Source organism: Pseudophryne corroboree, chromosome 1 (assembly GCF_028390025.1).
Source record: "Pseudophryne corroboree isolate aPseCor3 chromosome 1, aPseCor3.hap2, whole genome shotgun sequence".
Classification (NCBI taxonomy): domain Eukaryota; kingdom Metazoa; phylum Chordata; class Amphibia; order Anura; family Myobatrachidae; genus Pseudophryne; species Pseudophryne corroboree.
In genome coordinates this window covers 1,065,702,394-1,065,846,572 of record NC_086444.1, presented here as the reverse complement: position 1 = coordinate 1,065,846,572, position 144,179 = coordinate 1,065,702,394, and the positions used below count along the sequence as shown (strand labels likewise).

Here is a 144,179-nt window from a genome sequence, read left to right as displayed (position 1 = left end):
CCTGAAATACCAAGATGCTAAATTGCTGCTTTTCCAGGACTTTTCCTATATGGTTGCTTCCAAACGTAGAGAATTCTCGCCTGTCTGCAAGAGACTTTTTGAACTGGGTCACCGCTTTGCGCTTCTCTATCCGGCTAAATTGAGAGTCACTCATGCGGGAAAGGCCTACTTCTTCGAGACTCCAAAGACGGCCATGAACTTTGTAGATTCACTTTCCTCACGCCCCTCTGCCGGGATGGACGATGAGGACTGACACCCGTTGGCCTTGTATATTTGCATCTTCTTGAACAGTACACTTTCAGGTTCTTAGTAACTACCAAGAGTGGGTCCTCCCACTGGTTGATATATAGTTTGTTTATCTATATATATGTGGGTATATGGTCACCTATTCCCTATTGCATTTCTCGAAATACTCTCTCTCTCTCTGTGACCACTTATCCTATTGTTCTCAATTCTTCTTTAAATGCTCTCTACTTTCTTTGACTCTTTTTCTTCCTCCTCTTCTCCGACTAAACCTCACCCCCCTTTTTTCCTTTCCTTATCTGTTATTGTTATGTTTGCTTATTGTATGGTCTCTTGGCGCGGTTCTCCACTATACGCATGTTTTAAGTCGGAATCAATTAGTCGTCTCGGTGGGCCGCTCCATTGACCTCAACACTTTGGTTCGTATAATACTTAAAATAATTTTGAGTTGGGATTTTGATTTAGATGTTGTACAAATTTATTGTATGTCGTTGTCACCATTGTTCCTCTTATTCTTATACTGCTTTGGTACAGGTATTTTGCTCGCCGGCCCGCTTGCTGGGACGGGCTGGCTGGGTCTATCATTACTAGTTAAATGGGAATCTTGGCCTAGAGTAGGTGTAGGTTAAATGTCCTCGAATGCTGCCACCTCCACTAGAGTACAGTCCCATATTAAATTTGTAACCTGGAATGTTGAGGGTTTAAACACCCCAGTCAAAAGGAGAAAGATACTCTCCTATCTTAAACGTTTAAAGCCTGACATAGTTTTCTTACAAGAGACTCATTGGAAAAATGCAGACCCTAATGTTGTGAGAGATTCCTGGATAGGGGAATTCAAATCGGCCTCTTATTCAGCCAAACGAAGGGGTGTACTGATTCTTTTTAATAGACGCCTCACATATCAAATAAATGATAGTCTCAGTGACCCTGAAGGCCGCTATTTATTTATAAAAATCACTATTTTCGGTGTTCTCTACACCATAGCTACTATCTACGCACCTACTGGTCCTAACTCACTCTTTTTTTCTAAAATTTATAATAAACTGCAAGAATGGGCGGAGGGGGAGATTATTTTAGGCGGAGACTTTAATACTGTCCAGTCTCCGGGTTTGGATAGATCCACCTCTGCTAGATCGCATATTTCTACACCGCCCCACTCCCTGTCCTTATTAACCGACTCACTGCGGCTCTGCGACCCCTGGAGATGCCAACACCCTGACTCCCGAGAGTACACATTTTACTCTCATCCACATCACTCCTCTTCTCGCCTCGACTATTGGCTAATCACTGACACCCTATTACAGCGCGTGGCTGAAACTAAAATAGAACCCATATCATTGTCCGACCATGCCCCAGTTTGGTTTACCCTAAATTTACACTCCCCTATCTCTCAGTCATATAATTGGAGGTTTCCAGCCTATCTTACAAAATCCTCTGATTTTTGCACCCACCTAGAACAAACGTTTCGTAATTATGTAGCAGACAATAGTACTCATATGGAAGACATCAATTTGTTTTGGTCAGCTTCGAAGCCAGTGATTCGAGGACATATTATGGAGTATGTTTCTAGGAAACGTAAGCTACTCGCTATCCAATTACGGGACCTTGCTTGTAACCTGACCAAAACCTATGACGCACTTTTGTTGAGGGACTCACCCGACAACCGACAGGCCTATCTTGCTGCTAAGCAACTATATAACTCATTACATACAGAGCGGGCGAGATTTTCATACGATTTACAACGGAATAGATTTTTCAGAGGGGGAAATAAATCCGGGAGATTGTTGGCAAATCTGGTTCGGTCGTGCTCCGCCCCTTCTCGTATTCCCCAACTACTCACAAATTCGTCTGCAGCCATCTTTGATACCCCCTCAATTTCTGAGGCCTTCTTACAATATTATAACACTCTCTATAAAGCCCCCTTGGATCATCCGACTCTTGGAATGCAATTCCTTGAGAGGGCAAAATTACCTGTTCTAACGGAAGAGGAAAGGAAATCCTTAACAGTACCGGTCACAGAACCGTAATTACTCTCTTTGATTAAATCACTGCACAATGGCAAATCTCCTGGCCCGGACGGGTTTGGGGCGGAGTATTACCGAATCCTGGCCCCCCATTTGTCACCCCATTTATTATCTCTTTTCAATGCACTGCTAGAGGGTAAACCTCCCCCCGCGGGATTTAGTGAAGCCAGAATTGTGCTGTTTACGAAACCGGGAAAAGATCCCCGATATACTCAATCTTATAGACCTATTTCATTATTGAACCAGGACGTGAAGCTTTTTACAAAACTAATTGCAACAAGACTCCAACCAATTCTGAATCGAGTTCTGCATCCTGCTCAAACAGGGTTTGTTAAAGGTAGAACCTCAGTTCATAATATACGTACGCTAATTGCAGCAATGTATAGTGCGCAACGATCTCCCTGCCCAAGCGCTCTTGTTGTGAGCTGTGACGCCGATAAGGCGTTCGATCGCGTCTCCTGGTCTTATTTGCTACGTATTTTTAATGTCCAGCAATTTGGTGAGGAATTTATTCATCTATTCGGAATGTTATATACATTACCTCAGGCGCATCTGACTATAAATGGTTTAAACTCGTCTGCCTTCACGTTAGGTAGAGGGACCCGTCAGGGATGCCCTCTTTCCCCCCTGCTATTTAATTTGGCCCTAGACCCTTTGATACGTCATTTTATACTAGATCCTACTTGGCAAGGTATTATGGTAGGCAACAACGAAGTCAAGGTGTCTGCTTTTGCTGATGACCTGTTACTATATTTTACCAACCCCAAACAGGCATTTCCATCGTTACTAACCATACTGCATGATTTTAATTTAATTTCCGGATTTCTTATTAATTTTGATAAGACAGAGGCGCTGACATTGGGAGGAGAGGCGGCACAGGATTGGGGCGACACATTTCCCTTCAGATGGGCCCACCGATATTTAAAATATCTAGGCCTCCGTATCCCGCCACTCCTCACTGACCTATATACAGTGAACTTTTCTTACCACATCACTCAAATGACGAATGACTTTTTGAAGTGGCAACATCTCCCGATCTCTTATCTGGGTAGGTGCCACTTATATAAGATGGTTTCCTTCCCTCGACTACTTTATCCAATCCAGATGCTCCCATTCATATTGTCCAAACGCGATGTCCATTCTATTAATAAGGCCCTCACTAAATTTATCTGGGCAAACAAACGTCCCCGCATTGCACCTTTTAAGTTACAACAACCCTCGGCACTTGGAGGTATTAATCTCCCCTGTCCTGAAGACTACTCCCTTGCCGCCAACTACAGATACGCTCTGGTTTGGATAGGGGATAGTGACAATTTTGTTAATAGAGCTTTGGAACAGGCTTTCTCACCTCAACACACTTTAGTACATTTGTTGCATTTTGCCGCGGTCCCTCCTCAACATGATAGGCTCCATAATTCGTTATTACATGCCCCATGTACAGCTTGGCGTAAACTTAGGAAACGTTTAGACCTCTCCCTAACAGATTCTCTATTTCAGCCTTTATTGTGTAATCCACAATTCCAGGGTGGAGAGGATAATGGGATTGTTCGTGGCTGGCATCTCCAGGGCCTATCCTTCCTATATCAATTTCTGAATGTGGAATGCTCTGCGATATTAACTCTAGCACAACTAAAAGTAAAATACCCCACTCTTAATTTTCCTCTGTTTGCCTATTTCCAAATTCGTAGCTTTGTTACTAGCAAATTGTCACAATTGCACCCCTCGGACTTCACCTTTCCTCTTGATGGCCTGGTACGACAGTCTTTAGGAGCCCCATATAACACTTCATTAATCTATTCCCATACTAGGCGAAGGTTGGATCTGTCTAAGCTCACAACAGGGATGGCCAAATGGACAGACACCCTCCCTGACACCGATCTCCTGACAGTGATTCGGTGGTGTGGTGTGATAAATAAACAACTAGTTTCATCTTCTTATGCAGAGATGCACTTTAAAATACTACACAGAGCTTACTACACCCCTAGACTTAGGTTCCTCACTGGAGTATCTGACAACTCTTTATGTTTTAAATGTAATTCTCCCGAAGCCGATATTATTCATTGTCTCTGGGCATGCCCGTTAGTACAAACATTTCGGACAGCAGTCCAAACGTATATTAATGTGGAACTTCACATTTCTTTTAATAATACTATGGTCTGGGCTTTCTGGAACTTCATAAATACTCAGGATCCCCCGTATTCCAAAGGGACGAAATTACTGTTGGCTCGTGTGGCTGCTGCAGCAAAGAAAACCATCCTATCCCAATAGATACATTCGGAGCCGATACCCCTTTCCCTCATGTTACCACGTTTAACATACCTATATCAAATGGATTGGGTTGATTGTGCCCTGGACGCAGAGTCGCGCTCGCAAATTTTTTTTGCCATTTGGTTACCCTACCTGCTCACGCTACCGCCTACCACCAGGGAATATGTGCGCAAAGTAGTTAGATTGACAACATGGTATAATACAGAATCCCTCATTAAAGGCTCACCACCCTTTTAATTTAAAAAAAAATTTTTTTTAATAGACTGATGTTACATTCTCCTGCTTGAACTATATGGTTGATTGTCCTCATAACCCTGTTTATACTATTCAAAAGTGTTTGTTCAACTTTTTTATTGGCACTTTCTGTACCTTGCAGTGGTTGACTGTTTTCTCACAAGCAATGTGATATACGACTTGTATTTTATTTTATTTTATTACATGTTCCTTCTCAATAAACATATATTTAAAAAAAAAAAAAGAAAGAACACCTGAGGAGAGTCTCTTACTGCTGATGGGTTTGAAGCTGGATGTAGCTGAAGTCCGGAGTAACAGGAGAGCTGTAGAAATGGAAGCTGGAACAAATGAAGTATCCACAGGGGAACGCTGGAAACAGGAACGCAGGAACTGGGAGAACTAGACACAGGGTATGTGACTCGTTGTCCGAGGCGACGAGAGTGAGCCCCGGACAGGAACTTATACCCCTTGCTCTGCAGTGATTGGTCGCAGTGTTCTGGCTGGAAACACAGGGCTGGATTAGATGCCGGGATTAGCTGAGTGCAGGAGTCATAGCAGCATCCACACGGACCGGATGCCGGCACACAGCGGAACACAAACGCAGGACCAGACTCAGGGGTACTCAGCGACACGGGAGATGACACTCGCGGTCAGCGCATCCATACAGCCGCGACTGGGGCCATGACCTCCGGAGGCCTGCACACCAGCGCGCTGGTAGGTGAGACGCAGCTGACCGCCGATTCCTGACAGTACTTCCTCCTTTATGGGTGGACTCCCAACACCCACGAGGCTTGGCAGGGAAGAGTCTGTGGAAGGCTTGTACCAACCGTGGAGCGTGCACATCCGTAGCGTTGACCCAACTCCTCTCTTCAGGACCATATCCAGACCAGTCAATTAGGTATTGCAAATGACCGTAGCGATGACGAGAGTCCAAGATCTTTTCCACCTCGTATTCCACGCCCCGATGAGTTTGTACCTTTGGGCCTACTGGAAGCGCTCTCTGGAAACGATTGAGAATTAGTGGTCAGAGGAGAGAAATATGTAATGAGTTGGGAATTTTCAAATAGGAAGGCAGTTTTAATTTATAAGCTACCGGATTAACAACACTTTCTACTGGAAATGTTCCAATAAACCGTGGGGCAAATTTCATCGAAGGAACTCTGAGACGGATATTCCGAGTAGATAACCAGACTTTGTCGCCTGGCTTTAAACTGGGACCTGCTCGTCTCTTTCGATCAGCAAACATTTTATACCGCTGAGAAACCTTTTTTAGAGATAGATGAATCTTCTTCCAAATTTGAGAGAACCGCTAAAGAGCAGAAGCAGCTGCAGGCACGTCTATGACGGGTAAATCTTGGAAATCCGGTACTCTAGGATGTTGACCATAAACTGCGAAAAAAGGAGTTGTATCTGTAGAAGTATGATAACGGAAATTATGAGAAAACTCCGCCCAAGGCAATAAATCTACCCAGTTATCCTGTGAAGAGGAAATATACAGTCTTAGATAGGTCTCAAGCTCTTTATTTACCCTCTCCGTCTGCCCATTTTTTTGAAGGTGATAGGCCGTAGAGAACTTAAGTTTGACTTGTAGCGCAGAACACAGAGCCCTCCAAAACTTTGCCACAAACTGTACACCACGGTCGGATATTATTTCTGTTGGAAGTCCATGTAACCTAAAGATTTCACGAAGAAATAACTGTGCCAGCTTTGGAGCAGAGGGTAACCCCATGAGTGGGATGAAGTGTGCCATTTTTGAAAACCTATCAACCACTACCCAGATGGTATCATATCCGTTAGAGGGAGGAAGGTCTGAAACAAAGTCCATTGATAAATGAGACCAGGGGCGCTTGGGAATGGAATTTGGTAGCAATTGGCCTGCAGGAGCCTGACGAGGAACTTTGTGCTGAGCACATTTGGGACATGAAGCTATGAATTCTTGAACATCTACTTTCATATGAGGCCACCAATAAGTTTGGGACAGAAACTTGAAAGTTTTTAGGACTCCAGGGTGACCAGTAAATTTAGACGTATGAGCCCAGGACAGGAGATTTGGACGAAGCTCAGGAGAGACAAACATCTTGCCTGGAGGTGGAACTTGGGATACCCCTGTAGCTGCGAACACCACAGGATTTAATATGGGTCGAGCAGCTTGTTCTGATGATTCCTCAGTTGAACTCATAGAGCGAGATAATGCATCTGCCTTAACATTTTGTGAGCCAGGTCTAAACATCAACTTAAAATCAAAACGAGAAAAAAATAAGGCCCACCTTGCTTGTCGGGGATTCAGACACTGCGCTGCCTTCAAGTAAAGGAGGTTCTTGTGATCCGTGTAGATGTAAATAGGTAATCTCGCACCCTCCAGCATATATCTCCATTCTTCAAGGGCCAATTTGATTGCCAACAGCTCCTGGTCACCGATGGTATAGTTCATTTCTGCGGGCAAGAATCTACGAGAGAAAAACCCGCAAGGGTGAGTCTTACCATCAACGCCCACCTGGGACAGGACTGCGCCCACGCCAACCGTTGAGGCGTCTACTTCCAAGATTAAGGCCTTGTTGACATCTGGCTGTTGTAACACGGGAGCTGAAATAAAAGCCTGTTTTATTTTATGAAAAGCAGACAGCGCTTCATCAGACCATTGGGAAGGATTTCCCCATTTTCGGGTTAGGCAGGTAATTGGGGCTATTAATGTGGAAAAGCCCTTAATAAACTTCCTGTAGTAGTTAGCGAAGCCAATAAAACGTTGAACTGACTTGAGTGTTGTTGGAAGAGACCAGTTCTCTATGGCTTCTAGTTTAGCTGGGTCCATTTGAAGGTCTGTTCCGGAAATAATGTATCCCAGGAAAGATATTGAAGAAGCTTCAAACGTGCATTTAGATAGTTTGCCATACAGATGATTCTGTCAAAGACATCGAAGAACCTCCTTTACCTGTTGGCGATGAGTAACTAAATTGCGGGAAAATATCAGGATGTCATTGAGGTAAACTACCACACACTTATACAGGAGATCTCTAAATACTTCGTTGACAAAGTTTTGGAACACAGCCGGGGCATTACTCAAGCCGAAGGGCATCACTAGATATTCGTAGTGGCCGTCACGAGTATTGAAGGCGGTTTTCCACTCATCACCACTTCGAATCCTGATTAAATTGTAAGCCCCGCGAAGATCCAGTTTCGTGAAGATGGAGGCACCTCTGACTCTGTCAAACAGCTCTGTGATGAGAGGTAACGGGTAGCTGTTTTTAATTGTGATGTCATTTAAACCCCGATAATCAATACAGGGGCGTAGTCCTCCATCCTTCTTCTTAACAAAGAAGAATCCCGCACCGGCCGGGGAAGAAGATGGACGGATAAACCCTTTTTGTAAATTCTCCTTTATATATTCGCTCATTGCTTGAGTCTCTGGAACTGAAAGAGGGTATGTTCGCCCTCTAGGTGGCTTGCTCCCTGGGACCAAATCAATGGGACAGTCCCATTCTCGATAAGGCGGTAAGACATCAGCAGCTTTCTCACTGAAGACGTCAGTGAATTCCTGATAGGCCTCTGGAAGGCCAGACTGAGGTTTTACACTTGTGGATTTTATTGGACATACTTGAGCTAAGCATGAATGGAGACAGGAGGGACTCCGCGCCGTCAACTGTAAGGTAGACCAGTCAAATTGTGGATTGTGCAATTGAAGCCAAGGCATACCCAGTACAATCTCATAGGTAGCTTTTGGTATGACCAGGAATTTGATGAGCTCAGAATGCAGGAAGCCCACTCCCAGAACTACTGACTTGGTCTGCTGAGTGATGGATCCTTCAGCAATACGGCTTCCGTCTACGGCAGTAAGATAAACCGGATGAGACAGCTTTGACACTGGGAGAGAAAGTCTAACCACTGCAGCTTGTGTGATAAAATTCCCAGCAGCACCACAATCCACTAAAGCGGACAAAGACTTGAGACCATCTGGCATTTCCAAAGTGACAGGCAATATTAGGTCTTGAGATGAAGGAGCTTAATTCAAGGTCCCTAACTTGACTCCTCCTTTGCAAGTTAGGACCTGGCGTTTCCCGACCGAGCAGGGCAGGAACCAATCAGATGACCATCAGCAGCACAATAGAGACACAGTCTTCCCTTTAATCTTCTGGACCGCTCCTCAGGTGTTAAACGAAATTTGTTTACCTGCATAGGTTCGTCAGCAGTAATAGGTGGAGACTGTACAGGAGGCATAACTCGGTGCTTGCGAAGATCACCTCGAGAGCGTTCACAGGCTCGCTCGCGTAAACGTAGATCCAACTTGACACATAGAGAGATTAGGGCCTCCAGTTGCTCTGGTAGATCTCGGGTAGTCAATTTATCCTTTATGCGGTCAGACAGACCATGCCAGAAGGCGGCAACCAATGCCTGGTTGTTCCACTTCACCTCTGATGCCAATGTCTGGAACTGAATGACATACTGACCCACAGTACGTGTTCCCTGGCGGATCTGAAGGAGGTCTGAGGAAGCAGAAGTCATGCACCCAGGCTCGTCAAAGATGCGTCGGAATGCGGCAACAAACTGTATAATTATTCAGCAATGCATCTGCTCGCTCCCACAGCGGAGAGACCCAATTCAGAGCAGAACCAGCTAAAAGAGAGACAATATATGCAACCTTTGCTCTAGGTGTTGGAAAGTTCTGTGGTTGCAATTCAAAGTGGACTTCGCATTGATTCAAAAATCCATGACACATTTTAGGATTACCATCAAATTTACTTGGTGTAGGAAGATGGATGCGAGACATTGGAATAGAAGCAACTGGAGAGCTAGAAACTATGGAACTAGAAACAGGAGCAGAAACTGATGGGGACACTGGAGGAGCTGAAGTTGGAAATGACTGTTGCAGAGTATCTAAGCGAGAAGACATTTCCTGCAGGTATTGTATAATCTGCTGCTGCGCAGCCTCTTGACCATCTAGTTGTGACACTAAGCCTTGGAGTGTCCCTGACCCCACACTCTGACCACCGTCCGGGTCCATGGGCCTCGGACAAACTGTCAGGTCTCTGGTTTTGTCTGTCCCCGGCGGGGGCGCTAGTGGGTCAGTGTTGGTGCGATGTACAAAGCGGGGAGGCAGTATAAAAGTCCTGCGCATAAGCGCAGATATTTATGCAAAGCAGATGGTATAATACTGAATACAATGGAAACCGGTAATGTGGAAAACTGTGACAGGTAACTGAATCCAAACAACATAAAAGTCTCTTGCAGCAGAACGTAAAATAACTTGATAATGAATGCAGGTGAAATAACAGAACTCCAGTAGTATTTGGAAATACACAGTCTCTGAATAACACAGGGTAAACTGATAATGGTTAGGAAAGCAGAACTCTGGAATATATGAGTTACTCACAGTCTCTGTAAAGCACAAGTCCATATAGCCACACTTAGGCTAAGGCAGGAGACAGTCTCTAAGCCAGTAGATGTTATACGGCTGAGTTGCACAGATGGTATGCTGACAATTAGTGCACAGGTAAGTAATAAGAAAGAACACCTGAGGAGAGTCTCTTACTGCTGATGGGTTTGAAGCTGGATGTAGCTGAAGTCCGGAGTAACAGGAGAGCTGTAGAAATGGAAGCAGGAACAAATGAAGTATCCACAGGGGAACGCTGGAAACAGGAACGCAGGAACTGGGAGAACTAGACACAGGGTATGTGACTCGTTGTCCGAGGCGACGAGAGTGAGCCCCGGACAGGAACTTATACCCCTTGCTCTGCAGTGATTGGTCGCAGTGTTCTGGCTGGGAACACAGGGCTGGATTAGATGCCGGGATTAGCTGAGTGCAGGAGTCATAGCAGCATCCACACGGACTGGATGCCGGCACACAGCGGAACACAAACGCAGGACCAGACTCAGGGGTACTCAGCGACACGGGAGATGACACTCGCGGTCAGCGAATCCATACAGCCACGACTGGGGCCATGACCTCAGGAGGCCTGCACACCAGCGCGCTGGTAGGTGAGACGCAGCTGACCGCCGATTCCTGACACCTATCGAATAGCAGAACATTGTCCGGATTAGCATGTTTAATCTCATTAAATATCTTTGTGAGGGCGTCAATTATACCTGAACCTTGTATGTCCTTTGGTAACCCCCGAACACGTAAGTTGTTTCTCCTACCTCTGTTGTCAAGGTCATCCTGATGCCGTCACAATTCCTGAGCCTGAAGGGCGACAGTGTCACAGAGTTTCCGTTGGAATAAGGAGATCTCGTCTACCTGTTCCTCGATATCCAAAACTCAATGGGATATTTGAGAAATATCAGCCTGGAGGACGGAAATCTCAGATTTGACTTGGTCACGTATCTTTTGTTCCAAATCCAGAAAGTCTCTTTTGGTAGGTAAATCTTTTTTAGTTGGAAAAGAACGCAAGTAGGTTAAGATGTCAGCCATGGAGGCATCACTTCCAGTATCCAGCGGTGGAGGGTCAGCCCCAGCCATCTTCTTGGCATCGCCAGGAGAACCGGACACCGTGTCTTCGCTATCTATTTCCGGCTGAAGAAATTAAAATAGATTAGATTGTAGAGATTTGTTGCCAGATTTCTTGGCTGCAGGAGTTTTCCCCCCTTTCTTGGTTTCCCCATCAGCAGATGCGGTTCATAATGATATACAGTGAAACAGGGCAAAGTCACAATATTAGATTGTTAGCATTCCATGTCTAAGTTATGGAGTCTCTGTTGCATGGAGAGCATCCTGGTCTATGCCATCAACCACCAAGCCGCATAGTTTTTGGGTGACTCAGGGGGTCATGGCTCAGCTCGACTGTAGAATTCAATTTGATCTCAGTGGATTATACGAATAAAGAGGCAATTAATGTAGATGGTGGTATTATTTCTCCTGTAAAGCTGGATAATATTCCTGGTACAGAAATTCAGTGTAGAAATCTTCATATCTCACAACTTTAATCTGCTGGCTATAAGAGAAACATGGCTCACACAATCAGACACGGCCTCCCCTGCAGCACTGTCACACGGTGGTTTCCACTTCACACACACATCTAGGCCTAATAATAGTAAAGGTGGTGGGGTTGGAATCTTACTGTCACAGTTTTTCACATACACTGTTCTACCTCAGGTTCCATCACTCGCATTCACATCATTTGAAGTTTACTCTATCAGGATTTTCACCCCCTTCTCTCTGCGTGTTGCAGCTATCTATCGCCCTCCTGGGCAACCTAAACAAAAATTTCTAGAAGATTTTTCTGCCTGGCTCCCACACTTCTTATCCTCTGACATCTCCACCATCATTATGGGCGATTTCAATATAGCTCTTGACAGTCCACAATCTGTTCATGCATCCAAACTCCTCTCTCTAACCTCCTCTCTTGGCCTAACCCAATGGTCCGACTCCTCTACTCACCAGGTGGGCCACTGCCTTGATCTTGTGTACACCAGGCTCTGCTCAGTTTCCCAACTCATTAACACTCCTTTCCCTCTCTCTGATCACAACCTGATCACCTTCACAATCTCTTCTATTACTTTAAATTCTAGGACACTAAAACCAAGCAAGCCTCCTCTAACACGCAGAAATACTAACAATATAAATTTTCAACAACTTTCCACTTCTCTGCAACAACGTCTCTCACCAATCTCTACATTCACCACACCTGACACTGCTGTATCCCACCTGCACCAGACCCTAGAGAGTGCCCTTGATGAAGTTGCTCCAGCTACCCATCACACTCCACGTAGGCTTAGATGCCAGCCATGGCACTCTAAATCAACAAGACACCTACAAAAACTGTCACGTAAGGTAGAACGTCAGTGGCGGAAATCTCAGAATCCAAGTGACTTTCTCACATATAAGACTACCTACCACTCCTATCATCAGGCCCTGGACACTGCCAAACAAACATATTTCCAATCTCTCATCTCTTATCATGCCACCAACCCCAAACGACTTTTTAATACATTTAAATCACTTCTTTACCCTCCCTCACCTCCCCCACTAGCTACTATCAGTGCACAAGAACTTGCTTCCTACTTCGAGGATAAGATTGATAAAATCCGAGATTAAATGGTATGCTCTAACTCAGCCAGTGACCTGCTCAAATCCCTATCTGAACCCTCTGGCACTTTCTCTTCATTTTATCCCACAAGTGAAGATGACGTATCAACACTCTTTTCATCCTCCTACTCCACTACCTCTCCTCTTGATCCTATACCCTCACAGGTCAGCAAAAGTTTGTCTCCTGTGCTTATCCCAACCTTAACTAAAATCTGTAATCTCTCTCTCTCTACTGGCATCTTTCCATCTCTGTTTAAACATGCAGTGATTACTCCCATTCTGAAAAAACACAACTCTGACCCAAACACACTCTCTAACTACCGTCCCATTTCTCAGCTACCCAGTCCCTCCAAGCTACTTGAGAGACTTGCCTACACTCTCCAAGCTACTTGAGAGACTTGCCTACACTCGCCTTACACACTTTCCTAACTCCCACAACTTACTGGACCCACTTCAGTCAGGCTTTCGTGCCCAACACTCCACGGAGACGGCACTGACCAAAGTAGTGAATGATCTGGTCACTGCTAGATCAAAAGGCCATTACACACTACTTATTCTTCTAGATCTCTCTGCTGCTTTTGACACTGTTGACCACTCTCTTCTCATACAAACACTAGAGTCCCTAGGTCTTCAGGACACAGCCCTTACTTGGTTCTCATCCTACCTATCTAATCGATCTTTCAGTGTTCACTTCTCTGATTCTACCTCCTCTTCTCTACCTCTATCAGTTGGAGTACCGCAAGGCTCAGTCTTAGGTCCTCTGCTTTTCTCAATCTATACCTCCTCTCTTGGTAAACTAATCAGCTCCTTCGGATTTCAGTATCATTTGTACGCTGATGATACTCAAATCTACCTATCCTCCCCAGATTTATCACCATCTGTATTGGGTCGTGTCACTGGATGCCTGTCTGCCATTTCATCTGGGATGTCATCTCGCCATCTCAAACTCAACATTTCCAAAACAGAAATCTCTTTCTGCAAGGTACACTGGTTCCACAGGGCACCCACCCTGATGCACCTAGCTTCTGTGGGTTTGTATGGCATTAGCCGCTAGTCCTTTCTCCTGTCGTGAGAACGTGGTTCTATGTGACTAACATCTACCTTCTATTTTATCTGCTCCTGCATTGGACTGGTTAATGAAACTGAGCTCACAGTGCCTGGAGGCGAGGTTATAGAGGAGGCCCCAATGCATCCTGGGACAGTCTAAAGCTTTAGCCTGTTGGTGCCTGGATCAAGATCCATCTCTACACCCCAATGTTTCCCTTTGGAACCAATGTACCTCGTAGAAAAAGATTTAAACATGGTAAGTCTACTATAAATCTCCTTTTTATAGTCTCACTAATTTTTCTTATATGTTTCTTAGAAAGAGTCACTCCAACAACTCTCCGCCGGGTCACGACAACGCTTACCCATGAGTACAGTGCTGTTTCGGCAGACATCTGTCTCAAATATACTAGAAGGTCCAGCAGACATTACCAGGCTGTGGCCGGAGCATGGGGAGAAGGTAAGGCATTGGTTCCGCTTAGAAGGGGAACACAGGGGGGGGGGGGGGGGGCGTGGTCCAACACCAGAGGAGAGCAGCTGCAGATTTTCCCAGCTCCTGCTCCAACTGCAAAAATTTCATCCTCCTGGCCTGCCCAAACCTATCCTCACATCCTCACCCTCTTCCCATACCCCCTGCTACTGAAGGAGAGAAGCCGCGGAATCGGGGGGCACCATGGAAGCTCCCACGGATTGCGGCCTACCCCTCACACTGAAGCCGGGGCCTCGATTTGGGCGCCGGCCCGCCGGACCCACGGACATTCCGTGACAGTGGCATATCTCCCCTCTCCCTGCTTAACAGAGGCAGGGCGAGAGACAAAGCATTGAACACTGCCCGCAATTCCAGAATGTTTATCGGGAGGAGTAATTCCTCCTTGTCCACCGACCCTGGAAAGAGTGTTGCTCCAACACCGCCCCCCAGCCCCTCAGACTGGCATCTGTAGTCAGGAGGACCCAGTTGGGGATCGAGAAGGGACGGCCCCTGCTTAGCTGCTGGTCCTGTAGCCACCAGGTCAGCGACAGACGAACCTCCGGAGTCAAGGAGATCATGTGAGACCTGATCCGATGAGGTAGACCGTCCCACTTGGAAAGGATTAACCTCTGCAGAGGGCGGGAATGAAATTGAGCGTACTCTACCATGTTGAAAGTCGACACCATCAGGCCTAGTACTTGCATCGCCAAGTGTATCGACACTCGGGCGAGAGAGGAAGTATCTTATCCTGTCCTGAAGCTTCAGGACCTTCTCTTGAGACAGAAACAGCCGTTGACTGTGTGTGTCCAGCAGTGGCCCCAGGTGCACCATGCTCCGAGCAGGGACCAGCGAGGACTTCTTCCAGTTGATGAGCCATCTGTGGGCTTGTACCGTCAGTTGCAAATGACTGAGGACATCGTGGGAGTTTGCCAGGATCAGCAAGTCGTCCAGATACGGCAGGATCCTTACTCCCTGGCGACAGAAATTAGCCATCATCACGGCCATAACCTTGGTGTAGATCCGAGGGGCCGTGGCCGGTCCAAACGGCAGAGCCTGGAACTGCTAGTGAAGGTTGCCAATAGCAAACCGCAGATATTGCTGATGCGATATGGCAATAGGTATATGCAGGTAAGCATCTTGTATATCCAGGAATATTATATAATCTCCGGGTTCCATGGCCAGTACAATTGAGCGCAGAGTTTCCTTACGGAACTTGGATACTCTTACAAACTTGTTCAGTGATTTGAGGTTGAGTATAGGGCGGAAAGACCCATTGGGTTTCGGTACTAGAAACAGGGTCGAGTAGTATCCTCTGCCCCTCTGGGATAGAGGTACCGGCACTACCACTCCTGTATCCATGAGGGAACTGACAACCATTTGTAGAGCTTGCGCCTTTAACGGATCCGAAGGGATAACCGTTGTGCAGAACTGGCAAGGGAGATGCCTCCTGAAAGAGACTGAGTACCCGTGAGAGACAACTTCTCGCACCAATGCATCTGAAGTGGTCTTTAACCACACCTGGGTGAATCACAGAAGTCTGCCTTCCACCCTGGAATCCCCCACAGGGAGGCCTGTCCTGTCATGCAGCAGGCTTGTCGTGTTTAGAAGCAGGCTGATGGACTGCCCAGGATTGTTTAGCCATGGGCTTAGTGGTTTTGGAGCACGAGATTGTCTCGGGTTTGCCTGACCTTTTGCTTTCCCTTGAGGCAGAAAGGAGCGAAAAAGTGGTACCTTTTGCCTTCTGTGCAGAAGGAGTAGTGTTAGGGAGAAATGCAGTCTTAGCAGCCGCCAAGTAAGCCACAATTTTATTGAGGTCTTCCCCAAACAGGATGTCTCCCTTAAAAGGGAGTACCTCCAAGGTCTTTTTGGAGTCCAGGTCCACCTTTCATGACCTCAACCACAGAATACGGCGAGCCAGGATGGACGTAGTCGATGCCTTGGCCGCCAACACACCCGCCTCAGAGAACGCCTCCTGAATGTAATAGGCAGCAGTGATAATGTGAGACAGGTACTGTCTGGCAATGTCAGATATATCCTGGGGCAGCTCATCCTCTAATGCCTGAACCCATGCTTCAATTCCTTTTACAGCCCAAGAGGCCACTATAGTGGGTATATGTACAGCACCTGTAAGGGAGTAAATAGACTTCAGGCATCGCTCAACATGCTTATCTGTCGGTTCCTTCAATGAAGTGACAGTGGTGACAGGCAGAGTAGATGACACCACTAGACAGGTGACATGGGAATCCACCGGTGGTGAATTTTCCCACTTGTTACACAACTCTGTAGGGAGAGGATAGCGAGCTACCATCCTTTTAGACAGGGAGAATTTTTTTCCTGGAGAAGACCATGGTTCTTGTCGTATGTCCACTAGATGGTCAGAATGCGGTAATAACGTTTTAGTTACCCTCTGATGTTTAAACTTATCAGGTTTCTTAGTGGAATCCTCGTCATCATCAGTGATTTGTAGGATCTGCTCAATAGCAACCACTTAGTCAGGGACATCAACCTGAGTAGTATATTCCTTGTCAGAAGCAGCTGTGTCAGTGTCTGACAGGGCAGTATACTCCCCATCCTCATCAGAAGAATCTTCTGAGAGATTAGTGGATTGTGAGGAGGAAGCAGCCCGCTTAGTGACACTGTGACGCAAGAGTGACTTAGGGCAATTTTATGTCTAACCAAGGATTGACTCAATTGCTGCAACTGGGTAGACAAATTATCCACCCAAGGTGGATTTACCATAGGGACAAGATGTGACCGTAATGGCACAGGAGGCCCCATAGGGGGCATAAGGCGTGTCACAAACACATTGAGCATAGTTGAGAACGCCGCCCACGGTGGCTCCTGATTGGTTACAGGAGCCGTGGACAGACTGGGAGATGTATGGCACATAGTACACAGACCGTCATACAAAACTTCCCCCTCAGGCAAATCCTTGGTGCATGCGCTGCAGGATGCAGGAGCGTCCTCGGATTTCCCACCCTTTGTGTTAGACATTATTAGTGAATGCAACCGCAGAGCGTATTAGTATGATACAGCCAGACAGAGTACAATACCTGCGAATAAATCCCGTAGTATGTGACTACGGACACAGTACACAACACCAGCGAATAAGTCCGGTATTATGCAACTGAGTGCCCAGCACACAACACTAGCGAATAAATCCGGTATTAGATGACTGAGTACACAGTAGAGTACACTTTAATCGGTAAATACTGTGAAGCACTATATATGGACCCTGACGCACCTGGGGCCTAATTCAGAGTTGATCGCAGCAGCAAATTTGTTAGCAGTTGGGCAAAACCATGGGGGTCATTCTGAGTTGATCGTTTGCTAGCAGTTTTTAGCAGCCGTGCAAACGCTATGCCGCCGCCCACTGGGAGTGTATTTTAGCTTAGCAGAAGTGCGAACGGTTGTATTTCAGAGCACCTGCAAAAAAAAATTGTGTAGTTTCAGAGTAGCTCAAAACCTACTCAGCGCTTGTGATCACTTCAGACTATTCAGTTCCGGATTTGACGTCACACACCCGCCCAGCTTTCGCCCAGTCACGCCTGTGTTTACCCTGGCACGCATGCGTTTTTCCAAACACTCCCTGAAAACGGTCAGTTGCCACCCAGAAACGCCCACTTCATGTCAATCACTCTGCGGCAACCATTGCGACTGAAATGCAGCGCTATACCCTGTGCAAAACTGCATCGTTCGTTGTGCCCGTACGTCGCGCGTGCGCATTGCGCCACATACGCATGCGCAGAACTGCCGTATTTTAGCCTGATCGCTGTGCTGCGAACAAATGCAGCTGATGATCAACTTGGAATGACCCCCCATGTGCAGTGCAGGGGGGGCAGATATAACATGTGCAGACAGTGTTAGATTTGGGTGGGGGGCTGTTCAAACTGAAATCTAAATTGCAGTGTAAAAATAAAGCAGCCCTTATTCACCATGCACAGAAACAAAATAACCCACCCAAATCTAACTCTCTCTGCAAATGTTATATCTGCCACACCTGCAGTGCACATGGGGGATAATTCAGAGTTGATCGCAGCAGCAAATTTGTTAGCAGTTGTCAGGGCCGGTGCAAGGTTTCAAGGCGCCCTAGGCAAATGTTCACAATCCTGCCCCTACTTCCCCCGAACCCTTCACCCAATCCCTCACATACACATTCACTCCAGTTCCCTAATAGTGACACACTGACAATTTTGTGACTAGTGCGCCCGTGCAGTGCATGATCTGCGTGTGCGCGAGCCCAGCAATGTATTTGATGCGAACGCCTGTGCCTGATTGACAGGCAGAGGCATTCACAGGGCAGTTGGGGTGGTGATGCAGCATTACGGGTGCGTGGCAATAAAAACAGGGCATGTTCGTAAAAATTACTGCTCTGCGCTGCCTTTGCAGCCAGGGGGCATCCATAGTTTAGCGATGCAATCGCAATTGAATTGCGATCGTATCTCTGGCGGGCATTGCCCTATGATGGGCGGTCCCCAGCACGTGATTGCAAGCAGTTGCAGTTTTGTACTGTAACTGATGCTGAGCAAGGTCCCTAAGTTCTCTGGCATTCTTGTTCATGAATAAATCCTTCCCAATTATGAAACCTGAAATAATGGGCTGATATATTATTATTATTATTTTCCATGATAGTGTTATTAACACACAGTATAACTGCCTCATGATATGCGGTGAGGCAGTTTACTCAATTGAAGGTACATGAAGTCCCCCCCAAAAAAATCACAAAAATATCCCAACTCCAGAGGGTCAGTCCTGAAACTTCAGCCGTATCCACTACATGTTCTGACTACCAAACCTGAATCTTTTCCATCTCCCCCAAAACACAGAGAGCCTCTACATGGCAGCAGAGGAAATGCTGTTTAGTAGACATATTACCGCCCAGATCTGATACTTATCTGTTGCACTCACAAAGCAAAATGGTTCAAATTAAAATCTCTTTAACCCATAGAATATCTAAGGGGCCAGATACTTCACTGCATACAAGTATGTTAGATGAACATTCCAGTAGAATATGATCCATACTGCACATATACTTTTCCTATATATTGCCCTCAAGGATGGTTTTGTTACTTGATCCTTCAGTAATTGAAATTTCCATTAACACAAGCGTTTTCCATTAATGGAGAGCCACACTCAGGGCATAACTACATGAGTGGGCCCCATAGCAAGGTTTCCAAAGGGCCCCTTTGGTGAAATACTCGCACATACAAAGGACAACCACTTGTGCTGGACCTTGGTAGGTGTTGCGGAAGGTCCAGCGTGGGACCGTTATCCAGTTTCATAGTACTATGTTATTTTCATATAAGCTGACCACCTTGGCAGAGCCAGCTGCAGGCTAGAGTAAAATCTCTTACCATCTCCTGAAACATAACATAAACTTTCACACTGACATCGTCTCAAAACATTCTGTGACCTGGACATTTCTCCACAGAACACTTGAACATTGCAGACCTATGTAACATTATGGAAGCAATCCCGGGAGGGTAACATGAGAGATGCAATCGTGGGGGAAGGGGGTGTAATATGCTGCAATTGCGGGAGGGGGGACAGGTAACAAGCCTCAGGCAATCACGGGAGGGGTAGGGTTACATGCGGGAGACCAAACGCGCCAGGCGGAAGGGGGAATAATGATGTGGGAGCCCAACTGTGGGGTAGGGGGGGAGCAGGCAACATGATGTGGGAGCCTAATTGCGGGGGGGGGGGGGGGGGAAGAAGTGGGTAACATACAGGAGCCCAATCGTGGGGGGGAGGGGGGGAGCAGGTAAAATCACGCAGGAGCCCAATCTCCAAGCGGGGGGGAGGGGGGGGGGGCAGGATTGCAGAGAGAAGATGGTACAGAACAGTCAGTGTTCACAATGCATTCACTGACTCATGTTATAAACACTAAGGAGAGGATAGGGTATACAGCCGTCTCCCCTAGTCTCTCCTGGCCCTCGGTGCATGCTCCTGCCATGCGGGAGATCAATTGCGGGTGGGGGGAGCTGGTATAAAGGTGCAGGATGGGGGAAGCGGGTAACATTCAAGAGGCCAATCGCGGGGGGGGGGGGGGCAGCAGATAACAAGATGTTGATGCTAATCGCGGGGGGGAGCGGGTAACCAGATGCGGGAGACAATCAGGTGGGGGGCAGGAGCGCGGATACCAAGATGCGGCGGGAGACAATCGAGCGGGGGGAGGGGGGGAGCACATAACAAGATGCGGGAGACAATCGCGGGGGGGGGGGGAAGCGGGTAACCAGATGCGGGTGACAATCAGATGGGGTGGCGGGATGCGCGGATACCAAGATGCGGGAGACAATCGCGCGGGGGGAACGTATAACAATACGCGGGAGACAATCGCGGGGGGGGGGGGGGGGCGGGTAACTAGATGCGGGAGACAATTAGGTGGGGGGGGTGGGAGCGCGGATACCAAGATGCGGGAGACAATCGTGGGGGGGAGCAGGTAACCAGATGCGGAATCAGGTGGGGAGGCAGGAGCGCGGATACCAGGATGCTGGAGACAATCGCAGGGGGGGGTGGGGTGGAGCGGGTAACCAGATGCGCATACCTCCCAACTGTCCCGATTTTTCGCGGGACTGTCCCGTTTTTTGGGGACTGTCCCGCTGTCCCACCCGCGGGCCACAGTGTCCCGCGGTGGGGGGGGGGGGGGGGGCAGTTGGGAGTCTCTGTCAATCGCTGCTCTGCTTAGCGTCTATTCAGTGGAGTCAGAGGGAGCATGCCAGCTGCTCACAGAGCGCTGGGCATGCCCCCTCAGTGACGAAAACGGGGGTGTGGCTCGCGATCGCGGGTCCTCCCGCGAAGCCACGCTCCCTTTTCCATAGGCTACGCCCCCTTTTTCGAGTGTCCCGCTCCACAATAAAAGAAAGTTGGGAGGTATGGATGCGGGAGGGGGGAGTGGGTATCAAGAAGATTCGGGAGCAAAATCATGGGGCGGAGGGAGCGGGTAACAAGATGCGGGAGGGGAGCGGGTAACATTCAATAGCCCAGTCGCGGGGGGGGGGGAGGGAGGGAGAGGAGGAGGAGGAGAGTGGGCATCATGATGCGGGAGACAATCGCGGGGGGAGCTGGTGGTATGCGGGACTCGGGTGGCTGGGGCGGCAGGATTGCAGAAACAGGAGGAAGGAGAACAGACAGTCAGTGTTTAGAAATTGATGCATCATGATTCACTGACTTACGTTTAACTGTACAGACTCGGTGCGGGTGCTGACAATTAGGCGACATCCCTGGCTGCTCCTCGTCTCTTACAGAAGAGGAGGAGGTTATCTGAGCTGAGGCGAGGCAGGGTGTTAAAGAAAGCGTTCTCTTTCTCTCATTCAGTGTGCGGTGCCGCCCTCCAGTGGTCGCCGCCCATAGGCAGCTGCCTAAAGCTGCCTAGTGGTAGCGCCGGCCCTGGCAGTTGGGCAAAACCATGGTGGTCATTCCAAGTTGATCGCTCGCTAGCAGTTTTTAGCAGTCGTGCAAATGCTATGCCGCCGCCCACTGGGAGTGTATTTTAGTTTAGCAGAAGTGCGAACGAATGGATCGCAGAGCGGCTACAAAGTTTTTTTGTGCAGTTTCAGAGTAGCTCAAAACCTACTCAGCGCTTGCGATCACTTCAGACTGTTCAGTTCCTGTTTTGACGTCACAAACCCGCCCAGCGTTCGCCCAGCCACGCCTGCGTTTTTCCTGGCACGCCTGCGTTTTTCCGAACACTTCCTGTCAGTTGACACCCAGAAACGCCCACTTCATGTCAATCACTCTGCGGCCACCAGTGCGACTGAAATGCTTCGCTAGACCCTGTGCAAAACTACATCGTTCGTTGTGCACGTACGACGCGCGTGCGCATTGCGCCGCATACGCATGCACAGAACAGCCGTTTTTTAGCCTGATCGCTGCACTGCGAACAACTGCAGCTAGCGAACAACTCGGAATGACCACCCATGTGCACTGCAGGTGTGGCAGATATAACATTTGCAGAGAGAGTTAGATTGGGTGGGATATATTCAGGGCCGGTGCTAGGGTGTTCGGCGCCCTCCTGCAAACTCTCAATTTTGCGCCTTTCTACAAATACAAATGTGACCGATCTCATCCGCAAGGCTGTAACTAGATATTTTGGTGCCCCCCTCCCCCTCAAGATCCACAACATGGACAGTGCATGCCAAAGGCATGCCGCAAAAATATAGGGGCATAAAAAAATTACGTAAAGTATAGCGGCGTAAAATAATTACGATGCACAGTAGTCTCTATTACTCAAAATTACGCCACACAGTAATACCAGTTATATACATTAGGCCAGGTAGAGTCCCTTATATACATTACGCCAGATAGAGACCCCTTTTACATATTGCACCAGGTAGAGCCAGTCGCACATGATTCCAGGTAGAGCACCCTTTTACACATTGCGCAAGGTATAGTCTCCTTTTACAATGCCAGGTAGAACCAGTCACACATTATTCCAGATAGAGCACCCTTTTACACAATGCGCCAGGTAGAGTCCTCTTTTACACACTGAGCCAGGTAGAGTTCCCTTTTACACTTTGCGCCAGGTAGGGCACCCTTTTACACATGCCGCTTCCCCCAGCACACATTACTATGAACCCCCCTTCATCAGCAAATATTAATATGACCCGCCTCCCCAGCACAGTAGTGTTCGATAGTTACATTACACAGCATAGTAGTGTCCGTTAGTCACATTACACTGCTCAGTAGTGTCCGTTAGTCACATTACACTGCACAGTAGTGCCTGTTAGTCACATTACACCGCACAGTAGTGTCCGTTATTCACATTACACGCATAGTAGAGTCCATTAGTCACATTACACTGCACAGTAGTGTCTGTTACTCATATTACACTGCACAGTAGTGTCTGTTACTCACATTACACTGCACAGTAGTGTCTGTTACTCACATTACACTGCGCAGTAGTGTCTGTTACTGACATTACACTGCACAGTTGTGTCCATTACTCACATTACCCTGTACAGTAGTGTTCGCTTGTCACTTTACACTGGACAGTAGTGTTCGCTAGTCACATTACACCGCACAGTAGTGTCCGTTAGTCACATTACACCGCACAGTAGTGTCCGTTAGTCACATTACACCGCACAGTAGTGTCTGTTAGTCACATTACACTGCACAGTAGTGTACGTTAGTCACATTACACTGCACAGTATTGTCCATTACTCACATTACACCGCACAGTAGTGTCCGTTACTCACATTACACCGCACAGTAGTGTCCGTTAGTCACATTACACCGCACAGTAGTGTCTGTTAGTCACATTACACGCATAGTAGAGTCCATTAGTCACATTACACTGCACAGTAGTGTCTGTTACTCACATTACACTGCACAGTAGCGTCCATTACTCACATTACCCTGTACAGTAGTGTTCGCTTGTCACTTTACACTGCACAGTAGTGTTCGCTAGTCACATCACCCTGTACAGTAGTGTCTGTTAGTCACATTACACCACACAGTAGTGTCCATTATACACGGTACACCACACAGGACAGCCACTTATACATGTTACGCCAGAGTAAAAGCCTCTAATACACGTTACGCCACAGTAGCGCCCATTATGCACATTATGCCAGGTACAGCCCATTATACCATGTACAGCCCATTATACACATTATGGGGGTCATTCAGACCCCGCCACATTAGTGGCCCACAGTGCAGTTTGCCAGTGGCAGCAAACTGTGCATGTGCAGTGGGCATATACATTGTGGTCGCATCCCGATGGATGCAACCCCAATGTGATTGACAGGCGACAGCGCAGCAGGGTTAAGGCGATGCGGGGGTGGCACCGGAAAAACGGCGGTGGACCGGGACCATTTTCAGGGCGACTGCATGATGTCACACACAGCCGCTTCAAAAAAAAGGCTGCTGACAGCGCTGCCAGGGGTCATCCTTAGATCAGATGCGTCAGCAATGTAACTGCAGATGCATCGGGAGGCGGCGCTACACATGCTAGGCAGCCTTGCTTTTTGCTGGGCGGCCCTCAGCATGTACAGAGATGAACGCAGATCCGGCTGCATATGCAGCGCTCTGCGTTCATCTCTGAATGACCCCCTATGCCAGGTACAGCCTTCATTCCCTCCACAGTGCAACCCAATTACCTGCAGAAGTTCCCGGCATGGGCGCTGCTCCTCCTCTCCCTTCTTCTCCGGGTTCTTGCTGGCTCCGTTACTCCAGTGGCTCTTTATGATGTTGTCAGTGACACCGAAAAGGGGGGAGGGAGCGGGTACTAATTACCCGAGCCTGGGACTGATGGTGGGGCATGGCGGGGGCCCTGGTCCGCTGCACTCCCACCCCCCCTCCTACCTTACTGGGCAGCTGCAGCAGCTCTCATCTTGGCAGCACATGCAGTGTGCTGTGCTGCAGTGGGGCAGAGAGGCTGCTGCTGCTGAGCCTCTGTCTGTTCCTGTATGGGTGGGGGTTGGGGGGAGTGATCACATTGATCACACTCCCCCCTCGTATTGACCCTGGCTGAGGGCTGAGGTATCAGGCACTGCAGACTGCACCCCCCACCCTGCTCGGCACTGGAAATATTTTCTTTTAGTACTTTTTCCATAAAGGGGCGTGGTCACGGCTCTCACGATTAGGCCATGCCCCCAGACTTCTAGGCAGCACGGGATGTGACAGCGGAGCTATGTGTAGCCTGAGGCCGCACACTGCGTGCTCTCTCTGGGGAGGACGAGGGGATGGGAGCCGAGCTGTAAGCTGCCAGCGCCGCTACCTGTCATCCACTGTGACAGGCGCAGCAGCAGCCGGCAACAGCAGGGATGTAGAGCAGGGACAGCGCCTCTTCAGCTGTGTGCCTCCCTGCACTGCATCCCTTTGCTGAGCAGCTAGCGCCTGCTCTGGATATATTGGGGTATATTTACTAAAATTCGTATTTGTACCGATTTGGAGTGAGATTCATCACGAATGACATCGAATGTGTAAATGTGCAACTTTTTGAATTGGTTACGCCTCATTTACTAAGCTGTCGTATTTTTATTTTTCGTGTTTTCCGATGTCGATGTCATTCGTGGTTTTGTAAGGTAGAATGCGGCCGATTTAGTGGTTTTGCAGCCGTGTTATGAGGTTTTCTTACGACTGCGTCACATTTCGGTTACGGCAGTGTTTGTCCGTTCACGGACGCGTTTTTTTCCTAAGTTTCGTTTTTGTCACTCGTCCGTGATTGGTTTGATTCGTGATGGAGGAGTGTCTGTGCACATTACTATAAAAACGCCCCAAACCGTCCGCACCTCGTGGGTTTAGCTAGTGGAGAGGTGAGAGGAAGGTGTGTTAGGAGTTGGTGAGTTTTTTGGAGTTTGTGGAGAATTTGAGGAGGGTTTTTTCGATTGTTGAGTGCTTTAATGTGTGTGTAAGTAGTCTTGTCATACTTGTTGTGTAGTTATTTAAAAGTCTGTCTAGTTTTTTGTCATTGTATTTTTTTTAAAGTCTATTGTCATTGTTTGTGAGTGTGTGTGTGTGTGTGTGTGTGTGTGTGTGTGTGTGTGTGTGTGTGTGTGTGTGTGTGTTTGGTGTGTGGTGTGTAGTGGTAGTGGAGGAGTGTGTTTACTGTTTTTTTTTCTCAGTGTTATTTGTTGTTTGTCCTGATTATGTCCCAGTCAGAGGTGAGTGTGGTGGAGGAGGTGAGTGTGGTGGAGGAGGTGAGTGTGGTGGAGGAGGTGAGTGTGGTGGAGGAGGTGAGTGAGAGGGAGGAGGTGAGTGAGAGGGAGGAGGTGAGTGAGGTGGAGGAGGTGAGTGAGGTGGAGGAGGTGAGTGAGAGGGAGGAGGTGAGTGAGAGGGAGGAGGTGAGTGAGAGGGAGGAGGTGAGTGAGGTGGAGGAGGTTAGTGAGGAGGAGGGGGAGGTTGCTGCTGCGGCCTTCAGTAATACTGACAGTGATGGTGCTGTGGCTCCGCAGCCACGCACCACTACAAAGACGGGCCGCAATGTTAAATTCAGCTACGCTGAGAATATTGCTCTGGTGCGGGAGCTGATGAGGCATCATCGACAGTTGTTTGGCCATGATGCTGCTAAGGTGTCGTCACGCAGGAAGACTGTTCTGTGGGGGAAGGTCGTTGTATCTGTTAATAGTGAGGGTGTGGTGAGGAGGAACGAGGACACGTGTCGTAAGCGATTCTACGACATCAAGCGCCGTGTCAAGGCTAAGATGTCTAAGGAGGCTAAATCAGCCCGCCAAACAGGGGGTGGACACCCCATCCGAGCGTCATATCGGGATTGGGAGGAGCCTGTGCGTACTCTGATTCTGCCAGAAGTGGTTGGTGCGACTCATGTCCGGGATTCGGATCGCCCAAGGCAGGATGGTGAGGTTTTTTTTTTGGTTTATTTATAATTTAAACATCTGTGCTTTGTCCTTAGTTGTCTGAAATGTCTTCTAGCTAATTGTGATTGTAAGTTGGTTTATTCTTCTAATGAGTTGGTGATGTAGTTTTAATCACAAATAGTTATGTTTTTAGCCTTTGTATTGTCAATTTAGCAGGTGGCCTTTGGCTTTTTATGGTGTTTTAATACAAAAGTCAATTGTTGGTGTCTTTAAAAGAAGTGTGAGTCATGTGTTTTTACAATTTTTATTAATTTAAATATTTTCAATGGACTTATGGTTATTGTGTGTTGTTCTGGGTTGTCCTTTGTGTGGTTGATGTGATTTTTCATGCATATTTGTTTTTGATGCTTACAATTTCGCAAATATATTTGGGGGTAGTGTTTGTTTGTTAGCATAAAAATTTTTTAAAATACAGAGCAATATTCTGGTTGTGTTAAGCTACCACATTTGGGTTTTAAGTAGTATAATATTGATAATTCTGCACCTTTGTGTATGGATTGTTTTGTGTAATTGTTTCAGAATTGAATTGTTTCAGAATCACCCAATGAAGTCAGACAGAAAAGCATAAGCATAGTTTTGTTTACTTCTCATCAGGTTACTCATATGTTTACATCACAGTAAGGATTTTGCATAAACATATAAACATAATATTATGTTCATAAGGACATTCTTCATATTTGTACAGTACGAAAGAGACGCAGCACAGTCAGGCCACAACCCACACTGCCAAGAGATGCAGATGCTGGCGATGCAGGTAAGAATGTAGTCTATACACATAGGTGGTCATTCCGAGTTGTTCGCTCTGTAATTTTCTTCGCATCGCAGCGATTTTCCGCTAATTGCGCATGTGCAATGTTCGCACTGCGACTGCGCCAAGTAAATTTGCTATGCAGTTAGGTATTTTACTCACGGCATTACGAGGTTTTTTCTTCGTTCTGGTGATCGTAATGTGATTGATAGGAAGTGGGTGTTTCTGGGCGGAAACAGGCCGTTTTATGGGAGTGTTTGAAAAACCGCTACCGTTTCTGGGAAAAACGCGGGAGTGGCTGGAGAAATGGAGTGTCTGGGCGAACGCTGGGTGTGTTTGTGACGTCAAACCAGGAACGAAAAGCACTGAACTGATCGCACTGGAAGAGTAAGTCTCGAGCTACTCAGAAACTGCACAGAGAAGTCTTTTCGCAATATTGCGAATCTTTCGTTCGCAATTTTGCTAAGGTAAGATTCACTCCCAGTAGGCGGCGGCTTAGCGTGTGCAAAGCTGCTAAAAGCAGCTTGCGAGCGAACAACTCGGAATGAGGGCCATAATCTGAAAACACATAGAAAAGCAGAATGTTAATGTTTATCTTATCACATAGGTCCTTCTTCATCAAACCCCCCTCCAGTAAGGCGCACATCACAGGGCTCGGATAGTCTCCATAGGATGCCTACCAAGAGACGCCGTTTTGAGGCTGAATCTCCAGCAGCATCCTCACCACCACAACGGCGCATCTCCACAGTGTCGTCCCTGCCACCACAAGCCATTTTGGCCAGTCCGCAAAGCGAGGATCCACAATCCCCTCAGCTGTCTGGTGAGTAAACATAAAAAATAATTGGAAATAATGTAAAAAACAGTGGGGTAGATGTATTAACCTGGAGAAGGCATAAGTAAGTGATAAACCAGTGATATGTGCAAGGTGATAAAGGCAGCAGCCAAACAGATCCTAACTGTTAATTTACATATTGGAGCTGATTGGCTGGTGCCTTTATCACCTTGCACATATCACTGGTTTATCACTTCCTTATGCCTTCTCCAGGTTAATTCTTCTGCCCCACTGTTTGTGCACAGCCCAAAAAAATGTGTTAAAAATAAACAGTCATCCTTGTAATAATCACCAACAGCAAGCACATGGGTTTTTTTTTGTTTTGTTTTAATTTTCAGATGTGATGTTTGCCATAGCAAACAATTTTTTTTTTTTTTTTTTAATTTGGTAGAAAAAGCTACATAAATGTTAAGTCTAATCCAATTGTTTAGCATGGCCAACATCACCAGTTCTAAACATAGGCCACCTTAAGACATTTGCAACCATTTTATTTTTTTTTCTATTTTTTCCACACTATATTTGTAAAGGTTTTGGCCAGACCACTGACTGCCTTGAACGATGTATGAGTGTATTGCTCAACACATTTATTGTATTGTGTGTGTTTTACAAAAGGAAGCTTCATACACAATATGTAAATGTTTTAATTTGAAATTGTTAGAGTTCTTCGTGTTCGCACATTAATTATGGCTCAGAGTCCAACAATTCCCTCTAATATTTTTAAACTGAGTAGGGAACGTTAGAAGCCACAGATTTCTACAAAAAGGTGAGCTACATAATTAAGTTTAGGCCACAATCTATTTATCAATTCCAACATGAATATTAACAAGGAATGCATGTTGACGTAAAGCTATAAAAAGACCAATGCTAAATATTGACTAAATAGTGGCTGTCTTCAACCCCATACAGAACCACCCATCATGGCCGAGGATGACCAGCAGGAAAGTGACCAGCAGGATACGTACACACTACACCTGCAAGCGATAGATCCTACCCAGCCAACCACGCCGCAGGACATAACCCAACCACCCCAAACATCCCACAGCCCCCAATTGAGCACAACACCACCCCAGCAACAAATGGCCCCAGAGTTTTGGAGCAGTTGGGCCACACAACAGGCACAACACTATGCCTGCCTGAACTCCCACACCCAATACCTTGCCAGTCTGCCCCATCATCTGCCTAGACTCAGTCGGAACTCAGGCAGACTGATAGTTCAGGTTGGCAGAATTGCCAATTCAATGGAGCAGATGAGGGCAGACAACAGCCAAATGCAAGCCAATTTGGTCCGAATCATGGATGAACAACAGCGGCAGCAACAAGCCCTCATTCAAATTATTCAACACAACCAACTGATAAACGACAACATCTCCCGAATTATTGCCAACAACACTGCCGCTAATACACAACTCACTGCAAGCCTAAACAACCTGAGCCAAAGCCTTAATGTGTTGGCATCACACCAACTAAGCTCAAGTTCGGGAACAACCACCCCAAGCCAGACCCCAGTTACCTCCCCAGGTAGACGCTCCAGCAGAACCCGGACCAACAAACCAAACCAATCCTCTGCACCCAGCACACAAAAAAAAAAAAAAAAATGATGAAGGCTGCAGCAAATAGTACTTTAAAAATAATGTTTTGGGAATTGTTTCATAAAAAATGCCTGTGTTCAAGGTAATACATTTTTCACACGCAATATGTGTATTGTTTAATTTGCTAATGAGTTACAGTGTAAGTTATACATTTTATTGGCTAACTGTAAACAACATGAGAAATAACAAACAATAACGCAACACAAACAGAATTAAGACCTATAAAACATTTTAGAATAGTAGTTAGCCAAGGTTATTTATGACTAAATAATACTTACCGTGAAAATAATGCATAATCACTTCTTGCCTTACCTGCCTCCCTACATCTGTACTCACACTGTCGCCAGATGTTTCTAACTCACCTACTTGCTGACTGTTTTCTTCATCACCAACATGTGGCAGATGTTGGCGCAAACACATGTTATGAAGAAAACAGCAGCAGAACACAATCCTAGTCACCTTTGAGGGACTATACAACAAAAGCCCTGCAGACTTATCCAGATACCGAAACCTAGATTTCAGCACCCCAAAACATCTTTCTATCACATTCCACGTGGACTTATGTGCATTATTATAATTGTGTTCAGCAGGAGAATCAGGTTGGGACAATGGAGTAAGGAGCCAAGAGTAGCAGCCATAACCACCATCACCTGAAAGACAGATATAGGCAACATTAGGACATGTGGTTTATGGGAAATAAAAATACAAAATGAGGAGGTTGAATTTACCACACATACACACAACACACTTGGAACATACCCAGCAGCCAGCCATCAGGCATTTGTCCGGCCTCAAATTTATCAAAGAGGGATGACTGACTGAGGATGAAGGAGTCATGGCAGCCGCCAGGGTAACCCACAACAACACTCATAATTGTTAAATTTGCATCACAAACCACCTGGACATTAGTGGATTGGCCCATATGTCTATTGGTATAAATGTATTGCCTGCCCCTAGGTGGTCTCAGCTCAACGTGTGTGCAATCTATGGCACCCAGCACATTGGGCATGCCTGCAAGCTCATAGAAAGCTACCCTGACTGCATGCCACTGCGACTCCTGGGTAGGGAAGCAAATAGAGGCATCTATGTGGGGATCCAATACATCCAAAACCTGTGTGGACATTACAAAATATAAGGTGAGTGTCATGACCTGTAGAAAATACAATTCTGTGTTATATTACATAACAGAAGCACCACTTAGACATAGACGTGTATGTATGTTTTAACTCACCTAAATTAAATATTTAGAAAAGGTGGCCTGGGAGATACCAATTACATCGCCAGTCACTGCCTGGAAGCTACCAGTAGCCATAAAGTGCAACACAGCCAGGAGTTTGTGCAGGCCTGAGACAGAGCGAGAGCGTGCTGTTTCAGGGTATAGGTCCAGTTTGACAAGGTCATACAGACGGAAAATGTTGTTTCGATTTAGCCGGAACATCTGTATAACCTGGTCATCGGCCAATGCGTTCAAGTTTAAACGCCCCCTAAAAAAACGAGGCCTGCGCAGCTTCCGCGGCACCTGTACAACCTGCTGACCATGTTCAGTTTCCTGTCCCTGGTTTATTGTAGCCTCTTGGAGCAGTCTCAGGTATCCCCCAGCAAACGAGAAATCTGTACTACACACGGCAGCAGCCATTTCAGAGTGAGAGATTTGAAACATGTGCTTGGGTCCCTTTTAAAGGTCAAAAAATTAAGGTGTGAGTAATGTCTAATTGGAAACACATGTAAACACGCTTCTCAAAAGCAGGTCTACTTTTTTTTAGGCTTTTTTTACGATTTGTATTTTTTAACGGCCGCAATTCCATTTTCACGGTAGAGATTTCAAATACGAATGCTTAGTAAATGACCGAGTTCTATACCTAAACAGACGCGTTTGACCGATGGTGTATTCATTCTTATTTTTACTACACAGCCGTAATAAAAATACGAATGCCCTCATCACTGCCGAGATTTGTGCTTAGTAAATTCCCGAGATGACACTTTGAAGAAAAAACACCAAATCGGTCAAAATCGGGAGCTTAGTAAATATACCCCATTGTTTCTGTGCAGGGTAAATACTGGATGCTTTATTTTTACACTGCAATTTAGATTTCAGTTTGAACACACCCCACCCAAATCTAACTCTCTCTGCACATGCTACATCTGCCCCCCTTGTAGTGCACATGGTTTTGCCCAACTGCTATTAAATTTGCTACTGCGATCAACTCTGAATTAGGCCCTAGGTTTTGCCCGACTGCTAACAAATTTGCTGCTGCGATACACTCTGAATTAGGCCCCTAGGGGATCATTCCGAGTTGATCGCTAGCTGCATTAATTCGCTGTGCAGCAATGAGGCAAAAAAAGTCACTTCTGCGCATGCATATGCGGCACAATGCGCACGCACGACGTACTATTACAACGAACGATGTAGTTTCACACAGGGTCTAGCGATGCATTTCAGTCGCACTGGTTGCTGCAGAGTGATTGACATGAAGTGGGCATTTCTGGGTGGCAACTGACCGTTTTCAGGGAGTGTTTGTAAAAACGCAGGCGTGCCAGGAAAAACACAGGCGTGGCTGGGTGAACGCAGGGCGTTTGTGACGTCAAAACAGGAACTGAACAGTCTGGAGTGATTGCAAGCACTGAGTAGGTTTTGAGTTACTCTGAAACTGCACAAAAAAACTTTGTAGCCGCTCTGCGATCCTTTCGTTCGCACTTCTGCTAAGCTAAAATACACTCCCAGTGGGCGGCGGCATAGCGTTTGCACGGCTGCTAAAAACTGCTAGTGAGCGATCAACTCGGAATGACCACCTTAGTCCCTTAGGGTACAGAATACAGTGATAGATATAGCTGGGATCAGGGTCGGACTGGCCCACAGGGGAAACCACCGGTGGGCCCCTCTGCCTGATGAGGGCCCCCCACCCCCTCCTCTAGGGATCAGATTTTGCACTTGAATTACACATTATCCATTTGTTACATTATACTGCACTGGACTATGGTGTACTTTCTACAGTGTTATTTCTATATATATTTAACAAGGGGCCCAGAACATGCGCTACTGGTTAGCCAAGCCTCTAAGCATGGGCCCCTATTACTGCATTTCCCCGGTGGGCCCATCATGCCTCAGTCCGACACTGGCTGGGATACACTTAAAGTGAAATCCACACAGCAGATACAGGAACACACAGTCACAGTAACAATGCAGATAATTATTCCAGTAATACAATAAAACTGCACTGGACTAGTATATGTATATTATATATATAACAATGCACGGTCTGAGACCGGATGTATATATCAGAATACTCGTACAATATATTCTGGCACAGGTACACTTGTTCTTAACTAACGCTGTCTTTATATTGACATGTAGAATACTTAAGTGCTTGTAAAACCACGGCGCTGATGTACAGGCGGGTTTACAAAGGAGACCTTGCCCTGCAATCCCGGAGACCATTCGCAGCTATTCTTAGAAGATGGCGCCCAGCGTCTCAGTCAGGGAGTGACGGAGAGTATGAGGCAGCTCCAGGGCGGGAACACCAGCAATAGATGGTGCCCGGAGCTGGGGGAGGGGCTACAGGTCAAGCGCCTTCTCCCCTATGCTGGTCCTCACCACCTGGTACTATGGAGTCTTAGTAAAGTGGGCATTAGTACACCCGAACTGTACTCCTATGCCCTGGTGGATATAGTGGGGTCCCTCCTCGGTTACAGTGTCCATGCCAGCGTCGCAGTCCGTCTCCTTAGACCGCGATCAGAACGCAATTTAATGGTGGGTCCTGCCTGGGGGACCCTCTTACCTCCTCCCTTCTGTAGCAGCCACGCGAACCAGGAGAGCGCTGCGACCGTGTGCCCAATGCCAGAGCGTCCCCGCCGCAAGTAGCCGGGAAAAGAGCCAGCGGGAGTATGCGACGCCACTTGGGAGGTGACGGAGCCGCAGCACAGAATGTCACCCTGACATGTAGGTGCTGCAGCTCTTGAAGTCTTCTAAAGGCTTTTTCAGGGCTGCACCCCTGTTAAATAACCTGCTACTGCAGGCACCAACTCGAATCTGAGCTCACAGTGCCTGGAGGTGGGGTTATAGAGGAGGCCCCAATGCATCTTGGGACAGTCTAAAGCTTTAGCCTGTTGGTGTCTGGATCAAGATCCATCTCTACACCACGATGTTTTCCTGTGGAAACCAATGGCGAAGATAAAATAACAAAAGCTTATGGCTGCTAAAAACCAGCAGCCCTTAGACCATGGTGCGGCTCCTGCCACACCAAACAAAAAACTGATTTGCCTGAGCCAGGTGGCGGGGATATATCGATGGGCCCGTTGTATGCTGGGAGGCCAGAAAGCTTTGAACGTTTGGTGCAGATCCGCTGTCGCGCCACCATATCCCAATGTATCTTGTAGATACCCTGTGGACCCTGGTATCCGTTTGGATGGTCGACCATGTTATGGTCGACAGTCATTAGGTCGACCACTATTGGTCAACATTGACATGGTCGACATGGACACATGGTCGACACATGGAAATGGTCGACACATGAAAAGGTCTACATGAGTTTTTCACATTTTTTTTCTTTTGGGGAATTTTTCCATACTTTACGATCCACTTGGACTACGATTGGGAACGGTAATGCCATGCGAGGGGACGCAGTGCACTAATTGGGGTTCCCCATCACTTTACGCAGAAAATGACACCCAGAAAGTAAAAAAACTCATGTCGACCTTTTCATGTGTCGACCATTTTCATGCGTCGACCAGTTGTCCATGTCGACCATGCCAATGTCGACCAATAGTGGTCGACCTAATGACTGTCGACCATAACATGGTCGACCATTCATACCGGAACCGTGGACCCTGCAGGAGAAATCTATCATGTTTAAAACAATACGACTATAACCGTACAATAATATAGAACGTGCATTGTGGGGGGGCACATGACAAGACACATAGAGGGAAGGGGGGGTGGGGAGGAGATAAACAAACAACACTAGCAAAATGAGAGAGTAAAATCCTAAAAGGATACCACTCCTCATATCCAGTAGCTATTTTGGTTTTGGACAACCGGTTTTTGAAAGAATAACATAACACATCGTTACGCAGATAATCTAATACAAGAGCAGTGGATAAATGAGGGTACTCTCAGCAACCCTCAGCTATGATAATGAGTAGTAAATACAAGATAATAAAAAGAGGAAACATAGAGCCAGAACAATTACAGGCTTCATAACAATATAACAGCGGGCGTCTCGTAGCACCGCAATGAGGAAAAGGGAATACATTGCATATAAGCATAATAGAACAAAAAAAATAAGTGCAATATCAGGGCCTAATTTTGCTGTCCTGCAATCAGATAGTCGCCGCCCAAGGGGAGTGTAAATTCACCCGTGCAGGTGTGCGATCGCATGTGTACGCCGTGCTACAAATGTCCCTCAGTCAGCGGACAGCTGTAAATCCGTTCGCATCTCACTCACCATCGAAAGTTTTTTCCACTGTGTGCAACCTGCGCGCAGGCCAGGACTTACTCCTACAGTGCGAAGAGAACAGGCTGATCGGGTCCGAAGCTGACGTCACATACCCTCCCTGAAAACGATTGACACTCCCAGAAAATGGTCAGTTACCACCCACAAACGATTTGAGGGGGTGCGGCTTCACAATGGGGCGTGACGGGGGGATGATCGGCGCAAATGGTGGGTGTGACGGGGGCATGATCGGGGCGGATTAATGACGTCACGTGCAGCTGCTGTGATCACTAAAATGACAAAGCTGTGCCGGCAGGAGGCTACCCCATTTTTTACGATCATGCTGAAATTGCAGTGCGACCGCAATTTCGGCGTGGTCAAGGGGGGAGAAGCGGCGGGTAGCATGCTGGGCGGCCTTGCCCTGCGACTGGCGGCCCCCAGCACGCAATCCAAAGGATTGCAAATTCTGCTACTTAACAGAATTTGCAATCCTTACTGAATCAGTCTCCCGTGTCTGGGGACCGATCTCCAGAAGACGGAGATAGGCTCCTAGCTGCATCAGCAATTTCCATGAGGTACCCTTCAGCATCTGTTACAGACGTAAACTCCTGGGGTCTCCATTCTGATTGTGAATGCTGCATTTTAGGGGGCATCGGGGTGGACAAGAATTTGTCCATTCAGGGCCTCACACCTTTCCCTACCTGAGAATGCCAGAATCACCGCTGTGGGGTGCAGAATGACGGCTCTGAGTCCCGGTAGCCGAGGGCGCAGGAGAGCTGACTCAGTCAGCGTCTCTCTGCATGAGCGCCGGAACTGGAAGTCCCCAGTCTTTATTTTAAATGTGAATTTAAAAATTATCGCTAGGTGTCTTGGTGGAGCTCCTGCCTGGTCGTTCTAAAACCGCAGTGTGAAACATTGCAGTGAGCACCCGGCGACCCAATACATTGAGGCCTGCTGACTCCCTGAGTTCGGGACTAAAGTTAGACAGAAAGGCAATCTTGGTCCCTCCGAAACCTTGTCTTGGAGTCCTGTCTGCCACCCACAGGTCCTGGTGAGTCGATGCAAACAGCCCCCTATACCTCACCCTGCGGTTGCCCTGTTCCTGCAGTCCTGGCCTGGGGCTGCTCACAGGGAGTGAAAGACGACTCTGCACACGTGCGGCAGCCATCTTGGTCCCCGCTGCTGCAGCAGATTTAGTGTGCTCCTTACAAGCTGGGGACGGCTTTGGGGTTCTGCGAACCCGAATCTGGCATGTTGGGCGGCCTCCTGCTCATATACATTTACCTGGTACCATATACTGCATGTGCAGGGGATTTATTTATTATCAGTTATTATTTATATAGCACACACATATTCCGCAGCGCTTTACAGAGAATATTTGCCCATTCACATCAGTCCCTGCCCCAGTGGAGCTTACAATCTATATTCCCTACCACATGTACACGCACACACATTCACACTAGGGTTAATTTTGTTGGGAACCAATTAACCTACCAGTATATTTTTGGATTGTGGGAGGAAACCGGAGTACCCGGAGGAAACCCATGCAAGTATGGGGAGAATATACAAACTCCACACACAGTTAGAGCCATGGTGGGAACTGAACCCATGACCTCAGTGCTGTGAGGCAGTAATGCTAACGATTACACCATCCATACCGTTTCTGGAGAAACTGTATATATTTCAAGGGCCATACCTACATTGTGCTGCATCTATTTAACAGGGCATGAGCTCTACCTTCTTTACACTTATCTGGAATTAGCCCCTCCTGGGGCTACTGATATTTTCTTGCATTTGCTCTGATGTCACCCATTTTCCCTACCCCCCTCCTAAGGTGTATGGGGCCTTGGCTATTCCTCGCCATATATTGATTTACAATACTGCATATGCTTCAGATGATAACCTGTCAGCCTGATTTGTTTCTGTCATTTGCATTTTGAGGCAACTTTGTACCTCTGTTCTTTTACTATAACCACATAATGGAGACATTTGTTACTCCCAAGCCTCCACGCTCTAGAGGGGAAAGGCATAAGATGAATACCTTACCAAGTGATTGCTCAGGCAGGAGGACTCTGAGGTTGACAATGGGGATCCCTCCTCCTCGAGGCCTATCACTTACAAAGATATGGTAAAAGCTATTAAAGTCACAATTGAACTCTTGTTACATCAACAAGCTGAGAAATTTGCTGCTAGTATTAAAAAGCTGGAAAAGCAACTGGCTTATAAGTCCTCTCAAGATCTGTGCATGCTTCTGTCAAACTCTGCGTGCAGCGGAAAAACCCTCTGAGCTATTGAGGCTACACTGGATCTGTGGAGGGATTGGTTAATATATAGTATTGTATATGGTATTGAACTATCGTATTATGTAACAAACGATATGTTAAAGGATGGTTCTTGTGTAGATTTAAACCCACTATCCCTGGTGCTGCGTGCAGTGGAAGAACCCTCTGAGCTATTGAGGCTGCACTGGACCTGTGGAGGGATTCGTTAATATATAGTATTGAATTATCGTATTATATAACAAACGCTATGTTAAAGGATGGTTCTTGTATAGATTTGAACCCACTACCCCTGGTGCTATGTGCAGCGGAAAAACCCTCTGAGCTATTGAGGCTGTATTAGACTTGTGGAGGGATTCGTTAATATATAGTAGAGAGTATCCGTATTTTGAGTAGTTTTAGTCTCCTGGTCAGTACTAAGAATTTTATTATCTTTTAAATATATGTTTCTGTTAGAAACTGTTGTAGATATATACCACCAAAAAACTATTAAAACTATGGAAAATAATGATTATTAACTGATAATTATTGTTAAGAAATGATGCAATGGATAAATGCTTGTTTTTGGTAGTGAGAATTGTATGTGTTGGGTGGATACACTAATAAGTCACACATGCCGAGTAAAAACATCTGAGTGTAATTAAGTTAATTAGCAGAATGATTGGCTAATCCTGCTATATTTGCGGAGAAACGCGTAAGGAGGGTACTTTTGACTGATCCTGTTGCCTTTAGCTACTGCATCTCATCTTGTGACCTGTGGAAGGCCGGCGAGCCGTTTGACCGGGGATACAGCTGAAGCGGGACCTGGCTAAGGAGGCCCGCTCCCCGTGTAACTAGGAGCTGCGGTGGCCGTGAGTATCCAGCAATTCATACTACGGCCGGGAAGGAGCTTGTAAAAGGGGTCGTAGCATACCGCTGTGTTCATCTTCTCACACAGCGCTCTCCCCCGCTCTGGACATACAATTAATGTGGTACCACAGAGACTGTGAAAATCTATACTAAAGGGACCAGTGTGTCCAAATATTACACAGCTGATACAAACTGGTCACAAGCGGACCTATGGATTGTTACTCAGGGAAACCCTAATGGACGGTTATTTGGTAATAAAGGCATGGGATTGAAGCATTTGCACATTTTATGAATTTTATCTTTGTGCTCTATGTGGAGTGTATTTAAATAAATTGATTATAAACCTATTTGATTGTATATCCTTGTTTCAGGCGCTCCTTTATAAGTTCCTTTATATTTCTGTCAAACTCGCCTACCTGAACCTGGTCTATGTTTAGACTAGTTTTTGGTAATGTTTTGTGTGCGAATTACAAACTTGCACTGCATTACATTGCCCAAGATCTATCTGTTGTATTGGAAAACATCTGGATGCGAGCTGTCATGTGTGAGTTTTTAGTAAGGTCAGAAATGTGTGAGTTTACTCACATTCGCACCCCACTACATTGGTCGAGTTTGCAAAATGTGCGAGTTTAGTGCTAAGCTTGCACATTTGTGCAAACTCGCACTCCAAACTTGTCTTGTTGTATCCTCACCATAGACATATCTATGCTGATGCATAGTTTAGAAAATGATTTTCTTGTTTTATGCGGAATGCAACTCAGTGCCCGTCAAGTTAAAAGCCACGGGTCAAAGTCTTGTAAAGATAATAAGTCAGACTGACTAATATCAGAGGATGTTATGCCAAGAGCGTTAATAAAATAACTTGTACAATCTTTCCAAAGGTCAATATGTCTTCATAGCATTAGTGCATTTGAGAGCAGTGTAATGTTACTCCTCGTATCACAGCTAGCTTGGTTAGGTTTTTAAAAAAATAATTAAAATACTATATTAACAGCAATACAGATTTGCCAGGAAGCATTATTTATTTATTAACAGTTTCTTATATAGCGCAGCAAATTCCGTTGCGCTTTACAATTTGAAATAACAATAACAAAATGGGTGATAACAAACAGTCATAGAGGTAGGAAGGCCCTGCTCGCAAGCTTACAATCTATAGGGAAATAGGCATGTGTACATAAGGAAAGGTGCTATCTATTGCATAGAATGAGAAGACATGTGAGGATATGTGTGGACTGTACAGAGTGGATGCAATTTGATAGGAAGGTTTATGAAAGTTATGTGGGCGGTTCTGGAATTTGGTATGCATGCCTGAAGAGGTGAGTTTTCAGGGAACGCTTGAAGGTTTGGAGACTAGAGGAGAGTCTTATTGTGTGTGGTAGGGCATTCCACAGAGTGGGTTCAGCCCGATGAAAGTCCTGCAATCGTGAGTGGGAGCGAGTAATGAGTGTGGATGAGAGACGCAGGTCTTGTGAAGAGCGAAGAGGTCGGGTTGGGAGATATTTTGAGATAAGCGAAGTGATGTACGTTGGTGTAGTTTGGTTAATGGCCTTGTGTGTGAGTAAAAGTATTTTATATTGAATGCGGTAGAGTACAGGTAACCAATGGAGGGCCTGACAGAGTGGATCTGCAGACGATGAACGTCTAGCGAGGAAGATAAGCCTCGCCGCTGCATTCACAATGGATTGTAGTGGTGAGAGTCTCGTTTTGGGAAGACCAGTTAGGAGACTATTGCAATAATCAATGCGGGAGATAATGAGAGCGTGGATTAGAGTTTTAGCAGTGTTTTGTGTAAGGTATGGTCGTATTTTGGATATGTTTTTTAGATGCATGTAACATGATCTTGAGACAGATTGAATGTGGGGAACAAAGGACAGATCAGAGTCAAGGATGACACCTAGGCAGCGAGCTTGTGGGGTAGGGTAGATAGTCAAGTTTTCAACAGTGATAGAGATATCAGGTTGGTACCTACTATTGGCCGGTGGAAATATAATTAACTCTGTCTTTGAAATATTCAGTTTGAGGTGGCGAGATGTCATCCAGGATGAAATGGCAGATAGGCATTCAGTGACACGGTCCAGTACAGATAGGGACAAGTCAGGTGAGGATAGGTAGATTTGAGTATCATCTGCGTACAGATGATACTGAAAACCAAAAGAGCTGATTAGTTTACCAAGAGATGAGGTATAGATAGAGAAAAGCAGAGGACCCAAGACTGAGCCTTGCGGTACTCCAACTGAAAGAGGTAGCGAAGAGGAGGTAGATTCAGAGAAGCGAACACTGAAGGAGCGATTAGATAGGTAGGATAGGAACCAAGATAGGGCTGTGTCTTTAAGACCTAGGGATTGTAATGTCTGTATTAGAAGAGAGTGGTCTATAGTGTCAAATGCAGCAGATAGATCTAGAAGAATAAGTAGTGAGTAATGGCCTTTAGAGTTCGTAGTGACCAAATCATTAACCACTTTAGTCAGTGCTGTCTCTGTGGAGTGTTGGGAATGGAAGCCTGACTGAAGTGGGTCCAGTAAAGTGTATGAGTTAAGAAAGTGTGTGAGTCAAGTGTAGGCAAGTCTCTCAAGTAGCTTAGAGAGACAAGGGAGCTGAGAGATAGGGCGGTAGTTTGAGAGAGCATTAGGGTCAGAATTTTGTTTCTTTAAAATGGGAGTAATCACTGCATGCTTGAAGAGTGAAGGAAAAAATAAGAATTTACTTACCGATAATTCTATTTCTCATAGTCCGTAGTGGATGCTGGGGACTCCGTAAGGACCATGGGGAATAGCAGCTCCGCAGGAGACTGGGCACATCTAAAGAAAGCTTTAGGACTATCTGGTGTGCACTGGCTCCTCCCCCTATGACCCTCCTCCAAGCCTCAGTTAGGATACTGTGCCCGGACGAGCGTACACAATAAGGAAGGATTTTGAATCCCGGGTAAGACTCATACCAGCCACACCAATCACACCGTATAACCTGTGATCTGAACCCAGTTAACAGCATGATAACAGAGGAGCCTCTGAAAGATGGCTCACAACAATAATAACCCGATTTTTGTAACAATAACTATGTACAAGTATTGCAGACAATCCGCACTTGGGATGGGCGCCCAGCATCCACTACGGACTATGAGAAATAGAATTATCGGTAAGTAAATTCTTATTTTCTCTAACGTCCTAAGTGGATGCTGGGGACTCCGTAAGGACCATGGGGATTATACCAAATCTCCCAAACGGGCGGGAGAGTGCGGATGACTCTGCAGCACCAAATGAGAGAACTCCAGGTCCTCCTCAGCCAGGATATCAATTTTGTAGAATTTTACAAACGTATTTGCTCCTGACCAAGTAGCTGCTCGGCAAAGTTGTAAAGCCGAGACCCCTCGGGCAGCCGCCCAAGATGAGCCCACCTTCCTTGTGGAGTGGGCATTTACAGATTTTTGGCTGTGGCAGGCCTGCCACAGAATGTGCAAGCTGAATTGTACTACAAATCCAACGAGCAATAGTCTGCTTAGAAGCAGGAGCACCCAGCTTGTTGGGTGCATACAGGATAAACAGCGAGTCAGATTTCCTGACTCCAGCCCTCCTGGAAACATATATTTTCAGGGCCCTGACAACGTCTAGCAACTTGGAGTCCTCCAAGTCCCTAGTAGCCGCAGGCACCACAAATAGGTTGGTTCAGGTGAAACGCTGAAACCACCTTAGGGAGAAACTGAGGACGAGTCCTCAATTCCGCCCTGTCCGAATGGAACATCAGATAAGGGCTTTTTCAGGATAAAGCCGCCAATTCTGACACGCGCCTGGCCCAGGCCAGGGCCAACAGCATGACCACTTTCCATGTGAGATATTTTAACTCCACAGATTTAAGTGGTTCAAACCAATGTGACTTTTGGAACCCAAAACTACATTGAGATCCCAAAGTGCCACTGGAGGCACAAAAGGGAGGCTGTATATGCAGTACCCCTTTTACAAACGTCTGAACTTCAGGGACTGAAGCTAGTTCTTTTTGGAAGAAAATTGACAGGGCCGAAATTTGAACCTTAATGGACCCCAATTTCAGGCCCATAGACACTCCTGTTTGCAGGAAATGTAGGAATCGACCCAGTTGAATTTCCACCGTCGGGCCTTACTGGCCTCGCACCACGCAACATATTTTCGCCAATTGCGGTGATAATGTTTTTGCGGTTACATCCTTCCTGGCTTTGATCAGGATAGGGATGACTTCATCCGGAATGCCTTTTTTCCTTCAGGATCCGGCGTTCAACCGCCATGCCGTCAAACGCAGCCGCGGTAAGTCTTGGAACAGACAGGGTCCTTGCTGGAGCAGGTCCCTTCTTAGAGGTAGAGGCCACGGATCCTCCGTGAGCATCTCTTGAAGTTCCGGTTACCAAGTCCTTCTTGGCCAATCCGGAGCCACGAATATAGTGCTTACTCCTCTCCATCTTATCAATCTCAGTACCTTGGGTATGAGAGGCAGAGGAGGGAACACATACCCTGACTGGTACACCCACGGTGTTACCAGAGCGTCTACAGCTATTGCCTGAGGGTCCCTGGACCTGGCGCAATACCTGTCGAGTTTTTCACAACGGTTTATAATCATGTGGAAGACTTCTGGGTGAAGTCCCCACTCTCCCGGGTGGAGGTCGTGCTGAGGAAGTCTGCTTCCCAGTTGTCCACTCCCGGAATGAATACTGCTGACAGTGCTATCACATGATTTTCCGCCCAGCGAAGAATCCTTGCAGCTTCTGCCATTGCCCTCCTGCTTCTTGTGCCACCCTGTCTGTTTACGTGGGTGACTGCCGTGATGTTGTCCGACTGGATCAACACCGGCTGACCTTGAAGCAGAGGTCTTGCTAAGCTTAGAGCATTGTAAATGTCCCTTAGCTTCAGGATATTTATGTGAAGTGATGTCTCCAGGCTTGACCATAAGTCCTGGATATTCCTTCCCTGTGTGACTGCTCCCCAGCCTCGCAGGCTGGCATCCGTGGTTACCAGGACCCAGTCCTGAATGCCGAATCTGCGGCCCTCTAGAAGATGAGCACTCTGCAACCACCACAGGAGGGACCCCTTGTCCTTGGTGACAGGGTTATCCGCTGATGCATCTGAAGATGCGACCCGGACTATTTGTCCAGCAGGTCCCACTGGAAAGTTCTTGCGTGGAATCTGCCGAATGGGATTGCTTCGTAGGAAGCCACCATTTTACCCAGAACCCTTGTGCATTGATGCACTGAGACTTGGCTCGGTTTTAGGAGGTTCCTGACTAGCTCGGATAACTCCCTGGCTTTCTCCTCCGGGAGAAACACCTTTTTCTGGACTGTGTCCAGGATCATCCCTAGGAACAGAAGACAAGTCGTCGGAACCAGCTGCGATTTTGGAATATTTAGAATCCAACCGTGCTGCAGCAACACTACCTGAGATAGTGCTACACCGACCTCCAACTGTTCCCTGGATCTTACCCTTATCAGGGAATCGTCCAAGTAAGGGATAACTAAAATTCCCTTCCTTTGAAGGAATATCATCATTTCGGTCATTACCTTGGTAAAGACCCGGGGTGCCGTGGACCATCCATACGGCAGCGTCTGAACTGATAGTGACAGTTCTGTACCATAAACCTGAGGTACCCTTGGTGAGAAGGGTAAATTTTGACATGAAGGTAAGCATCCTTGATGTCCCGAGACATCATGTAGTCCCCTTCTTCCAGGTTCGCAATCAGTGCTCTGAGTGACTTAATCTTGAATTTGAACCTCTGTATGTAAGTGTTCAAAGATTTTAGATTTAGAATCGGTCTCACCGAGCCGTCCGGCTTCGGTACCACAACAGTGTGGAATAATACCCCGTTCCCTGTTGCAGGAGGGGTATCTTGATTATCACCTGCTGGGAATACAGCTTGTGAATGGCTTCCAAAACTGTCTCCCTGTCAGAAGGAGACATCGGTAAAGCCGACTTTAGGAAACGGCGAGGGGGAGACGTCTCGAATTCTAATTTGTACCCCTGAGATATCACCTGAAGGATCCAGGGGTCTACTTGCGAGTGAGCCCACTGCGCGCTGAAATTCATTGAGACAGGCCCCCCACCGTGCCTGATTCTGCTTGTAAAGCCCCAGCGTATACTGAGGGCTTGGCAGAGGCGGGAGAGGGTTTCTATTCCTGGGAACTGGCTGATTTCTGCAGCCCTTTTTCCTCTCCCTCTGTCACGGGGCAGAAATGAGGAACCTTTTGCCCGCTTATCCACGAAAAGACTGCGCCTGATAATACGGCGTCTTCTCATGTTGAGAGGCGACCTGGGGTACAAACGTGGATTTCCCAGCTGTTGCCGTGGCCACCAGGTCTGAAAGACCGACCCCAAATAACTCCTCCCCTTAATAAGGCAATACTTCCAAATGCCATTTGGAATACGCATCACCTGACCACTGACGTGTCCATAACCCTCTACTGGTAGAAATGGACAACGCACTTAGACTTGATGCCAGTCGGCAAATATTCCGCTGTGCATCACGCATATATAGAAATGCATCTTTCAAATGCTCTATAGGCAAAAATATACTGTCCCTATCTAGGGTATCAATATTTTCAGTCAGGGAATCCGACCACGCCAACCCAGCACTGCACATCCAGGCTGAGGCGATTGCTGGTCGCAGTATAACACCAGTATGTGTGTAAATACATTTTAGGATACCCTCCTGCTTTCTATCAGCAGGATCCTTAAGGGCGGCCATCTCAGGAGAGGATAGAGCCCTTACAAGCGTGTGAGCGCTTTATCCACCCTAGGGGGTGTTTCCCAACGCACCCTAACCTCTGGCGGGAAAGGATATAATGCCAATAACATTTTAGAAATTATCAGTTGTTATCGGGGGAAACCCACGCATCATCACACACCTCATTTAATTTCTCAGATTCAGGAAAACTACAGGTAGTTTTTCCTCACCGAACATAATACCCCTTTTTGGTGGTACTCGTATTATCAGAAATGTGTAAAACATTTTTCATTGCCTCAAACATGTAACGTGTGGCCCTACTGGAAGTCACATTTGTCTCTTCACCGTCGACACTGGAGTCAGTATCCGTGTCGGCGTCTATATCTGCCATCTGAGGTAACGGGCGCTTTAGAGCCCCTGACGGCCTATGAGACGTCTGGACAGGCACAAGCTGAGTAGCCGGCTGTCTCATGTCAACCACTGTCTTTTATACAGAGCTGACACTGTCACGTAATTTCTTCCAACAGTTCATCCACTCAGGTGTCGACCCCCTAGGGGGTGACATCACTATTACAGGCAATCTGCTCCGTCTCCACATCATTTTTCTCCTCATACATGTCGACACAAAAGTACCGACATACAGCACACACACAGGGAATGCTCTGATAGAGGACAGGACCCCACTAGCCCTTTGGGGAGACAGAGGGAGAGTTTGCCAGCACACACCAGAGCGCTATATATATACAGGGATAACCTTATATAAGTGTTTTTCCCCTTATAGCTGCTGTATTGTTAATACTGCGCCTAATTAGTGCCCCCCTCTCTTTTTTAACCCTTTCTGTAGTGTAGTGACTGCAGGGGAGAGCCAGGGGAGCTTCCCTCCAACTGAGCTGTGAGGGAAAATGGCGCCAGTGTGCTGAGGAGATAGGCTCCGCCCCTTTTTCGCGGACTTTTCTCCTGCTTTTTTATGGATTCTGGCAGGGGTTAAAATTCATCCATATAGCCCTGGGGGCTATATGTGATGTATTTTCGCCAGCCAAGGTGTTTTTATTGCTGCTCAGGGCGCCCCCCCCCCTAGCGCCCTGCACCCTCAGTGATCGAAGTGTGAAGTGTGCTGAGGAGCAATGGCGCACAGCTGCAGTGCTGTGCGCTACCTTGGTGAAGACAGGATGTCTTCTGCCGCCGATTTTCCGGACCTCTTCTGTCTCCTGGCTCTGTAAGGGGGCCGGCGGCGCGGCTCTGGGACCCATCCATGGCTGGGCCTGTGATCGTCCCTCTGGAGCTAATGTCCAGTAGCCTAAGAAGCCCAATCCACTCTGCACGCAGGTGAGTTCGCTTCTTCTCCCCTTAGTCCCTCGATGCAGTGAACCTGTTGCCAGCAGGTCTCACTGAAAATAAAAAACCTAAACTAAAACTTTCACTAAGAAGCTCAGGAGAGCCCCTAGTGTGCACCCTTCTCGTTCGGGCACAGAGATCTAACTGAGGCTTGGAGGAGGGTCATAGGGGGAGGAGCCAGTGCACACCAGATAGTCCTAAAGCTTTCTTTAGATGTGCCCAGTCTCCTGCGGAGCCGCTATTCCCCATGGTCCTTACGGAGTCCCCAGCATCCACTTAGGACGTTAGAGAAATACCAGTAGAGAGAGAGAGATTACATATGTTAGTTAAGGTAGGGATGAGCACCAGAGACAGAGCTTTACTTATTTGTGAGGGTAAAGGATCAAGAGGAGAGGTAGTGGAGAAGCAGGATGAGAAGAGTGATGATACTTCATCTTCATTTGTGGGATCAAATGAAGAAAGAGTGCCAGAGGGTTCAGGTAAAGAACGGAGCAGGTCATTGGCTGCCGAAGAGCATACCATTTCATTTCGGATCTTATCAATCTTCTCCTTGAAGTAGGAAGCAAGATCCTGTGCCTTGATAGTGGCTGGTGGGGTAGGTGAGGGAGGATTCAGAAGTGATTTAAATGTATTAAAGAGTCGTTTGGGGTTGGAGGCTTGAGCAGAGATAAGAGTTTGGAAATATGTTTGTTTGGCAGTGTCCAGGGCATTTTTATAAGAATGGTAGACAGTCTTATATGTGAGGAAGTCACTTGAAATACGAGATTTACGCCACTGACGTTCAAGTTTTCGTGTGAGTTTTTGTAGTTGTCTTGTTAATTTGGAGTGTCATGGTTGACATGTAGGCCTACGTGGAGTGTGATGGGTAGCTGGAGCCACTTCATCAAGGGCTAGTTCTAGAGTCTCATTAAGGTGTGATACAGCCATCTCAGGAGAGGTGAATGCAGAAATAGGTGAAAGCAGTTGTTGGAGTGAAGTGGAAAGTTCTTGAAGATTAATTGTGTTAATATTTCTGCGGGTTTGAGGAAGATTGGAGGACTTCAGCAACACAGGGTTTGAATTAACGGAGGAGAGCATGCAGGTGATAAGATTGTGATCTGAGAGGGGGAAAGGAGTGTTAGTGAGTTTAGAGATGGAGCATAGTCTGGTGAATACTAGATCAAGGCAGTGGCCTTCCTGATGAGTAGAGGAGTCAGTCCATTGGGAGAGGCCAAGAGAGGAAGTTAGAGAGAGTAGTTAGAGAGAGTAGTTCTCTAAGCATAAAATAAAATTGCACAATCACCTACAGTATGAGTTAATGTGAAGTGTATTAAACATTATAGGTCGACTTTGAGAGAAAGTGCAATGGAATATGGTAGCGCTACATAAATGTTAATAAAGAAATTAATATACAGATGTTACAGCCAAGAATTATAAAACCTTTGTGTCACTGGGCCTCTCAAACAGCAGTGGAAATTTGAAACAAATTGTAATACCAAAAGCTATAACACTTAAAAAAAAATAAGATTTTACTTACCGATAAATCTATTTCTCGTAGTCCGTAGTGGATGCTGGGACTCCGTAAGGACCATGGGGAATAGCGGCTCCGCAGGAGACAGGGCACAAGAATAAAAGCTTTAGGATCAGGTGGTGTGCACTGGCTCCTCCCCCTATGACCCTCCTCCAAGCCTCAGTTAGGATACTGTGCCCGGACGAGCGTACATAATCAGGAAGGATATTGAATCCCGGGTAAGACTCATACCAGCCACACCAATCACACCGTACAACTTGTGATCTGAACCCAGTTAACAGTATGATAACAACGAAGGAGCCTCTGAAAAGATGGCTCACAACAACAATAACCCGATTTAGTTAACAATAACTATGTACAAGTATTGCAGACAATCCGCACTTGGGATGGGCGCCCAGCATCCACTACGGACTACGAGAAATAGATTTATCGGTAAGTAAAATCTTATTTTCTCTGACGTCCTAGTGGATGCTGGGACTCCGTAAGGACCGTGGGGATTATACCAAAGCTCCCAAACGGGCGGGAGAGTGCGGATGACTCTGCAGCACCGAATGAGAGAACTCCAGGTCCTCCTCAGCCAGGGTATCAAATTTGTAGAATTTTGCAAACATGTTTGCCCCTGACCAAGTAGCTGCTCGGCAAAGTTGTAAAGCCGAGACCCCTCGGGCAGCCGCCCAAGATGAGCCCACTTTCCTTGTGGAATGGGCTTTTACAGATTTTGGCTGTGGCAGGCCTGCCACAGAATGTGCAAGCTGAATTGTACTACAAATCCAACGAGCAATAGTCTGCTTAGAAGCAGTAGCACCCAGCTTGTTGGGTGCATACAGGATAAACAGCGAGTCAGACTTTCTGACTCCAGCCGTCCTGGAAACATATATTTTCAGGGCCCTGACAACGTCAAGTAACTTGGAGTCCTCCAAGTCCCTAGTAGCCGCAGGCACCACAATAGGTTGGTTCATGTGAAAAGCAGAAACCACCTTAGGGAGAAATTGAGGACGAGTCCTCAATTCTGCCCTGTCAGAATGAAAAATTAAGTATGGGCTTTTATATGATAAAGCCGCCAATTCTGACACACGCCTGGCTGAAGCCAGGGCTAACAGCATCGTCACCTTCCATGTGAGATATTTTAAGTCCACAGTGGTGAGTGGTTCAAACCAATGTGACTTAAGGAACCTCAAAACAACATTGAGATCCCAAGGTGCCACTGGAGGCACAAAAGGAGGTTGTAAATGCAGTACCCCTTTTACAAATGTCTGAACTTCAGGTACTGAAGCCAGTTCTTTCTGGAAGAAAATCGACAGGGCCGAAATTTGAACCTTAATGGACCCTAATTTTAGGCCCATAGACAGTCCTGTTTGCAGGAAATGGAGGAAACGACCCAGTTGAAATTCCTCTGTAGGGGCCTTCTTGACCTCACACCACGCAACATATTTTCGCCAAATGCGGTGATAATGTTTTGCGGTTACATCCTTCCTGGCTTTGACCAGGGTAGGGATGACTTCATCTGGAATGCCTTTTTCCTTCAGGATCCGGCGTTCAACCGCCATGCCGTCAAACGCAGCCGCGGTAAGTCTTGGAACAGACAAGGCCCTTGCTGGAGCAGGTCCTTTCTTAGAGGTAGAGGCCACGGGTCTTCCGTGAGCATCTCTTGAAGTTCCGGGTACCAAGTCCTTCTTGGCCAATCCGGAACCACGAGTATCGTTCTTACTCCTCTCCTTCTTATGATTCTCAGTACTTTTGGTATGAGAGGCAGAGGAGGGAACACATACACTGACTGGTACACCCATGGTGTCACCAGAGCGTCCACCTCTATTGCCTGAGGGTCCCTTGACCTGGCGCAATATCTGTCTAGTTTTTTGTTTAGACGTGACGCCATCATATCCACCTTTGGTTTTTCCCAACGGTTTACAATCAGGTGGAAGACTTCTGGGTGAAGTCCCCACTCTCCCGGGTGAAGGTCGTGTCTGCTGAGGAAGTCTGCTTCCCAGTTGTCCACTCCCGGAATGAACACTGCTGACAGAGCTATCACCTGATTTTCCGCCCAGCGAAGAATCCTTGCAGCTTCTGCCATTGCCCTCCTGCTTCTCGTGCCGCCCTGTCTGTTTATGTGGGCGACTGAAGTGATGTTGTCCGATTGGATCAATACCGCCTGACCCTGAAGCAGGGGTTTCGCTTGACTTAGGGCATTGTAAATGGCCCTTAGTTCCAGAATGTTTATATGAAGAGATGTTTCCATGCTTGACCACAAGCCCTGGAAATTTTTTCCCTGTGTGACTGCCCCCCAGCCTCTCAGGCTGGCGTCCGTGGTCACCAGGACCCAATCCTGAATGCCAAATCTGCGGCCCTCTAGTAGATGAGCACTCTGCAGCCACCACAGAAGAGACACCCTTGTCCTTGTCGACAGGGTTATCCGCTGATGCATCTGAAGATGCGATCCGGACCATTTGTCCAGTAAATCCCACTGAAACGTTCTTGCATGGAATCTTCCGAATGGAATTGCTTCGTAAGAAGCCACCATTTTTCCCAGGACCCTCGTGCACTGATGCACTGACACCTGGCCTGGTTTTAGGAGGTTCCTGACTAGCTCGGATAACTCCCTGGCCTTCTCCTCCGGGAGAAACACCTTTTTCTGGACTGTGTCCAGAATCATTCCTAGGAACAGTAGACGTGTCGTTGGAATCAGCTGCGATTTTGGAATATTTAGGATCCACCCGTGCTGACGTAACACTACCTGAGATAGTGCTACTCCGACTTCTAACTGTTCCCTGGACCTTGCCCTTATCAGGAGATCGTCCAAGTAAGGGATAATTAAGATGCCTTTTCTTCGAAGAAGAATCATCATTTCGGCCATTACCTTGGTAAAGACCCGAGGTGCCGTGGACAACCCAAACGGCAGCGTCTGAAACTGATAATGACAGTTTTGTACTACAAACCTGAGGTACCCTTGGTGAGACGGGTAGATTGGGACGTGGAGATAAGCATCCTTGATGTCCAGAGACACCATATAGTCCCCTTCTTCCAGGTTTGCTATCACCGCTCTGAGTGATTCCATCTTGAATTTGAACCTCTTTATGTAAGTGTTCAGGGATTTCAGATTTAAAATTGGTCTCACCGAGCCGTCCGGCTTCGGTACCACAAACAGCGTGGAATAATACCCCTTTCCCTGTTGTAGGAGGGGTACCTTGATTATCACCTGCTGGGAATACAGCTTGTGAATGGCTTCCAAAACTGCCTCCCTGTTGGAGGGAGACTTTGGTAGAGCAGACTTCAGGAACCGGCGAGGGGGAAACGCCTCGAATTCCAGTTTGTACCCCTGCGATACCACCTGTAGAATCCAGGGGTCCACTTGCGAGTGAGCCCACTGCGCGTTGAAAATCTTGAGACGGGCCCCCACCATGTCTGAGTCTGCTTGTAAAGCCCCAGCGTCATGCTGAAGACTTGGCAGAAGCAGGGGAGGGCTTCTGCTCCTGGGAAGCGGCTGCATGGTGCAGTCTTTTTCCCCTTCCTCTGCCCCGGGGCACGAAGGAATGGCCTTTAGCTCGCTTGTACTTATGGGAACGAAAGGACTGAGTTTGAAAAGACGGTGTCTTTTTCTGCTGATGTGAAGTGACCTGGGGTAAAAAGGTGGATTTTCCAGCCGTTGCCGTGGCCACCAGGTCCGATAGACCAGCCCCAAATAACTCCTCCCCTTTATACGGCAATACTTCCATATGTCGTTTGGAATCCGCATCTCCTGACCACTGTCGCGTCCATAACGCTCTTCTGGCAGAAATGGACATAGCACTTACTCTTGATGCCAGGGTGCAAATATCCCTCTGTGCATCACGCATATATAGTAATGCATCCTTCAAATGCTCTATAGTTAACAGTATATTGTCCCTATCCAGGGTATCAATATTTTCAGTCAGGGAATCCGACCACGCGACGCCAGCACTGCACATCCAGGCTGAAGCGATTGCTGGTCGCAGTATAACACCAGTATGTGTGTATATACTTTTAAGAATATTTTCCAGCCTTCTATCTGCTGGTTCTTTGAGGGTGGCCGTATCAGGAGACGGTAACGCTACTTGTTTTGATAAACGTGTGAGCGCCTTATCTACCCTAGGGGGTGTTTCCCAACGTGTCCTAACCTCTAACGGGAAAGGATATAGTGCCAATAATTTTTTAGAAATTAGCAGTTTTTTGTCGGGGGAAACCCACGCTTTATCACACACCTCATTTAACTCATCTGACTCAGGGAAAACTATTGGTAGTTTTTTCACACCCCACATAATACCCTTCTTTGTGGTACTTGTAGTGTCAGAAATGTTCAATGCTTCCTTCATTGCCGTGATCATGTAACGTGTGGCCCTACTGGACATTACGTTTGTCTCCTCACCGTCGACACTAGACTCAGTATCTGTGTCTGGGTCTGTGTCGACCCACTGAGGTAACGGGCGTTTTAGGGCCCCTGACGGTGTCTGAGACGCCTGGACAGGCACTAATTGATTTGCCGGCTGTCTCATGTCATCAACCGTTCTTTGCAAAGTGCTGACATTATCACTTAATATACTTTTATTCTAAGCAGCTCAGGAGAGCCACCTAGCCTGCACCCTTCTCGTTCGGGCACAAAAATCTAACTGAGGCTTGGAGGAGGGTCATAGGGGGAGGAGCCAGTGCACACCACCTGATCCTAAAGCTTTTATTCTTGTGCCCTGTCTCCTGCGGAGCCGCTATTCCCCATGGTCCTTACGGAGTCCCAGCATCCACTAGGACGTCAGAGAAATGTTTTTCTGTTGAGGCCAATTTGTTTTATTTATTTCTCTATGTGGGGGTCAATGTGTGTGTGTTTTCCTGTGGGGGCAGTGTTTTATTTTTTTTCATGTGCAATGTTTTTCATCTGCGCTTGCATCTGAGTTGGTGTTCGTACAGAGTTGCAGTAGAATCAGACACACGCACCAAGGAGTGTATTAGAAATGTGTAGGGCATTCCTGTGCGGTTACAGGGGGTCACTAATCAGATGCAGATGTAACTTAGTGTGGGCATGTTGTCGAAAGTGGCTGCATATAGAGACATTGAATTGCTCACATTGGAGGCTATACTCAGACAGATGATATGCACCTAGCAAGAGGCTGGTGAAAGTTTCAATGGTGTGGCCGATATTGGCGTCTAAAGATGCACAAAGCATGATCTGTAGGCACTGAAAGTGGGCACCTTGGTGTTTACATATTAGGAGTACACCAGGGAACTTGAAGCGTCATTAGCATGAAGTCCCAGCTGCAGCAAAAGACATAAGGAAGGCCACAAGTCCAAGTCAGAACCAGACTCTATGAGGAAAACCTCCACCCCCTCAACAGACCACATCCCACAACAGATCCCACCCCCCAATTGGTGCAACTTCCATAAATTTCCATCCCAATCCGACCCTGGATCTGAATAACAAAATCAGTTTAAAATGTAACTTCTGCATACTCAGATTGGAAGCTGCCACTATGTAGGCTGGGACAATGTTTACAAGAATGTAACCCTATCCTCTCCTGCCTCCTCTGCTACCTCTCTCTTTCTGCTGGTTCCAATATAGCCTACAGCCTCAATTATTAACTCTCATCAGGCACTGTCCTCTCTGCATTCAAGCAAGCCCTTGTTTCCCCTATTCTTAAAAAAACCCTACCCTGGACCAACCCATCTCTCTCCTCAATTTTTCCTGCAAATTCCTCAAGCATATTGTCTACAAACTTACTCCTTTCTTTAATCCCACTCCCTCTTTGACCCACTTCAATCTGGCTTCTGTCCACTCCACTGAAACTGCCCTCATGAAAGTCTGCAATGACCTTCTTGCTGCCAAATCCAATGCCGACTACTCTCTGCTTATTATTCTTGACCTCTCTGCTGCTTTTGACACTGTGGACCATCCTCTCCTCCCACAAATCCTTCACTCCCTTTGTCTGCGTGATACTGCTCTCATGGCTGTTCTACCTTTCTGACCATTCCTTCCCTGTCTCCTCCAATTACTCCAACTCCCCCCACTACCACTAACAGTAGGTGTCCCCCAATGTTCTATTCTTGGACCTCTCCTGTTCTCTCTCTATGCATCCTCTTTAGGTGAGCTTATTAGGTATTTTGACTTTGTTTATCATCTCTATGCTCATGACACTGAAATCTACCTTTCCTCTCCTGACCTCTCCCCCTCTCATACTGTATATTCAACTGTCTCTCTGTTACCTCTTTTTGGATGAGCTGATCATCTTCCCACCCTCCTGCATAACCTCACTTCCCACAAATTAATTCTCTATTGGTGGCACAACTATCTCCTCTAGCCCCCAAGTATGTGCCTTGGAGTTATCCTTGACTCCTCCCTCTCTTTTAAATCACTCATTCAGCACCTCTCATAGTCCTGCCGTTTCCATCTCAAAAATATTTTCTGGATCAGACCTTTTTCATCATGGATGCTACCAAGACCCTCATACATTCACTGGTCATCATCAGATTGGACTACTGTAATCTTCTCTTAACTGGCCTCACTGACAAATGCCTCTATACACTCCAGTCTATCCTCAATGCTGCTGCCGGCTCATCTTTCTCTCCAAACCTACTATGTCTGCCTCCCCTCTCTTACAAGCCCTAAACTGGCTCCCCTTCAGAATCCAATTCAAGCTTCTTGCACTCATTTATAAGGCCCTCGCTCATTGCTCTTCCAAGTACATCTCTGACCTTATCTTCCTTTACAGTCTCGCCCATCCTCTTCGATCTAAATGCATGCCGCCTCTCCTCCTGATTACATCCACCCATTCCTGCCTCCAAGATTTTGCACGTACTATCTCTGGAATTCTCTACCTCTCCACGCCAGACTTTACGCCTCTCTACAAAACTTTAAACGGGCTCACAAGACCCACTTCTTCATCAAACCCAGCCGTCTCTCATCCTAACTCTCTGTTCCATGCTATCTACCTCATCTGTGTGACTCGTCTCTCTGCCCCTCCCCTTTAGAATGTAAGCTCTCATGAGCAGGGCCCTCTTCCCTCATGTGCTTTTCCTTTTCTTACTTAGACTATCTCCTACACCATACTCCTTACAGCATCACCTAGTCCTGTTATGGCCACCCCGATGCTTATTTCAGTGTCATGTCAGTTGATGAAGCAATGTTTATATACCATGTACTTTCCTACATTTTCTTGTACTGCAAGTAACTGTTTTCTTGTTTTGTTTATGTACTTTCTTAGGCGCTGCGAAACCCTTTTGGCGCCACATAAAGGATCAATCAATGATTCCACTGAAGCCAGAAGTTCAGCCAACAGAATGGTAGTCCTCACTGAGAGAAAAGAAATGGAACTACAGTGCAATTTTTTATTAAATTCTCTAATTTTCCCCATGGTCATTCATTTTTAGTGGAATCCGTTCAGCATACCGACGCTGGAATACTGAAAATGGTCAGAAGACTGAAGCCGGGATCCCGACATTGATCACAATGCCGGCGCCAGAATACCGACTGTTGACATCCCAATTGTAAGTATGCTGGGGAGGGTTAGGGTTGGGCTGCCAGTAGGGACGGTTAGGGGGGTAGAGGGTTAAAATACTCATATAGCAGGTGTCGGTATTCTGACCGCCCGCATTCCAAGCATTCCTATCTGTATGGAACTGCACAACTGCAGGGAAGCAGCTGTGCAATGTCATATAAATAAAATACAAATGCAGCAGGAGGCGTCTGTAGGAGATAGATGCCTTCTACATGCCACAGCAAGATCTGAGTGCTGCATATGAAGATACAGCCTCAGATCACCATCGTTTTGTGACTCACGATGTTAGCAGCAGTCAGTCGGCATAAGCCTTACTAAGACTGGCCATAGGATCCAGACAGCTGGGTCCAAATGTTAATCATGCTGCGTCTAAGGGGGGAGGCTGCGAGCAATATCACAAGGCCCATTCTGCACATGCACAGAACCTCAAACACTGAAGTTGTATGTAAACCATTGGGTTGCGTGAAAAATCCAAATCAGCCTCAGAGTTATACATAAAAAACAGTTTCTACAAATCCATAATTTGAGACGGTTCCAAAATAACAAGTAAAGCCATTATTTGATAAGAATATATATCCAAGGCTGTGTTTTACTGAGCAAACAAGATTTTAATACCTACCGGTAAATCCTTTTCTCCTAGTCCGTAGAGGATGCTGGGGTCCACTTCAGTACCATGGGGTATAGACGGTTCCGCAAGAGCCATGGGCACTTTAAGACTTTTTCAGAGTGTGAACTGGCTCCTCCCTCCATGCCCCTCCTCCAGACCTCAGTATAGGAACTGTGCCCAGGGAGACGGACATTTGGAGAAAAGGATTTACTTTTAAGTTAATGGTGAGATTCATACCAGCTCGCACTTCAACCATGCCGCACACATGGCATTTAACAAAACACACGCCAACAGGCATGAACCTTACAGCAACTTGCTGAAACATTTTTAACAAAATAACAACTGCAGGTAAAGTACGCACTGGGCTGGGTGCCCAGCATCCTCTACGGACTAGGAGAAAAGGATTTACCGGTAAGTATTAAAATCCTGTTTTCTCATACGTCCTAGAGGATGCTGGGGTCCACTTCAGTACCATGGGGTTATACCAAAGCTCCAGTATGGGCGGGAGAGTGCGGATGACCCTGCAGCACCGATTGACCAAACTGTAGGTCCTCATCGGCCAAGGTGTCAAACTTGTAAAACTTAGCAAACGTGTTTGCCCCTGACCAAGTAGCTGCTCGGAAAAGTTGTAATGCCGAGACCCCCACGGGCAGCCGCCCAGGATGAGCCCACCTTTCTAGTAGAATGGGCATTCATCGAATTCAGTATCGGCAATCCTGCCGTGGAATGAGCGTGCTGAATCGTACCTCTGATCCAGCGCGCAATAGTCTGCTTAGAAGCAGGATACCCAATCTTGTTGGGAGCATACAGGACAAACAGAGCCTCTGTTTTCCGTATCCGAGCCGTTCTTGCGACATAGATTCTCAAAGCCCTGACCACATCCAGAGACTTTGAAGCAGCAAAGGTGTCAGTAGCCACTTGCACCACAATGGGTTGGTTTATATGGAAAGAAGAAACCACCTTTGGAAGAAATTGCTGACGAGTTCTTAACTCAGCCCTATCTTCATGGAAAACCAAGTAAGGGCTCTTGTGAGACAAGGCCCCTAACTCAGACACCCTTCTTGCGGATGCCAAGGCCAACAGCATGACCACTTTCCAAGTGAGAAATTTCAACTCTATCTTCTGGAGAGGTTCAAACCAATCCGATTGAAGGAATCGCAACACCACGTTAAGATCCCATGGTGCCACAGGAGGCACAAATGGAGGTTGGATGTGTAACACCCCTTTCACGAATGTCTGAACTTCTGGAAGGGAGGCCAATTGTTTCTGAAAGAAAACAGACAAGGCCGAAATCTGGACCTTGATAGAACCCAATCGTAGGCCCGCATCCACACCCGCCTGGAGAAAATGGAGAAAACGTCCTAACTGAAACTCTTCCGTTGGAGTCTTCTTGGTTTCACACCAAGACACATATTTTCTCCAAATACGGTAGTAATGTTTAGACGTTACTCCTTTTCTGGCCTGAATAAGAGTGGGAATGACTTCTTGATACACGCACGGCCCATGCTGCAACAGATCCTCGCGAAGAGGAAGAGGCCGAGGATCTTCTATGAGCAACTCCTGAAGATCTGGATACCAAGCCCTCCTTGGCCAGTCTGGGGCAGGCAATGAGGATCGCTCGAACTCCCGTTCTTCTTATGATTTTGAGAACTTTTGGTATCAGTGGAAGTGGAGGGAAAACATATACCGAACGAAACACCCACTGGGTCACCAGTGCATCCACTGCTATTGCTTGAGGGTCTCTTGACCTGGAACAATATCTCTGAAGCTTCTTGTTGCGACGAGATGCCATCATGTCTATTTGAGGAATTCCCCAAAGACCTGTCAACTCTGCGAAGACTTCTTGGTGGAGGCCCCATTCTCCTGGATGGAGATCGTGTCTGCTGAGGAAGTCTGCTTACCAGTTGTCCACTCCCGGAATGAAAATTGCCGACAGAGCTTTTGCATGTCTTTCTGCCCAGAGGAGGATCTTTGACACCTCTGCCATTGCCGCTCTGCTTTTCGTTCCGCCCTGACGGTTTATGTACGCGACTGCTGTTACATTGTCCAACTGGATCTGTATGGGTTGATCTTGAAGAAGATGCACCGCTTGTAGAAGGCCGTTGTAAATGGCTCTCAACTCCAGAACGTTTATGTGAAGACAAGTTTCTTGACTTGACCATCTTCCTTGGAAGCTCTCCCACTGTGTGACTGCTCCCCAGCCTCGGAGACTTGCATCCGTGGTCACCAGGATCCAGTCTTGAATCCCGAACCTGTGTCCCTCTAGGAGGTGAGAACTGTGTAGCCACCACAGGAGCGAAATTCTGGCTTTGGATGACAGGACTATCCTCTGATGCATGGGATCTGGACCACTTGTCCAATAGGTCCCACTGGAATACTCTGGCATGGAATCAGCCAAACTGTATGGCCTCGTAGGCCGCTACCATCTTTCCCAACAACCGAATGCATTGATGAATCAACACTCTTGTTGGTTTCAGAACCTGTTTGACTATTCTCTGGATTTCCAGAGCCTTTTCTACTGGAAGAAACACCCTCTGTACTTCTGTGTCCAGTATCATCCCCAGAAACGATAATCTTGTTGTCTGTTACAATTGTGACTTTGGAAAATTTATGATCCAACCGTGATGTTGAAGTACTGTCAGGGAGAGTGCAATGTTCTGCACCAACTTTTCCCTGGACCTCGCTTTTATCAGGAGATCGTCCAGGTAAGGAATTATATTGACTCCTTGCTGTCGGAGGACCATCATCTCCGCCATCACCTTGGTGAACACCCTTGGTGCCGTGGAGAGTCCGAACGGCAACGTCTGAAATTGGTAATGACAATCCTGCACTGAGAATCTCAGATAAGCTTGATGCGGAGGATAAATGGGAACATGTAAGTAGGCATCATTTATGTCCACTGACACCATGAATTCCCCCTCCTCCAGACTGGAAATCACTGCCCTCAGAGATTCCATCTTGAACTTGAACCTTTGCAGGTAGAGATTCAGTGTTTTCAGGTTTAGAATTGGTCTGGCCGAGCCGTCCGGCTTCGGAACTACAAATAGGCTTGAATAAAACCCTTCTTGTTGTAACAAGGGAACCAGGACAATGACTTGTTCCTGACACAATTTTTGTATTGCTGCTGCTACCACTTCCCTGTCCGGGACAGAAGCTGGTAAGGCCGATTTGAAAAATCAGCATGGGGGAATGTCTTGAAACTCCAGTTTGTACCCTTGGGACACTATTTGTACGACCCACGGGTCTAGGCCAGATTGAACCCATAAGTGACTGAAAAGTTTCAGACGTGCCCCCACCTGAGCGGACTCCCACAAGGGAGCCCCAGCGTCATGCTGAAGATTTGGCAGAAGCAGGGGTTGATTTCTGCTCCTGTGATCCTGGAGACCCTGTGGGCTTTTTTCCTTTTCCCCTTCCTCTACCCGCAAAGAAAGGGTAATCTTTACCCTTTTTGTATCTATTGGGCCGAAAGGACTGCATCTGAGAGTGATGTATCTTTTTCGCCGGTGCAGGAGCATATGGCAAGAATGTCGACTTACCTGCGGTAGCCGCAGGAACTAAGGCATCCAGCCCATCTCCAAACAAGGCCTCACCTTTGTACGGGAGAGCCTCCATATTCCTTTTGGAATCTGCATCAGCATTCCATTAGCGAATTCACAACGCCCTCCGTGCTGAGATTGCCATTGTAGCGGTACCAAGAGACCAATATCTTTGATGGATTCTAGCATATACGCAGCAGCTTCTTTGATATGACCTAAAGTTAGGAGTATCTAGTCTTTATCTATTGTGTCAATTTCTGATGACAAGTTTTCTGACCACTTTTCAATAGCATTACTCACCCACGCACAGGCAATGGTAGGCCTGAGTAATGTCCCATTGGCCACATAAAGATTTCAACGTATTCTCTAACTTGCAGTCTGCCGGCTCTTTTAGTGAAGCCGTCCCAGGCGCAAGGAGAATCACCTTTTTTGTTAACCGTGACAAGGCACTGTCTAAAACAGGAGGTGACTCCCACCTTTTCCTGTCCTCTGCAGGGAAAGGGTACGCTACCTGAATTCTTTTTGTAATCTGAAACTTCTTTTCAGGGTTTACCCAGACTCCTTCAAATAAACTGTTCAGTTCATGAGATGGAGGGAAAGTTATATTAAGTTTCTTTTCTTTATAAAAGTAAGCCTTCTCCTGTGGTAAAGGAGGGGGCTCCGTAACTTCTAAAACCTCTTTTATAGCCACAATCATGTATTGAATGTTTTTCGCTAATTTTGGAGCTATTCCCCTGGAATCACTAGTGTCGACATAGAAATCAGAGTCCGTGACGGTATCAGTTTGTACTATTTGTGCAAATGACCTTTTATGTGACCCAGAGGGATCCCCTGTCGATGAAAAAGCAGAACTACTAAAAATCACATCTTCCATGGATTTTCTCCAGGTTTCTGCATGAGACTCAGACTTATCCAATCTCTTACTGATATGATTCACACTATCACGTAATTCTTTCACCCATTCAGGCTCATGGTGTGCCGGCAGTGCCACCACATTACAACTCTGTGTCCCTAAAATGGCTCCCTCAGGGGAAGAGCTCCCTGCCTCAGACATGTCACACACATGCACAATCACACCACAGACTCTCCGGGGCTTATAGGGGACAGACCCACAGTAAAATCTGTCAGAGGGACACAGAAAGGAATTGCCAGTCCACAACTCAGCGCCTAAAGAAAAAATCCCTGTGTCGTGTACTTTGTACAGAGACAAAAAAATACATGTGTCGCGTACTTTGTACACAGAGACTTTCCGCGCTATATATATTGCCAATATTAGGTTATAGTACCACAATATACACTCCCCCCCCCCCCTTTTAGCACCCTGATACTTGATTCAGAAGTGGAGAGTAGGATCAGCATTTCTTCACCTGCTGTGTGCTGGAAGAAAATGGCGCTGAGCAGTCTGCTGGCTGCCTGAGGAGGAAGCCCCGCCCCCTGCAATGGTGTGCTTTTCCTCAGCTATTGAACTAGATATTTATACTAGCGGGGATGTAGGACTGTGCCAGAGCATCATATGCCACCTTTTGCCAGTGAGAGTAGTTTTCATGCTGCCCAGGGCGCCCCCCCCTCCCCGTTGTGCACTGTTATGGATAGCATGCTCGCGCAGCGTTCCCGCTCGCTGCGCGGTACCTTAAGCCGTCACGATGACAGGAGATCCCTCTCTGCAGACCTCCGGTAATACTACTCACCAGTCTTCTGACTTCTGGCTCTGTTAGGGGGGTGACGGCGTGCTGTGGGAGTGAGTGCATAGCCGCAGCTAGTGTTCAGTTCCCTTCAGGAGCTAATGGTGTCCTGTCAGCAAGAAGCAGAGCTATGAAACTATTCAGGAAGTTGGTTCCTACTTCTTCCCCCTAAGTCCCACGAAGCAGGGAGACTGTTGCCAGCAGTCTCCCTGAAAATAAAAAACCTAACATAAAGTCTTTTAGTGAAACTCAGTAGAGCTCCACTAGAGTGCGACCAGTCTGCCTGGGCACATTTTCTAAACTGAGGCCTGGAGGAGGGGCATAGAGGGAGGAGCCAGTTCACACTCTGAAAAACTCTTAAAATGCCCATGGCTCCTGCGGAACCGTCTATACCCCATGGTACTGAAGTGGACCCCAGCATCCTCTAGGACGTGTGAGAAATAATGTAGATTGACTGGACTGTTTAACTATAACAAAATAAGTCAATTTTGAAAACTACCTCACCTCTGTAGTAAGTTGCCATTGTAGGAAGAAGGTGCTTCTCTAACACAGCAGGCACAGTGTGGGTAGCAGCTTGGCAAAGCTGAACTGTATTGATTGGCTGACTGATACACAGGGGCCTAAGGGATGTCATAGTAAAGCTAGGTACACAATGAGGCTAATTCAGGCGCAGTTGCATAGCGGCTAACATATGCGCATCGGTCGGTTTTCTTACTGCACGTGTCTGAGCCGCAGTGCACACGCGCAGCAAGTGAATTGTGATTACGGTTGCCCCAAGGAATTAGTAAAAGTGAGTGACAGGAAGAGAGGTGGGAATGGGGAGTGGTTGGGTAAACGCAGGCGTGTCATGGCCATTCAGATGGTGTTTCCTGTGTATGCATAAATTAGCAGTTGTGATCTTACCTGCTGCTGGAAAGCCCTCAGCGTTCCGGGAGAGCAGCTCAGCCTGTGCGTCTTCAGAGGCACTCAGACTCTGTGACATGTTCTGATTTGCGATGATGGTACCGATGTATCAGCAATTATACGCTGCTGGACGGAAATTATGAGATAGCAGTGTGCGTCCCTATGCTCAGGTTAGCTTCTGCCCATATTAGCATTTAATCGCAATTGCATACGGCAAAGATAGCAACAGCAGCAGCAAGAACAACCGCATCTGAATGAGCCTTAATATGCTATTTTTTGGTTGAACCTACAAACAGAAAGTGAATGCACACACACAGCATAATATCGAGACCTTTTGGCTGATATTTTCTGTCAATGCAGACCAACCGGATAATTGAAGCTGAGCGTTTCTGGCTGTTTTTGAACCATTTTATCTGCGTTTGCCCAAAATGCACTATGCAATAAAACATTCCACTCACCCTATAGGTAAATCAGCCCAATAATTGTATAGTGTGTGCATAGCTTAACTCAAGTGATGGCATTCTCATTTAGACATGTATCAAATCTCTACACAAGTATGAGGCGCTTCAGCTGTGTATGATGGAGTAAGGCGTTAATAGTTTACTTACTACAGGGCTAAAGTTTATGTTGCATAGTTCCATATATTGCCTATGTAGTAAATATATAACAAATGTGCAAAACAGAGCGACAGTGACTACATCATTCAAATTCCTTACATGGTTTATTAATAAACATTGGTATATAGAAATCCTTAATGTATTGCTATATGACTGTATACATGATAACAAATTTCTGATTGCCTTTAAGAGGTGGTTTCCTTAGTCATTTATTAACTATGATATCCCTGTTATTTATGACATTTGTGGCCATCCAGAATTTGGCAGAAGATTGTTAGATCGATATATCTGTGATACTCTAAGTGTAGAGACTGCTGTTGAGATTCTGCAATAAGCCTGGCGCAGCACGTCAAATGCTCCTTAGCAAAGTGTAGGAATATCCCACTTTGGGTACAAAAATGTAACCCTTTGGTGCACAAACTCAGTCCCAATCAGCCTACACCCAGAAATCGTCCCTGTGCCCTCTAGTGGATGAGAAAGAAAAGACACCGTCCCATATCAGAACACTTTCATGTACAAGTTTTGTTTTATTTCTTCTGATGTCTTTAAGTCAACTGAGAAAAACACTTCTGATATATGCAAAAATAAATATTTTAGTATAAGTGGCACACACATTCATGTTTAATACCTTATTGGGTTATGGGATTCCTCTGCACTAGGGTTTAGTAAAGTCATATAAGTGTTTTCTAACCAAAACAAGATTATAGCTATAGTCTTATACCCCTTTCACACCGCAGCTTGAACCCGGTAAATTGCCGATTTTTAAGGTTTCCTAAACGGTTCGAGCTGCGATGTGAAAGGGTCACCTTCAATTTACCGTTTTCAAAATACCGGTATTTTGAAACGGTAAAAAAGCAGGGTCCTACCCGTTTCAGACCCGTTTCATTGTGCAGTGTGAAAGGGTCTGAAACGGTATTTGCAAGCCCCAGAAGGTGATAGGCTGTCTCCATGTGTGATGTCACCAGGCAGAAGCAGGAAATAAACATTTAAAATGACAACCACTGTTTTGTATGGGTGAAATGGGTTCAGTGTGAAAGGTACCAAAACGGTAATGAAATGGTAATATACTGGTTACAACATGCGATGTGAAGGGGGTTTAACTGCTCAGACCCGTTTTAAGAACCGTTTAAAGAACCATTTCAAAAGCAGGTTTTGCGATGTGAAAGCAGCATTAGTAAGGTAACACACATATTTATAGGCCACTTCTTATTAAGTCATTTAGGCAGGCTACTGTAAGCATATGATGATCAACCGAAACAGAAACACTCAATGCTGGCCGCATGTATCAATTCCACTGAAGAATCTACAGTCAAAATTCATCTTGATGAATCCATAGTACCCTGAAAGCTGCTACTAAGGCAGGGCATGGCCAGGACATGAAAGGGCTAAATAAACTACATATAGAATTTGTGATGCTCTGGCCACATCAGATAGTAATATACAGGTTGAGTATCCCTTATCCAAAATGCTTGGGACCAGAGGTATTTTGGATATGGGATTTTTCCGTATTTTGGAATAATTGCATACCATAATGAGATATCATGGTGATGGGACCTAAGTCTAAGCACAGAATGCATTTATGTTTTATATACACCTTATACACACAGCCTGAAGGTCATTTTAGCCAATATTTTTTATAACTTTGTGCTTTAAACCAATTGTGTGTACATTCACACAATTCATTTATGTTTCATATACACCTTATACACACAGCCTGAAGGTCATTTAATACATTATTTTTAATAACTGTGTATATTAAACAAAGTTTGTGTACATTGAGCCATCAGAAAACAAAGGTTTCACTATGTCACTCTCACTCAAAAAAGTCCGTATTTCGGAATATTTGGATATGGGATACTCAACCTGTACCTCAATCATCATATCATACACTGGTAAAACCTCAATAATCACAACAAATATATTGTAGAATTTGAGGTTATCCAATGGCAGGTGACAATTTGATTCCAAACCAGACCAAATATAACAGTCCTTCAGCAGTTTCCAATCAAACTACACATAACTATCAACTAGGGCCCTGGAGAGAAAGGGTGTAATGGGTTTTATAAGCCAGGTCTGTGAAAACTGTACAAAACTCTGGGGTTTTATGGACATTCTGGAAAAGCGGGCAATTATGATACCTAACAACCAATTTCGGGCAGGTGCTAAGGTAATTCTTTGTACCAACAGATGAAGCAGACTGTAGTGCTCATGTTAGCCACTAAGGCAACAAAAAAAATTAAAAGACACATTTTTTTCATTTTTAAAAGTAGATCTCCACTTTCAGAGAATTCTATCTTCCAGCAGATTGTTTTATCCTAACTACACACATACTGTATGCGGCAGCAGGTCTACCATGTAAATACAACTGCATTCAATGCACAGAAATAATCTTATCTGCTGAGTTCACCTCTCTCCAGAAAGATGGGCGGGGGGGATTTTCTGTACCGAAGTACTTGGACATTATAACAACCCCCTGCCATAACACAAGCATTCAGCTGATGCACACTTGTGGTAGATTATAAAGACACATATGAAAATACGCAACACTGGGGTCAAAGGACACATTTGAGGACCAATGAATAGGAATAAGCTGGAAGAAACAATAAATCATTTTGTTACATGTAGATAAGTACATTCCAATCATATCATGTGAAAATGTACAAGGGCAGATTGTGCAACGTGGAAATTGTCCTAGCTTAGCGTCAGCTGGATAGGGTGGGGTAACAAAAGTCCACCTACAGAATGTTGATATTCAGAATGCTGACATAGACGGAATGTTGACACGTCAAATGTGGACAGTGGATCAAATGTCGACACTGACCAAATGTTGAGATTCAACACGTCGGCAATGCGATTTTACTTTGACTCTGAATGTAAGCTTAAACCTAACCGCAGCTTAACCGTAAATAGTCGGTCGACATTATGGCTGTAGACATTCTGAATGTCGACTTTATGACTGCTGACTAATGCTGCTGTAAATTTGTATAGATATAATAACAGCTGCCAGCTAGAGCAGAATACATAATGCTAGCCTGCCTGTCTTTAAAACCACCTGGCTTTTCCTTGGCAGTTTGTGTCTCCGTATATGGAGAGATAACACACCTGTAAACTGAAAACGTTTTGGGGAAAAGATGTATCTAACCTTAGAGGGAGATAGAGTGGATCGATTGCCCGTAGCAACCAATCAGACTATGCTAGATAAATGACAGAAGCTGAGTGGCAACTTCACCACTTTATCACTCTCTAAGGTTTGATACATCTCCCCCTTTGTGTTGTGCGGTATCTCTCCACATGAACTCAATGGCTTAAGGAGAAGTTGGTTTCTGGGATAACACTAGACTGCAAAAGATGAAGAGATGTTGGCAATTCAGTAGATAATGGACTTGTGCAGATTCGCTATAACCAATCATATTAATTGGCAATAATAATAATAACAACAACAACAACACACGTAAAAAACGAAATAATACACACAAAAAAGAGAACAAACTGATATATGTAGTTTGCTATAACTGTGCAACACAGTCTTTTCAATCTCGTCTATACATGGACTACGTCCAATTTATATCGGGAAAGTGACTGTATCGTATATGACAATACTAGTGGTTCTGTCTGTGCAGAAGCTCACGTAAGCCCCATAAATACAGCAAAATATGACTTTACTATAGAAAATGCCACAGAAATGTTTGTTTCCATAGTAAAAATAACTCTCCAAATCTATATGTATAACTGAGTTTATGCAGATTAATGAACACTGAAATTGAACAAAGCCAATGACAACACATGTTCATCTAGATATATATGTCAGAAAAAGGAAAGTTTCTTTATGTTATCTCCTTCACATTGCTGCTCCCAGTAACTAATCACCTAGTGCTACTGACATCTGTGGTTTAAACCATACTCCCCTATACATACGCTTGCCATAATATCCCTCTGAACCGGGACACCTATGATACACAGGTTCAGTGTTTGACTAAATTCAAGCCTGTATTTCACCTGCTTTTAAATAGCCACAGAACCTGTGTAATCATAAGTTTCTCGGCCTAACTATACATCATATAGTCCTCACCACTAAGACTCTCCCAATCCTATAGGGTAGTACAGCAATAATAGAACAGAAGTCAGCAGAGACCGTAACACTAGTCTACTCTATGACAGCACCTAACAAAGGTGGTAATGTAACAGTGCTAACATAGGCAGTAATCTGATGGTACTAACATACTGTTGGCGGTACTGTGATGGTAGTAGCATATGTGGTTATGTGTCAGAACCCATGTAGCAATAAGTTAATACTGTGAAAATTGGCTGCAAAGCATTATCTCAAACTACAGACACACAAAAAGAAAAACATAAATAATAATGTAAGTAAAATACTCCTTAATATATTGCTCCACAAGGGTTGACTGAGGTCTGGCAACCCATATTTCGACTCTCCACCAGTACCCTAAACAAAGTCCCGTCTGCGCACATGCACAGCTTGTACCGCTCCGTCCCATCATCGTACATGAGCTCCCCTGTAGCAGTAGGTAGTCGGGAAGGCATGACCATCACGCTGCCATTCAGAATTATACTGTTCTCCTAATGAGATAAACACATAAGAGGTTTGGGAAATTACAATCATGTTAACAACTATGAGACAAAACCTGTATGCTCACTCCTGTTTGTTATTGGATACTATGTGCACATGACAATGTATATATCAGGCCAGCTCTCACACTGCACATACATAGCAGAGGAGTAAATGGGAATTTGTTTCTCTGCCCTAACTGTAATGCCTAGTGACAGACACACAGGATGGCCGGGTTGGTGGGGTAAAAGTTCTATGCATTATTTATAAAATTGTGAAGAAAGAAATGTGCTTCCCGCGTTCTTCATGTCTTTAACAGAAGGATACTAACAAAAATGAATAAATGCAAAATGATTCTTCAATTAAATGGATTATACCCTGTCCACGCACAATGGAAGAAGCTATTTTGTAGGCTCAAACAATGGGGGTCATTCCGAGTTGTTCGCTCTGTATTTTTTTCTCGCAACAGAGCGATTAGTCGCTAATGCGCAATGCCCGCAGTGCGACTGCGCCAAGTAAATTTGCTATGCAGTTAGGTATTTTACTCACGGCATTACAAGGTTTTTTCTTCGTTCTGGTGATCGTAATGTGATTGACAGGAAGTGGGTGTTTCTGGGCGGAAACAGGCCGTTTTATGGGTGTGTGCGAAAAAACGCTACCGTTTCTGGGAAAAACGCGGGAGTGGCTGGAGAAACGGAGGAGTGTCTGGGCGAACGCTGGGTGTGTTTGTGACGTCAAACCAGGAACGACAAGCACTGAACTGATCGCAGATGCCGAGTAAGTGTGGAGCTACTCAGAAACTGCTAAGAAGTGTCTATTCGCTATTTTGCTAATCTTTCGTTCACAATTTTGATAAGCTAAGATTCACTCCCAGTAGGCGGCGGCTTAGCGTGTGCAAAGCTGCTAAAAGCAGCTTGCGAGCGAACAACTCGGAATGAGGGCCAATATGCTGAAAACTGCTGCCCATTCACCAAGTAAGGACCGGTGTCATCAGTGTGCCTCATCTATCAGCAATGTGATTATCTAAGAAATCAATAGGCAGCATACTTGTATCGTGATATCCTTCCTATAAAATGTCTGCCTCCGCCCTGGAATATCAATATCTACAGATACATGCATGCGCTAAACGTATAAGAGGAAGATAAGACAGAAAAGATTAATATAAGAAGTAATTAAGCAATAAATGATTCCAGGAAATTTATAATCGCTGAAACTTACAAAAATCTGTAGCAACAGAATGTCAAGGAAGGGGATGTAGTGTGCTTGTCAATCAGGATACTGAGAAGCATTATGGGGACCCTGGAAGGAAGGAGCCAGGATGCCGGTAAATGTGAGTTGTTACTTACACCATTTCACACTCGCCGGCAGTGCAACTGTAAACATGATGAATTACCAGTACAGCTGTACTGTCGGGGTCATAGAATGCTGCCTGCCATCCGGGGTCACAAAATACTTGTCGATATCCTATTTGTATGCAGAAGTATTAGAAATATTTACAAACATAATGATGTATATTTAGGGGTATATTCAATTGCGGTCGAATTCATGAAAATGCCGAAAAACGGGTCATTTTCGACACAAAAAAACCTGTCGAATTTGATTCGACAATTCAATACAGTACTTTTCGACAAAAAACCTGCCGTTTCATTTTCGACTTTTTGCAATTCGACTTTTTGCAATTCGACATGTCTGTCATGTTAAAAATGCGGCTTTTCGACAAAAGTATATTCAATTGAAGAATGTCGATTCGACAACAGTGCTTTTCGACAGTCATTTCGTAAATTTCATTCCGCCTCATTTTTCTGTCGCGAGGTGATAAATTTTTTTAATAACATGTATTTTTTGGTGCTTTTTTGATTGCTAATAGCATATCTCACAAAAAAAAGAACAGCGCTGGCACTTTTACATTAAAAAGTTATTGATTTAATACCACATATTAAAATACATCTTACATATCCATACCATGTAAAAACAATTATAATTAATTATAGTATATATCAATTATTCTATATATCCTGCAGGATAAATCCTGCTTTATATACCGAACCAGAGAAAACCGTTCCTCACTGATTTTTTATGTACGTATTGTCCTTTATAACAACTAAGGAAATTAGCTGGACATATGCATTGAGTGGTAACATTCACACGTTCATGATTTACTGTTAAAAGCATATAAGGAAGTAATATCTAGCTTTAATATTCAGCTGTATACGTACATAAATTGATATATACTATAATTAGTTATAATTGTTTTTACATGGTATGGATTGGATATGTAAGATGTATTTTAATATGTGGTATTAAATCAATAACTTTTTAGTGTAAAAGTGCCAGCGCTGTTCTTTTTTTGTGTGTTTTCCATTTTGTATTTTTAGGCTAAGAACCAAGCCTTTTGAACGTAGCAGCAGGCACTTTCACAGTAACAATAGCGCCAGACTATCTCTATTTAATAGCATATCTATTTATATTTGAAGGGATTATCTACTTGGTTTGTCTATTTATGAGCCACAAGTATTATTTAATCGATTTTTTTAAAAGAATATAATTTTTTTTACTGACTACAATAATAAGAATTTACTTACCGATAATTCTATTTCTCGTAGTCCGTAGTGGATGCTGGGGACTCCGAAAGGACCATGGGGAATAGCGGCTCCGCAGGAGACTGGGCACAAAGTAAAAGCTTTAGGACTAGCTGGTGTGCACTGGCTCCTCCCCCTATGACCCTCCTCCAAGCCTCAGTTAGGATACTGTGCCCGGACGAGCGTACACAATAAGGAAGGATTTTGAATCCCGGGTAAGACTCATACCAGCCACACCAATCACACCGTACAACTTGTGATCTGAACCCAGTTAACAGCATGATAACAGAAGGAGCCTCTGAAAAGATGGCTCACAACAACAATAACCCGATTTTTGTAACAATAACTATGTACAAGTAATGCAGACAATCCGCACTTGGGATGGGCGCCCAGCATCCACTACGGACTACGAGAAATAGAATTATCGGTAAGTAAATTCTTATTTTCTCTAACGTCCTAGTGGATGCTGGGGACTCCGAAAGGACCATGGGGATTATACCAAAGCTCCCAAACGGGCGGGAGAGTGCGGATGACTCTGCAGCACCGAATGAGAGAACTCCAGGTCCTCCTCAGCCAGGGTATCAAATTTGTAGAATTTAGCAAACGTGTTTGCCCCTGACCAAGTAGCTGCTCGGCAAAGTTGTAAAGCCGAGACCCCTCGGGCAGCCGCCCAAGATGAGCCCACTTTCCGTGTGGAATGGGCTTTTACAGATTTTGGCTGTGGCAGGCCTGCCACAGAATGTGCAAGCTGAATTGTACTACAAATCCAACGAGCAATCGTCTGCTTAGAAGCAGGAGCACCCAGCTTGCTGGGTGCATACAGGATAAACAGCGAATCAGATTTTCTGACTCCAGCCGTCCTGGAAACATATATTTTCAGGGCCCTGACTACGTCCAGCAACTTGGAATCCTCCAAGTCCCTAGTAGCCGCAGGCACCACAATAGGCTGGTTTAAGTGAAATGCTGAAACCACCTTAGGAAGAAATTGAGGACGAGTCCTCAATTCTGCCCTGTCCGTATGAAAAATTAGGTAAGGGCTTTTATAGGATAAAGCCGCCAATTCTGAGACACGCCTGGCTGAAGCCAGGGCTAACAGCATTACCACTTTCCATGTGAGATATTTTAAGTCCACAGTGGTGAGTGGTTCAAACCAATGTGATTTTAGGAATCCCAAAACTACATTGAGATCCCAAGGTGCCACTGGAGGCACAAAAGGAGGCTGTATATGCAGTACTCCCTTGACAAACGTCTGAACTTCAGGAACAGAAGCCAGTTCTTTTTGGAAGAATATTGACAGGGCCGAAATTTGAACCTTAATGGACCCTAATTTGAGGCCCATAGACAGTCCTGTTTGCAGGAAATGCAGGAAACGACCCAGTTGAAATTCCTCTGTAGGGGCCTTCCTGGCCTCGCACCACGCAACATATTTACGCCAAATACGGTGATAATGTTGTATGGTTACATCCTTCCTGGCTTTGATCAGGGTAGGGATGACTTCATCCGGAATGCCTTTTTCCTTCAGGATCCGGCGTTCAACCAGCATGCCGTCAAACGCAGCCGCGGTAAGTCTTGGAACAGACATGGTCCCTGCTGGAGCAGGTCCTTTCTTAGAGATAGAGGCCACGGGTCTTCCGTGAGCATCTCTTGAATTTCCGGGTACCAAGTCCTTCTTGGCCAATCCGGAGCCACGAGTATAGTCTTTACTCCTCTCCTTCTTATGATTCTCAGTACTTTTGGTATGAGAGGAAGAGGAGGGAACACATACACTGACTGGTACACCCACGGTGTTACCAGAGCGTCCACAGCTATTGCCTGAGGGTCCCTTGACCTGGCGCAATATCTGTCCAGTTTTTTGTTGAGGCGGGACGCCATCATGTCCACCTTTGGTTTTTCCCAACGGTTCACAATCATGTGGAAGACTTCTGGGTGAAGTCCCCACTCCCCCGGGTGAAGATCGTGTCTGCTGAGGAAGTCTGCTTCCCAGTTGTCCACTCCCGGAATGAACACTGCTGACAGTGCTATCACATGATTCTCCGCCCAGCGAAGAATCCTTGCCACTTCCATCATTGCCCTCCTGCTTCTTGTGCCGCCCTGTCTGTTTACGTGGGCGACTGCCGTGATGTTGTCCGACTGGATCAACACCGGCTGACCCTGAAGCAGAGGTCTTGCCTGACTTAGGGCATTGTAAATGGCCCTTAGTTCCAGGATATTTATGTGAAGTGACGTTTCCATGCTTGACCACAAGCCCTGGAAATTTCTTCCCTGTGTGACTGCTCCCCAGCCTCTCAGGCTGGCATCCGTGGTCACCAGGACCCAATCCTGAATGCCGAATCTGCGGCCCTCTAGGAGATGAGCACTCTGTAACCACCACAGGAGAGACACCCTTGTCCTTGGAGACAGGGTTATCCGCTGATGCATTTGAAGATGCGATCCGGACCATTTGTCCAGCAGATCCCACTGAAAAGTTCTTGCGTGGAGTCTGCCGAATGGAATCGCTTCGTAAGAAGCCACCATCTTTCCATGGTTTAAACTTTTACTCTAAGCAGCTCAGAAGAGCCACCTAGATTGCACCCTTCTCGTTCGGGCACAAAATCCTAACTGAGGCTTGGAGGAGGGTCATAGGGGGAGGAGCCAGTGCACACCAGCTAGTCCTAAAGCTTTTACTTTGTGCCCAGTCTCCTGCGGAGCCGCTATTCCCCATGGTCCTTTCGGAGTCCCCAGCATCCACTAGGACGTTAGAGAAAATGGAGAGTTCAGTGCATACGTTTTTCAGTTAGAAGGGGTGTTGAAAGTGTTAAAAATCCTGAAAAAAATTGTGTGGGGTCCCCCCTCCTAAGCATAACCAGCTTTGGGCTCTTTGAGCCGGTCCTGGTTGTAAAAATATGGGGGGGAAATTGACAGGGGTTCCCCCATATTTTAACAACCAGCACCGGGCTCTGCGCCTGGTCCTGGTGCAAAAAATACGGGGGACAAAAGACGTAGGGGTCCCCCGTATTTTTAACACCAGCATCGGGCTCCACTAGTCAGAGAGATAATGCCACAGCCGGGGGACACTTTTATATAGGTCCCTGCGGCCCTGGCATTAAATCCCCAACTAGTCACCCCTGACTGGGGTACCCTGGAGGAGTGGGGATCCCTTAAATCAAGGGGTCCCCCCTCCTCCAGCCACCCAAGGGCCAGGGGTGAAGCCCGAGGCTGTCCCCCCCATCCAAGGGCGGCAAATGGGGGGCTGATAGCCTTTTGTGTCAAAAAAAAATATTGTTTTTTTGCAGCAGAACCACAAGTTCCAGCAAGCCTCCCCCGCAAGCTGGTACTTGGAGAACCACAAGTACCAGCATGCGGGGGGGAAACGGACCCGCTGGTACCTATAGTTCTACTACAAACAAATACCCAAATAAAACAAAACGCACACACCGCGATAGTACAACTTTATTACATATATGCACACCTACATACACACATACTTACCTATGTTGACACGAAGCAGTCAGTCCTCTTCTCCAGTAGAATCCAAGGGTACCTGTAAATAAAATTATACTCACAAACAATCCAGTGTAGATCGGTCCTCTTCTTTAAGTTTGTAATCCAGGTACTTGGTAAAATAAAAAAACGAAAAACCCGAACCACGCATTGAAAGGGGTCCCATGTTTACACATGGGACCCCTTTCCCGAACTGGCTGGACCCCCTGTGACTGCTGTCAAAGAGGGTCCCTTCAGCCAATCAGGGAGCGCCACTGTGCGCGCCTGAACTGTCACTCAGGCGGCGCACTGGAGATACAATGTAGCGCATAGGCGCTCCATTGTATCCAATGGTGGGAACTTTGCGGTCAGCGGTAGACCGCGAGGTTAAGTAGGGTCACTCTTGTGGTCTACCGCTGACTGCAAAGTTCCCTGATTGGCTGAAGGGACCCTTTTTGACAGCAGTCACGGGGGGTCCCGCCAGTCGGGGAAAGGGGTCCCATGTGTAAACATGGGACCCCTTTCAGTGCGTGGTTCGGGTTTTTCGTTTTTTTATTTTACCAAGTCCCTGGATTACAAACTTAAAGAAGAGGACCGATCTACACTGGATTGTTTGTGAGTATAATTTTATTTACAGGTACCCCTGGATTCTACTGGAGAAGAGGACCGACTGCTTTGTGTCAACATAGGTAAGTATGTGTGTATGTAGGTGTGCATGTATGTTATAAAGTTGTACCTTCACGGTGTGTGTGTTTTGTTTTTATTTGGGTTTTTTTTTGTAGTAGAACTACAGGTACCAGCGCCCCCCCCCCCCCCCCCCGCATGCTGGTACTTGTGGTTCTCCAAGTACCAGCTTGCGGGGGAGGCTTGCTGGGACTTGTAGTACTGCTACAAAAAACAATATTTATTTTTTTTGCACTATGGCTATCAGCCCCCCCATCCGCCGCCCTTGGATGGGGGGGGGGGGGGGGGGGGGCAGCCTTGGGCTTCACCCCTGGCCCTTGGGTGGCTGGATGGGGGGGACCCCTTGATTTAAGGGATCCCCACTCCTCCAGGGTACCCCGGCCAGGGGTGACTAGTTGGGGATTTAATGCCAGGGCCGCAGGGACCTATATAAAAGTGTCCCCCGGCTGTGGCCTTATCTCTCTGACTAGTGGAGCCCGATGCTAGTGTTAAAAATACGGGGGACCCCTACGTCTTTTGTCCCCCGTATTTTTTGCACCAGGACCAGGCGCAGAGCCCGGTGCTGGTTGTTAACATATGGGGGAACCCCTGTCAATTTCCCCCCGTATTTTTACAACCAGGACCGGCTCAAAGAGCTCGAGGCTGGTTATGCTTAGGAGGGGGGACCCCACGCAATTTTTTTCCGGATTTATTCATTACTTTTGTGATGTCCATGAAGTCGAATCCAGGCCGTCCACTATTCGTCAATTGGTCCGTTTTTCGACAAGGGGACTGTCGAATCCGTTATTAACTGAATATGCCGTATTCTGGTCCCGGGTGGAGGGTTTCGACTGTCGAAATGTGTCGAATCCAAAAACTGTCGAATTCACGCCGGAATTCGACCGCAATTGAATATACCCCATAATGTACAGTTGAAGTGAAATTAAATGTAATCATTTATAGTACATTACATTCTGCATTCCTTGTTAGATACATACATGTATGAGCAACACAAAATCTAAAACAATACAATATTTAGCCTTAAAGAAGGAAGACTATAGGACTGGTTGTAGCAATGTTACCTTAATGAATAAGCAGACTGTTACTCTGCAGACTGTTGTTAGGAAAGTAATCAAAGAAAGTATTCCTATTAAAATGTTAGCGTGTGACATCAACTCACTGCTTTCAAAACAATGTTTCCGCCTGTTCGAAAATCTATGGTCTTCCCCATGATATGTACGCCTTCATTTCCGCGCACAGTGATATGCCCATCCACGTTTATCTTAAGGTCACTGCTCGCACTGCTGGTAATCTGAAAATAGAAACAACATACACATAATGCAATAATAATACTTAATACAATATAATTCTCTCCTGTCTCCCACCAACAGAAAGTGTTTCTAAGGAAATTATAACTGTTACATGTAAAACAGCATACATTACTAGTAATAAATGGTAGGGGTGTCTCCAGGTAAGCTGGCTCTCAGATGCTGTAGGAGCCATTATCATGTGGCCTTACACTGGGCATTCAGACCCAGACATATGTGTAATTATTTATGGGGTGGGTGTGGGGTGCGGTGGCCCCTATGTCGGCATGGCTGGGCGGCTTCAGGTCGGCACACCCTAACACTTTATTAACACTTATGATTTTCCCTATCACTTTGTATATATTTTTGTATTATTTTAATCACACTTCACTTACATAGCACTTATGTGCTTCTTATTAACCCTTATTAATTTTAACCTGTGTGCTGACCTAGGGTAGCCGACCTGTGCCGACGTGATGGGGTCCTGCACCCCGGACCTATACCTAGTATTAGGGACTTCCAGTGATGGAGACGCCTTGCCGATCGGCCTGGGGCTTAACCCTATATCTGCAGATATATACGCAACTAAGATCTCCGTATTATCTGATTATTATGTAGTATTATTTTTCACTCAGTGTGCATTAGGGAACACAAATTGATTTTTTTCTTACACAGAATTACCCCTCCCTTTTAGCACCTGAGTGACATCACAATCTGATTGAGCAGCTTGCCAATAAATGTGCATGGTAATAAATGGTGACAGATATTTGTGTGTGGGTTAAATGTTGTATGATAGGTTAGAATTTGTACTTTTCTTTGGATCCAGTTGCCACGTGAGCTGCTGCTTAGTACACATTTACCTTCATAAGGGGGCATGATGCAAAAAGACAGAGAACCAGATGTAGAGAGGATCTACTGCTGCCACTTCAATATTGAGATCTCATGTGATACAACTAGTAATAATAGAGGATTTGACAGGGTGTAGTACGGCTGACCGGCGGTCAGAAGACCGCCGGCAGTATACCGACGCCGGGATCCCGGCGGGGAGGGGCGAGTGCAACAAGCCCCTTGCGGGCTCACTGCGCTCGCCACGCTGCGGGCTCGGTGGCGACCGTTCTATTCCCACTCTATAGGTGTCGTGGACACCCACGAGTGGAAATAGTCCCTGTTGGTCGGCATGCCGACCATCGGGATAGTGAGCCGTCGGGATGGTGGAGGAGGTCATGTGACTGTCGGTCAGCTGACCGCCGGTCACATGAATACCACCCGATTTGACATTCTCCATAAACATATTACAGTTACAACAGACATTGATTATAAAACCTGTGCTCAAGGCCGCATTATTATTGGTGCAGTGGAGCAAATGCCTTGGTTCCCTACAGCTCTAGGGAAATCAAATCCTCACTCCAGTGGCACAGCCATGTGGGGTGTTAGACCCTAGCTACACGGGGCACCAGCCCATAGGGGGCACCATGGGAGCAACATTGCCCATATGTGACTCACCAGTCACCACAGGCGAGTATAGTATTGTTAAGTGAGGGAATTAAGTGGTAGTCATGGACTAAATGGTAAATCACTCAAATTAAAGCAGGGATTAATTCAACAGGGTCACACTGTGACATGATCTGGGGGAAAATTACTTTTTTTGTCACCAAGCATTGTATTTATAAAGGGGTGGGGACTGATGTGTGGCTAGGAACTAGACCATGTACCTGTTTCTACACTGGCAAGCTGGGAGATATGCAGGTGTTTTTGCTGTCATTCTATTTTAATTTGTGCTGGCAGTTCTTGGGTTAAGGTGAAGTTCCAGTAGAAATTTCAATGTTCAATGCTAATGCCAGCTGTAATATTCATTGCAGTGCAGTGCAGTGTATGCATTAGGCTATGTATCCCCTGGCTTCAGAAAACCTTTTTTTTAACGCTTGTAAAAATGTGTATATAAACAGTATATTACGTGGATTTCGTGTGCATTTAGATGACTGTATAATAAAAGCTGCAAGCACATCAAAAAGATTGCACATCAAAAAAGGATGATCCAATTAAGTTTATGTAAACGTCATGATTGTTAGATGCGCACCAAGCAAAGTAAGCATTCCAGACCCTATGGTAAATCCGAGCAAAAGCCGGCTTAAGGGCCTTCAACATGGTTTGAATGACCGCCTCAGAAAATCCTTTGGTCCTCAGAACTGAAGCTTCAAGAGCCACGACGTCAAAGACAGACGGGCCAAATCCTGGTATACACAAGGGCCCTGAACGAGGAGGTCATGACGTTGCGGAAGTAGAAGAGGATGCTCTAACGAGAAACCCTGTAGGTCTGAGAACCAATGCCGTCTGGGCCACGCTGGAGCGATCAGAAGTAAGATTCCTCCTTCTTGCTTGAACTTCCTTATTACCCTGGGCAGAAGTGACACCAGAGGGAACACATACAGCAGCCGAAAGTTCCATGGAATTGCCAGTGCGTCCACGTACGCTGCTTGAGGATCCCTTGTCCTTGCTCCGAAGACCGGAACCTTGTGATTGTGTCGAGACGCCATCAGGTCTACATCTGGCAGGCCTCACTTGTCCACTAGGAGTTGAAATACTTCTGGATGGAGGCTCCACTCTCCGGCGTGTACGTCCTGACGACTGAGGAAGTTTGCTTCCCAGTTGAGGACCCCCGGAATGAACACTGCCGATATGGCCGGCAGATGGCGTTCCGCCCACTGAAGAATCCTGGACACTTCCATCATTGCCATGCGGCTTCGAGTGCCGCCTTGATGATTTATGTACGCCACCGTGGTGGCGTTGTCCGACTGTACTTGAACAGGCCTGTTCTGTATGAGATGATGGGCCAGGGTTAGAGCATTGAACACTGCCCGCAATTACAGAATGTTTATCGGGAGGAGAGACTCCTCCCTGGTCCACCGACCCTGAAGAGAGTGTTGCTCCAACACCGCGCCCCAACCCCGCAGACTGGCATCCGTCGTCAGAAGGACCCAGATGGAGATCCAGAAGGGACGACCCCTGCTCAATCGATAGTCCTATAGCCACCAGCTCAGTGACAGACGAACCTCCGGAGACAAGGGGATCATGTCGGTGAAGCAGGCCATCCCACTTGGCAGGAAATCAGCTTCTGCAGAGGGCGGGAATGAAATTGAGCATACTCTACCATGTCGAAAGCCGACACCATGAGGCCTAGTACTTGCATCGCCGAGTGTATCGACACTCGTGGGCGAGAGAGGAAGCATCGAATCCTGTCCTGAAGGTTCAGGACCTTCTCCTGAGACAAGAACAACCATTGGTTGTGAGTGTCCAACAATGCCCCCAGGTGCACCATGCTCTTAGCAGGGACCAATGAAGATTTCTTCCAGTTGATGAGCCACCCGTGGGCTTGCAGAAACTGGACCGTCAGATCCAGATGACGGAGGAGAATTTCTGAGGAATTCGCCAGGATCAGCAAGTCATTCAGATACGGTAGGATCCTGACACCCTGACGGCGGAGTACGGCCGTCATAACCGTCATGACCTTTGTGAATACTTGCGGAGCCGTGGTCAGTCCAAAAGGTAAGGCCCAAAATTGATAATGGAGGTTGCCAATAACAAACCGCAGGTATTGCTGATACGACATGGCAATAGGAATATGCAGGTAAGCATCCTGTATGTCCAGGGAGACCATATAGTCCCCAGGCTCCAAAGCCAGAACAATAGAGCGAAGAGTTTCCATATGAAACTTGGAGACCCTCCCAAATTTGTTCAAGAATTTGAGGTTGAAAATGGGCCGGGAGGAACCATTTGGTTTCGGGACCAGGAACAGCGGTGAATAGTACCCCTTGCACTACCACTCCTGTGTCCAGGAGGGAATGTACCACAAATTGAAGAGTTTTTGCCTTTACCTGATCCGAAGGGATGTTTGGTGAGCAAAACTGGAGAGGGGGACGTGTTTTGAAAGAGACAGCATATTCGGGAGTGACAACTTCCCTTACCCAGGCATCCAAAGTGGTCAGTAACCACGCCTGATCAAACCGTAGAAGTTGGCCTCCCACCCTGCAATCCCCCAGGGGGAGGCCTGCCCCGTCATGCAGCAGGCTTGCCTGTTTTTGAAGCAGGCTGACGGGCAGCCCAGGCACGTTTTGGTTTGGGCTTAGAGGTTTTGAAAGTGCAAGCCTGTTTCGGGTACGCCTGACCCTTTTCGTTACCAGGAGGTCGAAAGGAACGAAAGGAAGTACTCTTAGTCTTCAGAGCCGAAGAAGAAGTACTAGGCAGATATGCGGTCTTAGCTGATGCCAAGTCAGCAACAATCTTGTTGAGATCTACCCCAAAAAGAATGTTTCCCTTAAAAGGGATCACCTCCAAGGTCTTTTTAGAGTCCAGATCTATGGACCAGGACGCAACCAGAAGATCCGGCGAGCCAGAATAGACGTAGTAGACGCTTTGGGCGCCAGGATACCGCATCAGAGGCCGCTTCCTGAATATAATGAGAGGCTGCAATAATGTATGAAAGACACTGTCTAGCATTATCAGGAAAATCAGACGGTAGTTACGCTTTCACTTCCTGAACCCAGGCCTCTATAGCCTTAGCAGCCCAAGAGGCCACCATAGTGTGTCTATGTACAGCTCCAGCAAGAGTGTAAATGGACATCAAGCAATCCTCCACACGCTTATCCGTCAATTCCTTCAGTGAGGTAACGGTAGTGACAGGCAGAGCATAGGACACCACCAGACGTGCGACTTGTGAATCCACCGACGGAGGTGTCTCCCAATATTTACCTAACTCTGCAGCGAGGGGATAACGGGCTAGCATCTTTTTAGACAGAGCAAATGTCTTTCCTGGATTTTCCCAGGATACCTGACAAATGTCAACCAAGTGGTCAGAATGAGGTAAAACGAGATTTATGGTAAGAATTTACCGTTGTTAAATCTCTTTCTGCAAGGTACACTGGGCTCCACAAGGATTAACATCGGGGTGTAGAGAAGGATCTTGATCAGAGGCACCAACAGGCTCAAAGCTTTTGACTGTTTCCAAGATGCACAGCGCCGCCTCCTCTACAACCCCGCCCCCATGCACAGGAGCTCAGTTTCGTTAACCAGCCCAATGCAGTAGCAGGTACCAGAGACGACAATCGCTCGTAGCCAATTACATCACACACTCACCGCAGGAGAGGGTGTCAGCGGCTATGCCAATACCAACCCAAAGAAGCTAAGTGCATCAGGTTGGGCGCCTTGTGGAGCCCAGTGTACCTCGCAGAAAGAGATTTAAAAACGGTAAGTTCTTACCATAAATCTCGTTTTCTGCTGCGGGGTACACTGGGCTTCACAAGGATTAACATCGGGGATGTCCTAAAGCAGTTCCTTATGGGAGGGGACGCACCGTAGCAGGCACAAAAACCCGGCGTCCAAAGGAAGCATCTGGGAAGCGGCGGTATCGAAGGCAAAGTACCCTACGAACGTGTTCCCTGAGGACCACGTTGCCGCCTTGCACAATTGTTCAAGGGTCGCACCACGGTGGGCCGCCCAAGAAAGTCCAACCGACCGAGTAGAATGGGCTTTAATGGTAACAGGAACCGGACAACTAGCCTGTACATAAGCATGTGCAATCACCATTCTAATCCATCTGGCCAGTGTCTGCTTGGAAGCAGGCCAGCCACGTTTGTGAAAACCAAACAATACAAAAAGAGAATCAGATTTCCTAATGGAGGAAGTTCTCTTCACATAGATACGGTGAGCCCGTAAAACATCCAAAGACCGCTCTTTGGAAGACAACCCAGGAGAATTAAAGGCCGGAACCACAATTTCCTGGTTAAGTTGGAAGGAAGACACCACCTTGTGCAAATAACCTGGCCACGTTCTAAGAACCGCCCGGTCACGGTGAAAAATCAAATAGGGAGACTTACAGGATAAGGCACCCAAGTCCGAGACCCTTCTAGCTGAAGCAATCGCCAGCAAGAATAGGACCTTAAGGGAAAGCCACTTAAGGTCAGCAGAGGAAAGAGGCTCAAACGGAGACTCTTGCAAGGCTTCCAAAACCACCGACAAGTCCCAAGGGGCCACAGGTGGCACATAAGGAGGCTGAATCTGCAACACACCCTGAGTGAATGTACAGATGTAGCCACCTTTATCTTGACTGTTTCTCCGCCAAGACGGGCGTTTAGTCACGCTAAGGCGATAGCTGAGTTTAATCACAGGTAGGCGCGTTGAGGCGATCTAGATACTCATCATGCATTACACATCTCCACCACTGTGTGGCTAATGCTCCACTAATCCAGTACTTTCGATCGTACAGTATAGCGGCGGATTGATCTACAGCTCTGGCAATACTGTATGGAGTACTGTATGTGTATGGAGACGCAACTACAGTAATTGTGTAAAAGGAAGAATGTACAGGACAATGTATAAACACCGTGCTTTTAAAATACATGAGCGTCTGGGAATGGAGGGCTACAGTAGCTAGCAGGAGGCGGTGGAAAATAACGTGCTTTACAAATGCGAGCGTCCGAGTCCTCTAAGGCATAAACCAACACCAATGGGGTGGGGGCCGGGCGCTGTTTGCAGTACTTTCACAAATGAAATTGGGAGTCTCCCATGAGGCGTCGTGGGCTAGGGGTGAAGGCTCCCACCTCCCACGCTGGGGGTCCTGGGTTCGAGACGTGATGTGCCTTTTTTTTTTATTATTGTAATAATACACTGTATTATTTTATCTACATTGTAAGACAGTCAATGGAAAGGTGCACACAAGTTACATATAAATCAGAGTACATCTGCAGGAGCGATTCTTTACGCTAAATGCAACTAAACAGCGGGAATGAGTAGAAATGAGTGTATTCTGACGCTACTGTGAGCAAAACAGTACTATACAGTAGATATTCGGCGTTTGTGTATTGCACATGACCTGAATTCCCTCCCTGTCTACTGCATGATCTGTGCAGGCTCCCAGGGGAGAAGGGCAATAGGCTAGCAGGAGGCTACTGGGGACTCAGACTCATACAGTACTTGCATTTCAAAAGCACAGTATTTTCCACCGCCTCTCGCTTGCCCATCGCCCTTCCCCACTGGGATCCTGCACAGGTCATGCAGTAGACAGGGAGGGAGTTATTCACGTAAACTAGGGCAAAGCTGCAGGAGCAGTTGTACTGTTTAGGGTCTATGCATCATATGGTATACATACAATTCTATAGCAGGGCAGACTCAATTGAAATGGCTACCGCCTGTGTCTCCTCGCCCAATGGAGGCCCTCGGCTATGGAGCAAGTAACAGCACAGATTTGGTAGGTCACGGGGCAATGCTGAAGGAGCGTCAGAATCCCCTAGCTAAAATACACAGGGGTGATAGGGATAAGTGAGGTCTTTGCGCATAACGATACACCGCAAAGTTCCCCATGGTTTTGATTATGCCTTTTCTTTGAACACGGTATTTTCCACTGCCTCACCCTACCCCCATCCCACTTTCCCCTTCCCCCCCTGGGAGCCTGCAAAGTACATGCAGTAGACAGGGAGGGAGTTCCGATCAGGTTACAAGACATGTGCAACAGTATACTACTGTATGTAGGAAAATCCACCGCCCACTCTGATTTATGTGAAACCTGTGTGCACCCTTCCATTGAATGTATAACAAAGAAAAATAATAATAATAAAGTGAATGTTACAGGAACACATTAAAAAAAGGTTGGCACTTCCTTCCCATTGGTGTTGGTTTATGCCTTAGGGGACTCGGACGTTAATACTTGTATTTCAAAAGCACAGTGTTTTCCACCGCCTCTCCCTACCCCCATCGCCCTTCTCCCCTGGGAGCCTGCACAGGTCATGCAGTGGACAGGGAGGGAGTTCAGATCAGGTACAATACACAAATGCTGACGATCTACAGTACTGTGTTGCTCAGTTAGTTGCGTTGGAATACACTAATTTATACTCCTTACCGCTGTGTATTTGTATATAGCGGAATGAATCGCTGCTGCAGATTTACTTTGATTTATGTGAAACCTGTGTGCACCCTTTCATTGAATGTACATCAAAGAAAAAAAATAATAAAGTGAATGTCACGGGAACATAGAAAAAAAAAGGCTGGCACTTTGTGACTCTCAGCATGGGAGGTGGGAGCCTTCATCACTAGGTTGGTATGGAAGGGGAGACAATTAGCTACCGGAGGGTACCAACCCCAAGTTTCTGTGACCCCCACAAGGCTCATGGCAAGCGTCGGAACCTATGGTGTCTGAATTAACGGTCCCATTATAGTCTATGGGAAAATGGGTCCACTTTGCGTACTGATATCTCTGGTTCTGGGTCTCCCAGAGACTCAGGACTGGTACCATACAAAAGAGGAGACTCTTGGCTTTCGGGGCAGACCAACCACTAGTTTATGTGAAACTGGAAAAGGAAACGGGAAGCAACCGTGTTTCGGGACCCTCCAGTTGTCCGCCTAGCTTGCACAAGATACAGGGTTTCTGGCTAGATAGGAAATACTGTACAGAAATGCTAAGCATGGTAATTTGACATCCAGGAACATAGGGAGGAGTTTTTATCTCACTCCATTATACTTAGAAAAATTACACTTGCCACTGTACGTTACAAGCTGTTTGTGCTAATTAGTACACTAGTAGAACATACTGTACAGAGATACTAAGGACAGTGATTTGGCATCCACGAACTTAGGGAGGAGCTTTTATCTCTCTCCATTGTAATCTTTCTAAGTATAATGGAGAGAGATAAAAGAGAGAGATAAAAGCTCCTCCCTAAATTCCTGGGTGCCAAATAACCGTCTTTAGTATCTCTGTATAGTATTTTCAATTAGGGTACTAATTAGCACGGACAGCTTGTAAAGTACAGCGGAAAGTTTAATCTTTCTATGTAAAATAGAGAGAGATAAAAGCTCCTCTGGAAGTTCCCAGATGCCAAATCACCATTCTTAGTATCTCTGTACAGTATGTTCTACTAGTATACTAATTAGCACGAACAGCTTTTAACTGGATGCCAAATCACCATACTTCGTATCTCTGTACAGTATGTTCTATTAGGGTACTAATTAGCACGAACAGCTTGTAACGTACAGCGGCAAGTTTAATCTTTCTATGTATAATGGAGAGAGATAAAAGCTCCTCAATAAGTTCCTGGATACAAAATCACCATACTTAGTATCTCTGTACAGTATGTTCTATTAGGGTACCAATTAGCTGTTTGTGCTAACTAGTACCCTAATAGAAAATACTATGCAGAGATACTAAGGATGGTGATTTGGCAACCAGGAACTTAGGGAGGAGCTTTTATCTCTCTACATTATACATAGTTAGATTAAAATTGCCACTGTACGTTAAAAGCTGTTCGTGCTAATTAGTACACTAGTAGAACATACTGTACAGAGATACTAAGTACAGTGATTTGGCATCCACGAACTTAGGGAGGAGCTTTAATCTCTCCATTGTAATCTATCTAAGTATAATGGAGAGAGATAAAAGCTCCTCCCTAAATTCCTGGATGCCAAATTGCTGTCCAGAGTATCGCTGTACTCTATGTTCTACTAGTGTACTAAATAGCACGAACAGCTTGTAACGTACAGTGGCAAGATTAATCTTTCTATGTATAATGGAGAGAGATAAAAGCTCCTCAGTAAGTTCCTGGATGCCACATCACTATACTTAGTATCTCTGTACAGTATTTTCTATTAGGGTACTAATTAGCTGTTCGTGCTAATTAGTACCCTAATAGAAAATACTATACAGAGATACTAAGGACGGTGATTTGACAACCAGGAACCTAGGGAGGAGCTTTTATCTCTCTATATTATACATAGAAAGATTAAACTTGCCACTGTACGTTAAAAGCTGTTCATGCTAATTAGTACACTAGTAGAACATACTGTACAGAGATACTAAGTACAGTGATTTGGCATCCACGAACTTAGGGAGGAGCTTTAATCTCTCCATTGTAATCTATCTAAGTATAATGGAGAGAGATAAAAGCTCCTCCCTAAATTCCTGGATGCCAAATTGCTGTCCAGAGTATCGCTGTACTCTATGTTCTACTAGTGTACTAAATAGCACGAACAGCTTGTAACGTACAGTGGCAAGATTAATCTTTCTATGTATAATGGAGAGAGATAAAAGCTCCTCAGTAAGTTCCTGGATGCCACATCACTATACTTAGTATCTCTGTACAGTATTTTCTATTAGGGTACTAATTAGCTGTTCGTGCTAATTAGTACCCTAATAGAAAATACTATACACAGATACTAAGGACGGTGATTTGACAACCAGGAACCTAGGGAGGAGCTTTTATCTCTCTATATTATACATAGAAAGATTAAACTTGCCACTGTACGTTACAAGCTGTTCGTGCTAATTAGTACACTAGTAGAACATACTGTACAGAGATACTAAGTACAGTGATTTGGCATCCACGAACTTAGGGAGGAGCTTTAATCTCTCCATTGTAATCTATCTAAGTATAATGGAGAGAGATAAAAGCTCCTCCCTAAATTCCTGGATGCCAAATTGCTGTCCAGAGTATCGCTGTACTCTATGTTCTACTAGTGTACTAAATAGCACGAACAGCTTGTAACCTACAGTGGCAAGATTAATCTTTCTATGTATAATGGAGAGAGATAATAGCTCCTCAGTAAGTTCCTGGATGCCACATCACTATACTTAGTATCTCTGTACAGTATTTTCTATTAGGGTACTAATTAGCTGTTCGTGCTAATTAGTACCCTAATAGAAAATACTATACAGAGATACTAAGGACGGTGATTTGGCAACCAGGAACCTAGGGAGGAGCTTTTATCTCTCTATATTATACATAGAAAGATTAAACTTGCCACTGTACGTTACAAGCTGTTCGTGCTAATTAGTACACTAGTAGAACATACTGTACAGAGATACTAAGTACAGTGATTTGACATCCACGAACTTAGGGAGGAGCTTTATTCTCTCTCCATTGTAATCTTTCTAAGCATAATGGAGAGAGATAAAAGCTCCTCCCTAAGGTTCCTGGATGCCAAATCACTGTATGTAGTATCTCTGTACAGTATGTTCTACTAGTGTACTAATTAGCACGAACAGCTTGTAACGTACAGTGGCAAGATTAATCTTTCTATGTATAATGGAGAGAGATAAAAGCTCCTCAGTAAGTTCCTGGATGCCACATCACTGTACTTAGTATCTCTGTAAAGTATTTTCTATTAGGGTACTAATTAGCTGTTCGTGCTAATTAGTACCCTAATAGAAAATACTATACAGAGAAACTAAGGATGGTGATTTGGCAACCAGGAACTGAGGGAGGAGCTTTTATCTCTCTACATTATACATAGAAAGATCAAAACTGCCACTGTACGTTACAAGCTGTTCGTGCTAATTAGTACACTAGTAGAACATACTGTACAGAGATACTAAGTACAGTGATTTGGCATCCACGAATTTAGGGAGGAGCTTTAATCTCTCCATTGTAATCTATCTAAGTATAATGGAGAGAGATAAAAGCTCCTCCCTAAATTCCTGGATGCCAAATTGCTGTCCAGAGTATCGCTGTACTCTATGTTCTACTAGTGTACTAAATAGCACGAACAGCTTGTAACCTACAGTGGCAAGATTAATCTTTCTATGTATAATGGAGAGAGATAATAGCTCCTCAGTAAGTTCCTGGATGCCACATAACTATACTTAGTATCTCTGTACAGTATTTTCTATTAGGGTACTAATTAGCTGTCCGTGCTAATTAGTACCCTAATAGAAAATACTATACAGAGATACTAAGGACGGTGATTTGGCAACCAGGAACCTAGGGAGGAGCTTTTATCTCTCTATATTATACATAGAAAGATTAAACTTGCCACTGTACGTTACAAGCTGTTCGTGCTAATTAGTACACTAGTAGAACATACTGTACAGAGATACTAAGTACAGTGATTTGACATCCACGAACTTAGGGAGGAGCTTTATTCTCTCTCCATTGTAATCTTTCTAAGCATAATGGAGAGAGATAAAAGCTCCTCCCTAAGGTTCCTGGATGCCAAATCACTGTATGTAGTATCTCTGTACAGTATGTTCTACTAGTGTACTAATTAGCACGAACAGCTTGTAACGTACAGTGGCAAGATTAATCTTTCTATGTATAATGGAGAGATGAAAGCTCCTCAGTAAGTTCCTGGATGCCACATCACTGTACTTAGTATCTCTGTACAGTATTTTCTATTAGGGTACTAATTAGCTGTTCGTGCTAATTAGTACCCTAATAGAAAATACTATACAGAGAAACTAAGGATGGTGATTTGGCAACCAGGAACTGAGGGAGGAGCTTTTATCTCTCTACATTATACATAGAAAGATCAAAACTGCCACTGTACGTTACAAGCTGTTCGTGCTAATTAGTACACTAGTAGAACATACTGTACAGAGATACTAAGTACAGTGATTTGGCATCCACGAACTTAGGGAGGAGCTTTAATCTCTCCATTGTAATCTATCTAAGTATAATGGAGAGAGATAAAAGCTCCTCCCTAAATTTCTGGATGCCAAATTGCTGTCCAGAGTATCGCTGTACTCTATGTTCTATTAGGGTACTAATTAGCACGAACAGCTTGTAACATACAGTGGCAAGTTTAATCTTTCTATGTATAATGGAGAAAGATAAAAGCTCCTCAGTAAGTTCCTGGATACCAAATCACCGTCCTTAGTATCTCTGTACAGTATGTTCTATTAGGGTACTAATTAGCACGAACAGCTAATTAGTACCCTAACAGAAAATACTGTACAGAGATACTAAGTACAGTGATGTGGCATCCAGGAACTTACTGGGGAGCTTTTATCTCTCTCCATTATACATAGAAATATTAAACTTGCCACTGTATGTTACAAGCTGTTCGTGCTAATTAGTACACTAGTAGAACATAGAGTACAGCGATACTCTGGATGGCAATTTGGCATCCAGGAATTTAGGGAGGAGCTTTTATCTCTCTCCATTATGCTTAGAAAGATTACAATGGAGATAGATTAAAGCTCCTCCCTAAGTTTGTGGATGCCAAATCACTGTACTTAGTATCTCTGTACAGTATGTTCTACTATTGTACTAATTAGCACGAACAGCTTGTAACGTACAGTGGCAAGTGTAATTTTTCTAAGTATAATGGAGAGAGATAAACTCCTCCCTATGTTCCTGGATGTCAAATTACCATGCTTAGCATTTCTGTACAGTATTTCCTAGCTAGCCAGAAACCCTGCATCCTGTGCAAGCTAGGCGGACAACTGGAGGGGACCCGATATACGGTTGCTTACTGTTTCCCTTTCCAGTGTCACATAAACTAGTCGTTGGTCTGCCCTGAAAGCCAAGAGTCTCCTCTTTTAAATGGTACCAGTCCCGAGTCTCTGGGACACCCAGAACCAGAGATATCAGTACGCAAAGTGGACTCATTTTCCCATAGACTATAATGGGCCCGTTAATTCAGACCCACCATGGGTTCCGACGCTTGCCATGAGCCTTGTGGGGGTCACAGAAACTTGGAGTTGGTACCCTCTGGTAGCTAATTGTCTCCTCTTCCATACCAACCTAGCGATGAAGGCTCTTACATCCCACACTGAGAGTCCCAGCTTTGAGTCCCAAAGTGCCAACCTTTTTTTTTTATATGTTCCCGTGACATTCACTTTATTATTGTTTTTCTTTGTTATACATTCAATGAAAGGGTGCACACAGGTTTCACATAAATCAAAGTAAATCTGCAGCAGCGATTCATTCCGCTATATACAAATACACAGCGGTAATGAGTATAAACTAGTGTAATCCGACGCAACTAACTCAGCAACACAGTACTGTAGATTGTCGGCATTTGTGTATTGTACCTGACCTGAACTCCCTCCCTGTCCACTGCATGACCTGTGCAGGCTCCCAGGGGGGAAGGGCAATGGGAGTAGGGAGAGGCAGTGGAAAATACGTGCTTTTCAAATACAAGTATTTGCGTCCGAGTCCCCTAAGGCATAAACCAACACCAATGGGAAGGAAGTGCCAACCTTTTTTTAATGTGTTCCTGTAACATTCACTTTATTATTATTTTTTTTCTTTGTTATACATTCAATGGAAGGGTGCACACAGGTTTCACATAAATCAGAGTGGGCGGGGGATTTTCCTACATACAGTAGTATACTGTTGCACGTCTTGTAACCTGATCGGAACTCCCTCCCTGTCTACTGCATGTACATTGCAGGCTCCCAGGGGGGAAGGGGAAAGTGGGATGGGTGTAGGGCGAGGCAGTCGAAAATACTATGTTCAAAGAAAAGGCATAATTAAAACCATGGGGAACTTTGCAGTGTATCGTTATGTGCATATACCTCGCTTAGTCCTATCGCCCCTGTGTATTTTAGCTAGGGGATTGTGACGCTCCTTCAGCATTGCCCCATAGCCTGCACAATCTGGACTGTTACTTGCTCCGTAGCCTAGGGCCTCCGTGGAGCAAGGAGTCATAGGTGGTAGCCATTTCAATTGAGTCTGCCCTGCTACAGAATTGTATGTGTACTGTACGGTGCATAGAACCTTAACAGAACCGCTCCTGCAGCTTTGCCCTGGTTTATGTGAATAAAAAAATAATAAAGTGTCTGGAAAAAACTAACATGCATTCGTACTTTAGAAATCTAACTCGGGACTCCGAGTATAGGAAGCGGAACACTTCACCACTTCGCCGCAGACAGATGAATAAATCCATTGGTTTTGATTATGCTGTAATGGCTATGGGATTAGGACGCTAACATACTGTACAAAATTCCTAATCTCAAGAGGCAATAGTGAACTTCTAACACGTCCATTTGCGACAGTGTAAACTACTGGTTTTATGTTGTTTTGTCTGCGGGACTTGGACGCTCACATATTCATAAAGTACTGTAGATGAATCATATACTGTATGCTGTACTATTTGCGTCTGTACCGTATATACTGTATTAAATAATGCAGCATAATGAGTATTTACTGTATTAAATAATGCAGCGTAATGAGTATTTACTGTATGCAGCGTAATGAGACGCTTAGTAAAGTAGTCCTTATTGTATATTTCAGTATTGTATTTTACGGGAGACCACACGCATGCGCAGTGGTGATTGTAAAAGGCGACATCTGGTGGATGATCGCAGGTATTACACGTAAAGGTAACGCCAAACGCTCTGTCTGCCTCCGTGCGATTAGGTACGCCTCTCTGTGACTAGGCGCGCCTCCCTACGCTGCGTATGCTCGATCGGGACAAACGCCTGAGCCAGTCAAGATAAAGGTGGCTACATCTGTATGTACATCAGGTAGGGTAGAAATTTTTCTCTGAAACCAAACCGACAAGGCAGAGATGTGAACCTTGAGGGAGGCCAGACGCAGGCCTAAGTCCAGGCCCTGTTGTAGAAAGGCCAATAGCTTGGCCGTACTAAACTTGAAAACGTCATGATTGTGAGACGCACACCAAGTAAAGTAAGCATTCCAGACCCTATGGTAAATCTGAGCAGAAGCCGGCTTACTGGCCTTCAACATAGTTTGAACGACCGCCTCAGAAAAACCCATGGCCCTCAGGACGGAAGCTTTAATAGCCATGCAGTCAAAGCCAGATGGGCCAAATCCTGGTAACCACAAGGGCCCTGAACGAGGAGGTCTGGTCGTTGTGGAAGTAGAAGGGGACGATCCCACGAGAGACCCAGGAGATCGGAGAACCAATGCCATCCGGGCCACGCTGAAGCGACCAGAAGCAGGTTTCCATGGAATTGCCAGAGCGTCCACGAACGCAGCTTGAGGGTCCCTTGTCCTTGCTCCGAAGACCAGAACCATGTGATTGTGTCGAGACGCCATCAGATCCACATCTGGAAGACCCCACGTGTCCACGAGAAGTTGAAACACCTCCGGATGGAGGCTCCACTCTCCGGCGTGTACGTCCTGACGACTGAGATAGTCCGCGTCCCAGTTCAGGACGCCCGGAATGAACACTGCGGATATGGCCGGCAGATGGCGCTCCGCCCAATGAAGAATCCGTTATACTTCCCTCATTGCCATGCGGCTTCGAGTGCCGCTTTGATGATTTATGTACGCCACCGTGGTGGCATTGTCCGACTGTACTTGAACAGGTCTGTTGTGCTGGGACATAATCAACACGTTGAACACTGCCCGCAGTTCCAGAATATTGATCGGGAGCAGAGACTACTCCTTGGTCCACCGACCCTGAAAAGAGTGTTGTTCCAACACCGCGCCCCAACCTCTCAAACTGGCATCCGTCGTCAGAAGGACCCAGTTGGATATCCAGAAGGGACAGCCCCTGCTCAATCGTTGGTCCTGAAGCCACCAGCTCAGTGACAGGTGGACCTCCGGAGACAATGAGATCATCTGAGATCTGATCCGGTGAGGCAGGCCGTCCCACTTTGTCAGAATTAACTTCTGCAGAGGGCGAGAGTGGAATTGAGCATACTCCACCATGTCGAAAGCCGACACCATGAGACCCAGCCCTTGCATTGCCGAATGTATCGACACTTGCGGACGAGATAGGAAGCATCGAATCCTGTCCTGAAGCTTCAGGACTTTCTCCTGAGACAGGAACAACCGTTGGTTGTGAGTGTCCAATAACGCTCCCAGATGTCTCATGCTCCGAGCAGGAACCAGGGAGGATTTCTTCCAGTTGTTCAGCCACCTGTGGGCTTTCATGCACTTGACCGTCAGATCGAGATGACACAGGAAAAGTTCTGGGGAATTTGCCAGGATCAACAAATCGTCCAAGTACGGTAGAATCCTGACCCCTTGATGGCAGAGTGTAGCCGTCATGACTGCAATAACTTTGGTGAAAACTCGGGGAGCTGTTGTCAAACCAAAGGGTAACACCGGAAATTGGTAATGAAGGTTGCCCACCGTAAACCTCAGGTACTGTTGATGAGAATAGGAATATGTAGGTAAGCATCCTGTATGTCCAGGGAGACCATATAGTCCCCAGGCTCCAAGGCCAAAACAATAGAGAGCAGCATTTCCATACGAAACTTGGAGACCCGCACATGCTTGTTCAAGGACTTCAGATTGAGAATGGGCCGCAAGGACCCGTTCGGTTTCAGGACTAGGAAAAATAGTGAATAGTACCCCTTGCCTCTCTGAGCCAGAGGCACCTGTACTACAACTCTTGTCGTCAGGAGGGAATGTACCACCAAGCGCAAAGTGTTTGCTTTGTCAGGCAAAATCGATGAGGGGGACGATTCTTGAAGGGTATGGCGTAACCTCGAGCGACGACTTCCCTCACCCAGGTATCTGAAGTGGTCATCAACCATTCCTGGGCAAAATCTAGAAGTCGGCCCCCCACCCTGGGATCCCCCAGAGGGAGGCCCGCCCCGTCATGCGGCAGGCTTGTCAGTTTTGGAAGCTGGCTGACGGGCGGCCCAGGCACGCTTCGGTCTGGACTTGGCAGGTCTAGAAGTACGAGTTTGCTTTGGATACGCCTGACCTTTAGCTTTTCCTGGAGGACGAAAAGGGCCGAGGGAAAGTACTTTTAGCCTTCTGTGTGGAAGGAGCCGTACTAGGTAGGCAAGCTGTTTTAGCAGTAGCCAGATCAGCCACAATCTTATTGAGGTCTTCTCCAAAGAGAATGTCTCCCATAAAAGGAAGCACCTCCAGGGTTTTCTTGGAATCCATATCCACCTATCCACCGAGCAGGATCTCAACCAAAGGATACGTCTGGCCAAGACGGACGTAGTAGCAGCCTTGGCCGCGAGCACCCCGGCATCGGAGGCCGCCTCCTTAAGGTACAGAGAAGCTGTGGTAATATACGAGACATTGTCGAGCATGCTCAGATGCATTGGAAGGAAGTTCCGCCTCAAGCTCCTGAGCCCACGCCTCAACAGCTCAGCAGCCCAAGTTGCCGCAATGGTTGGCCTATGCACAGCCCCCGTTAGGGTATAAATCGCTTTTAAACAACCCTCCACACATCTATCCGTCGGTTCCTTCAGAGAGGTGACGGTAGTTACTGGCAGAGCAGAGGAAACAACCATACGCGCCATATGAGAATCTACGGGTGGAGGAGTTTCCCAATTCTTACATATCTCCGCAGAGAGAGGATAGCGAGCCAACAGTCTCTTATTCGGTGTGAATTTTGTCCCTGGATTTTCCCAGGATTCCTGACGTATGTCAACCAGGTGATCAGAATGAGGTAAAACTTGTTTAACCACCTTCTTACGTTTAAACCTATCCGGTTTCTTAGAGACAGCTTGAGGCTCAGGATAATCAGACATCTGAAGAATGAGACGAATAGCTTCAATCAAATCCGGGACATCCACCAATGACTTGCCTTCCCCATCAGAAACATCTGTGTCAGTGTCTGTGGGGTCAGTATATGCGCCATCCTCGTCAGAGGACGTGTCTGGGATAGCAGTGGATTGGGAGGAGGTAATGGCCCGTTTAGAAGACGACTTAGTCTTAGGCGGGCGAGAGTGACACTTAGATTTAGTCAATGACCGGTTCAAATGCTGTAACTGAGTGGAGATTTGATCTGCCCATGGTAGATTAATAGCAGGGACCATAAACTGCTGCAGTGGCACAGGTGGTTCCACAGGGGGCGCCAATTTAGTTACAATCGTGTTTAACAGCGTGGAAAATGTAGCCCAAGGTGGGTCCTGTTGAGCCCCAGGTGCTACTGACCCACTTGGGGGTAAGGAACCCCCTGAACCTGAACTCTCAGCTGCCATATTATCCTCCATTACGTCCGCTGCCTCACTACCACGCAATGTGGGAGAAGCCCCAGCGTCGTTGCCACGTGTAGCAGACATAACAATGTGCACAATATCGGGCAACCTGGTACAAGGTGTAGCAGCAATATACCTAGCAAGAGCACCCGTGAAGTGCGACTATGGCAGCACAGACCAGGAGTTGAAGAGATATAAACGTTTATGGTGACTATAAATCACAAGTAAAAATACACACCAGGTATATCTTGTGATACAATCCTATATTAAACAAAGAGACACCTGATACACTTAGCCCCCTCAGGCATAGGAATATAGGAGTAGCACTCTGAGTGAAATACCCTGTAATGAGGCAACCACGCAGAAGCTACATGCACACACACATCTATAGTCACAAGCGTACCATGCAGAAATTATGCACCATAAAACTGCACTGGACTAGCAATACAAAGTAATACTCAGTATGGCTATATGTGTAAACAATAGATATAACAATACACAGTAAAGACTGGATGTATATCACAGGGTGTTTGTACCGCACAACCCTGAATGTATGCACTCTTTCTTAACTAACACTGTCCCAGTGACAGGTAGAATACTTAAGTGTCCTGTAGGAAACACAGCACTGGCAATCAGGCGGTTCTACAGAGGAGGATTTGCCCCAGCAGTCCCAGAAACAGCTCAGCTTATCTTGTGATGGTCGCTGGTCGGGAGTGAAGGAGAGGAAAGCAGCTCCAAGGCGGGAACATTCATAGAAATGGCGTCCTGGGGCTGGGGGGAGCTGCCCCTGCTGACATCCCCACCGGGCGCTGCGGGCAGCTTAAAACAGGGTATTTGTACAATAAAATCCCCCCAGACCTGTGCCCATGAGTGTCCCTGGTGGCTAGTAGAGCGGCTGCCCAGTAATCAGTGTCCACGCCAGCGCGCAGCCCGCCTCCTACGGCCGCGCTGGATCGCGGTGAAGTGCGGCCACAGAAACCCCTTACCTCCCCCGTAGCTGCGGCCCCACGATCCGGGAGGACGGCGGCGTGTGTGGGACTCACGTTTAGAAGGGACCGGCGCCTCCGCTGCAGTGACCCGGCAACCAGGGCGCGGGAGTATACAGAGCCGCTGGGGGTGAGGGAGCTGCAAACAGAAAAGTCTGTGAGACTTTGCCTGCTGCAGCCCTTGAAGTCTTTTGTAGAAAAAACAGGATTTTAATACCTACCGGTAAATCCTTTTATCCTAGTCCGTAGAGGATGCTGGGGTCCACTTCAGTACCATGGGGTATAGACGGTTCCGCAGGAGCCATGGGCACTTTAAGAATTTTCCAGAGTGTGAACTGGCTCCTCCCTCTATGCCGCTCCTCCAGACCTCAGTATAGGAACTGTGCCCAGGGAGATGGACATTTCGAGAAAAGGATTTACTTTTAAGTTAATGGTGAGATTCATACCAACTCACATTTCAACCATGCCGCACAACATGGCAATTAATGTAACACATGCCTACAAGCATGACCATTGCAGCAACGTGCTGAAAACAATTTTAACACAACACCTGTATAAAACTTACAACTATATAACAAACTGCAGGTAAAGAACGCACTGGGCAGGGTGTCCAGCATCCTCTACGGACTAGGAGAAAAGGATTTACCGGTAGGTATTAAAATTCCTGTTTTCTCATACGTCCTAGAGGATGCTGGGGTCCACTTCAGTACCATGGGGTTATACCAAAGCTCCAGTACGGGCGGGAGAGTGCGGATGTCCCTGCAGAACCGATTGACCAAACTTTAGGTCATCAGCGGCCAAGGTGTCAAACTTGTAAAACTTAGCAAACGTGTTTGTCCCCGACCAAGTAGCTGCTCGGCAAAGCTGTAATGCCGAGACCCCCCGGGCAGCCGCCCAGGACGAGCCCACCTTCCTTTGTAGAATGGGCATTTACCAAATTCGGTATCGACAATCCTGCCGTTGAATGAGCGTGCTGAATCGTACCTCTGATCCAGCGCACAATAATCTGCTTAGAAGCAGGGCGCCCAATCTTGTTGGGATCATACAGGACAAACAGTGCCTCTGTTTTCCTTATCCGAGCTGTTCTCGTGACATAAGTTTTCAACGCTCTGACCACATCCAGAGACTTTGAAGCAGCTAAGGTGTCAGTAGCCACTGGCACCACAATAGGTTGGTTCACATGGAAGGAAGAAACCACCTTTGGGAGAAATTGCTGACGAGTTCGTAGTTCAGCCCTATCTTCATGGAAGATTAAATAAGGGCTCTTGTGAGATAAAGCCCCTAACTCAGACATCCTCCTTGCGGATGCCAAGGCCAAAAGCATGACACCTTTCCAAGTGAGAAACTTTAACTCCACCTCCTGGAGAGGTTCAAACCAATCTGATTGAAGGAACCGCAACACCACGTTAAGATCCCACGGTGCCGTAGGAGGCACAAAAGGAGGTTGGATGTGCAGAACCCCCTTCACGAACGTCTTAACTTCCGGAAGGGAGGCCAATTGTTTCTGAAAGAAAACAGACAAAGCCGAAATTTGGACCTTGATTGAACCCAATCTTAAGCCTGCATCCACACCCGCCTGAAGAAAATGGAGAAAACGTCCTAACTGAAATTCTTCCATTGGAGCCTTCTTGGTTTCACACCAAGACACATATTTTCTCCAAATACGGTGGTAATGTCTAGACGTTACTCCTTTCCTGGCCTGAATAAGCATGGGAATGACTTCTTTGGGAATACCCTTTCGGGCTAGGATCCGGCGTTCAACAGCCATGCCGTCAAACGTAGCCGCGGTAAGTCTTGATACATGCACGGCCCCTGCCGCAGCAGGTCCTCGCGAACAGGAAGAGGCCGAGGATCTTCTATGAGTAACTCCTGAAGATCTGGATACCAAGCCCTCCTTGGCCAGTCTGGGACAATGAGGATCGCTCGAACCCCCGTTCTTATGATCTTGAGAATCCTTGGTATTAGTGGAAGTGGAGGGAACACATACACCGACCGAAACACCCACTGGGTCACTAGTGCATCCACTGCTATTGCTTGTGGGTCTCTCGACCTGGAACAATATCTCTGAAGATTCTTTTTGAGACGAGATGCCATCATGTCTACTTGAGGAACTCCCCAATGACCCGTCACCTCTGCGAAGACTTCTTGGTGGAGGCCCCATTCTCCTGGGTGGAGATCGTGTCTGCTGAGGAAGTCCGCTTCCAGTTGTCCACTCCCGGAATGAAAATTGCCGACAGAGCTCTTGCATGTCTTTCTGCCCAGAGGAGTATCTTTGTCAGCTCTGCCATTGCCGCTCTGCTTTTCGTTCCACCCTGACGGTTTATGTACGCCACTGCTGTTACATTGTCTGACTGGACCTGTATGGGTTGATCTTGAAGAAGATGCACAGCTTGTAGAAGGCCGTTGTAAATGGCTCTCAACTCCAGAACATTTATGTGAAGACAGGTTTCTTGACTTGACCATCTTCCTTGGAAGCTTTCCCCTTTTGTGACTGCTCCCCAGCCTCGGAGACTTGCATCTGTGGTTACTAGGACCCAATCCTGAATCCCGAACCTGCGCCCTTCCAGGAGGTGAGAACTGTGAAGCCACCACAGGAGCGAAATTCTGGCTTTGGATGACAGGATTATCCTCTGATGCATGTGTAGATGGGATCCGGACCACTTGTCCAATAGGTCCCACTGGAATACTCTGGCATGGAATCGGCCGAACTGTAGGGCCTCGTAGGCCGCTACCATCTTTCCCAACAAACGTATGCATTGATGAATCGACACCCTTGTTGGTTTTAGAATTTGTTTGACCATTCTCTGGATTTCCAGAGCCTTTTCTACTGGAAGAAATACCCTCTGTACTTCTGTGTCCAGTATCATCCCCAGAAACGATAATCTTGTTGTCGGTTCCAACTGTGACTTTGGAAAATGTATGATCCAACCGTGCTGTTGAAGTACTGTAAGGGAGAGTGCAATGCTCTGCACCAACTTTTCCTTGGACCTCGCCTTTATCAGGAGATCGTCCAGGTAAGGAATTATGTTGACTCCTTGCTTTCGAAGGAGTACCATCATTTCCACCATCACCTTGGTAAATACCCTCGGTGCCGTGGACAGCCCGAACGGTAAAGTTTGAAATTGGTAATGACAATCCTGCACTGCGAATCTCAGATAAGCTTGATGCGGAGGATAGATAGGAACATGTAAGTAGGCATCTTTTATCTCCAATGATACCATGAAGTCCTTCTCCTCCAGACTGGAAATCACTGCCCTTAGAGATTCCATCTTGAATTTGAACCTTTGTAGGTAGAGATTCAGTGTTTTCAGGTTTAGAATCGGTCTGACCTAGCCGTCCGGCTTCGGTACTGCGAAAAGGCTCAAATAAAACCCTTCTCCTTGTTGTGACAAGGGAACCAGGACAATCACGTGATTCTGACATAATTTTTGTATTGCTGCTGATACCACTTCCCTGTCTGGAACAGAAGCTGGTAAGGCCGATTTGAAAAATCAGCATGGGGGAACGCCTCGAAACTCCAACCTGTACCCCTGGGACACTATTTGTACGATCCATGGGTCCAGACCAGAATTAACCCAAATCTGACTGAAGAGTTTCAGACGTGCCCCAACCTGGGCGGACTCCCGTGAGGGAGCCCCAGCGTCATGCTGAAGATTTTGCAGAAGCAGAGGTTGACTTCTCCTGTGAACCTGGAGACGCCGTGGACTTTTTTCTCTTTCTCCTTCCTTTACCTGCAAAGAAAGGGGAACCTTTGCCCTTTTTGTATTTATTGGGCCGAAAGGATTGCATCTGAGAATGATGTGTCTTTTTTGCCGGCGCTGGAGCATTAGGGAGAAATGTCGATTTACCTGCGGTAGCCGCAGAAACTAAGGCATCCAGCCCATCTCCAAACAAAGCCTCGCCCTTGTACGGGAGAGCCTCCGTATTCCTTTTGGTTTCCGCGTTAGCATTCCATTGGTGAATCCACAACGCCCTACGAGCTGAAATCGCCATGGTAGCGGCTCTTGATCCCAAGAGATCGATATCTTTCATGGCTTCCAGCATGTACGCAGCCACGTCCTTGATATGACCTAACGTTAGGAGTATCTCGTCTCTATCTCTCGTGTCGATGTCTGATGACAAGTTTTCTGACCACTTTTCTATAGCACTACTCACCCGCGCACAGGCAATGGTAGGCCTGAGTAGTGTCCCTTTGGTCGTATATATAGATTTCAACGTAGTCTCTAACTTGCGGTTTGCCGGCTCCTTTAGTGAAGCCGTCCCCTGCGCAGGGAGAATCACCTTTTTTGTTAACCTTGACAGAGCACTGTCTAAAATAAGGGGTGACTCCCACCTTTTCCTGTCCTCTGCAGGAAAGGGGTAAGCTGCCTGAATCCTTTTGGGAATCTGGAATTTCTTCTCAGGGTTTGTCCAGACTCCCTCAAAGAGTCCGTACAGTTCATAAGATGGAGGGAAAGTTACATTAGGTTTCTTCTCTTTATTAAAGTAAGCCTTCTCCTGTGGTAAAGGAGGGGGCTCCGTAACCTCTAACACCTCCCTTATAGCAACAATCATGTATTGAATGTTTTTTGCCAATTTTGGATCAATTCCCCTGGAATCACTGGTGTCGACACAGTAATCAGAGTCCGTGTCGGTATCAGTTTGTACTACTTGTGCAAATGCCTTTTTTTGTGAACCAGAGGGGTCCCCTGTGGATGAAAAGGCAGAACTATTAAAAATCACATCTTCCACGGATTTTCTCCAGTTTTCTGCATGAGACTCAGATTTATCCAATCTCTTACTTATATGATTCACACTATCACGTCATTCTTTCACCCATTCAGGCTCGTGGTACGACGGCAGTGTCACCACATTACATCCTTGTGTCCCTAAAAAAGCTTCCTCAGGGGAAAAGCTCCCTGCCTCAGACACGTTACACACGTGCAAAATCACACCACAGACACTCCGGGGCTACTGGAGACAGACCCACAGTAAAATCTGTCAGAGGGACACAGAAAGGAATTTGCCAGTACACAACTCAGCGCCAAAATAACAAAACCCTGTGTATCGTATGTTATACACAGAGACCTTTCAAGCGCTTATATAATGCCAATAATGGGATTTAGCATCGAAATAATACAATCCCCCCCCCCTTTTTTTGCACTCTAATACTTGGTCAGATGTGGAGAGGAGGATCAGCGTGTCTTCCCCTGCTGTTTGCTGGGCGGAAATGGCGCTGAGAAGTGTGCTGGCTGCCTGAGGAAGAAGCTCCGCCCCCTGCAATGGCACGTTTCCCCTCAGGCATTACAAAATAAGAATTTACTTACCGATAATTCTATTTCTCGGAGTCCGTAGTGGATGCTGGGGTTCCTGAAAGGACCATGGGGAATAGCGGCTCCGCAGGAGACAGGGCACAAAAGTAAAGCTTTCCGATCAGGTGGTGTGCACTGGCTCCTCCCCCTATGACCCTCCTCCAAGCCAGTTAGGTACTGTGCCCGGACGAGCGTACACAATAAGGGAGGAATTTTGAATCCCGGGTAAGACTCATACCAGCCACACCAATCACACCGTACAACTTGTGATCTAAACCCAGTTAACAGTATGATAACAGCGGAGCCTCTGAAAAGATGGCTCACAACAATAATAACCCGATTTTTGTAACTATGTACAAGTATTGCAGATAATCCGCACTTGGGATGGGCGCCCAGCATCCACTACGGACTCCAAGAAATAGAATTATCGGTAAGTAAATTCTTATTTTCTCTATCGTCCTAGTGGATGCTGGGGTTCCTGAAAGGACCATGGGGATTATACCAAAGCTCCCAAACGGGCGGGAGAGTGCGGATGACTCTGCAGCACCGAATGAGAGAACTCCAGGTCCTCCTTAGCCAGGGTATCAAATTTGTAGAATTTAGCAAACGTGTTTGCCCCTGACCAAGTAGCTGCTCGGCAAAGTTGTAAAGCCGAGACCCCTCGGGCAGCCGCCCAAGATGAGCCCACCTTCCTTGTGGAATGGGCATTTACATATTTTGGCTGTGGCAGGCCTGCCACAGAATGTGCAAGCTGAATTGTATTACACATCCAACTAGCAATAGTCTGCTTAGAAGCAAGAGCACCCAGTTTGTTGGGTGCATACAGGATAACAGCAAGTCAGTTTTCCTGACTCCAGCCGTCCTGGAACATATTTTCAGGGCCCTGACAACATCTAGCAACTTGGAGTCCTCCAAGTCCCTAGTAGGTGCAAGGCACCACAATAAGCTGGTTCAGGTGAAACACTGACACCACCTTAGGGAGAGAACTGGGGACGAGTCCGCAGCTCTGCCCTGTCCGAATGGACAAACAGATATGGGCTTTTTTGAGAAAAAACCACCAATTTGACACTCGCCTGGTCCAGGCCAGGGCCAAGAGCATGGTCACTTTTCATGTGAGATGCTTCAAATCCACAGATTTGACTGGTTTTAAACCAATGTGATTTGAGGAATCCCAGAACTACGTTGAGATCCCACAGTGCCACTGGAGGCACAAAAGGGGGTTGTATATGCAATACTCCCTTGACAAACTTCTGGACTTCAGGAACTGAAGCCAATTCTTTCTGGAAGAAAATCGACAGGGCCGAAATTTGAACCTTAATGGACCCCAATTTGAGGCCCATAGACACTCCTGTTTGCAGGAAATGCAGGAAACGACCGAGTTGAAATTTCTTTGTGGGGCCTTCCTGGCCTCACACCACGCAACATATTTTCGCCACATGTGGTGATAATGTTGTGCGGTCACCTCCTTTCTGGCTTTGACCAGGGTAGGAATGACCTCTTCCGGAATGCCTTTTTCCCTTAGGATCCGGCTTTCCACCGCCATGCCGACAAACGCAGCTGCGGTAAGTCTTGGAACAGACATGGTACTTGCTGAAGCAAGTCCCTTCTTAGCGGCAGAGGCCATAAGACCTCTGTAAGCATCTCTTGAAGTTCCGGGTACCAAGTCCTTCTTGGCCAATCCGGAGCCATGAGTATAGTTCTTACTCCTCTACGTCTTATAATTCTCAGCACCTTAGGTATGAGAAGCAGAGGAGGGAACACATACACCGACTGGTACACCCACGGTGTTACCAGAACGTCCACAGCTATTGCCTGAGGGTCTCTTGACCTGGCGCAATACCTGTCCCGTTTTTTGTTCAGACGGGACGCCATCATGTCCACCTTTGGTATTTCCCAACGGTTTACAATCATGTGGAAAAAACTTCCCGATGAAGTTTCCACTCTCCCGGGTGGAGGTCGTGCCTGCTGAGGAAGTCTGCTTCCCAGTTTCCATTCCCGGGATGAAACACTGCTGACAGTGCTATCACATGATTTTCCGCCCAGCGAAAAGTCCTTGCAGTTTTTGCCATTGCCCTCCTGCTTCTTGTGTCGCCCTGTCTGTTTACGTGGGCGACTGCCGTGATGTTTTTCCCACTGGATCAATACCGGCTGACCTTGAAGCAGAGGTCTTGCTAAGCTTAGAGCATTATAAATTTACCCTTAGCTCCAGTATATTTATGTGGAGAAAAGTCTCCAGACTTGATCACACTCCCTGGAAATTTTTTCCTTGTGTGACTGCTCCCCAGCCTCTCGGGCTGGGCTCCGTGGTCACCAGCATCCAATCCTGAATGCCGAATCTGCGGCCCTCTAGAAGATGAGCACTCTCTAACCACCACAGGAGAGACACCCTTGTCCTTGGATATAGAGTTATCCGCTGATGCATCTGAAGATGCGATCCGGACCATTTGTCCAGCAGATCCCACTGAAAAGTTCTTGCGTGAAATCTGCCGAATGGAATTGCTTCGTAGGAAGCCACCATTTTTACCAGGACCCTTGTGCAATGATGCACTGTTTTTAGGAGGTTCCTGACTAGCTCGGATAACTCCCTGGCTTTCTCTTCCGGGAGAAACACCTTTTTCTGGACTGTGTCCAGAATCATCCCTAGGCACAGCAGACGTGTCGTCGGGATCAGCTGCGATTTTGGAATATTTAGAATCCACCCGTGCTGTTGTAGCAGTATCCGAGATAGTGCTACTCCGACCTCCAACTGTTCCCTGGACTATGCCCTTATCAGGAGATCGTCCAAGTAAGGGATAATTAAGACGCCTTTTCTTCGAAGAAGAATCATCATTTCGGCCATTACCTTGGTAAAGACCCGGGGTGCCGTGGACAATCCAAACGGCAGCGTCTGAAACTGATAGTGACAGTTCTGCACCACGAACCTGAGGTACCCTTAGTGAGAAGGGCAAATTTGGGACATAGAGGTAAGCATCCCTGATGTCCCGGGACACTATATAGTCCCCTTCTTCCTGGTTCGTTATCACTGCTCTGAGTGACTCCATCTTGATTTGAACCTTTGTAAGTGTTCAAAAAATTTTTTAGAATAAGTCTCACCAAGCCTTCTGGCTTCAGTACCACAATATAGTGTGGAATAATACCCCTTTTCTTGTAGTAGGAGGGGTAATTTAATTATCACCTGCTGGGAATACAGCTTGTGAATTTTTTCCCATACTGCCTCCTTGTCGGAGGGAGACCTTGGTAAAGCAGACTTCAGGAGCCTGCGAAGGGGAAACGTCTCGACATTCCAATCTGTACCCCTGGGATACTACTTGTAGGATCCAGGGGTCCTGTACGGTCTCAGCGCCATGCTGAGAACTTGTCAGAAGCGGTGGAACGCTTCTGTTCCTGGGAATGGGCTGCCTGCTGCAGTCTTCTTCCCTTTCCTCTATCCCTGGGCAGATATGATCTTATAGGGACGAAAGGACTGAGGCTGAAAAGACGGTGTCTTTTTCTGCAGAGATGTGACTTAGGGTAAAAACGGCGGATTTTCCAGCAGTTGCCGTGGCCACCAGGTCCGATGGACCGACCCCAAATAACTCCTCTTCCTTTATACGGCAATACACCTTTGTGCCGTTTGGAATCTGCATCACCTGACCACTGTCGTGTCCATAACATCTTCTGGCAGATATGGACATCGCATTTACTCTTGATGCCAGAGTGCAAATATCCCTCTGTGCATCTCGCATATATAGAAATGCATCCTTTAAATGCTCTATAGTCAATAAAATACTGTCCCTGTCAAGGGTATCAATATTTTTAGTCAGGGAATCCGACCAAGCCACCCCAGCTCTGCACATCCAGGCTGAGGCGATCGCTGGTCGCAGTATAACACCAGTATGTGTGTATATACTTTTTATGATATTTTCCAGCCTCCTGTCAGCTGGTCCTTGAGGACGGCCCTATCTATAGACGGTACCGCCACTTGTTTTGATAAGCGTGTGAGCGCCTTATCCACCCTAAGGGGTGTTTCCCAACGCGCCCTAACTTCTGGCGGGAAAGGGTATACCGCCCATAATTTTCTATCGGGGGGAACCCACGCATCATCACACAATTTATTTAATTTATCTGATTCAGGAAAAACTACGGTAGTTTTTTCACATCCCACATAATACCCTCTTTTGTGGTACTTGTAGTATCAGAAATATGTAACACCTCCTTCATTGCCTTTAACGTGTGGCCCTAATAAGGAATACGTTTGTTTATTCACCGTCGACACTGGATTCAGTGTCCCTGTCTGTGTCTGTGTCGACCGACTAAAGTAAACGGGCGTTTTAAAACCCCTGACGGTGTTTTTGAGACGTCTGGACCGGTACTAATTGTTTGTCGGCCGTCTCATGTCGTCAACCGACCTTGCAGCGTGTTGACATTATCACGTAATTCCCTAAATAAGCCATCCATTCCGGTGTCGACTCCCTAGAGAGTGACATCACCATTACAGGCAATTGCTCCGCCTCCTCACCAACATCGTCCTCATACATGTCGACACACACGTACCGACACACAGCACACACACAGGGAATGCTCTGATAGAGGACAGGACCCACTAGCCCTTTGGAGAGACAGAGGGAGAGTTTACCAGCACACACCAAAAACGCTATAATTATATAGGGACAACCTTATATAAGTGTTTTCCCTTATAGCATCTTTTTTATATATTTCTAACGCCAAATTAGTGCCCCCCCTCTCTGTTTTAACCCTGTTTCTGTAGTGCAGTGCAGGGGAGAGCCTGGGAGCCTTCCCTCCAGCCTTTCTGTGAGGGAAAATGGCGCTGTGTGCTGAGGAGATAGGCCCCGCCCCTTTTTCGGCGGCCTCGTCTCCCGCTCTTAACGGATTCTGGCAGGGGTTAAATATCTCCATATAGCCTCCGGAGGCTATATGTGAGGTATTTTTAGCCAAAATAGGTATTCATTTGCCTCCCAGGGCGCCCCCCTCCCAGCGCCCTGCACCCTCAGTGACTGCCGTGTGAAGTGTGCTGAGAGGAAAATGGCGCACAGCTGCAGTGCTGTGCGCTACCTTTAGAAGACTGAGGAGTCTTCTGCCGCCGATTCTGGACCTCTTCTTACTTCAGCATCTGCAAGGGGGCCGGCGGCAAGGCTCCGGTGACCATCCAGGCTGTACCTGTGATCGTCCCTCTGGAGCTGATGTCCAGTAGCCAAGAAGCCAATCCATCCTGCACGCAGGTGAGTTCACTTCTTCTCCCCTAAGTCCCTCGTTGCAGTGATCCTGTTGCCAGCAGGACTCACTGTAAAATAAAAAACCTAAGCTAAACTTTTCTAAGCAGCTCTTTAGGAGAGCCACCTAGATTGCACCCTTCTCGGCCGGGCACAAAAATCTAACTGGCTTGGAGGAGGGTCATAGGGGGAGGAGCCAGTGCACACCACCTGATCGGAAAGCTTTACTTTTGTGCCCTGTCTCCTGCGGAGCCGCTATTCCCCATGGTCCTTTCAGGAACCCCAGCATCCACTAGGACGATAGAGAAATTATCTTTATACTGGCGGGGGTGTAGGACAGTGTAAAACAGAGTATGCTACCTTTTGCCAGTGAGAGTAGGGTTCATGCTGCCCAGGGCGCCCCTCCCCCCCACGCCCTGCTGGGCTCTGTGTATATGGAGAGCATGCTCGCGCAGCGTTCCCGCTTGCTGCGTGGTACCTTAAGCCGTCACGATGACCGGAAGTCCCTCTCTGCAGATCTCCGGTAACACTACTCACCAGTCTTCTGACTTCTGGCTCTGTTAGGGGGGTGACGGCGTGCTGTGGGAGTGAGCGCATAGCCGAAGCTAGTGTTCAGTACCCTTCAGGAGCTAATGGTGTCCTGTCAGCAGAAGCAGAGCCATGAAACTATATAGGAAGTTGGTTCCTACTTCTTCCCCCCAAGTCCCACGAAGCAGGGAGTCTGTTGCCAGCAGTCTCCCTGTAAAATAAAAAACCTAAACAAAGTCTTTTAGTAGAACTCTGTAGAGCTCCAATAGAGTGCGACCAGTCTGCCTGGGCACATTTTCTAAACTGAGGTCTGGAGGAGGGACATAGAGGGAGGAGCCAGTTAACACTCTGGAAAAGTCTTAAAGTGTCCATGGCTCCTGCGGAACCGTCTATACCCTATGGTACTGAAGTGGACCCCAACATCCTCTAGGGCGTATAAGAAATCTTCTTCTTTCTGTTATTTAAGCTATCAATAGACTGCCTCAGGCAGCCCTCCTGTTAAGTGCCTGCTGGCACCAACTTACAAACTGAGCTCCTGTGCATGGGGGCGGGGTTATAGAGGAGGCGGCACTGTGCATCTTGGGAACAGTCAAAAGCTTTGAGCCTGCTGGTGCCTCGGATCAAGATCCTACTCTACACCCCGATGTTAATCCTTATGGAGCCCAGTGTACCCCGCAGCAGAAAACTAATTCAGTAACATTCTGACGTTTAAACTCATCTGGTTTCTTAGAGGTAGCTGGAGGCTCATCGTCATAATTGATTTGAAGAATCAGCCTGATAGCCTCCAAGAGGTCAGGAACATCCACTTGAGTCAGAGATTTCCCATCAGAAGCATCTGCATCAGTGTCTGAAGGGTCAGTGTAAGCGCCATCTACATCGGATGAGGTATCCGAAACCTGTGTGGATTGTGAGGAAGTAATGGCCCGTTTAGATGACCCCTTGGTTTTAGACGGGCGAGAGTCAAGCTTTTGCTTAGTCAGAGACTGATTTAATTGCTGTAACTAAAAAGACAGAGCATCTGCCCATGGCGGATTAACTGTAGGGACAATATGTGGCTGTAATGGCACGGGAGGTCCCATAGGGGGCGCGAGTCTAGTTACTAGCGTAGTCAGTAAATAAGATAAAGCAGCCTAACGTGGGTCTTAATTTGCCCCGTTGCTGCAAACTGACCAGGGGGTATAGAACCCACAGTACCTTAACCCTCAGCTGCTATGTTTTTCTCCGAATAATCCGTGGCATCAGCACTGCATAGTGCAGGATCAGCCGTAGATCGACCACCCTGTTTAGCAGACATTATATGTAAGCGTAAACTTAGGGTGTAACAGTACAATATAAGCAGACAAATTACCTGACAAAAACCCCCTGTATATTGTGACTGCAAAGCAGAGCACAAATAAAGGATTTAAGAGGTATGTAGTGACTGTAAAACACAGAGATAAATACTAAAGTAATATATCCTGTGAAACACTATATTTATGAGGACCCTGACGCACTTAGTCCTCCTCAGGGTACAGAATATAGGGATAGCAATATGTGTGGGATACACGAAATAGAGATCACACAGCAGCTATTGGCACACACTCAGTCACATATACAATGCAGAAATTATTACCAACAATAAAACTGCACTGGACTAGCAATACTAAGTACAATCTGTACCACTAAGTAAAGCTAGCTATATAGGCATATAGACATAACAATGCACAGTAAAGACTGGATGTATATCACAGGATACTTGTACTAAATATCCCTACAGTAATGCACTTGTTCTTAACTAACACTGTCTAAACAACATGTAGAATACTTAAGTGCCCTGTAAATTCACAGCGCTGATGATGCAGGCGGCATTACAGAGGAGACATTGCCCAGCAGTCCCAGAATCAGCATTACATGTGTGTAATGGCGCCCAAACGCTGACAGGTAGTGAGGGAGACAGAGAGATGCAGCTCCAGAGCGGGAACATTTACTGTAAATGGCGCCCTGGGGCAGGGGGAGGGACTACAAGTCAAAGCCTTATGCCCTTGCTGGACTTCACCACCGGGTACTGTGGGCCTTAGTAAAACGTTTTTTAGTAAAACCAACATATGCCCCTTGCCCTGGTGGTCTAGTGGGGTCCCTGTACGGCCACAGTGTCCACACCAATGCACGCGGCCCATCTCCTAGAGACCGCGGCGGATCGCGGTATTTAGCAGGTCCTGCCTGGGGCCCCCTCTTACCTCCTCCTTGTAACACGGCCACACGATCCTGGAGAGCAGCGGCAAGTGGGTGTGCCTGAAGAGAAACCCTCCACTGTAAGTACCCGGCAACCAGGGCGCAACCAGGGCACGGTAGAATACAGCGCCGCTGGGGGGAGGTGAGCGAGCAGCAGCACGATATGTCAGAATGACATATAGCACTTTTAAGTGCCTGTGCTGCGGCCCTTGAAGTCTTCTGTCTTCTAAAAAAGCTCTTTTCAGGGCTGCTTAGCGCAGCCCTCCCTGTTAGCTGTCTGCAATCCAGGCACCAATATACGAACTGAGCTCCTGTGCACGGAGGCGGGGTTATAGAGGAGGCGGCGCTGTGCATCTTGGGAACAGTCAAAGCTTTTAGCCTGCTGGTGCCTCGGATCAAGATCCTACTCTACACCCCGATGTTAATCCTTGTGGAGCCCAGTGTACCACACAGCAGAAAACTAATTTAGTAACATTCTGACGTTTAAACTCATCTGGTTTCTTAGAGGTAGCTGGAGGCTCATCGTCATCATTGATTTGAAGAATCAGCCTGATAGCCACCAAGAGGTCAGGAACATCCACTTGAGTCAGAGATTTCCCATCAAAAGCATCTGCATCAGTGTCTGTAGGGTCAGTGTAAGCGCCATCTACATCGGATGAGGTATCCGAAACCTGTGTGGATTGTGAGGAAGTAATGGCCCGTTTAGATGACCCCTTGGTCTTAGACGGGCGAGAGTCAGCCTTTTGCTTAGTCAGAGACTGATTTAATTGCTGTAACTAAGAAGACAGAGCATGTATATTGTGACTGCAAAGCAGAGCACAAATAGAGGATTTAAGAGATACGTGGTGACTGTAAAACACAGAGAAAAATACTATAGTAGTTTATCCTGTGAAACACTATTTTATGAGGACCCTGACGCACTTAGTCCTCCTCAGGGTACAGAATATAGGGATAGCAATATGTGTGGGATACACGAAATAGAGATCACACAGCAGCTATTGGCACACACTCAGTCACATATACAATGCAGAAATTATTACCAACAATAAAACTGCACTGGACTAGCAATACTAAGTACAATCTGTACCACTAAGTAAAGCTATATAGGCATATAGACATAACAATGCACAGTAAAGACTGGATGTATATCACAGGATACTTGTACTAAATATCCCTACAGTAATGCACTTGTTCTTAACTAACACTGTCTAAACAACATGTAGAATACTTAAGTGCCCTGTAAATTCACAGCGCTGATGATGCAGGCGGCATTACAGAGGAGACATTGCCCAGCAGTCCCAGAGTCAGCGTAGCATGTGTGTAATGGCGCCCAAACGCTGACAGGGAGTGAGGGAGACAGAGAGATGCAGCTCCAGAGCGGGAACATTTACTGTAAATGGCGCCCTGGGGCTGGGGCTAAAGGTCAAAGCCTTATCCCCTTGCTGGACTTCACCACCGGGTACTGTGGGCCTTAGTAAAACGTTTTTTAGTAAAACCAACATATGCCCCTTGCCCTGGTGGTCTAGTGGGGTCCCTGTATGGCCACAGTGTCCACACCAGTGCACGCGGCCCATCTCCTAGAGACCGCGGCGGATCGCGGTTTTTAGCAGGTCCTGCCTGGGGCACCCTCTTACCTCCTCCTTGTAACACGGCCACGCGATCCTGGAGAGCAGTGGCAAGTGGGTGTGCCTGAAGAGAAACCCTCCACTGTAAGTACCCGGCAACCAGGGCGCAACCAGGGCACGGGAGAATACAGCGCCGCTGGGGGAGGTGAGCGAGCTGCAGCACGATATGTCAGAATGACATATAGCACTTTTAAGTGCCTGTGCTGCGGCCCTTGAAGTCTTCTGTCTTCTAAAAAAGCTCTTTTCAGGGCTGCTTAGCGCAGCCCTCCCTGTTAGCTGCCTGCAATGCAGGCACCAATATACGAACTGAGCTCCTGTGCACGGAGGTGGGGTTATAGAGGAGGTGGCGCTGTACATCTTGGGAACAGTCAAAGCTTTTAGCCTGTTGGTGCCTCGGATCAAGATCCAACTCTACACCCCGATGTTATTCCCTGTGGAACCCCAGTGTACCCCGCTGCAGAAATATATATAATAAACCAATACGAACAAGCAGCACTTGAAGACTGAGTTATAAAGTCAATGTATTAAACACATAAGTGCATAACATTCCAACGTTTCGTTGCACAACTGCCCCTTTGTCAAGGTGTGCCCCAAAACGTTAAAATGTTATGTGTTTTAATACATTGACTTTATAATTCAGTCATCCGAGTGCTGCTGCTTGTTCGTATTGGTTTCTATTGGATTTATGCCATAGGGCACGGTAGCAGATAACATTCTAAAGGAGAGTGGTGGGGTGTGTGAGGTCATGCTGTGATGTCATAATGGAAACCTCTATTGTGATTTTTATTGTGATGTTTTTTGGTAATGTCTATTTAATTCATTGTTTTTTCTTTTTAAATAATAAAAAAATATTTTATTAAACCAGCAGCCTGTTATTAAAATGTCATATATTTTTGTGCGCTCACACTAAAAATATAACATAATGGAAACTGCCTATATCAGGACTGTGCTGTTGCTGTCTCTTGCATATGCCTCCAGAGGCCTGGGACGGCATAGCACACTAGCAGAAGGTTAGTAACTAAACAAAGATAAGAGCAGTTTAGTTTGAAGCGTTGGCAGACTTTTAGCATGCCTACTATAATATATGACTTATGACCTTGGGGATAGCATAGTTTTGGACAAAAAAATAAATAAATCTCACACCTACTGGGACAGTGCTGTTACTTAACAACCACAAGCAGCAGCAAATAGATCATTGGAGATATTTGAAGAGCACTGTCTAGATGGGCCTATAATATCCCTAATTAAATCCTTTATGTGCGGCTGCACCTATGACATCTCCTTGGAGTTGTTTGGTGAGCCTATAATGTTGCAAAGTGAATCCTTTACTCTGTCTCTCTGCATAAATTCCAGTGTGCCACTAATGCAGACTGTTCCATATATATCAATGTGCAGAAGTGTAAGAGAATTATATTGTGCTTTAGTCATTACTTTTGTTTTTATCCAATACTATATACAGATGTAGCCACACTGATCATGGCTACATCTGAGGTAAACGCGCTCCCTTGACGTGGCTATGCGCACCTGCGCCTAGCTTTGCCGAGCTGCGGCATTTGCCGCTCCCATTCATGTGCACAAACGTCTTAGACGTCCAGACGTACTCGGTGCAGTCGCGCCTAAAAAGGCGCAACTGCGCTATGATGTAGCCACAACGAGAGTGGCTACATTTGTACAGTTGTAACTCCCTGTTAGCATCAAAAACGAGTGCTATGGTGGCTATGACTGTCCCCCCCCCCTTCCCTCCCTCCATCTCTTGCTCTCTTTTTTCACTCTCTCACCATCGACTGTAGGTGCGTTCTTCACCAGCCGGGTAAAAGGACAAAATAGCAGATTTGAGGCGACAGAAGGGATGGCTGGTTTATGCAAGGTTAGTGGTTGGGCAGGTGGTCTGGGCAAACTCTGCATAGTCTCTTAATTCCTAGAGGGATGGGCATGAGTCATGAGGCTTTCGCCATCTTGTTCCTCTTACAGGACAAGTTTGTAAGATTACTGGACCAATCTCAGTCCAAATTTCTCTATTTTATAATGCAGAGTAAATAATAATAATAATTACAAATTAATAATAATAATCAGAAGATGAAGAAGAAGAGAAGAAGAAAAGAAGATGAAAAAAATAGGCTAAATTTTACTTAAAATAAAAATAGACATTTATTTTTTCAATATATTTGTCTTTATTTTTATTAATAAATTCTCTCAAAAGGTGAAGAAATTACACATATTTGAGTAGATAAAAATATTAGGAGAGTTCAGAACCATGCATTGCTTATTCTACACAAGAGAGTACCAGGCGAGGCAGCCATGTTGGGCGCACTACATATGTTATACTGTGCGATTAGCAAAACATGGCAGTGAGGCATAGAAAGGTAAAATGAAAAGCAACTAACAGGACACCTAGTTCTGCAGCTAACACAGTAAGGAAAATGGTCTTACTCTGTAATTGCTTTTAGATACTTTTCTCCTTTATAACAATTTTATAGTGAGCTGAGGGGAAATAACAAAAGAGGGTCCAGTTATATTTTGAAATAATTTTTTACAAAAAATTATCTGACAAAAAAAAAAGTTATATTAATTCTCCAACACTCAGAAGATGGTAAGCTCATATTGTGAATTGCATAAAATATTTATATGAAGCCCACATGGTTTACTGATGCCTCAGGAGGGATGTGATAACTTTGGGATGTGCCTAACCATGTAGTCATCATACGGTGGGGCAGGATATATCAATACACTATATTGACCTGTCACTGGATAGGCTCAACATTGCAGTGTGTGCCCAGCTTTGCAGCTGAAGACAGTGTTCTCAATACTGTCAATTGTGGCAGTTTCCAAAATGAAGACCAAACAAGTCTGAAGTCCTTCTACCTAATTTAGGCGGTGTCAGACAGGTGGCTTTGAGAGACAGCTACAAAATCAGTTCACTCACTTATCTGCATAAGGAAGATTTAGGGGGGGATTTAATTAGCTGTGGTAAATTATCACTGCTAATTGAATCCCCGGGGGGCTATCCAATTAGCCTTGAAAGTCAGCAGTATTGGGGAATTTTTTTTCAGACACAGGGGAGGAAAAATCTCCGATAACAGACCCATTTTCATGATCGCGGGCACGAAAAATACATAGATCCCAGAGCTTATCCCGGTCCATGTATTTTTGCAGGAATACAGATCAAAAAAATGGGCTACAATTGAAAAAACGGGCACAAAAAATGGGCTACAATTGAATTGTCTAATCATGATCATCAGGTAAAAATCACAGTAAAATCACATATATTTTTACAGGCACAATTGAATTCCTGCTAGAGACATATAAGAGGAAATTTTTTTACCCTTTCTGTAGATGCTTTCTGGACATTTAGGGTTTTCACTCCTTTTGGCAAATGAAATTCATGCTTCTCATAATCAGTGCTGAACAAGGTGTTCTGCGTTCGGGGGTCCACAAATTCCATTCCGATGTCACTGGTGATGGATGTCTTATCCTTATCCACACTAAGTACTGTAGAACCTTGCTGAAGAATCACCTGCAAACACAAGACATCTAACTGAAAATAAACAACTTGCTACCTATCTGTGGATCACGTGGGCAAACAAACATGTGCGCTGTCAGTGTAATTATAGATGGTCATGGCATATATGGTGATGTCTGCCATCAATGGTACCAGATGTTTGTTGAAAGGCGGCTGTCTGTCATTGCATAGCTAATAAAAGATTGTTTATAATAATGTGTCGATGCCCCTTCAGTTTGGAATGTAAAAAAGACTGTGACCATAACGCATCATCTACTGTACCTAAACCAGGAGCTGCAATTCATGCTGGTACCTAAACTTAAAGCTAAGTGACTTGCTGGGGAAGGCCAATATGGCCTGTAGTACTAGGTCAATGGTATAGATCACCACAGAACTCCGTCAGAAAAGACTGGTGGATGTAAATCTACTGTCCCTGTAGTGTCTAGAGATATAGGGGTATATTTACTAAGGTCCCGATTTTGACCGAGATGCCGTTTTTTCTTCAAAGTGTCATCTCGGTAATTTACTAAGCAAAAATCTCGGCAGTGATGAGGGCATTCGTAATATTTTGGAAGTCCTTGGAAAAAATCACGAATCAATACACCATCGGTCAAATACGCCTGCAATTTGGTAGATATCGGGAATTTACTAAAAATAAGATTTTACTCACCGGTAAATCTATTTCTCGTAGTCCGTAGTGGATGCTGGGCACTCCGAAAGGACCATGGGGAATAGCGGCTCCGCAGGAGACTGGGCACAACTAAAAGAAAGCTTTTAGACTACCTGGTGTGCACTGGCTCCTCCCACTATGACCCTCCTCCAAGCCTCAGTTAGGATACTGTGCCCGGAAGAGCTGACACAATAAGGAAGGATTTTGAATCCCGGGTAAGACTCATACCAGCCACACCAATCACACCGTATAACTCGTGATACTATATCCAGTTAACAGTATGAAACATAACTGAGCCTCTCAACAGATGGCTCATAACAATAACCCTTTAGTTAACAATAACTATATACAAGTATTGCAGACAATCCGCACTTGGGATGGGCGCCCAGCATCCACTACGGACTACGAGAAATAGATTTACCGGTGAGTAAAATCTTATTTTCTCTAACGTCCTAGTGGATGCTGGGAACTCCGAAAGGACCATGGGGATTATACCAAAGCTCCCAAACGGGCGGGAGAGTGCGGATGACTCTGCAGCACCGAATGAGAGAACTCAAGGTCCTTCTCAGCCAGGGTATCAAATTTGTAGAATTTAGCAAACGTGTTTGCCCCTGACCAAGTTGCAGCTCGGCAAAGTTGTAAAGCCGAGACCCCTCGAGCAGCCGCCCAAGATGAGCCCACTTTCCTCGTGGAATGGGCTTTTACTGATTTAGGATGCGGCAATCCAGCCGCAGAATGCTCCAGCTGAATTGTGCTACAAATTCAGCGAGCAATAGTCTGCTTAGAAGCAGGAGCACCTATTTTGTTGGGTGCCTACAGGATAAAAAGCGAGTCAGTTTTCCTGACTCCAGCCGTCCTGGAAATATAATGTTTTAAGGCCCTGACTACGTCCAGTAACTTGGAATCTTCCAAGTCCCTAGTAGCCGCAGGCACTACAATAGGTTGGTTCAAGTGAAAAGCTGATACCACCTTAGGGAGAAACTGGGGACGAGTCCTCAATTCTGCCCTATCCATATGGAAAATCAGATAAGGGCTTTTACCTGACAAAGCCGCCCATTCTGACACACGCCTGGCCGAAGCCAAGGCCAATAACATGACCACTTTCCACGTGAGATATTTCAAATCCACAGTTTTAAGTGGCTCAAACCAATGTGATTTTAGGAAACTCAACACCACGTTGAGATCCCAAGGTGCCACAGGAGGCACAAAAGGGGGCTGAATATGTAGCACTCCCTTTACAAATGTCTGAACTCCAGGCAGTGAAGCCAGTTATTTCTGGAAGAAAATCGACAGAGCCGAAATCTGGACCTTAATGGAACCCAAGTTTAGGCCCATAGTCACTCCTGACTGTAGGAAGTGCAGAAAACGACCCAGCTGAAATTCCTCTGTTGGGGCCTTCCTGGCCTCACACCACGCAACATATTTTCGCCAAATACGGTGATAGTGGTTTGCGGTTACTTCTTTCCTGGCTTTTATCAGCGTAGGAATGACTTGCTCCGGAATGCCCTTTTCCTTTAGGATCCGGAATTCAACCGCCATGCCGTCAAACGCAGCCACTGTAAGTCTTGGAACAGACAGGGCCCCTGCTGTAGCAGATCCTGTCTGAGCGGTAGAGGCCATGGGTCCTCTGATATCATTTCTGGGTACCAAGCTCTTCTTGGCCCATCCGGAACCACGAGTATTGTTCTTACTCCTCGTTTTCTTATTATTCTCAGTACCTTTGGTATGAGAGGCAGAGGAGGGAATACATAAACCGACTGGTACACCCACGGTGTCACTAGAGCGTCCACAGCTATTGCCTGAGGGTCCCTTGACCTGGCGCAATATCTAGTTTTTTGTTTAGGCGGGACGCCATCATGTCCACCTGTGGCCTTTCCCAACGGTTTACCAACAGTTGGCAGACTTCTGGATGAAGTCCCCACTCTCCCGGGTGTAGGTCGTGTCTGCTGAGGAAGTCTGCTTCCCAGTTGTCCACTCCCGGAATGAACACTGCGGACAGTGCTAAGACGTGATTTTCCGCCCATCGGAGAATCCTTGTGGCTTCTGCCATCGCCATCCTGCTTCTTGTGCCGCCCTGTCGGTTTACATGGGCGACTGCCGTGATGTTGTCTGATTGGATCAGTACCGGCTGGTTTTGAAGCAGCGGCCTTGCCAGACTTAGGGCATTGTAAATGGCCCTCAGTTCCAGAATATTTATGTGTAGGGACGACTCCTGACTTGACCAAAGTCCTTGGATATTTCTTCCCTGTGTGACTGCCCCCCAGCCTCGAAGGCTGGCATCCGTGGTTACCAGGACCCAGTCCTGTATGCCGAATCTACGGCCCTCTTGAAGATGAGCACTCTGCAGCCACCACAGTAGAGATACCCTGGTCCTTGGAGACAGGGTTATCAGCCGATGCATCTGAAGATGCGATCCCGACCACTTGTCCAAGAGGTCCCACTGAAAGGTTCTTGCATGGAACCTGCCGAATGGAATTTTGCTTCGTAAGAAGCTACCATTTTTCCCAGGACTCGTGTGCAGTGATGCACCGATACCTGTTTTGGTTTCACGAGGTCTCTGACTAGAGATTCCTGCGGGAGAAACACTTTTTACTGTTCTGTGTCCAGAACCATCCCCAGGAACAGTAGGCGTGTGGTAGGAACCAGCTGTGACTTTGGAATATATAGAATCCATCTGTGCTGTTGTAGCACTTCCCGAGATAGTGCTACTCCGACCAACAACTGCTCCTTGGACCTCGCCTTTATAAGGAGATCGTCCAAGTACGGGATAATTAAAACTCCCTTTTTTCGAAGGAGTATCATCATTTCTGCCATTACCTTGGTAAAGACCCTCGGTGCCGTGGACAGTCCAAACGGCAGTGTTTGGAATTGGTAATGGCAATCCTGTACCACAAATCTGAGGTACTCCTGGTGAGGATGATAAATGGGGACATGTAGGTAAGCATCCTTGATGTCCAGGGATACCATGTAATACCCCTCCTCCAGGCTTGCAATAACCGCCCTGAGCGATTCCATCTTGAACTTGAATTTTTTTATGTATGTGTTCAAGGATTTCAAATTTAAAATGGGTCTCACCAAACCGTCCGGTTTCGGTACCACAAACAGTGTGGAATAGTAACCCCGTCCTTGTTGAAGTAGGGGCACCTTGACTATCACCTGCTGGGAATACAGCTTGTGAATTGCCTCTAGCACAGCCTCCCTGCCTGAGGGAGTTGTCGGCAAGGCAGATTTGAGGAAACGGCGGGGGGGAGACGCCTCGAATTCCAGCTTGTACCCCTGAGATACTACTTGAAGGATCCAGGGATCCACCTGTGAGCGAGCCCACTGATCGCTGAAATTTTTGAGGCGGCCCCCCACCGTACCTGGCTACGCCTGTGGAGCCCCCGCGTCATGCGGTGGACTCAGAGGAAGCGGGGGAAGAATTTTTATTCTGGGAACTGGCTGACTGGTGCAGCTTTTTCCCTCTTCCCTCGTCTCTGTGCAGAAAGGAAGCGCCTTTTACCCGCTTGCTTTTCTGAAGCCGAAAGGACTGTACCTGATACTACAGTGCTTTCTTAGGCTGTGAGGAAACCTGAGGTAAAAAATGTTTTCTTCCCAGCTGTTGCTGTGGATACGAGGTCCCAGAGACCATCCCCAAACAATTCCTCACCCTTATAAGGCTCTATGTGCCTTTTAAAGTCAGCATCGCCTGTCCAGTGTCGGGTCTCTAATACCCTCCTGACAGAATGGACATTGCATTAATTCTGGATGCCAGCCGGCAAAATATCCCTCTGTGCATCCCTCATATATAAGACGACGTCTTATGTTCGCAAAATAGTATCCCTGTTTGACAGGGTTACAGACCACGCTGCAGCAGCACTATCTGCAGGTCTCAGTCTAGTACCTGAGTGTGTAAATACAGACTTCAGGATAGCCTCCTGCTTTTTATCAGCAGGTACCTTCAAAGTGGCCGTATCCTAAGACGGCAGTGCCACCTTTTTTGACAAACGTGTGAGCGCCTTATCCACCCTAGGGGATATCTCCCAGCGTAACTTATCCTCTGGCGGGAAAGGGTACGCCATCAGTAACTTTTTAGAAATTACCAGTTTCTTATCGGGGGAACCCACGCTTTTTCACACTTCATTCACTCATTTGATGGGGGAACAAAACACTGCCTGCTTTTTCTCCCCAAACATAAAACCCTTTTTTAGTGGTACTTGGGTTAATGTCAGAAATGTGTAACACATTTTTTATTGCCGGGATCATGTAACGGATGTTCCTAGTGGATTGTGTATATGTCTCAACCTCGTCGACACTGGAGTCAGACTCCGTGTCGACATCTGTGTCTGCCATCTGAGGGAGCGGGCGTTTTTGAGCCCCTGATGGCCTTTGAGACGCCTGGGCAGGCGCGGGCTGAGAAGCCGGCTGTCCCATAGCTGTTACGTCATCCAGCCTTTTATGTAAGGAGTTGACTGTCGGTTTATACCTTCCACCTATCCATCCACTCTGGTGTCGGCCCCACAGGGGGCGACATCACATTTATCGGCATCTGCTCTGCCATCACATAAGCCTCCTCATCAAACGTGTCGACACAGCCATACCGACACACCGCACACACACAGGGAATGCTCTGACTGAGGACAGGACCCCACACAGCCCTTTGGGGAGACAGAGAGAGAGTATGCCAGCACACACCAGAGCGCTATATAATTTAGGGATTAACACTATATTGAGTGAATTTTTCCCAATAGCTGCTTGTATATACAATATTGCGCCTAAATTTAGTGCCCCCCCCTCTCTTTTTAACCCTTTGAGCCTGCAAACTACAGGGGAGAGCCTGGGGAGCTGTCTTCCAGCTGCACTGTGAAGAGAAAATGGCGCCAGTGTGCTGAGGGAGATAGCTCCGCCCCTTTTTCGCAGACTTTTCTCACGCTTTTTTATGGATTCTGGCAGGGGTATTTATCACATATATAGCCTCTGGGGCTATATATTGTGATATATTTGCCAGCCAAGGTGTTTTTATTGCTGCTCAGGGCGCCCCCCCCCCCCAGCGCCCTGCACCCTCAGTGACCGGAGTGTGAAGTGTGCATGAGGAGCAATGGCGCACAGCTGCAGTGCTGTGCGCTACCTTGGTGAAGACTGATGTCTTCTGCCGCCGATTTTCCGGACCTCTTCTTGCTTCTGGCTCCGTAAGGGGGACGGCGGCGCGGCTCCGGGAACGAACACCAAGGCCAGTTCCATGCGGTCGATCCCTCTGGAGCTAATGGTGTCCAGTAGCCTAAGAAGCCCAAGCTAGCTGCAAGCAGGTAGGTTCGCTTCTTCTTCCCTTAGTCCCTCGATGCAGTGAGCCTGTTGCCAGCAGGTCTCACTGTAAAATAAAAAACCTAAAATAAACTTTCTTTCTAGGAGCTCAGGAGAGCCCCTAGTGTGCATCCAGCTCGGCCGGGCACAGAAATCTAACAGAGGCTTGGAGGAGGGTCATAGTGGGAGGAGCCAGTGCACACCAGGTAGTCTAAAAGCTTTCTTTTAGTTGTGCCCAGTCTCCTGCGGAGCCGCTATTCCCCATGGTCCTCTCGGAGTTCCCAGCATCCACTAGGACGTTAGAGAAAAGTGCAAAACACAAACACTGCCGACAATAGCCAAACACTGCCGTGATAAAATACAAATCGTGAAAAAGTGCTAAAAAAAAAACAGACCTGCTTTTTTATCCCGTGTTTGTATAGGCATGCACGGATCCATGAGATCCGTGCATGTTTTTCAGTGGGAAGGGGGGTGAAATGTTATAAATTTACAACAAAAAAAATGCGTGGGGTCCCCCCTCCTAAACCAAACCAGCCTCGGGCTCTTTGAGACGGCCCTGGTTGCAAAAATATGGGAAAAAAATTGACAGGGGTTCCCCCATATTTAAGCAACCAGCACCGGGCTCTGCGCCTGGTCCTGGTTCCAAAAATACGGGGGACAAAAAGCGTAGGGGTCCCCCGTATTTTTGAAACCAGCACCGGGCTCCACTAGCTGGACAGATAATGCCACAGCCGGGGGTCACTTTTATACAGTGCCTTGCGGCCGTGGCATCAAATATCCAACTAGTCACCCCTGGCCGGGGTACCCTGGGGGAGTGGGGACCCCTTCTTCAATCAAGGGGTCCCCCCCCCCCCCCAGCCACCCAAGGGCCAGGGGTGAAGTCCGCGGATGGGGGGCTGATAGCCTTTGTTGTAACCAATGGTGGGAACTTTCAGGTCAGCGGTGAGGTCACTTTCGGTCAACCGCTGACATGAAAGTTCCCACCATTGGTTACAATGGAGCGCATAGGCGCTACATTGTAACACTGCCGTGTGCCGCCTGTCAGACAGTACAGGAGCACACAGCCGATCAGGAGGGTGCCACAACGTGGCGCTCCCTGATTGGCTGAAGAAACCCACTTAGACATCAGTCAGAGTGGGTTTCTGGCATTCGGGGAAAGGGGTCCCATGTGAAAACATGGGTCCCCTTTCAGTTCGTGGTCGGGTATCCGTTTTTTTATTTTTTCAAGTACGTGGATTACAAAAGGATTACAAGCAGAGGAGCCTTCAACCATGGATTATGTGAGTATAATTTTTTCTACAGGTACACCATGGATTCTACTGGAGAAGAGGACCGACCTGCGTGGGAACATAAGGTAAGTATGTGTATATGGAGGTGTGGATGGATGTATTAAAGTTATACTTTCAAGGTGTGTGTGTGTGTGATGTCTTTATTGGGGTATTTTTTTAGTAGTAGTACTACAGGTACCAGCGGGCCCGTTTTTCCGCCGCATGCTGGTACTTGTGGTTCTCCAAGTACCAGCTTGCGGGGGAGGCTTGCTGGGCCTTGTAGTACTGCTACTAAAAACAATATCAATCACTTTGAACAAAGGCTATCAGCCCCCCATCCGCGGACTTCACCCCTGGCCCTTGGGTGGCTGGGGGGGGGGGACCCCTTGATTGAAGGGGTCCCCACTCCCCCAGGGTACCCCGGCCAGGGGTGACTAGTTGGATATTTGATGCCACGGCCGCAAGGCACTGTATAAAAGTGACCCCCGGCTGTGGCATTATCTGTCCAGCTAGTGGAGCCCGGTGCTGGTTTCAAAAATACGGGGGACCCCTACGCTTTTTGTCCCCCGTATTTTTGGAACCAGGACCAGGCGCAGAGCCCGATGCTGGTTGTTTAAATATGGGGGAACCCCTGTCCATTTTCCCCCCATATTTCTGCAACCAGGATCGGCTCAAAGAGCCCGAGGCTGGTTTGCCTTAGGAGGGGGGACCCCACGCAATTTTTTTTTTTACATTTAAACATTTTTTTTTATTTTTACAAGGTGCACAATGAAGCCCAGCACGGATCTCTCAGATCCGGCCGAGATTCATTGTATTAAAGTCGGCAGTGTTTTACAAGTCACTCACGTAAAACACTGCCAAAAAAAACGAATGACATCGACATCGGAAAACCCGAAAATGCAGAATACGGCAGCTTAGTAAATTAGTCGTAATCAATTAAAAAAGTTGCATATTTACACTTTCGATGTCATTCGTGATTGAACTTTGACCTCAAACGGGAAAATACGAATCTTAGTAAATTTACCCCATAGAGGGGTATCCAATTAATCCCGAAAATGTTTTGGCTGCAAAAAAATGGGAATTTTTGCAATATATTTATTTTATCGATAATTTATTTTCGCCCATTTTTGCGGGTGACAAATTTTTCCCTTACCCCATGAAAATACATAAGATCTGCGAAAAACCGCATACCTAAACATTTTTGCATCACTTTTTGCGGAGAAAAGGGCACTTATCGGGGAAATCTCTGATGCGTGCTGACATTATTATTACCAGTTGTTTATATAGCGCACACATATTCCGCAGCGATTTACAGAGAATATTTGCTCATTCACATCAGTCCCTGCCCCAGTGGAGCTTACAATCTATATTCCCTACCACACGAACACGCACACATTCACACTCGGGTTAATTTTTTTTGGATGCCAATTAACCTACCAGTATATTTTTGGATTGTGGGAGGAAACCCACGCAATTATGGGGAGAATATACAAACTCCACACAGTTAGGGCCATGGTGGGAATTGAACCCATGGCCTCAGTGCTGTGAGGCAGTAATGCTAACCATTATACAGTCCGTACTGCCCATAATCATCCAGCCTAACTGGATAGCCCCATCACCGGTAATTAACCACAGCAATTATGATACTGCCCATAGTCACTCAGAATTAAGTAAATACACTGTTTGAGCTCAGCTAACTTACAGGTTGGTTGTTGCCTGTGATCACCAGATCTTCATTACGTCGTCCTCCCACAGTGCTCTTGTATAAAGGATGTATTATGCCCATGTCAGATGTTTGTTTAAACCTGAGCAAACCGCTGTCATGAAACTCCATGCTTTCACATCCACTAGGACCAATGCGAATTACAATCCATATAACCAGTGTGATCTGGGGGAGACAGAACAGGTTTGTTACCCTTATCACAAATAGTTCAAAATGTTTCAATATTTCAGAACCTGACCTTTGTTATGAACTGTACTGAGCTGTAACCAGAAACGCAGTGAAAATATAAATGTTATTAGTCCGATTGTGTCTGATACCTTCTAATCTACACATTTATATATGTTCCTGGTGATCTCTTCTATATTAGTGCTGAGTGTGTCATCATGGGGCACTAAGAACGTCCAGTCAATGACCACACACATGTGCCATTGGTAGTCACTGGCAAATATGATTTTGATACTTACCCAAACAATCTGATCATATTTTGATGGTTCAGAGAAACTGGTAAGGGAAGGGAGGTGTTTGGGGACGCACACTTTGGAAATATTAGATCAGTTTGTTAAAACAAATGGCACATCATATGGGCGTGGTATGAAATGCCAACATGCACTACTGTATGTCGATAGTTGTCATGTAATCATAGCATTTTTACAGTGTTTGAGTCCTAACACAAACAGTAGCCTAATACTAACGTGCTGTCAACACTGTGACTGTCAGCATTCAGAATGTTGACATTTTGGCATGCTGAACGACAACATTGTTACCATGCAACATAATAATTATGCGCCGGTCTAAATATATGTGGCTGGTTTAAAATCAATGTTGTCATATATTGTTTACGCACCTTCTATGGAGTTTGCACTGATACCCAAAGCAGCCCGGCAGGATCAATGTATACTATAGGAATCTATGTTTGTTAACGAAGCTACACCTATGTTAAATTCTAAACCTCAGGGACTATGATATATAACACACGATCAACCCTCTACTATTCCATTAGTTCCCACCTGATTTAGCCATGAGCAGGGGCGCCGGAATGTTAAGTTGGGGTGGGGGGGGGGGGGGGGAATAAAAAAAAAATTGGCACCCCCATGGTGCCGGCCTCGTCTCCCTTTTAAGCCCCCCACCCCAGTACGGATGAGTGCTTCCCACTGGATCCACGTGGGCGGCATCTCCTTTAAAAACAATCTGCTACCGCAGGGTGCTGTTGTGTCTTCCTATCTTCAGTTCTGTCCTAGCCGCCTGTCTCTCCTTCACAGTTGCATTACTGGGAGGAGGCGTGGCCAGGCTGGGTCATCCCAGGACTATAGCCACGCCCACTTCCAGGAATGCAACTGTGAAGGAGAGATAGCCGGCTAGGACAGAACTGAAGCGTTCCCCTGCACCTGTGCCTGTCATACTTGGGGGGGAGGGGGCGAGCTGCCCCCTAGCCCCCCACCCCCGTTCCGACACCCCTGCACATGAGTCAGGCATAGCTTTTATTTATTTATTAACAGTTTCTTATATAAAGCATATTCCGTTGCGCTTTACAATTAGAACAACAGTAATAGAACAAAACTGGGTAAAAACAGACAGACATAGAGGTAGGAAGACCCTGCTCGCAAGCTTACAATCTATAGAGTGTGGAAGCATCATCACTGACTTTAGTGGTGCATGTGGATTACTTCAGGTCACTATGTATTAATGCAGAGCAACAATATTTCATAATTATACTACAGACTAAACAAATAATTATTTGTGAAACACTATACACAAGTTTGCAAATAAGAAAACAAAAAACAAGCATAAATAAATCAATGTATGGTCAGCACCGTGACGCAGTGATTTGTGTATGTAATATATAATATGTGTGTGTTATATAAATAGCTACCCATACAGTGGCAACACCTGCAGTGGAACCTATGGTAACGCTGTGTACCGGCACATGACATGAGTATTACCCCTGCAGTGATTGTGAACAAATCTGCCCCAAACTTACAATTAAGTTGATGACAGCCAAGATAAACAGGAGGACAATCACACAAATGGCTAAGTTGCCCTTCCTGCCTCTCAGGCCAGTTTTGTGCAAACGATCCTCATCTATGGGAATATATCCAGCTTTAAAGTTACTGTTATGCTCCTTATTCACATTTCTGCGCTCCACTGCTTTCTCCCGCATCGACTTCTTCACCGGCCCATTGAAGCTCTGCAACAGAACAGCAGAAAATGTAATTTCATTCACCAAACCATAGCACTTTTTGCTTATGTGACTACCACTCTGCCATTACTATACTATTGCACATATATCAATTATTGAGGTCTGATAATTGTAATAAGAAATTAACATTCATAGGAATGTATCAAAAAACACATGCGGGGACAGGGGCTCCAAAATGTGCTCGTCCCTGCAATGTGTTAGAAGTGAAGTGATCGCATTATCGGTCACTTCACTTCTGTTCTGTGCCTCTGCAGCGCTACTGCCCATGTACTGTCTGCTGACAACGTATGGGCAGCGGCCAATCGAAGGGAGGGTTCCAGTTTCTTACGGAATGTGCCTATAGGCTACAGTGGCTAACGCCATCTTCAGATAGTGTTAGCTGCTGGGGCCAAACTCCAGACGGCTCCAGATTCCAGACCTTGGTAAATCTGACAGCTTCACAACAACCATAGAAACCTATTGTGGCTGCAGCTGCCGTCGGAAATGGAGGGACAAGAGCAGATACAGTATGGTTGTTTTCAGTGTGTTACAATAGCTTCCTGAGTTGCGCTAATGTATAGGTGTATGTGAATATCATCAACAGCTCTTTCATGTAAAGTAAGCTGTACTTTAGGTTTATGGATCCTTTACTTAGGCGCCTATTTATCATTCAATATCTCTGGGATTGCCCCCATAAACAACCATTTTCGGGGATTCCCACGCATATTACGTTTCATCCAAATTTATGAAGGAGGGACCACAATACACTAGATATCTCTATTTTGTGGGCTGAGCCAATTTTCAGCTTATCCGTGTACTAGGTACTACTGACAACGCCGGGCGTGAGGCACATGAAGGTGCCTCATGCCTCACCAATGTTCCTAATGTGTTGAAAGATGGCATTGTCATAAATATTTATTCAGTCTGCAAAATGACTGCCTTCACTATATTCCCTTGATTATACACTTGCATCCAGAGTCAGATTAAGGGGGGGCCCAGGGGGTAAGTACCCCGGGCCCCACAGTTTTAGCGCCCCCCCTGCTGTAGCAGCTCTGTCCCAGCTCTGAAGCTCTCCCCGTCCTGCCAGCAACAGCAGCAGCATTGTGCTCCAGTCGGCACGCACTGTTGTATGCTGGCTGGTCTGTGGTGGTGCCGCTTAGCAGCAGTCTCTTCTGCCTGTACGGGGAGAGCGATCACACTGGTTGAGGGGCCAGGAACTGCAAAAAAAAAATTGTTCTCCGTAATTTGCATATGAGGGTGTGAGCACACCTCCCGCGATTAGGTCATTCCCCTTAACCCACAGCGGGCATAGCAATCTGGTGGGGTCCACCTGTCTCAAGTGTCATGGTCGTTTAGATGGCATTTTCTGGGCGTGCATAAATTAGCAGTTGCAATCTTACTTGATAACGGAGAGCAGCTCAGCATGCACATTTTCATAGGCACTAATAAATTATATAATCTGCGACATCACATGACCCGATATGCGACATCGGTACCAATGTATCTGCAGTTGTACGCTGTTGGACAGGCATGATGCAGTGGGTGTCCCTATGCTCAGGTTAGCTTCTGCTTATAATATGATTTTGATGACCTACCGGTAAATCCTTTTCTCCTAGTCCGTAGAGGATGCTGGGGACGACATCAAGACCATGGGGTATAGACGGGATCCGCAGGAGACATGGGCACTCTAAAGACTTTTCATTGGGTGTGAACTGGCTCCTCCCTCTATGCCCCTCCTCCAGACCTCAGTTGTAGGAACTGTGCCCAGGGAGACTGACATTTCGAGGAAAGGAATTACTTAACTAGTGGTGAGATATCTACCAACTCACACCCACAACCATGCCGCACACATGGCATTCAACATAACACATGCCAACAGGCATGAACCAATTGCAGCAACATGCTGAAACCAAGAAAACACAACTTGTATAACGCTAATAACTAAACTGCAGGTAAAGTACGCACTGGGACGGGCGCCCAGCATCCTCTACGGACTAGGAGAAAAGGATTTACCGGTAGGTTATCAAAATCCTATTTTCTCATATGTCCTAGAGGATGCTGGGGACGACATCAAGACCATGGGGTCTATACCAAAGCTCCAGTACGGGCGGGAGAGTGCGGATGACCCTGCAGCACCGATTGACCAAACTTGAGGTCCTCATCGGCCAAGGTGTCAAACTTGTAGAACTTAGCAAATGTGTTTGACCCTGACCAAGTAGCTGCTCGGCAAAGTTGTAATGCCGAGACCCCCCGGGCAGCTGCCCAGGATGAGCCCACCTTCCTAGTGGAGTAGGCCTTTACCGACGTCGGTAACGGCAAACCAGCAGTAGTTTGAGCTTGCTGAATCGTATTTCTAATCCAACGTGCAATAGTCTGCTTCGAAGCAGGACAGCGAATCTTCTTGTGAGCATACAGGACAAACAGAGCCTCTGTTTTCCGTATACGAGCCGTTCTAGCGACATAGATTTTCAAAGCTCTAACCACATCTAGAGATTTTGAATCAGTGTATGTGTCAGTAACTACTGGCACTACAATAGGTTGGTTTATGTGGAAAGATGAAACCACCTTCGGAAGAAAATGTTGACGAGTCCTCAACTCTGCCCTATCTTCATGGAAGATCAGGAAAGGGCTTTTGTGAGACATCGCCCCCAATTCAGACTACCGCCTTGCGGATGCCAAAGCCAAAAGCATCACCACTTTCCAAGTGAGAAACTTCAACTCTATCTTTCGTAGAGGCTCAAACCAATCCGATTGAAGGAACTGCAATACCACGTTAAGGTCTCATGGTGCCACTGGAGGCACGAACGGAGGCTGGATGTGAAGAACCCCTTTCACAAAGGTCTGAACCTCTGGAAGAGAGGCCAACTGTTTCTGGAAGAACACTGACAAGGCCGAAATCTGGACCTTGATTGATCCCAATCGAAGGCCCGCCTCCACACCATCCTGCAAAAAATGGAGAAAACGTCCCAACTCAAACTCTTCCGTAAGAGCCTTCTTGGATTCACACCAAGACACATATTTTCTCCAAATACGGTGGTAATGTTTCAACGTTACTCCCTTTCTGGCCTGAATAAGGGTGGGGATGACCTCCTCGGGAATACCCTTCCTGGCTAGGATACGGCGCTCAACAGCCATGCCGTCAAACGTAGCCGCGGTAAGTCTTGGTACACGCACGGCCCCTGCTGCAGCAGATCCTCTCGAGGAGGAAGAGGCCGAGGATCTTCTATGATCAACTGCTGAAGATCTGGGTACCAAGCCCTCCTTGGCCAGTCTGGGGCAATGAAGATTGCTCGAACCCTTGTTTTTCTTATGATCCTGAGTACTTTTGGGATCAGCGGAAGTTGAGGGAAGACATACACTGACGGAAACACCCACTGGGTCACCAGTGCATCCACTGCTACTGCTTGAGGGTCTCTCGACCTGGAACAGTATCTCTGAAGCTTCTTGTTGAGACGAGACGCCATCATGTCTATTTGAGGAACTCCCCAAAGACTTGTCACCTCTGCGAAGACTTCTTGGTGGAGGCCCCACTCTCCTGGATGGAGATCGTGTCTGCTGAAGAAGTCTGCTTTCCAGTTGTCTACTCCCGGAATGAATATTGCCGACAGAGCTTGTAGATGTTTTTCTGCCCAGCGGAGGATTTTTGTCGCCTCTTCCACTGGCGCTCTGCTTTTCGTTCCGCCCTGCCTGTTTATGTATGCGACTGCTGTTACACTGTCCGCCTGGATCTGCATGGGACAGTCTTGAAGAAGATGTACCGCTTGTTGAAGGCCGTTGTAAATGACTCTTAGCTCCAGAACGTTTATGTGAAGGCAGGCTTCCTGTTGTGACCAACGTCCCTGGAAGTTTTCTCCCTGCCTCGGAGACTTGCATCCGTGGTTACCAGGACCCAGTCCTGAATCCCGAACCTGCGTCCCTCTAGCAGGTGAGAGCTATGCAACCACCACAGGAGAGAAATCCTGGTTTTTGACGACAGGATTATCTTTCTGTGAATGTGTAGGTGTGACCCCGACCACTTGTCCAACAGGTCCCACTGGAATACTCTGGCATGGAACCTGCCAAACTGTATGGCCTCGTAGGCCGCCACCATCTTCCCCAACAACCGAATGCACTGATGGATCGACACACTTGATGGTTTCAATATCTGTTTTACCATTTTCGGGATTTCCAGAGCCTTTTCCAGCGGAAGAAATACTTTCTGAACTTCTGTGTCCAGAATCATCCCGAGGAAAGACAACCTTGTCGTCGGTTCCAACTGTGACTTTGGGTAATTTATGATCCACCTGTGTTGTTGGAGTATTGACAGAGAGAGTGATATGTTTTGTAACAACTGCTCCCTGGATCTCGCCTTTATCAGGAGGTCGTCCAGATAAGGAATTATATTGACTCCTTTCTGACGAAGGAGAACCATCATCTACGCCATCACCTTGGTGAATACCCTCGGCGCCGTGGAGAGACCGAAAGGTAACGTCTGGAATTGGTAATGGCAATCCTGTACCGCGAATCTCAGATAAGCCTGGTGAGGAGGATAAATGGGAACATGCAGGTAAGCATCCTTTATGTCCACCGACACCAAGTAGTCCCCCTCCTCCAGACTGGAAATCACTGCCCGAAGTGATTCCATCTTGAACTTGAACCTTTTTAGGTAACAATTCAGATCCTTTAGATTTAGGATCGGTCTGACCGAGCCGTCCGGCTTCGGAACCACAAAGAGGCTTGAATAAAAGCCCTCCCTTGTTGTGACAACGGTACCAGGACTATGACCTGGTCTAGACATAATTTTTGGATTGCCGCTGTTACTGCTTCTCTTTCTGACGGAGAAACTGGCAAGGTCGATTTGAAAAATCGGCATGGGGGAACGTCTTGAAACTCCAGCTTGTACCCCTGGGATACTATTTGCAACACCCAGGGATCCAGGCCAGACAGAATCCAATCCTGGCTGAAGAGTCTGAGACGTGCCCCCACCTGAGCGGCCTCCCGCAAGGGAGCTCCAGCGCCATGCTGCGGATTTGGCAGAAGTAGGGGTAGACTTCTGCTCTTGGGAACCTGGAGCCGCTGTGGGCTTCTTTCCCCTTCCCCTACCTGCAAAGAAGGGGGAACCTCTCGTCTTTTTGTATTTATTGGGCCGAAAGGACTGCATTTGCGGGTGATAGGTCTTTTTTGCCGGTGTAGGCGCAGAGGGCAAAAATGTCGACTTACCTGCAGTAGCCGCCGAGACTAACGCATCCAGGCCATCGCCAAATAAGGCCTCACCTTTATATGGGAGAGCCTCAATGTTTCTTTTGGAATCTGCATCCGCGTTCCACTGGCGAATCCACAACGCCCGTCTAGCCGATACTGCCATGGTAGCGGCTTGTGAACTCAAGAGTCCAATATCCTTCATTGCTTACAGCATGTAGGCGGCAGCGTCCTTGATATTCCCTTACTTAAGGAGTATCTCATCTTTATCAATCGTGTCAATTTCTGATGACACGCTTTCTGACCATTTTTCAATAGCGCGACTCACCCATGCGCAAGCAATAGTGGGCCTGATCAGTGTACCACTGGTAACATAAATGGATTTCAATGTCGTTTCCATTTTGCGGTCTGCCGGCTCTTTAAGAGAAGCCGTGCCAGGAGCAGGGAGAATTACCTTCTTTGTCAACCTGGAAAGTGCACTGTCTAACACAGGGGGTGACTCCCACTTTTTCCTGTCCTCAGCCGGGAAAGGGTAAGCTATGTGAATCCTTTGGGAATACGAAATCTTTTATCAGGATTCACCCACATCCCTTCAAAAAGAGCATTTAGTTCGTGTGGAGGGAACGTGACTTTGGACTTCTTTTCCTTACATAAATACGCCTTCTCCTGAGGTACAGGAGTGGTTTCTGTAACCTCCAACACGTCCCTTATAGCCACAATCATATATTGTATATTTTTTGCCAATTTATGATCTATCTCTCTGGATTCACTATCGTCGACACAAGAGTCAGAATCCGTGTCGGTATCAGTGTTTACAACATTTGCAAATGGTCTCTTATGTGACCCAGAGGGGCCGCCCGCATAAGGAATAACAGCATCCTGAAAAATCACATCTTCCACAGATTTTCTCCAACATGCAGCCTTAGATTTAGACTTATCTAATCTACGGTTAATCAGATGCATACTGGGGGTCATTCCGAGTTGTTCGCTCGCAAGCTGCTTTTAGCAGCTTTGCACACGCTAAGCCGCCGCCTACTGGGAGTGAATCTTAGCATAGTAAAATTGCGAACGAAAGATTCTCAAAATTGCGATTACACACCTCTTAGCAGTTTCTGAGTAGCTCCAGACTTACTCGGCATCTGCGATCAGTTCAGTGCTTGTCGTTCCTGGTTTGACGTCACAAACACACCCAGCGTTCGCCCAGACACTCCTCCGTTTCTCCAACCACTCCCGCGTTTTTCCCAGAAACGGTAGCGTTTTTTCGCACACACCCATAAAACGTCCAGTTTCCGCCCAGAAACACCCACTTCCTATCAATCACATTACGATCACCAGAACGAAGAAAAAACCGTGAGTAAAATACCTAACTGCATAGCAAATTTACTTGGCGCAGTCGCACTGCGGACATTGCGCATGCGCATTCGCGACTAATCGCTCCGTTGCGAGAAAAAAATAACGAGCGAACAACTCGGAATGACCCCCACTGTCACGTATCTCTTTCACCCATGCAGGCTCTTGGTGTGCCGGTAGCGCCACCACATTACAACTCTGTGTCCCTAAAATGGCTTCCTCCGGGGAGGAACTCCCTGCCTCAGACATGCCTCACATGTGTACAGCACACCAACAGACACACTGGGACTTAGTTTGGCAGCCAGTTCACAATCCCAGCGCCAGTATTTCCTGTGAACACAGTATGTCCACAGCCTAACAGCGCTTTTTAAATAGTAAAATACACTATCAAATGCACCACAATCGCTTTGTGCCCCCCCTTAATAGCACCCTGTACTTGTCAGAAGTGGAGGAGAGGACTCTGCAGCCTGAGGAGAGAGAGAAAATGGCGCTGAGTAGTGTGCTGGCTGCCTGAGGAAGAAGCTCCGCCCCCGCAATGGCGCGTCCTTACACTCATACAAACACTGTAATATTTATACTGGCGGGGGTAGGGCTGTGCCAGCGGCAACTTATGCCCCCTTTTAGCCAGTTTGAGGTATTTTTCTTGCTGCCCAGGGTGCCCACCCCGGGCCCTGCACCCTGTAGTGCCTGTGTGTGTGGGCAGCAATGGCGCGCTGCACTCCCGCCAGCCGCGCCGCACCTCAGCCGTCACTTACTTGATAGAAGATCATTCTTCTTATACTCACCTGTCTTCTGACTTCTGGCTCTGTGAGGGGGGTAACAGCGTGCTGTGGGAGTGAGCATCTAGACACGGCTAGCGTTCAGTTCCCTTCAGGAGCTAATGGTGTCCTGTCAGCCAGAAGCAGAGCCATGAAACTCTGAGGAAGTTGATTCTGCTTCTGCCCCCTCAGTCCCACGAAGCAGGGAGTCTGAAGCCAGCAGATCTCCCTGAAAATAAAAAACCTAACATAAGTCTTTTCAGAGAAACTCAGTAGAGCTCCTCAGAGTGCATCCAGTCGTCCTGGGCACATTTCTAAAACTGAGGTCTGGAGGAGGGGCATAGAGGGAGGAGCCAGTTCACACCCAATGAAAAGTCTTTAGAGTGCCCATGTCTCCTGCAGATCCTGTCTATACCCCATGGTCTTGATGTCGTCCCCAGCATCCTCTAGGACGTATGAGAAATTAGCATATAATCACAATTGCAAACAGCAAGATAGCAACAGCAGTAGCAAGACCAACCACATCTGAATCAGGCCCAATGCACTGTATATGGCATCTCACGTGATGTGTGTATGTAAGACACAATGCACTGTACATAGTATCTCACGTGATGTGTGTATGTAAGACACAATGCACTGTACATAGTATCTCACGTGATGTGTGTATGTAAGACACAATGCACTGTACATAGTATCTCACGTGATGTGTGTATGTAAGACACAATGCACTGTACATAGGGGGTAATTCCAAGTTGATCGCATCAGGATTTTTGATAGCAATTGGGCAAAACCTTGTGCACTGCAGGGGAGGCAGATATAACATGTGCAGAAAGAGTTAGATTTGGGTGGGTTATTTTATTTCTGTGCAGGGTAAATACTGGCTGCTTTATTTTTACACTGCAAATTAGATTGCAGATTGAACACACCCCACCCAAATCTATCTCTCTCTGCACATGTTATATCTGCCTCCCCTGCAGTGCACATGGTTTTGCCCAATTGCTAACAAAAATCCTGCTACGATCAACTTGGAATTACCCCCATAGTATCTCACGTGATGTGTGTATGTAAGACACAATGCACTGTACATAGTATCTCACGTGATGTGTGTATGTAAGACACAATGCACTGTACATAGCATCTCACGTGATGTGTGAGACACAATACACTGTACTACTGTATGACAGCTCAAGTGATACATGTAAGGCACAATGCACTGTATCATTATGTCATCTGATGGGGATGTAGTTAACTCGCCAGCAGTCGGGATCCTGGTGGTCAGGCTATCGACACCGGAATCCCGACTGCTGAAAATACCGACAGACGGAATCCCGGCTTACAGGGGCTATTCACACGGGTGGTCTTCAGTATGCCAAATGTCGGGATCCCGGCGCACAGTATACCGACGCCGGAATCCCGACACCCGGCATACCGACAGCTATTCTCCCTTGTGGGGGTCCACGACCCCCCTGGAGGGAGAATAAAATAGTGTGGCGCGCGAGCGCGCCACCGTGCCCACAGCGTAGCGAGTGCAGCGAGCCCACAAGGGGCTCCTTTGCGCTCGCCACGCTGGCGGTATGGCTCCCGGCGCCGGTATGCTGGTTGCCGGGAGCCCGAGCGCCGGCATACCATACTACACCCATTCCCACTCCTGGGAGTCCACGACACCCATAAAGTGGGAATAGAACCTGTGGCAAGTGCAGCGAGCCCGCAAGGGGACCCTTTGCACTCGCCCCGCTGACGGCATACTGACGGCCAGGATGCCGTTGTCAGTATTCTAACGGCCGGCATCCCGTGCGTCGGTAATTCATACTGAACCCCTGTTGTATGTAAGAAAATGCAGTGAATGACTTCTCATGATTGATATACGTACACAATGCACTGTATGACATCTCGTGTGTGTATGTAAGACACAATGCACTGTACATGAGATATAGGATGTGTGTACTGTATGACATCTCATGTGAGTGACAAGCACGGTGTGTGTGAGGACGGTGATGCAGCGGCAGCTTGGAGCAGCGGAAGGTGTGGGTGATAATAACATGTAGTGGTACAGTCTACTCTATGTGCATTGCGGATAAATGCCCCAAGTCCTCCTTGTCCGGAGCACAGTAATGGCAGAAGCGTCACCCCGGCATGCAGCAGCTAGCGCCTTATATCACCGACCTGCTCCGCTGCCGCCATCTTTACTCCTTCTGTCTCTCTGACAGGCAGACCCTCGGAGCAATCCACCCGCACACAGGAGGGGGGGGTGCATGGCATGGGCACCATACACCGACACTGAGCGGTTTCAAAATGTTTGGTTGAATCCTTTTTTTAGACATGATGATAACACTGTAGCTTCAGAAATACTATAATAATTGTATAGTTACTAAATAAAAATATGAAACACTAACCCCCCTCCTCAGGAGTGCTTGGTATGTTCCTGTGGTACATATGTCTGGTGCTGGGAGCAACTGGCTGCCTGGGTACCCCAGCAGCAGCAGCTCCTATTCCTGTCTCTGTCAGTAATACTCTTTATATAAATAGCATTGTCAGGAGTCACACTATACAGCACTGGCCGGACAGCTCCCTCTTTCTGCATGTCTTATACATGTTACTGGATGGTATTATTACTCAAATGTTTCTTTTATAAGGTGATAGTATTCATAAAATGTACTTTATTTGGATTGGATTTGGGAGTTATTAGAACTAAACTCAACAAATAGTTTGCATATGCATATACTTATTGTATGCTAGCATATTATGCTGGGTACACATGTTTCTCTAACGTCCTAAATGGATGCTGGGGACTCCGTAAGGACCATGGGGAATAGCGGCTCCGCAGGAGACTGGGCACATCTAAAGAAAGCTTTAGGACTAACTGGTGTGCACTGGCTCCTCCCCCTATGACCCTCCTCCAAGCCTCAGTTAGATTTCTGTGCCCGACGAGAAGGGTGCACACTAGGGGCTCTCCTGAGCTTCTTAGTGAAAGTTTTAGTTTAGGTTTGTTATTTTCAGTGAGACCTGCTGGCAACAGGCTCACTGCATCGAGGGACTAAGGGGAGAAGAAGCGAACTCACCTGCGTGCAGAGTGGATTGGGCTTCTTGGCTACTGGACATTAGCTCCAGAGGGACGATCACAGGTCCAGCCTGGATGGGTCCCGGAGCCGCGCCGCCGGCCCCCTTACAGAGCCAGAAGAGCGAAGAGGTCCGGAAAAATCGGCGGCAGAAGACGTTCCTGTCTTCAATAAGGTAGCGCACAGCACTGCAGCTGTGCGCCATTGCTCTCAGCACACTTCATACTCCGGTCACTGAGGGTGCAGGGCGCTGGGGGGGGCGCCCTGAGACGCAATAAAACATGACAGAAATACCTTACATGGCAAAAAATACATCACATATAGCTCCTGGGCTATATGGATGCATTTAACCCCTGCCAGAATATACAAAAAAACGGGAGATAAGGCCGCCGAAAAGGGGGCGGAGCCTATTTCCTCAGCACACTGGCGCCATTTTCCCTCACAGCTCAGTTGGAGGGAAGCTCCCTCGCTCTTCCCTGCAGTCACTACACTACAGAAAGGGTTAAAAAAAGAGAGGGGGGCACTAATTAGGCGCAGTATTAAAACATACAGCAGCTATAAGGGGAAAAACACTTATATAAGGTTATCCCTGTATATATATAGCGCTCTGGTGTGTGCTGGCATACTCTCCCTCTGTCTCCCCAAAGGGCTAGTGGGGTCCTGTCCTCTATCAGAGCATTCCCTGTGTGTGTGCTGTGTGTCGGTACGTTTGTGTCGACATGTATGAGGAGAAAAATGATGTGGAGACGGAGCAGAGTGTCTGTAACAGTGATGTCACCCCCTAGGGGGTCGACACCTGAGTGGATGTACTGTTGAAAATTACGTGACAGTGTCAGCTCTATATTAAAAAAAAAAAAAAACAGTGGTTGACATGAGACAGCCGGCTACTCAGCTTGTGCCTGTCCAGACGTCTCATAGGCCGTCAGGGGCTCTAAAGCGGCCGTTACCTCAGATGGCAGATACAGACGCCGACACGGATACTGACTCCTGTGTCGACGGTGAAGAGACAACCGTGATTTCCAGTAGGGCCACACGTTACATGATTGAGACAATGGAAAATGTTTTTATACATTTCTGATAATACGAGTACCACCAAAAAGGGGTATTATGTTCGGTGAGGGAAAAACTACCTGTAGTTTTCCTGAATCTGAGAAATAAAATGAGGTGTGTGATGATGCGTGGGTTTCCCCCCGATAACAATTGATAATTTCTTAAAAAGTATTGGCTGCATACCCTTTCCCGCCAGAGGTTAGGGTGCGTTGGGAAACACCCCGGGATAAGGCGCTCACACGCTTGTAAGAACAAGGGCTCTACCCTCTCATGAGATGGCCGCCCTTAAGGATCCTGCTGATAGAAAGCAGGAGGGTATCCAAAAAGGTATTTACACACATACTGGTGTTATACTGCGACCAGCTATCGCCTCAGCCTGGAGGTGCAGTGCTGGGTTGGCATGGTCGGATTCCCTGACTGGAAATATTGATATCCTAGATAAGGATAGTATATTATTGCCTATAGAGCATTTAAAAGATGCATTTCTATATATGCATGATGCACAGCGGAATAATTGCCGACTGGCATCAAGTATAAGTGCGTTGTCCAATTCTACCAGTAAAATGGTCAGGTGATGCGGATTCCAAACGGCATTTGGAAGTATTGCCTTTGAAAGGGGACATTTGGGGTCGGTCTTTTAGACCTGGTGGCCACGGCAACAGCTGGGAAATCCACGTTTGTACCCCAGGTCGCCTCTCAACATAAGACGCCGTATAATCAGGCGCAGTCCTTTGTTGGCAAGCGGACAAAAGGTTCCTCTTTTCTGCTCGTGACAGAGGGAGAGGAAAAAGGCTGCAGAGATCAGCCAGTTCCCAGGAACAGAAACCCTTTCCCGCCTCTGCCAAGCCCTCAGTATGACGCTAGGGCTTTACAAGCTCAGGCACGGTGGGGGCCCGTTCTCAATGAATTTCAGTGCGCAGTGGGCTCACTCGCAAGTAGACCCCTGGATCCTTCAGGTAATATCTCAGGGATACATATTGGAATTCGAGACGTCTCCCCCTCGCCGTTTCCAAAAGTCGGCTTTACCGACGTCTCCCTCTGACAGGGAGGCAGTTTTGGAAGCCATTCACAAGCTGTATTCCCAGCAGGTGATAATCAAGGTACCCCTCCTGCAACAGGGAACGGGGTATTATTCCACACTATTGTGGTACCGAAGCCAGACGGCTCGGTGAGACCGATTCTAAATCTAAAATCTAAAATCTTTGAACACTTACATACAGAGGTTCAAATTCAAGATTGAGTCACTCAGAGCAGTGATTGCGAACCTGGAAGAAGGGGACTACATGATGTCTCGGGACATCAAGGATGCTTAACTTCATGTCAAAATTTACCCTTCTCACCAAGGGTACCTCAGGTTATGGTACAGAACTGTCACTATCAGTTCAGACGCTGCCGTAGGGATGGTCCACGGCACCCCGGGTCTTTACCAAGGTAATGGACGAAATGATATCCCTTCGAAAGAAGGGAATTTTAGTTATCCCTTACTTGGACGATTCCCTGATAAGGGTAAGATCCAGGGAACAGTTGGAGGTCGGTGTAGCACTATCTCAGGTAGTGTTGCGGCAGCACGATTGGATTCTCAATATTCCAAAATCGCAGCTGGTTCCGACGACTTGTCTTCTGTTTCCTAGGGATGATCCTGGACACAGTCCAGAAAAAAAAGGTGTTTCTCCCGGATGAGAAAGCCAGGGAGTTATCCGAGCTAATCAGGAACCTCCTAAAACCGAACCAAGTCTCAGTGCATCAATGCACAAGGGTTCTGGGTAAAAATGGTGGCTTCCTACGAAGCAATCCCATTCGTTAGATTCCACGCAAGAACTTTCCAGTGGAACCTACTGGACAAATGGTCCGGGTCGCATTTTCAGATGCATCAGCGGATAACCCTGTCACCAAGGACAAGGGTATCCATCCTGTGGTGGTTGCAGAGTGCTCATCTTCTAGAGGGCCGCAGATTCGGCATTCAGGACTGGGTCCTGGTGACCACGGATGCCAGCCTGCGAGGCTGGGGAGCAGTCACACAGGGAAGGAATATCCAGGGCTTAGGGTCAAGCCTGGATACATCACTTCACATAAATATCCTGAAGCTAAGGGCCATTTACAATGCTCTAAGCTTAGCGAGACCTCTGCTTCAAGGTCAGCCGGTGTTGATCCAGTCGGACAACATCATGGCAGTCACCCACGTAAACAGACAGGGTGGCACAAGAAGCAGGAGGGCAATGGCAGAAGCTGCAAGGATTCTTCGCTGGGCGGAAGATCCTGAAGGAAAAAAGGCATTCCGGATGAAGTCATCCCTATCCTGATCAAAAGCCAGGAAGGATGTAACCGCAAAAACATTATCACCACAATTGGCGAAAATATGTTGCGTAGTGCGAGGCCAGTAAGGCCCGACGGAGGAAATTCAACTGGGTCGATTCCTACATTTCCTGAAAACAGGAGTGTCTATGGGCCTGAAATTGGGGTCCATTAAGGTTCAGATTTCGGCCCTGTCAATTTCTTCCAAAAAAGAACTAGCTTCAGTCCCTGAAGTTTAGACGTTTGTAAAAGGGGTACTGCATATACAGCCTCCTTTTGTGCCTCCAGTGGCATTTTGGGATCTCAATGTAGTTTGGGTTCCAAAAGTCACATTGGTTTGAACCACTTAAATCTGTGGAGTTAAAATATCTCACATGGAAAGTGGTCATGCTGTTGGCCCTGGCCTGGGCCAGGCGCGTGTCAGAATTGGCGGCTTTATCCTGTAAAAGCCCTTATCTGATTTTCCATTCGGACAGGGCGGAATTGAGGACTCGTCCTCAGTTTCTCCCTAAGGTGGTTCCAGCGTTTTCACCTGAACCAACCTATTGTGGGGCCTGCGGCTACTAGGGACTTGGAAGAATCCAAGTTGCTGGATGTTGTCAGGTCCCTGAAAATATGTTTCCAGGACGGCTGGAGTCAGGAAATCTGACTCGCTCTTTATCCTGTATGCACCCAACATGCTGGGTGCTCCTGCTTCTAAGCAGACTATTGCTCGTTGGATTTGTAGTACAATTCAGCTTGCACATTCTGTGGCAGGCCTGCCACAGCTAAAATCTGTAAAAGCCCGTTCCACAAGGAAAGTGGGCTCATCTTGGGCGGCTGCCCGAGGGGTCTCGGCTTTACAACTTTGCCGAGCAGCTACTTGGTCAGGGGCAAACACGTTTGCTAAATTCTACAAATTTGATACCCTGGCTGAGGAGGACCTGGAGTTCTCTCAATTGGTGCTGCAGAGTCATCCGCACTCTCCCGCCCGTTTGGGAGCTTTGGTATAATCCCCATGGTCCTTACGGAGTCCCCAGCATCCACTTAGGACGTTAGAGAAAATAAGAATTTACTTACCGATAATTCTAATTCTCATAGTCCGTAGTGGATGCTGGGCGCCCATCCCAAGTGCGGATTGTCTGCAATACTTGTACATAGTTATTGTTACAAAAATCGGGTTATTATTGTTGTGAGCCATCTTTTTTTAGAGGCTACTTCTTTGTTATCATACTGTTAACTGGGTTCAGATCACAAGTTATACGGTGTGATTGGTGTGGCTGGTATGAGTCTTACCCGGGATTCAAAATCCTTCCTTATTGTGTACGCTCGTCCGGGCACAGTATCCTGACTGAGGCTTGGAGGAGGGTCATAGGGGGAGGAGCCAGTGCACACCAGTTAGTCCTAAAGCTTTCTTTAGATGTGCCCAGTCTCCTGCGGAGCCGCTATTCCCCATGGTCCTTACGGAGTCCCCAGCATCCACTACGGACTATGAGAAATAGAATTATCGGTAAGTAAATTCTTATTTTTTGTATAAATTGTTCTAGGTAAATTCCCGTGTTTCAGTGCTGCCTATGGAAATTACATCCGAGTTTGGCTGATGGTGTATTTCAGGCATTCCCAACCACGGTCCTCAAGGCACACCAACAGTGCAGGTTTTAGTGATATCCAGGCTGCAGCACAGATGATTCAATCAAAATAACTAAGGTACTAATTAAGTCACCTGTGCTCAAGCCTGGATATCCCTAAAACCTGCACTGTTGGTGTGCCTTGAGGACCGTGGTTGGGAATGCCTGGTGTATTTGATTGAATGTCCACGTCCACCTATGTTTTGAACTTCTATTTGAACTTCTATTTAAACATTAGGCTACGTCGCCTAATGTTTCCCCTCCCGGGGCTGGGCCGGTCGGTGGCAGTGCGTACTAACTGAGTGATATGACGACCATATCGCTCAGTGACGTCACGCTGCGGCCGGGCCATGCTGGCAGCTCTTGGACGATAGTCCAAATTGAGCTGCGTGCACTTCCGACAGTGAGGGTCATTAACGACCCGCAGGGTCGTACATCGCCCGTCGTCGCCGGCATACACACTTGTCGAGAAAGTGAAAGGAAGGGTAAAAATGAGCAATGGCGTTCATTTTCTCGGCAAGTGTGTATGCACCTTAACATATCCGTGTTTGATATTTAGTAAATTTCCATGCTTGAAAAAAATGTCCAAACACTCCCATGTTTGTAAACTCGGGCAAACACGGACTTTAGTAAATTTACCTCTTTGCCCTTCCCCTAGTCTCCAACCCTTCAAGTGTTCCCTGAACACAAAACCTCACATATGTTGTCTTTACTCGCTTCACATCCTCCTGACCCCAAGCTAACATCACTGTGTGGCTATGTCATACAACCCACTAAGGCAGGGGTGGCCAGACTTTTGGAGTCGGTGATCTAATTTAAAAGCTGAAAAGCTTTTGTGATCTACCTAGGTGGGATAATAGCGCGTGCCGCATAACAAAAATGTGGGCGTGGTATAACAAAAAAAGGGACGTAGCCTTGCTGCACAGAGTGTAATGACTGTCTCGCACTAAATAACACATTGGCCCCCACAGGTAAAAACCTCAATCACATATGCCCCCACAGTGCCAGATACACATATGCCCCACAGTGCCAGATATGCCACCACAGTGCCAGTTATGCCACCACAGTGCCAGATACACATATGTCCCCACAGTGCTAGATATGCCCCCACAGTGCCACTTATGACCCCACAGTGCCAGATACAGATATGCCCCCACAGTGCCATGTGTCCACAGTGCTAGATATGCCCCCACAGTGCCACGTATTACCCCACAGTGCCAGATACAGATATGCCCCCACAGTGCCATGTGCCCACAGTGCTATATATGCCCCCACAGTGCCACGTATGACCCCACAGTGCCAGATACAGATATGCCCCAACAGTGCCATGTGCCCACGTGCAATGGTTAAGGGGTGGAAGCCCCTTGCAATGGCGTTGATAAAGCTAAATATTTATCTTACTTAAAACCCTTTAAGAGGTCTAAGAACACTGTACGCTATTAGCGTATGGAATACCGTAAGGGTACGCACGTTGCGTAACAATCGCTTAGCCGTAGTCGAGACGCTCAAGCGTTACGTTCGCTCACGGCCAAGAGATCACAGGCAGGCCCGCTATTGGCTGCCGATTAACGTAATGATTCGCTATAGCGTAGCGGACGCTCGGGACCACGAGGAGATCACCAGCGGCGCAGACGCTCACAATGTTAAACCTTTGTAACTATACCATAAAACAGTGTATTATACAGTAAACCTTGGTGTAGTGAGAATGCAACACTGTGTAAGCGGGTTTACACTAAAGCTGTTTGAGCGATAGAGACGCTCCTATTTACCCACTGCAATATAATGAACACACAATACCGGTCTAAGGGTCTAACGCCTTTTAAGGAAATGAATGAACGTTCAAAAGAATAATACAATACAAGTCATACACTACCAATATAACATAGACTACCTAACCAGATAACTACACATGAAATACAATATCAGTACAATAACTATATAAGAGAAACGAGAGAGAAAGAGAAGAGAGAGAGAGAGAGATATGGCTCACAACAACAAGAAAGACAATATGATTGCGGAGAAAACTTACGCACAAAGGAACGATCGCATGCGCCTCTGGATATCCAGCTCCCGATTATCAGCAATGAGAACCGTTGAAGAGTGAGAGCTGGATAAGATCGGCTTGTCTATTTATGCCCCACACACAATACAATTCAATGGTCCCTACAATCTCATTGTTCATTGGACACAGGAATTCGTCTTCGCACTAAAACAAAAGGTCATAGGTTGATTCATACAGGTGGGCTGAGTCTACTTCCAACTGCTCAGGTGGGTGGGAAACTAGGTTTCCCGCCGCATGGATAAGTGAGTGCAAATAATAGTAAATGGACATAAACTTCTTATGTCCATAACTATTCGCACAAGCGATTAATCCGCTTCAAACCAACACCGGAATATTGCTAATTAAATACTCTTCCGATGGATACTAAACACCACTGTATAATCCTTGTCTGACCCTTTGTATCAGACAAAGAGGGATCTCTCTGTCCATGAACATGCTACATTAACTAAACTTTCAGAATCTATCAAAGGGACCATAATCTACAAAATACATTATATGGTTAAAATATATATCGATTTAGTCGCCCGCTAGACGCATACAAACTCTACCGTAAATCCGCATATCGTGCGCCTGCGGGTGCACGCGAAGGCGAGTATGCGCACGCACGGGAGAGCTCTTGCACGCGCAGCGGGAGCTCGCATGAGGTGCAAATATGGCAGTGTGCATAGTGATATTTTTCTGACTTTGACAGTCCACCCTTTGGCAGTCAACAATAACTGCCACTTCCTAAAACATTTCAAAACGAGAAAAATATATGTCAAGTGTAAATACATTTCCATGATTGGGTAGGGGAGGAGAGGAGAAGGTAGGAAAAGGGTATGACCTAGTGAGATAGCAGAAGCATGTGTGTATGAATCCATGTTTGGGGGGTCATGTATCATCGTGCCGTACGTGTTTTAAATCAAGCTTCGAGGTATTGCGAAGTATACATTCGAATTCCTTCTTATCCCGTGGTACGGGTCTGTGGATGGGCTGTCAAACTTTACCGAGCTCTCTTCGGCTTTTGGTTGCAACAAAATGGGGGAGCACATTTTAGTTGATCATACATGAATGGGGGAATATGTGAATGCTGATATCTGTGCCGGTATTCCCTATCGCCTATGTGTGTGCTTTACCTGAAGGTTGTAGAGATGAAGATAAGACACAATTATGGTAAATGCAGTGGTATTCTATGTCAGGTTAATGAACATTTGTCGGTTGAAGTCTTGTCTGGTGTCTGTTGAATGCAGTCTTCTTTGGGCTTTTGCCAATAGGTGTGGGCAAAAGCTTTGTCAATGTCCATAGACTTACAAAAGGGTTGGGCTAGCGTAATTTTAAAATTTCTAGGGAAACTGGGGGTCTATGGCATAGTTCATCAAATATCTGTGTATAAGGTTGTCAAAACTTCTTTAATCCATCAGTTGTCTGTATACAGGCTCGTCAAATTCCTCGTCCAAGTGGGTCTTTTTACCTTGGAGAAAACGGAAAAACAGGTGAAAGAAACGGACCGTATAATCGCATTTTCATCACATCACTGTCTCTACCGTTGGGTCATAAATCAAATCCATTGGAATTACAATTTCCTCACTCCTTAGACTCATTACCCTGGTACTACGGTTGCACTTCGTTAAAGCCTGACCGCATCTAAATATCAAGCCAATCGTTATGACAACACCTAAGATACATAGGAGAAACTTCCCTACATCCATTATGACTCCTTGAGCCCATTCTCCTAAACCAGAGAACCAATTTCGCGGGTTCAACCATGACACCCAACCAGTCAGCTCATTACCCACAGCAGCAAGGGTGAGATTGTGTCTCCTGCGAAATTCCCACTTCAATTGGAGAATATCGTCCATCTTTTGGTCTATGACCTCGACCGGGTCCTCGGTACTATTCGTTATATATGTGCAGCATTTCACGCCGTACTGCGTTGCCAGTGTGACACAATATCCACCTGTCACTGCCGTGAGATAATTGAGAACCATTCTATGCTGAACCAGTTCTGTTTTATAAGCTTGAAGCTCTCTTCCAGTATACCTAAAAGTGTCATCATACATTTCTGTGATATTGTCTAACAAATTTGCGAGCGCAGATATGTATTTATAATTCAACACTCCTCTGGCGGTGCGAGTGATGTCTAACGCAAGTAGAAACTGAATCCCGGTGGATTCATGGATCATGTCAGAGGCCGGATGCTCTGTTCTTTCTATCAGGTGCCGTTTAACTACGTGCTCGTAGTGGGTGTGAGTATAAGGAGCTTGGGCACCACGGTGTATATCTTTCATTTTGGCATGTGATACAGTCATTACTTCAGGCAGTACTTTTCCAATATAACACAATCCTTCAGAGTTTGGGGCAAGCCACTTATACGCCTTCCTCCCGCATATGAAATATGCATCATCGGGGAGAACATATGGGACGGAGTAGGACATAACCATATTACACATCTTCCATGTGAAATCTCCTAACCCTAATTCTCC

The 144,179-nt window shown here is 46.6% G+C and overlaps 1 protein-coding gene across 1 annotated transcript; it reads right to left on the bottom strand.

Annotated features, from left to right (window-relative positions):
* Positions 1 to 63,207: 63,207 nt before the first annotated feature.
* On the bottom strand, positions 63,208 to 133,915 carry SGCB (sarcoglycan beta). Its single transcript, XM_063920946.1, has 6 exons — positions 133,814 to 133,915; positions 124,167 to 124,373; positions 122,168 to 122,353; positions 113,071 to 113,262; positions 75,149 to 75,280; positions 63,208 to 67,278 (listed from the first exon to the last, which is right to left on the bottom strand). Exons 1-6 carry the CDS (start codon positions 133,907 to 133,909, stop codon positions 67,078 to 67,080), a joined length of 1,014 nt encoding a protein of 337 aa, XP_063777016.1. The 5' UTR covers positions 133,910 to 133,915; the 3' UTR covers positions 63,208 to 67,077.
* Between the last annotated feature and the right edge of the window lie 10,264 nt (positions 133,916 to 144,179).

Bases quoted from the DNA above. Each gene is read 5' to 3' on its own strand.
- SGCB (XM_063920946.1), bottom strand. From the start codon at position 133,909: ATGCCATGCACCCCCCCCTCCTGTGTGCGGGTGGATTGCTCCGAGGGT. The intron at 122,354-124,166 runs GTAAGTTTGGGG...TGTCTCCCCCAG, and splicing joins TGGCTGTCATCAACTTAATT to ATCACACTGGTTATATGGAT. The intron at 75,281-113,070 runs GTAAAAAAATTT...TTCTATTTTCAG, and splicing joins AGAAAGCATCTACAGAAAGG to ATTACCAGCAGTGCGAGCAG.